This window comes from Larimichthys crocea, chromosome XVI (assembly GCF_000972845.2).
Source record: "Larimichthys crocea isolate SSNF chromosome XVI, L_crocea_2.0, whole genome shotgun sequence".
Lineage (NCBI taxonomy): Eukaryota > Metazoa > Chordata > Actinopteri > Sciaenidae > Larimichthys > Larimichthys crocea.
In genome coordinates this window covers 15,896,596-16,040,774 of record NC_040026.1, presented here as the reverse complement: position 1 = coordinate 16,040,774, position 144,179 = coordinate 15,896,596, and the positions used below count along the sequence as shown (strand labels likewise).

Sequence of the window (144,179 nt, the reverse complement as noted above, 5' to 3'; positions counted from 1 at the left end):
GCTATAAATACAAACCACACAGGGCTGTTTGTGCAACCACCAATGAACTGACCCCTCAGGTAAAACACTAAAACAGACATTTGAAAAAGTGAGGAGCTTGAGTACAGTGTAATGATGTTTCAGGTAGAGAGATGCCATGCAAAGAGATACCATCAACACAGAGAGCTCCTTCTATTGCATTAGCCAAAGGCACTGATATCTTAATGGAAATAACTTCATTTTGGCCACTACCAGGCACAGTAAATACAATTGCTAGCTGTTAGCGCAGCCGTGTAAGCCTGGTAACTGATGGAAAGTGACTCAGACACAGTTATGAATGGTGCTGGTGGCTGTGCCTGGGCACTCTTGAATATGTTATCATCTCCTCGTGTGCGGTGGAGCATATTAATAAAGCACCTTACAGTTACACCATCTAAACAGACCGTAAATCACCGCCCACTAAACTCACAGAGGCAGTAACATGATTGGCCCTCGTCGTGCTAGAGGCCACCACAGTTTTTAACCACCACAATTAACACATTAAACACTTCATTTCTGAACCGACGTGACACAATCAGCTAACGTAACGATTCATTAATGGGTAGTGTGAAGTGTGGGCCAACCCTAGAAATTCAAAACAATAGAAAGTTAATCAGGCTAATTGTCTGAAACCATTGAATTAACATAATATTGCCACTGTGGAGCGGAGAATCTTTTTTTTTTTTCTTACAATAAATGCTCACTTGAAGACATTCAATACTCGTGTTAGCACAATATAACAAAATACAGACACTGCATATTCAAAGGCACTCAGTAAAAACGTGATTAGGGTTAGGGTTAGTTACTTGTAATTCAAAATGCTTCCTCTCCCCTGCCGCGCCATCTAATCTTCTTTATTGACCGACACACACTGTCACATGCTGAGTGTGATGCTGTGAATGGTGTTTGCTGGGATTTTGGCATCCGTTTCCTCCCCGCTAATCCTGAAGATCACAAAAGTGTTGGAGGGGATGGTGGCGGTGGCGTTCAGGGATTTACCCAGCCAGCTCTGAGATCCACGCTTGTACATTTTAACTGTTACCTGCAGAGTGGGACAGAGAAAAGTAAAGAAGAAATACAGATAATTAAGGTTATAAAACCAGAGCGTCTTCAAGTGGCTAAAAATACAAGGTGCGGTTCTTGGACATTTCTGGGGGTCATGACCCTGACTGAGACCTCCTGACCTCTGGCTAAAGATAGGCAGACACATGACTTTCACCATTGACCTCCACATGTACAAGTTGCTGCTTAGTCTAGTCTTGTGGACTGAAGACCACTATTGATTCTGTCTTGTTGGCAGAGGTATTGGGTTAAATAAAGGGTAAAATAAAACATTTCTGTCAAACAAGGTCCATTTTGACAAAGAAAGTATAGTTTTGATGGTTTGATGAAGGTTAAATTTGGTTTGAAATTAAATTTCTTTTTAAACAAATACTTGGTCACATATGAAGTTTGATTCATCAGTTTCAATTTGAGGTAACTTGAAATGTAAAAAAAGAAATCACAGTAACATATAACAGAAGATAGATACATGAAAACATATGTCATGCAACCTGCAGAAATCCAGATTTTTCCTGGTTTTAACCTTGATTTCTATTGTAAGCATTTCTTTTTACATGCAAATTACCTTTTTTCTTTGCTGCAGAAACTAACAATTATTTTCATTACCAGTTAATCTGCCGGTTATTTTCTTGAGGAATGGATTGTTTGTGTATTAACTGTTGAAAAACAGCAATTTCTAAGACAAACAGACAAACAGTCCAACAAAAAACAAAATGACACAAACGATTAACAAAACAGTTGATTAATTTCCTGTAGATGAACTCTATATGTGTATGTTATGCATTACATGGTAAAACAAATGACTTTCCTTTTACTGGAAGATAAGAAGGAACCAATTAATCATTCACTCAAATGATCTTCAAATAAATAAACAAATTTTCCCAAACCCCCACACAAATATTAAGCAACTCTTTTGGAACAGTGATCCAAACGGCAGTCTGAAACAGAATAAATATTAAATTAACCTTGTTTTCACCGTGAGCTTTTTTAATTCCCCCTCCACATCTTGAATGGAGTCATACCTCTCTTGATTTTATGTAGGTTGTAGGGCATAATACGCTTTAACACTACATCAAAACTGCCTGTTATGTTTGAGCCTGACAATGGAAGCCTTAACTAGATTTAGACATGCAGGTAATTGAACCACATCCATTTCAAAATGAATGCCTCACTGCATCTCTTGTTTGGCTGCATTTACAGGGGATAACAGAATATTACAGTGCCTTTTCACAGTTCCATTTTCTTTCACTTTAGCATTAGGCAATTTTTCAATTATTATTTTTTTTCCATGTTCTTTCATCCCCTGGCTCTCCATAATGTCTGGGCCTTTTAGTTAATGGTAGCGACAGTCAGAGCCCAGTATATCGGCCCTTGTCCATTTTGCAGGTCATTGTGGAAGCCCAATAGGCCTTTTATTACGCCGACATCAAAAGGCAGATAAGCATTAGAGGTGGGGAAAATACCCTGCACTAGATATGTTCCCTCTTTCCTTTGTCTGCTATTGAAAGTGATCATTTTAATAGTGAAGAGGTTGGTGAGCTTTGGGGCTGATGGGAAGTGCGACACCCCTGACAGCCTACGAATATGAGCAAGTCGATAACACAACACGAGCACACAGCACACCCTCAACACCTGCACACTCTTGCTGCTAACCTAATTATCTGCAACAAAGGCCACTGCGATTTCAGACACACATCTTTCCGCCATTTACTTACTTATTACTGTGCATTAAAGCAGGGAGGAAAAAAAAAGGTAACAATTGTGTCTTATATTGCAGCCTTGGCCGAATGCCACATGGCTTGTAGTACAAAAGCATCAGACACTTCAGAACGAGTGAGTGTCTATTAATTTGGGATGCATGAAAAAATAGCTTCATGACAGCTGGTGGCAGAGAGGCACATAAACCAACACAAAAGACATCAGAGAGGAATTATTCTAACAAATCATAGCCAAATGTAATAGTTGATAATCAGCAATTAACTAATTTAATGGAACTAAAGATGAGTACTTCCATCTTTGTGGCGCTGCCAGCGGATGCAGACACAATACTGGTGGACAGAAGTAGAAAAACTATTCACTTCATGCAGCAAGAGCAGCGGGAGAGGCTATCGAACGCACACGCTGCCTAAGAGCATTTAGGTACGTCAAGGCTGCACGATCCTTTAAATGTTATTTTAGAAATCTACACCTAGATCTAGATCCACATCAAAATATGCACAGTGACAGACAATCATGCTGATTTGTTTTGGAATACCTAAATCCTGTCTGAGAAGTTTTTGTACGAGGATGAATTGTGCAAAATATAATCCATAGACATTAAAATATATCCTGTTTTCTACAGCATCATCCAAAAGGCACAGCTCAAACTTCCAGAGTTGATATGAGAGTATGACATCTGATTTGGTTGCAATTGTATCATGTGCTCAGTAGTTTATGGGTTACAGTTTGTACAAATGTGTAAAATCCAATAACTTCTAGTCCATTATTGGAAAATAGTTGGGAGTCTTTTCCAATTTCTTGGAGGCTTCAAAAAAAATATTTTTAGGACTGGTGACAAACAATTCAAGATGGCGGAGAATCATTTCGGCTAATATTGACATATCCTGTATCAACAGGAACACCCTGCAACGATAAATACACTAACAACTAAATTTATGCATGCAACAAACAGAAAAACAGGTTTGAGTTTGATTAACTGCTACACACGGAGGAAGTTTCCTGCCGTTTTTTTGGCACACACTCATAGAGGGGAGTTCTGTGTGGTCTAGACGACGTGCCTGCCAGGTGTTGCTCAGCAGAGGTGGTGTGTCAGGTACAGGAACTGTCACTGCATGTAACCTTCTCAACCACTTGAGGCAAGTGTCTGAGGCTAAAGATGATACTGTATCTAAAGTACAGGAGAGGAACAGAGTAAAGAGGAGCTGCTTACATAAAAAAAAAATAATAATAATTTAAAGTGCATCTAGGACTTGAAATGTAATGCACAGTGTCACAGCTGCACACACAATAAGCCAGATTAATAGTTAATAGAAAGAAATAAGTCTCACTTTTGAATGTATATTGACTATTTCAAGTACAGACAGGCCTGAATTTGTGTGTGTGTAGCACTTCATGGCGAGGACAGGACCCTTGGGGCTAAGGTTGGGTGTCACACAAAGGGCTGATAGCTCACCTAACGGTGTCTACCCCTGTTCTCCCTCTCACTTTCTGTGTCGGGGCAGTCGTGTGAATGACATCACTCCTCACATTTCAACGAGACAAACTCCGTCCTCTTATTTACCGTCTGCTAATAGTCATAAATCCTGCCTCTGGTTCACTGTTCACCTTTTACCCTCTTAAACTCAAGACGACAGCTCATTCTCAATCCAACACATCTCCTTACAAATACCTGATGGCGTCTCACTGCTTTCCTTATCTTCTACCTGTAGGGATGTTTGTGGTACAGATTCTCACTTGGTTTGGTGTAATGACGATTCAGAGATCCCAAATTACTTATAAAACTAATAAACTTGCATCATGGACTTGAACATCTGTAGATCAACTAAATGTTTCAGTACAAATGTGATTATTTGTGATAAAAAGGTCTGACAGGTCTGACAAACATGAATAATGTGAGGAACTGTGTAATTGGGTAGGGACGTGTCACCACCTGCATGTATTGCCATTCACAAAGTTCAGATTCTTTCTCTGATAAAGTCAAAGAATCCCAGCGGGGTATCAGTCAGCAGGGGCTGTTACCTGGAGCCATGGGTGCAGTGTTTCAGGTGAACTCTGAGTGAGCGTAACGCCACACCAGCTTCAGACGACGGGCTCTTTGTTCCACGCCATGTCTCACCAGACACAGATGGGGAGGAACACTGAGTAACACACCTCTGGCGCACCAAACATCTTTGTCAACGAGCCAAATGCGATGGAATCGGACCAAAAGTGGTTCGCTGTCATTTCGGCTGGATTTAACACGGCAATTAGGTAAACGCTGTGTGGTTTGGCTCACTGGGTGAATAAATTAACAACCTGCTGAGTGCGGCGTGAATCCCTGGATTATCGATTTGATGAAGTTAGATTCTTCAAGTTGGGGATATAATTGAAGATAGATTATTACTTTTTTTCCTTTTTGGACTTGATAGATGATTTTTGGAAACCACACTTGTGTAAATTCATGAACAAATATTCAATATAAATAACATGCAACACTGGACAGCAGAATTATGCTTTTAACATTACTCTTAAACAAGACAAAATACCTGAAAACAAGAGTTGTGAACTGAAAAAATACCTTTTAATAGATGTTAAAATTTAATGTCTTTCATTGGGAATAAAAACACCTTTCACCACCCACCGTGCCAAAGCGTGGGCATTAGCACGACGTGCTGCATATACTGCGAAAAGTTACATATAAAGTATGTATTAATGGGTTAGACTCGACTGTTTTTAGACATTGTGGTCATTTAAAAAAAAAAGAAACTCCCTGTCATGAAAATATTCCAGGTACAATGAGTGTACTCAAAGTATACTTGAAACGTACCTGAAACCTAAAAAAAAAATATATGGTGTCTCCCTATCGTCTAAGCAGTCAGACCAGCAGTGCAATAGATTGAAAAAAAAAAAAAACTGAACAGGTTATAAATGTGTTTACTTATCTCAGTGCTGACAGTGCTGAGCACACTCAGTAGTGTTAATGATTACTGTAAAAGTAGAAGTAGTCACAGTAGAGGTGACATTAGCAGTGGTAGTCATAATATCCATATTTTGACAGTGGTATTAGTGTCACATTGCTGAAACCAGAGCAAATTGGTTCGGTTTAATAATTTTAGCAGACTGATTTGCATAAATACAAAGAATAAATCTTTTCACTGCTACCTGTTGAAATGAGAAGATGCTGTTTTATTATTACAAGTAGCTTGTTTTTGTTCAATTAACTGATTAAAAAAGGTTAAATCTGCATGTCACATCTTCACAGAGGCCAAAGTTAGATCTAAAAATTGCATGTATTAAATTTTATAATGATATGAGACAGAGAAAAGCAGAAAATCCCTTTGATGTTTGAGAATATAGATCCAGTAAATGTTCAACACTTTTCCCTGATAAAACGCTTCACTGATTAATCTATTATTATACAGTTGAATCATTTTCTCTTGACCAATAAACAAATTGTTTCAGCGTAAGAGGAGAGCAAATGAATTCCCGGGATGGTATGAGTCCAACAGCATGATAATAAAACATCATAACTGAACGTGCTCCAGATGTGGATCATCTATTAAGATGCCTAAACTCTGCTTTGGTGACATTACCATTTACGTCAGTAACCACATTTGTCTAAAGTCATGAACGCAAAAATATGGCTGGTTAAGTTCTGAATAGCTACGTCTCTGCCTCCAACCAACCTGCCTCAGCTAACAGGAAGCCATTAGACTCTCTGCAATAACCATTTACATCCATTCACCCAGCTCTGACTTTATTTCCATCCACATAAGTGCATTTTCTGCAAGAGGTTCAAATATGAATCCCCCTCTTTTTTCTCCTCAATGGGTCTGGTTGTCTGGCTGACTTGAGAGGGCACAATCTATGACTGATTTAATTTGCTCTTTACAAACATCTCTAACAGCATTACCCCCAGAGCATACACTGACTGCCCCCATCTGACTCCATTAACTCCCAAATCAGGTTTAAAGACCATATTGATGCCGTCCGTTATTAAGGGTGATTATCAAAACAACAGACAATGGGCCAAAGTGTCTGTTAACTAGTTTATCCATAATTTCACATAACTGTAACAGATGGCAGGGCTGTCAATTATATACTGTATCTGCTGCACACAGTGGCCGCACACTGTCTGGATATGCAGCATATTAGCCTTCACATTAAAAGAACGATAGTCTGCTCACAGGTGGTCAGAGGAAATGGACCGAGAGCACACAAAATAAACTCTGACATTAAATGTCAGAAACAGTTTGAACTTGTAGAATTACCAGCTGGTGTTTTTTTTGTTTTTGTTTTTTTTAAACAGTCACTGTGGGTTTTGCTGTATAATAAAAAATAAAAAAAATCTAATGTTGCTATTCAGTCCACTTCACCACCTTTATTCTCCTCAATTAACGAGAATGGCTTTTGAAACTGTAATTAAGTGTCTCAGCTCCACTCGGCCTCTTCATTATTCATGAATCCCTATTGATCATATCTTAGTACCTATACTGTGGGGATCACTGTAATATCCTGAATCCCCAAAACAAATAGCTGAGCTTACCAAGATAAAATTAACATCTTGGCCAGTGACCAAAGAAAACTTTCTGTTAGATACTAAATCCAGCATTTGATGCCAAATTCAATGATGTCTGAGAATCATTAATTGGAAAAATCTTGTATGAAGCCTTTATGGTCTTATTAAATATGCCATTGCAAAAGTCTGCAATAATTCAGTATGATCATTTATTGTGTTTCTGTGGAGCCACTGCGATAAGATCATATCATTATGGCTGCAACTAACGATTAATTTTATTACAGATTAATCTGAGCATTTTTTCTTAATTAATAAATTTCTCTATAAAATGCTAGAAAATAGTTTTAAAAAATGCTGATCACAGTTCCAAAGAACCGAATGTGATGTTGTCAGATTGCTTCCAACTAACTGTCAAAAGCTCAAAAATATTCAGTTTACTATTATATGTGACAAAGAAAAGCCTTTAATCCTCGTGTTTGACAAGCTGGAGCCAGAAAATATTTAATGTATTTGCTTAAAAAATGCTGGAAAAAGCGGCTGCTTCATTTACTGTCCATTGACTAATCATCTGATCATTTCAGCTCTTGTCGTTTACCAAGATTCTGCTATTAATAATAAAATGAATTCCAAATGTAGAGTACACTGAAATCTTCTTATTAAATATCATAGTACGAGCCAAGCTTCTTTGATATAATCCATGCAGAATACAATATAACAGTATAATCATAAAATATTTCCAGGTACCACAGATAGTATTACCTACTGTGTGTCTTGCACAGCTCATTCCACATTCAAAGAAATTATTTTGTAATGAATATTAATGGCTTGGAGCTTTATTTTAAACATGTATTCACATTTACTGAAACTCAATCTCCACCTGTGTTAAGTACGACTGTGTAAAACATGAACTCTACCGGTTGATGTTTAACTAAATTAACAAAAGAGCGCTTGAAGAGCCCTTTAAAATGACTGGTATTGCATGCCGGGTGATGAATTTGGAGGAAACACATTGAGTCATCTTCAAATTGACAGATGCAGAATCTCTCCACGGGACTCTTCACAGTGGCTTAGTGCTCCAGTGAAAAAAATAGATTTTTTACCAAGTTTAATCACACGCTATTACAAGGCAGCTTTTATCATTGCCTTCCACTGTATAAGTGCTGGTGTCTTCACTAGTTCATTATAGACACTTGTGATTCTGCAGCACTCTTCTCATGCGTAATTGCATGGTTAGCTTTCCTCTGTAGCTTCCTACACACACTTTGGTGCAAATGATTTCCAATTCCAGTTTCCTTTCGAGAGCGACGCTGCAATTACAGAAGTCTGAACATCATGATAATTTACCCACAATTTTCTTTCTTTCTTTTTTTTTTGTTGAAAAATGCTGTGCAACTGATAGATCTTTCTTTCTAGAAATTCCTCCGAAAACTTTTCTTTGAAACTTTTCTTCGGTCCAGAAATCATCCTTCCACCAAATTTAGTTTGGTTCTTGATGAATGTGATGAACAGTGAACTCGTGATTTGACTTACGTGTCCAAACAACATCCATTCAGAAGTACACAGGCTTTTAGGGAAATTACAGACCATGTACTGTTCACATAGATTATTTTGTTCTATAGGGACAGAAAATTACATTTTATACAGCATGTTCAGAGCATATTTATTGTACCTGACTAATAATTAATAGTAATGGGTACTACATATTTTCTTTAAATGGCTGAATACGTTTTTCTCTCCATAAAAAAAAGAGACCAAAAAGCCACAGTGGCTGCCAATATCATCTATTTAGGCAGCAGAATTTGTAGGCTTTGTAAATGGCCAGCTCCTGGCCTTTTGTGTGCCTCCATTCATTATCACCACAAAGCAGTTGATGTCTCCCCTCTCCGTCTTTTCTGTGCTAAGCACCAGGCGCACCAGCCTGTCCATTACGGGCCTGTGACGCGTGCAGCCTGGGAGATGGCCAAACAGAGAGGAATGTTAAATTAACAAGCCGCATCTGTGTGGAATCTGCAGCCAGTCAGAGAGACGAGATGTATCTCCGGTAACCGAGGTCTGATTATTTGTTAGCCGTGATGTTGTCTGTAAATTTGCAGCTTTTGGGCTGGTGGCTTTGCTATTAATCAGCTGGTCAGGCTGGTGTAGTCAAGTCACGGTCGAAGGAACTCAATTGTTGTTTCTCAGCTATGCAATTAGTAGACATCCTATATTTTGAACATGAGTAAAGAGACTTTTTCCCTTTTTTTAAAAAAAACACAGGGGTTCCATTTCGGGTCCTCCTGAATAAATCTCATTATATAAACTGGTACAAAGACCTTATGAAACAGTCAAATTTCACAAGAGGAGACGACATGAAGATGAACAACATAAGTAACCTGCACTTGAAATTATGACATGAATAGATCTTTAGCTCTTTCGCTCTCCCTCTCTCTCTCTAACACACACACACACACACATGCACACACATGCACACACCATAATTACCCCTCAATCCATACAAATTGAATGAAGCCAGAACCGTGGTCTAAGAATATAGACCATAATTAATAAATTACAGCCACTCTACTCAATCATTCTCCACTTTGGGGACATGTAGACATCCCATTCTCCGCAGAGTAATTGACTGTGAGCCCACGGAAAACACACCTAGTGCTTCTACGGTGGCTTTGTGGATGCATCTGGTGCCACTTCTTACAACTAAACAGATGCCGGAGTGAAACTGCGGGTCATATCGCAGATCTTCTACACCGTGTGTTTACAAGTAACAAATCAAAAGGATGCATTATTTCTGGGCTCTGAAAATACGCCTGGGGGAGCTATCAAGTTTCTTTGCCAACCCCCCAAGCATCCCCTCGCAGCTGCTGCACACGAGCAAAGATCTTTTCTTTTTCTTTTTTTTTTGACAGAGGGTGACACAGTCATGGAGTTCAATGGAGCTAAATGTTTTACTTAAGTTTATTATACAAATCCAATGGCAAAACAACATTTTCCTGGTAGTTATTAGAGATGAATACCTCAAATTTGACAATGCAAACAAATTTATAGGCCTGTCTATTGTATTTGAACTTCAACAGAATATTAACCATATATTCTTCGTGACACATTTCTTTGTGAAATATGGGGAGGAGGTTCACCTCACGCTGCCTCCATTTACAAATATTTCTTTGAAAATAATATATTTTGTTGTCGCCGTGTGTGTCCCCTTGGGCTAGAAAAGGGCCCACTGGAGACTGTCTAATGATTGTTGGGTCATGTATCAAATACACAGCAGCTGGAGGCGAAGGGGGAAGAGTACATACAGTCTGGATGTTGGTGGGTGGGGGGGACTAAAGCCTTAGTGGAGTCTGTAAGGAAAGCCCAGAGTGTTTGGGTGCTGAGGCTGGGTGTGAAATCTGTAATGGATGCTGAGGGGTCATACTCACTGGACCTGAAGAGCTCTGACCTTTGTGTGTCTAACATTTATTTGATTCTAATTCATGGTCTGTGTATGTTTTGGGGTAGAAATGTCACTGAAAAACAACACTAATTTTGTGTAAATATCGTAATCACTCAGATTCAGCTTCTGTAACCTTTACATTCATTGCCACAGTGACAGTTAAAACATCCTTTCATGCCACCTGGAGAGAGAGCGTGGAGCTAATTAGCCAAATCCGGTCATTACCTTGAAATAAAACAAACACAAATAATCCAAAAAACGTCAACCTACCTGAGAACGTGAATAAGCTCAAAGGAGGCTTTTTAGACTGTGCAATTGCCTTGATTCAATCAAGTGAGCTAATGAGTACCTCGCAGGCAACTAGAATTACTTACCTCAATAAAAAGCTGAAGAGTTAAGGCAGTAATTAACACGAGGAGCGTTCATGGAAATGATCTGAGAGCACACTGGAGTGGCGGTAGCTAAACAGGGTTTTAAAAAAAATGCTGTTCTGCCTTTTCGAGACTGTGGACTAAAGATTGATTTGGAAAAAGGAGCGCTAAACATCTAAATACTTCTAAATAAATAAAACCTGTAATTAGCTGGACTCTCTGTGGTGTGGTAAAAAGCTGTAAAAACTGAAATTTTCTTTAATTGAATACAAAAAAATGTATTGTAATAATTTAATCTGATACAATAATATCCTGATATTTGTTAATTACAAATTTGCCCTAATTGTTTTCTGTCTCCGGTGATTTTCCAGTTCCCAGAACATGAAGGAAAGCACTGAAAATTGAGTGAGACAGTCATAACACACTACTGCCACCTGCTGGTCTACTGGTTCGTTTAACCCTCATTTATCGACAGTACGTCTGATCCTGGTAGCTCATCAGAGAGCCAGTGCAGTTGACTGACCTGAGGAGCGTGTCCCAGCAGGGCCCACAGCGAATCAGCTGACAGGATCTTGACTCTGGAAAACTCGAGCGTGTCTGTCTCCTGGCGGTCGAGCGCGATGTACTGGCAGCCGTGGTAGTCTCCTTTGAGCTGCTCGCCACAGTGCAGTCGCATCAGATCCCACGTTCCCACCCCCTTCAGGACCTCCCGCACCGACTCCATCTGCCTGTACGACAGATGACCTGCAAAAAAAACCAAAAAAAAACAACAACATAAAAACAAGTTGACCTGTCACAAGCCTGCTCCATTTGATCATATTACAAGATGAAATTGATCATAGGTCAAGTTGTTGATTCCTAAAAAGAAAAATCTGTAAGGTCAGCTGGTTTATCATTTCTTTTGAGTAATTGGAGTATTTCGTATCTTTTTTAGACTCACCGGGAGATACATGACAGAAAATAAAGGAAGAAAGAGATGGAATGACATAACAAAGGTCCCCCATTATGATTCAGCTGTTTCAAAATTGAGAATAACCACTGAACTAGAATGAAGCGAAACACTTACACTAACTCAAAACAGACTTTTCTTTGTATTAGTGCACAGTCTAGAGAGGTTGAAACAGTGTGCACTAGCAGATTTCTTCACATGTTTTAGGACAGACCTTATTTACATGCTAAGATGTAGATTTTTGCAGTTTATTACAACATCAAGTGAATTCCTCATATATAAATGTATATCTACTCACCAGAGAGCCAGGAGGGAGTCAGTGCATCTGATATCCAGGCTATGTAGCCCTCCCTGAAGGATCTGAGGAAGTCATCTATCTGGCTGTGGGAGACCAGCTCCCTTTTCTTCTTCAGCTCCTTATCCAGCTCACAGTCTGGAGAGAGGAAGATAACCCTGGAGAAGAAGAGGCTTTGACGCACAGACACTCCACTCCTCTTCAAGTGGCCACATAAGTTAGCCGTCTTGGTCTAGAGGAGAAGGATGTAGAGATGAAAGTGGTGGTTATTTTCATTACTGATTCATCTCTCAATTAGTTTTAGATTAATCATTAAACTATGTAAGGAGTCTAAAAATGGGCCATCACCAAAGCTGGGTACCAATCAATACTTTTTTATTTTTAGTACTGACAGCTGGTGCTGACTATTTTTAGGCCTGCTTGTCCTTGAACAATATTTAACACTTGAGACGTTTTTATTCTTGCTCATTTAAAGCTGGTTTTGTAGAAAAACTGGACCAGTGTGTAGGATTTAGTATCATTTAGCAGTGTAGCTGCTGGTTGCAATCCCCTCGCCTCACCCTCTCCTTCCTAGCATGAAGGAGAAACTATGGAGTCAGTGTTTGGTTTGTCCATTCTGGGCTACTGTAGCAACATGGTTCAAAATATCGAACTCACACCACCTGTAGATATAAAAGTCAACAAAACTGTAAAGATTCTTATTTCCAGGTGACTAACACTGTAATTTACTATTCTATAAATAGAGTGCCCTAAATCTGACACACTGGAGCTTTAAAGCAAAGTAAATTGTAAGCAAATTGTTTGAATCAGCTTGTTTTGTCCAAGAGATATGCTGAATTTACAATGATATAACAAAGAGTTGTCAAATTGTTGTCTGTGAATATTCTGTTGGTAGACAAGCCTGAGAGTTGGGACACAAATTTGTCAGCATGCGCCAACACACGATGCTTCACGATCCACTTTTTTCTCAAAAAGGAACCATTTTAAGAAGTTATACAACTTTATTTTGGCACAGACAGCTGAGCTGTATCTGCTTTGTGTATATTAATATGTGTTAATATGTCCAATTTCAAGCAGAACTGTTTAAATAATGCTGTGTGTGTTTGCTTCTGTCATCTATAGAGATGGAAATGTATGACCCCTCACAGACACAGGCACATAAGGTGACAGCTGTGTTTAGGCACCTGCCTGCTTTCACCCCCGCCCCCGCGTGAACATAATTATGGCCCTTCGAATAAAGAGCGACCACTTGGGAAGTTTAGGAAGCCCTGTTGTAGTGTTTGAAATTTCCATATAAATTGTTACGGTGACTCACAATCTCTTAACCCGGGCCGGATGAAAACAATGTACTGGACAATTGATTGGACCTTGGACACAAGTGTGCCAGACAGTTTGACATTTAGGTTTTAATGATGGTATTTGAACATTTCAGATAAATGTGTCTTTTTTTTTTTTTTACCATGATAGCTTTGAGGGGATCTTCAGTCTGCTCGATGCGGGTATTGGTAAAGTTTTGGTCCTCTTCTTTCACTTGCACATGCCAGTTTTGGTTGTGAGCGGACACTGTGCCTCTCCAGGGTTTTACATCTATGCAGAAGATCCCCTGACCTGGGTAAAAAATGAAAAAAAGCATTACTCCAAGCAAAGATTTACAGACTGAGAACTATTTAGAAGTAATGTAATACCACATAAGCTTGAGCATCCTAGTGACACTGTCAGGGCCTACTGGGACACGACAATAGAACATAGCCACTGTTAATGTTATTAGTAATAACATGTGTGCTTTTCCTACTATAAGAAGTCAAAATGTAACTAGAAATCTGAACATTCAGATAACACTGAATCCTATACCATGTCCGTAAGGTCATTATTATATTGATTTGTTGCCCAACTTTATTATGAAATGCCATTTTTCTTCTAGATACCAACCTGTGAAGATAACAATGTTGATGTCGTCGTTGGTTTTCTGAAACTGGTCAGGGATCCGCAGATTGCAGTAAACATCTTCCTTTCTCAGCCCGGTAAGTTTCCTGAAAAGGGAATGCACAGAGATAAAATATATTCGATTAGATTCATAAAAATGCATAAAAATTAAAATAAACATTTGATCAGTTGATTTTATTTTGGCTACTTTCGGGCAGTAGAACAAGCTGCAAACACAGCGTTGACTTATTATTGTCTAATATTGGCAAATAGTTGCCTGACACACATCAACATTAGCATTCATTTGAAGTCTAACTGCTAAATGCTTCATTATATTCATCAGCTAGTTGCCAACTTTGTGTTTGTGCTGATTGGTGTTGGGCAGGTAGCACACAGTAGGTTTATTATTGGAATATCGATGAGAGCAAAACAGAAATATGGAGGCCGTAAAATCAAAACAATGAGCTGAAAGATGCTAAAACTCACCATGGGGGGTGCTATGGGTGAATTGCAGAGTTGGGTGACTGTTCTTAGTGGGTTTATTATTAAAATACAGACTAAAAGACAAGTTCTAAGTTTACACAAAACTTACCTGACGTGTTGTAAAAAGTCAGGCAGTGCTGGCGCTTGATGTGGGCATTGGCTTTGAGCACTTTCTGAAGCTTTGGAGCCGAGATGAAACTGGGTGAACAGGCTTCCAAGCTGAGGCATTCTAGTGTTTGTCTGGGAGGTAAAAACAAAAACAAAAAATAAAATAGAATAACTGACTAAGCAGTTTGGTTATGAAGCAACAAAAATAATACATAGCTTCAAATGTTTGGCGTCCCTCAGCTACATACTGTAAAATGATGCCAACATAGTGTTCTAACTAAATTAAGCATAGCCAAAAACATGTTTGTGCACCAGTTTAGCTGGGGTTTTTTTTTGTTTGTTTTCAGCTTGTAGCTCAACAGTTCAACAGAAAACAATATTCTCATCGCTTCAGCTACAACAAACAAACAAAAAAAAACAGCACGAAAGCAGCTGACTGCTACGTTCAAGGCTGTACAGCTTTGTTGACAGCACTTTGAACGCTTGAACTTGAACTCCGAGAACAAAAAGGGCAAAGACAACACCGCACGAGCTCTGAAAACAAAACAATACGTACTGTCGAGGTCTCGCGCTGTTTTAAAGGAGCCTTTGAAGAGGGAAGAAACGAGGATGGATTCAACTCAACGCATTTTACCCGGCGTTAGTGTCGCTTTTCAAATGCTGAGTAACTCTATCCAGGAAAGCTGTTTCACAATCTTTCCGGGCCCCCCTCCACCACCTCCTTTCCTGCAGCACTTCCAGCTTTCCTGGAAGAAGTAAACAACAGACCACGTGCACCACGTGCAGCATCATATTTCGCACCCCCCTCCCGAGACATGACGTCAGAACACGTCACTCAGTCCTGCAGTGTTTTTTTATTTTTTATTTTTTATGCGTGATGCATTTAGGGAACGATTCCTGCTATTTGTCATGTGATGTTTAGGGGATGCTTTGGACCTACATGGTACTAACCACTGCTGGAAGAAATACTCGACACCACAAGTGGAAAAAATAGTCCAAGTACATGTAAGACTGATGTATCCAAAGTACTCACTGTGAGGAAGTGTTGCTCATATGATACAAACATGAGAAAACAACCATCATCCAGGTCCATTTAGTGGCCTTTTCTGGAGCTTTTGATCATTTCACATCATCTTTATCAGCATTGGCAGTTGTCATCAAACATCTAATTGTGGATGAAGATCATGTGATGTGATCAAAAGCAATTAAAAATGGACTATGGTGAGATTGTTTCTCATCTGTTATTTCCATGAATAAACTTGAACTTTTCCAGAGTAAACCAGTTGATGCGCTTTGAAAGAAGTCTTTGAAAACCTGTTTTTCAGAGTTAATAGTTGACTAGTTGGAGAGACAAGGATTTTCTATGTTACTGTTACGCCATGGTCTGCAAAGTAACTTAAAGGAACTATGGCTGTTAAAGGGAGTTAAACCTACAATATGAGGAAAGATCTCACCAAATGTCAACATATGCATTTACCAGTACCTTAAATATTATAATCAAACTGTGCATTTAGTGCTGTTTGTGCTGCAGTGGTGCAAGGTTAGCCTGATTCTTTGCTTCACATTATTTTTGTGTTTTTGAATGTAGGATCTATAAAGGAAATTTGACCAAAATTGCAGTGACATGCAGATAGAAAAGGCTGAATGCACACACAAATGGTGATTTTGTATTTTGCTTCTGGGCTATGTTTGTTGTTTGTTGTTTTTGATTAATTATCCTGATTTATAACATTATACTTTATTGATTTTGTTGTTTGGGATTCCTGAGACATAAATCACTATGGAATTTAAAATATTTCACTGAAATACTCTCTTTAAATCTGGACTATTATGTTATTAGTTCAGTGTCAAGAACTATATATCTGTTCATTTTTCTTTGTATCTGATCAATTTGTGCCTCAACAAACAGCTAGGATTAGGTAAGATAAGTCATAGTATTAGTATTTTTCAATCTACCCTGGAATATATGGATATTATTCAGTTATCTATACAGTTGGCTCATCATTGAGTTATAGTTAGTCCAATTTGTCCTGACATATATGATTCATTTTATGATATAGGTGCTCAAGATGAAGGTGAATTAAGGAATACAAATATTATTCATAATTATAAGTGACTGTTGAGGGCACAAAGCAGGAGGTTTATCCAAGAATTGCCTGAAAATAATACGATTTTACATTTCATAGTGTATGGGAGGATGAAATATTGTGGGGGGGTTTTCTCCATGAACTTGTAGATTTTGCCGGCACATCCAACAGGATTCTCACATCCTGCATGAGCCTACAGAAAGGATATTACAAAAGTGATGAAGAATATTTAATTCAGCAGTAAATACACAGTGAATATCTCAATGTGGTGATAAACAATATCCGGATGGCACAAAATACTGTGAAAGAACTTAATATCAAGAACAGATAGCCAAATCAGCTCATATGGGCTCAATGGAAGCCAATAAACAGAGGCACTCTGCCTCTCCTGACCTTCACTTCTGGTTGAGATCGGGGCGATAAAGCAGGCGCAACCTCAATAAAACCCATACAATGGAGTAAAATAAATAGATATTAAATTAAAGCAGAGGCAATACTGGCTGAACTGCTGCAGGAATTCGAGAACAAAGGCATCTTTGTGGAGTTTAATATTGTCTACAATCACTGCCTCGTGATACATTTCCAATCATTTTCATCTCTTGCCTACACATATCAACACATATAATCATCTTGTATTGGAACTTGCAAATGACTTGTGTGTGTGAGACCATGTTTATATATTAAATGTGCTTCATGCTCCTAGTTTGGCCTTTTCGGTTGGAGTTCATTTCAAATTCATAATCTCTTTCATCTCCGACTGTTCACAGAGGAGGAGTTAGTGGTGTCAAACATTGTCATGAGTGCATGTTTGTCTTGCACAAACCTTACCCTCACTGTATTGAGCATTAGGCCCAGCAAACAAGAGGAATTACTATCTGCATATTTTGTTGTAATTAAAAATACTGCTGCTGCAAGACCCATGTTGTTGTCTTCAACCTTTTGTCATGGGCTGAAATACAGACCCTCTTTAGGTCCACTGTCTGCTTCAAGTGGTTCCTGAAGCCTTGCTACCTTTGTCAGCGTTAATGTCATTTTCAACTAATGCACTTGAAGAGCTCCACTGTGTGTGTGAAGAGTTACCGAGGGCTTTCAGGTCCCCCTCTAAAGTGTAGTTAGGCATTAGAGTTCATAGAGGGGGGCTTAGTTACTATTGTATACAGGGCTAAGTGACCTTTGTAGAAAGAAATAAGCATAATCTAGGGAATGATAGTGGTATGAATTTCATATGTGAGTCAGACTGTCACGTACAAGCAGATGATATTTAATATTGAGTGCTAGTACAAGAAAAAGATCATAATTTTTCCTCGCTGACGATATTTCCATTTCCAATCTTTCAAATCAAATATCTCATTTGCAGAAGTAATGGCTACATGACATCGCTGACGCTCTGCTCACTAATTTTTGCTCATTTCCTTTGAATTATTAATATGAGAGATTCTCCATATGCTGTCCGAGTATTCTCGTCCATTCGTTTCAGAGAGAATTAGCATGTTACAGTGAAGAGTATAAAGAGCTTAAACTGCCCCAATCAAACCAGGTGATTTAAATCCAGTCTAATCAAGACGTTTAATAGGGGTTTGCAGCTGAGCGACCTGAAGTAAATGGCCTGAAAATGTTCCTGGGTCTCGATCACCTTTATAATTGGGATCATTTCACCTGAAAAAGCATGGATGCTGAAAAGAGGTTCCAAAATAAGACTGTAAAAATGAGGTGAAATAACCTTTTTGGAGGTGTTTTTTTTTTCTTTCTGGCAAATTGCTGAATGCAAAATGACTAACAAAACTAAACCTGGGCTCAAAAATGAAGCATGAAGGTGTGACAAACAGTTTTATTATCGACCCCGGAGAGCCTTCTTTGTGACTGGCCTGCCTCAGTAATTATCTATGCCATATGAAGAGGTAATTTGTCTGCTAAAGTTTAATTGTTCAATTATCACTGAATGTGAGAGGAGGCCTTGATGCCATTTCATCATGTTTGAAAATAGTGTTGAACCCATCGTGCCACATATTCTAATAGTTGCCAATTACAGAGAGAGCACTCTAACTAAGTTGATTGATGCAGGCTGGCTCCACTCAAAAGCCTTTGCTACCTGCCTGGTGCAGTAGTTGGCAGTGATGAGAGCTGAACCAGCCGGGCTCTCATGACCTCAACTAGCTGCTGACAGACAGCATAAACACCAACTATATAAGTACTGAGGAGGACAACATGTTAGAACAACATTATTACAAAGTAAACAAGAGAAGATCAGTTCAGTATTCACTGCTAATGGGAAGAGGAAGGTCTTTTGTTTCTCCGTGTTATGGAGAGAAGGAGGAATTAGTTCACAAGAACAGACATCAATGCCCCAAAACATTTTTACTGCCTGGTCCTCAACTTTGCATTTCATGTTTTGATGTTTTACATGTTAACATCCTGAATGAATGCAGCTTTTATTAAGGCCAAAATGTGTATCTATAATTAGATTTTCTACTACTCAATTTCAGGTATTGTTTTTTTTGGAAAATAAATGTCAAGTATTATATACATTTGTCTTTATTTGAAAAATTTACACCTAACTATATTGTTAATCAACGTAATTTCATACAGCTACTATACAAAGAATGCAGGACAATAATGACAAACAAGACAATAAAAGGCATCTGGCACCAAGCCTCAGAAGTCTGAGTATAGCAGTATGAAACAGATGAAGTACGATATGAATCAAGTGTAGTAATATAAATTATAATGCTGTCAAATAGAGACACTATTTGTCTTTGAGGTAATCTTTGGGACGCAGTATGTCGCATGTAATAGACTCCACAGAGAGTAAATAAATAAAAGCGTGCCTCTGTCCATGATGGTCGTGTCTAACACAGACATTTATCATGTAATTACAGCTCCACAATCATTTTACTGATGACCTGACTTGATGACCAATGATTATGGTCCTTTTCATGCTTTCCAGGGGCTCAGGAGACAAAAAGGGGCCCCTTCACTCTCACACAGCGGCTTTTCAAGATTCTCATTAGCGCTCCAAATTGAACCATTTGTGTCCGATCCGTAATTAGCTTCTATAGAAGAAGGAGTCACATGATGCCTTTGATGAAGAGAAGGTCTGCTCTATTAAAAGTCGTTCTCAACAACAATAACAACACAGAAGACTTTTTTTTTTTTACATACAGATATGGAGAGAACTATGAAATCATGATTTCATTACTCTATTCTATCTAAACGTTTGTAAGGAGAATTAATACATGACAAATAAATAATAGTCCAAACCACTACAAGTGTACACATCAGTGATTAACTGATAACTCTAATGAACAACATTAGTTTATGCCGCACAGAGAACTACTTGAACTGCATGAACCCTTCTGACTATAGTCTACACAAATCTTTGTTTTGACAGAGAAACCTGTCCCCCTAACATGCTGTTCATCCTGTTGAGCAGGGTACTGTTGAGTCTATGCTTACACTAGACCCTCATGGAGCTAATGCAGTCAACATGAAGCTCAAACTTGTTGTACATTATTCAACAGTTATTCAAACGATCTCTTATTTTGGGCTACATCGAGCAGGTGCTCGATTTTATATCCTCCACATGTGACCGGAAACTGTTACATGGGTTTTACTACTCCAAAAATATCTAATGAATATGTTTTATGACCTGAGATCAGTTTGAAAGAGATTCTTGAATCACTTGGTTACCAATTTTCACAGGCAAATTGTAAATTTCGACCATGACTAAAGGACACATTATAGTTCGAGTTGAGCAATTTCCAAACATTCTTAAAGGTCCAGTGTGTCAGATTTAGGCGGCTCTATTTACAGAATAAGGCAATATAATATGCATAATGTGTTTTCCTTAGTATATAAGCACCTTTATATATACCTATATATAAAAAGGAATAAACTAAACACCAGCTCTAGGTGTTTTTTAGCCGGTTTTGCAGCCACCGTAGTTTCTCCTTTACTCTGAGTTGTTGAGTTTCACCGCTAGATGTCACTAAATCCTAAACAATGTTCCTTTAAGTGCATTTTTTTCACTATTTCATCATAAGACACTGTATATGATAATGTGAATGAAAAACATCTGACCACAGAAATGTCTAGTTCAGGCCCTTTATCACATTTCAAATGTCCATGCATTGTTGGAGCAGTTGGACCAAAGTTGGACAGATTGTCCCTTTAAACTTCAAAACATGGTTTCACTTAAATAACTTTTTTAAAGCCTAAATAGGTCAAATGATTTAATATTTTACAAATGTTCCAAAAATGAATACAGACCTTTGCAGCAAAACTTTCCTCTCTGATCATCTTACAAGCACCACAGATTTATCTTGTGACCTTTTTGTGGGGGCCCAACCCTAAGCTTGCACTCTGCACTGTTACAAAGCAGCCTTTCTGAAAATAAATGTGTTTTCTAGTTCATCAGCAGCTTCTGGGGCAGAGAGAGTTAGATAGTACTGTACATTTTCATCCAGGTAATGAAACACTACGATTCTTCTTCACTTCAACAACATGTGGCGGCATCAGAGTCGGCCCCCTTTGATGAGTGATTTGTAAAACCAGAGGTATAACAACAGGTATTTTCAGCTTCTTCCCAAACAGAAAAAGCCGCTTTCATGTTCCTCCAACTTGGTACTCACAATCTGAAACAAGGGTACAATTGTGGTTGTCACCAAACAATGACATTTTTTCTTTCTTTCACTCTCTAAATTCCCCATATCATCTCTACACAGATGAGCAATTTGTCTGTCATGAGGTCTGGGGCATCGGCCCACTCCGGGCCTATTTCACTGACAACACTGTTATTAGCGGTAAGCCGAGCCAGTGGCAAATGAATCTGCCTAGTGTTCAGGAGGCCAGGGCTCTTTTCAGCGATTAATTTGATAAATATATTAATTATGAATCTGGATGACAGTACAATCAGATTGTCAGGCTTCCAGACTTGGCCTTTGTGATAAGTCGGCTTTGAGATTGAGTCTCCTCAGGTTTCAGGAGCTGTCATCCCCGGGGCTTAGCCTCTTATCAGCGCCCGACCCATTCACTCGGTAATTTCCTGTGTGTTGTAATTAAATGGAGGCTTTCTGATTGCAAGTGACTCTCTTTAAGAGGTGCTTCTTGGGTTTCAGGGGAAAGGGGTGTTCAATGAACTGGCTGTCTCCCCTGCCCTCTGCAGGACTCAACAGGCACTGAGTGTCCTATTTACACAGCAGAATGCACCTTTAATTCACCTGCTGCTGTAATGTCAAAATCTTGAAAATAGTTTGTGCTTGAACAGGAATCTACAATGTTTGTCTATCTGGGAATATTCCCATGCACAGATGAGCAATATACAAGCTGGTTTGTCTCATCATCATATGGAGAAAGACAAATAACAGTGTATAATCACCACAAATCTGTTACCTCGTGTTAACTTATACAGTTCTCGAAGGCTGCTGACAGTTGACTGTGGACTTTTACTGTAGGTGCTGACTCTACCCGTCCATCTCGGCCTGGATACTGTTACAGAACTGGCAGAGGGATATCCTGAGCCTGGCGTAGGGCCTGCGGCAGTAGTCCTCTGTCAGTATAGTCTGACAAATGGCTACGAGGCAGTGGAAAAATAATGCTTGAGGTGCCTCAGAACTAGATACAGTAAAGTCTGGACTTTCTCAGGGATATGCTGTGTTGTTGCTGTAATATTTTGCTGCTCGGAAGAAATGAGAAGAAGTAGAAGTTAGAGGTTTCATATCACATGTTTGTATGAAAGTTGCACTACGATGTCCAGATCGATGGTGACAAAGGAACAGATCTTGGATCAATTAATTCATTATTGCTTCACAACCTGAAGAGCAACATTCATTGACTTTGTAACAGAAAGAGCTGATGATGGGGGAATAACTGATTATAGCAGGGTTAAGGTTTAACACTACTTCATCTGTATAAAGAAAGAAAAACTGAATTCCCTTATTTTAAAAAGTGAGACTTTAGAGGGACGACCCAATTTACACATTTACTGTGTTTCATAATGTCCTATTTTAATTCACGAGTAGTAAAACCCTTCTGCTCTCGAGTGGGATCCAATGAAAGCTCGAATTAGCTCGACTGCGCTGTCTCTGAAGGCACAAAAGGTTTCCCTGTCGCACTCTTTCACGTTTCCTCTACGGTATCACCAAGGCCTATAATTAAAATCACGTTTTTTTTTTTTTCATACGGCCGGCGAGCGCCATTAATTCAGAAAGTAGTGCCATTATGGAGGTTGTGGCTCCCAGGGTAGCACTGGGGGAGAGGTGGAGCAATGGCTTTTCAACATTAATGGCCCCCGTGTGTGCCTGCTATTAATCTCAACAAGGAGTGAAGTGGCTTCATCCCAGCTGCAGAAGCAGGACAACGCCTCCCCAAACCACTGCAGATACTAAATGGAGTTTTGTCTTGGGCGCTTTTACTCTGACCTTTGACATTTAAAACAGATTTCAGCATAAGCAACTCTTTTATTTTTTTACAAAGGAACCAGTGTATTTGTGCAAGTGCAAATATTTGGACAGAAACTAATATGACACAATATATATTACGGCTTGGTAATATTTCACCTTGTCATATAGCCTTTTGGCTGAAAGCCCAATCTGTAGGTTACATCTGGCATGCTTTCAAAAAGGTGTCAAACTATTCATGTCAAATGTATGTCATGCAAGACATGCAATTTACAAATGCCACTCAACAGAACAGGGACTAAAAATAGCTAGGAAAAATGTAGATTAAAAACAGCACTGACCTTTCTTTGCCACAAGGAGGAACCACTGATCAAATTTTGCTGCAGTCATAGTTCATCGCTTGTTCGTGGACAGAGGCTTTGAGTCTGTTTGTAACACTGCAGTGTTTCACTAGATGGCAGGAGTGCTTGACTTAATGACTGAGCTTGTGTCATCACGACAATGAACTTCCAAGATAATCTCTTTTACAAACCGACCACCTGAACAAACAGGAGAGTCACAGTTTGTGCTTTTCAATCTGGCCGGCAGTGACTGCTGAGCTGTAAAGCGGGATTCTATGTGACTTGTAGAGCCAAGGTGATTATAAGTCATATTGTTTGGTGGCAAATCCAAAATGTTTGTGTAACGATAACAGGCTCCATCAGATTCCTTCAGAAACTAAATAGAGCTTATCCTGAAGAGATCTTCACTTCACTGAAAGAAACAGTTACCTTAATGTTGCATTAATGGTCACATCACTGTGTGAGAGCTGCATGCTGGAGAGGTGACACCAAAGGTTAATTGCAGTCGCCTGCAGGCTAGATTGCACAGCCCCATGCAAACAGGGGGGAAAACAAATTGCACTCTCATATTCATGTAATCACACTGATGTGAAATTAATTTTCTGAAGCCTGAAATCTGCTGTCATCCCCTTGTTGCATTCGATTCATGCTGGCTACGTTAAGCCGGAAATAAAAGAATAATTGCGCATTAGTGTTTCTAATTAAGGTTTCTCTCAAAGGTGAATGGAATACTGGTGACATTTTTTTTTTAAAGGATTTATTAAATTACTGTGAAATCAAATTAGGGGAGCAAATGAATGAGAAAATTGACTTTTCAACACAGAGCAGGGGAAGAAAAGGTGGCAGAAAACACATACGCAGTGCAGGCTGTTGAGCTCAGATGATTATAAAGGATGGATGGCAGCAGCTCTAGTCTAACTGAAGATGTCCACATGTGCCACATTTATGTGTAGGTGCAGGCGGGGGGAATCCTCAAAAAATGCAGAGAGAAGCAATTCTCATTTTCACCAATTTTTTATTTTTTTTTTAATGTCAGAGAGGCAAGACAAGTGCCCTTGGATCCTCAGTGCACACGGCTTTATTCCTAGATGCTCCTGCACCTTGATTTATCTTCTCAGTGACATACTATGCTGTGATACGATGCAGCGAAAGGAGGCACGTGATGCTTGTATTTTACGAGCACACTCACACACACACACACACAATGCACTCTGATCTATATGTCTAGTTTTTGCAGTGATGCCCAAACACACACACACACATACACAAAACATATTTTCTTTAGTGCACCAAAGTGTACCAAAATACTCTTGTTTGCCATTTTAAAATAAAACTAATATTACTTGAGAATGATGATGAGCTTGAAGGCTTGAATGCTGGACTATTTTAGCTTGAAATCTGCATGTATATGGAAGCGCTTATTTGTTTTCTTGCAGAGTTAGAGGAAAATCAATACCACTCTTAGAGCTATAGAGCCAAGAGGTGATTAGCTCAGCTTACCTGAGCACAAAGACCGGAGGTAAGGGGGGACAGCTAACATGGCTGTTTTCAAAGTTCAAGAATATGCCTTTCCAGCACCTGGTAAGCTCACTCAGTTACAAAATGTATCTTGTTTGTGTAATCCAGTGTAAAGGGATCAATGTTAATTTATGTACTGTATCTAACTACTGTTTCTTGATGAGCAACAGTTATAAACTGTCTCTTCTAAGGCTTGTTGTCCCTGTGAGGCTGCCAGGCAACCGGCGGAGATTTCTATTTGTGTCAGATGAACTAGTGAAATACAAGATGCTAATTACTGAGCTTTGGTACACAGGTTTTTGAACTTGCAGAGCTAGGCTAGTTGTTCCCACCTGTTTCTACTTTTTATGCTAAGCTAGGCATCTCAGTTCAAGGCAATAAAGCAAATAAAGAGCCCAAATGAAACCGAGACTGCCATATTCCAATTAATCTGGAATCTAATTAAAAATCTCACTGACATTTGACGACATCACTAATAACTAAAAATCCTCTCTTCCTCAGATGAGCTTTTTTTTTTTAAACAGTATGTCATGTGGCTTAGTTCATATGTTTAAGAATGTATTTAAATACCAATCTATAAACAATCAAACAGTTTTAAAAAAAAATCATCCTTTTTTTTTTGCCAAATTGGTTTTCACATACATTGAACAGCATTTCCCATAAGCCCTAGATGTCAGTAAGTCAGCTATAGTAGTTTTTTTTTCTGTTGTATCAAACCAACAAAGTAAGTGCTGCTGAACTTCCTTAAAATCATAGAAGGTGCAACATTCTGCATGAGAGATTGCATGAGTTACGGAAGCAACAGAGGCTAGACCCAACATGTAATGAGCTTGGATATCTATAAGTGGATTTTCCAACATATCAAACTATTCCCTGAGGGATACTGATGAGTCTGTAACGCTGCATGCACACATTTAAATGTACCGTTAACAGATATCTACAAACAGTTGAATTAATGGTTTTCTTATTTATTTATATTACTGTTCAGTCAGTATATTGTTGTGAAGTAGTATCATTAGTATTTTTGTATCTCTGTTTTTGTGTAATACATTTGTAATAACTTCTCCTCCTCTCTCCTTCCTTGTTTTTTGGATGTCTACTTTTACTGTCTATGAGGCAGTTTTCAGTTCTAGTTTATTGTTTCCTAGCTTTAGGCATCAGAACAGTTAATATTGACAAACACTGATTACATGGTCACAAAATTAATTTTCCCTCCCAAGGGGGAATTTCCACTCTCACATATGTTTGCTGATCGACACTTTGATGACTCACTTTGTGTCGGACACGAGGTGGAATAAACAATTCATACTCACCACCATAATAAGAAATTATGGATATTCTGTCATGCATATGAGATATATAGTGAAAACAGCAGAATTCTAAAGAAACATGTGGATTCCTCTTTATTGGGGTCAAACAGAGATCAAAGTTCAAAGATTTTTAGTGTGTCGCTCCAGGCTATGTATCTCGATGGCGCTCTAATTATTTATCAGATCTGCTCTTGATCTCGGAAAGTAGGCACACAGCGGTTCTATTACAAAGCAGGATTGCTTTCCCCTTCATATTTCTGCGACATGATGTATTTGAATCACAAACTGATTAAACTGCTGTCCGGAAGAAAAGACTCTCCACCGTGGAGGAGAAATCTAATCATGTGCAATGGCATTAGAAAAAGAATTTGTGCATTTCAATACATTAAAAGCTTGCGCTCTAGAAACACAAGACAAAACCAAATCCTCTGGTGCATGTTTATCTGGATGTTACTGAATCCAAACCTGCAGTTTCACAGCAAGTCTGACACTTGGTGCTTTGCTTGAGAATTGCTAATAAGAAGATCAATACGTTACAAATTGCTTGCTTTCGCTGTTTGATGTAGCGCGGGCTTCAAAGAACAGCTGATAATGACACTGTGAACTCATCTGTGAAATAAAGAGATGAAAGCCTCATATTTGAGTTGCTCTATGACCTGGATTGACACCTCCAGGAGTGAATGTGCACAAAAAAAACATCTGTCTTTTATTTTTTAATGTGGCGAAAATCCCACTGGTAACAAACTCACTGGCCCCTTTTCTCTTCTCGTCAACATTAGCACAAAAAATAAATAAATAAAAAATACAGCTCATTCCAGCTTTGTAAGGTTCAACAGTTTTACATAATTATCACATAAATCTGACTTCATCCAACAGAAGCTGAACAGCAAATATTTGCAGAAAACTGCACAGCTACACATAATAATTCCAGCTCAGTGTTTTATGATCCAAATGTTAACAAGGAGGCTAAAAGCAATTTGTCAGCACCTACTGTAAAACAGTAACATCTCACACTCTTTGTACCTGTGACAGTTGCCCATTTGCAGCCTTGAGCTTGTTGTCACACTGCCAAAACCTTCCTGGACCCTTAATGAAAATAAGCTTGTACACCATAGTCCAGTGCCTGTATTAACAGTGTTCTGATTATAAATTGCTGATGGCGAGCTCCGGTGCTCGGTGCTGGGTTTCCTCGACATCACCACAGCTAATGTGAAAAGACAGGGGGCCTTAGATTGTTCAGGAGGGTTTTGGTGGTGCACTGCCCAGCCAGGCATACAGATTGGGAACGTGGACTAAAGCCTCTTATGAGGGAGGCTTTCTAACATTCATAAACAGAGTGTTATGTTACTACATTATTGGATTATTGTTTCTGATGCATTAACTTAGGCAGCATTTTTAATGTCGTAGCTGATGGAGGCACAGTTAATCTTAAGTACTTCTGGATCACAATGCATCAACAATGTATTACAATATATATGTCTTTTATGCAAAGTCTTTATCTACAATGTAACTTTGGCTGTCAAATAAATGAAGTGGAAGTGAAATAAAAAGGAAATACTACCCCGGTAAGTGGGCTTATGTTTAAACAATGCCATGGGCCCAATATAGTTATGGGCAAGTTGATTCTTTTTGCAGAATTGGTTCCTTCGAGTTGATACTTGTTGCAAAATATGGCATCATAAAAAGGCCCAACAGTAATATACAAAAGAGAAAAGGCTGTCTGACAGCAAGGTAAAGTGAAATTGCCCGCTGCTGACTAACGTAACTAAAAATAATGGACAGTGTAAGCATGATTTCACCTACAGATTTCTGAAGAGTGGGTGATGAAAAAGAGTGAAGATGTGAATCATCAGCGGACCCAAAGGTGGGCTGAATGATGCCTGGGTACAAAGAAGCCATCTGTACCTACCTGTCATAAAAGTGCCCATGCTGTTAATTCTACACACCGTTGAGCCTTAATATAATTTATAGGGGTGAGTTATATAAAAAATTCGGACTCAGTACAGTTGTAATAAATGAGGAAATAGTGAGCAAATCAGTTTATTGTACCAGGCTATAGACATGTTTATTTTTGTTGTGAACTTTTTAATATGGGCACTTGTGGAGGTTCATATGTACTGCAGTTTTAGGCACTTCAGCACTGGCTTTACTTCACAGAGCTTGGCGCTTGCTGGAAACAGCGGAAAACAGCTCTGTCCAAAGGAAATCCTCACTAATTAGTTGTATTTATTTTCTTTAATCCGTACAAATGAGAGGTTACAGGTACATGACATTTGTCAAATTGTTTTTTTACCTAATACCAGTTTCACAAAATCATCCAGTGATTCAGAAGTTTCTTGGCAACTTTTTTTTTTTTAAACACATAAGTTGTCATACCAAACTCTGCTCAGTATCAAACAGGTTACAACGATGACTAAGCCAGGGGTGACAAGCAGCTGGCATGTCAGCATTATCGTTAGCAGTGTCAACACCTTCCCCTCGCCTTCACTTGCAGTTTGGCATTTCCACTCTGTTTGTATAAAGCTTCTTGTCAGAGTGAGTTTCCCTCCTGTCTTCACCTGTGAGACCTTTATGAGCCATGAGACTGCTGTGGTACCAGTCAGCTCATACAGTATGTATGCGCTCTCCTGAGTTACATAAGTCTTGATTTTTTTTATTTTTTTTTACAAGTTTTGTCAAAAAATTTACGTCAAATTCTGAAACTTTCTGAAAGTAAGTTCCCCTCAACTCAATATAGAAATCCTGCGTCACTAGGTGACACATGTTCGAGATATGTGACAAGGTTATATTCAAAATGTGAGTCTGCAAAAACGTACAAGGAGTGAAAGCATACATCTAGCTTTAAAATTTACGCCAGCCTGCCAGTCCGAGGGAAGTCAAGTGTGGAATTGGACCTGGCAGCGGATTCAAATCCACACTGTCACAGCAAAAAGGAGGAGTGCTGCAGGCTCTCTCTCTCTCGTCCTGCCGTCTCACACAGTCAAGTCCTGCAGTTGTTGAGCCTTCTGACAAGAGGTATTATCTTCAAAGTGCACATATGCAGACTTGAGATGTCTTGACTTGTCTCAAACACAGTAAACATGAAAGATTCGCCCCTCAAAAAAATCACATTTTATGCGATGTGAAATCCATCTTTACGAGTCTAAGATAAAAATCAGTAATGATAGCAGTAATAGACAAGGAGTGATAGTATTAGAGTCTTTTACTTGGGATTTAAATGTAGCCTGAGGCATGCCCACTGCAAACGCTGTAAGAATGGCATGCAGGGTACATTCATTTAGAACAAACTGCTGAACTTAAGTCAACTAGTGCTTAAAGAACAATTTTGGTTATCGATTATCTGTCAAATTGTGATAACTTGCTGTTTTGTTCTGTTTTATATCTTTCCAAATATCTTTTGGGGGTTTGGGTGAACAAAACAAAACATATGTGATCATTTTTCACCAACGTTATACATTTTTATAAACAATGAATTGATGAATTCCCACCAAAAAAATAGTGTTAATTTCAGCCCTACACTCAACAATATTACACACTGAAACATGCTGTCACACATACATGCACAAACTTTCACATTGGCTTTTTTATTCAAGATCTAAACGGTCTCAAAGCTTAATAAACCCTCCGTAACTCATCCGTGTCTTATGATAGGGGATAATGACTTTAACCTGGACTGACTTCATCAATGTTTACATCGTAATAATATGCAGGTGTCCTCAGTCTTTTGTGTGATTATTGTGTCTCTATGAGGCATGATTAATCTGTGAGACGTACTCTACCAACATCAGACAAATGAGGTGCTGTGCTGTATTCATTCAAGGTGATATTACCTGAAGTCAGGAGATGTGACCACCTGTCATTTACATCCGCATTAACATAATAAAGCCTCTTTCAGGTGTAATGATAGGAAAACAGCATACATATTTATCAAAAGCTATTTCCATGCACGCCTGTTTGATGTGGCATGAGGCTTAATGGGGTTTTGTTTTGACTGATACAGCAAAAATCTTTTTCTTTTAAGAAAATTAGCCGCAAAATCAATCCTCAAGTACAATCCTCTTGTAGGTGCACATCTATCATCACTCAAACCTCTCAAAGCTGTATTTTTAGAATGGCTTTTTTTTCCCCACAGACATTATCATTGTCTGTGGAGCTGGCATTTAATTATGAAAAGAATAATTAAAGCGGGTGCCTCCAAAAAAAGCTGCACCTGTGCCTGAGATCAACTGGTGGCTCTGTGCTGATAAGGCCTCTGAACTGACAGGAGAGAAAGCTGCACAAGCAGTTGCATGACAGTGCTCGAGTGTGCCTTTCTCCAAGGGCTGATTGCACCATCTCACGTGAAAGTATAATGCTGGAAATGCATCCATCATGGCCATGGTGCTTTACTCCGGGCCAAGATTGAGCTGCATTTCAGCTTAATAACACCCAGCAGCTGGCAGGGTTGTCTGTCCTTCCCCTGCAGCCGCCTTCTCTTTGCATCAAGAGCAAACATCAGCCCATATACTCCACAGACAGCATGTGCAGGATGGCATTTACATGTGCCTCACTTTCAAGACAGATCTCCTTTTTTTCTGCTCCTCATCATCATGTTCACCTCTTGCCACCATGTAAGGAATGAAGAGAACACGGTGGTTTGCCTAATATCACATCTCCACAGTCAAATACCATGAGCATGTGTGTTGCAGTAACAATAACTCTTTCCGCCCCCACACACACCCCTCTTCCCCTTATTGCAACCACAACCACCACCTCACCCTGCTCCAGCAGCCTTCAGTGCATGGCTCACGTGCCGCGGCACACTCGGATGAGTCCCACGCTTCAGAGGAAAAATCCTCTCCACACTCAGGTCCAGAGGGGCAGCACACAGTGTGTGGGGGCGTCATCCAGACTTCTAGGGGAATGGAAGATGTTGCTCCTTATCAATCTGATGAAGCATTTGTAAAGATGTTCTGAATAAGGCAGGAAAGGGAGAAGGGATGCCGCTGGAATGCAAGTTGATGCTTCAAAGCAATGATCAGCCAGCTTAACATGACATCATTTGTCTTTTAAGTGAGCCAGAATGGGATAAAAGAATGACTTTGCAATTTTCCAAGCTGTTTAAAAAATTCATCATGGGCTTCTTAACAGGATACTGTGTGCACTCTTTTGTGCAGTGTGTAACAGCTGAATATAATGCCTGTATTGCATCATGACACTGCTGCCTTCTTAACCAGGTCTCTCTTGAAAAGAACTTTAAAGACATTGTTCCAAGTAACAAAAAAAAAGAGCAACCAGAACCATGATACACACATCAGATGCCTCATTTATTTATTTATTTATTTATCTGTTAGACATTTTTTTTTCTGCAAGCACAAGTTTGGATCATGTGAAAGGGAAGAAACTCTCCAGGGAATCAATGCGATTTTCTTTTTCTTTTTCTTTCTAGCAGGAATCCCCACTTAACTGTTATCACTGTTCTTGTCTTTTACTGTTTCTCAGAGGAGACGGGGAGAGAGAGATCAAGTAGCCCACACACTGTGCAGTGTGTGCGGAGCGGTGATGCCTCGAGAGCGCATCACAGGACGACAAAACCCCACCGCAAGACGCAGTGCCAGAATAGAGCAGCTTTGGCAGGAGAGCTGCTTTCGTGTAGTTTATAGGGCAAAAAAATAAAGAGGAGGGGGGGAGATCGTCCCTACGAATCCCCGGACATACTTGTTATCATGCCGGAATTCTCCTGATCATCTTTGCTGGCTCGCGTACAGAGACAATGTAGTGGAGAGACAGAGGGGGGATCTCCACCGGTGGAGAGATCTGGGGATGCATGGACACGGTTATGGGTGATTAATGCCATTTTGCAGCTGCAATACAAGACTGGATATGCACACAAAAAGTGGGGATAAGTGAGTTTCGGGGCCCACAGGATGGACACTGCGGAGGTAATTCTCTCTGTGTTGGTGGTTGTGATTATTATAGTGTCGTTGCTGTCCAACATCCTGGTGCTGATCTGCTTTCTGTACAATCCGGAGATCCGCAAGCAGGTCCCAGGTCTGTTCAACCTCAACCTCACCTTCTGCAACTTGTTGCTGACCGTATCCAACATGCCGCTCACTTTGGTGGGACTTGTCAGCAAGGCTCAGCCCGGAGGAGACGGTTTCTGTCAGATCGTTGGCTTCTTGGAGACATTCCTGTCCACCAACTCGATGCTGAGCATGGCGGCGCTGAGCATCGACAGGTGGATCGCGGTGGTGTTCCCCCTGAGGTACCACTCCAAAATGCGCCATAAAGACGCCGCTTTTGTGCTCGGCTACACGTGGGCGCACTCCATGTCCTTCTCCACGGTGGCCACCAGCCTCTCCTGGGTGGGATATCACCGGCTTTACGCGTCCTGCACCCTGTCCAACCCGAGGGCGAGCAGTCGGACCCAGTTTGTTATCTTCACCGTCTTTTTCCACTCCTTCACCTTTCTCCTGTCTTTTATAGTGCTGTGTGTCACATACCTCAAAGTGCTTAAAGTGGCAAGGTTTCACTGTAAGAGGATCGACGTTATTACAATGCAAACTTTGGTGCTGCTGGTGGATATACACCCCAGGTGAGCCTACTTTTAACTGATTCTTCCTGTTTGTATTGCTCCTGCATCACACACACACACCTTTAATTACTCTATAGCAAGCTGCAAGGTAGATATGGAAAACAAATTTCAAGATTGTTCAGTTAGGAGAGAGAAAAAAGGACAAAGTGTTCAAATCAAACCTCTGATCTGAAAGAGGAAGATGTGAGCATCCTTCCTTTTCATAGTGACGTTAAAGAAATGACACTGTTCTGTATATGTGGACCCTTAATGATGCATCTTTACACTGACATTTGAATTGTGTCCTCAGTATTCAGTGGGGATGAAAAATCTGAGTCTATTGAAATGTCATCCGGAGTGATTGCTTTACTCTGCCTCCATATATAATAGCTATAAGCCATTATACACTCACTGTGTGTGTGCATGTGTGCTCAGGTTGTAATTGTTGAAGTGGGGCATCCTCACTCTGTGAGGAGTCTTGATGATAAATCTATTATTTCACATCAGCTCAGCCTTGTCTAGCTCCTCCTGTGTTATCCCCCTGCACAACAGAGGTACATCCACTCCTTGTTGTCTTCTATGACACTCTGTGGTCTCCCCCCTGAGTGCGTCCCACTGATTATAAAACTGCACGACTCTCTGTGTCTCCAGTGTTCGCCAGCGTTGCCTGGAAGAGCAGAAGAGGCGACGACAGAGAGCGACGAGGAAGATCAGCACCTTCATCGGCACCTTCATGCTCTGCTTTGCTCCCTATGTGATCACAAGGTGAGTGTATAGGAGAGAGAGACCCTGCAAGAGGAGGAGGAGGGGGGGAGAGGGAGAGAGAGGGAATACACTGCGGCGTATATGCAGTGTTTTGCTGGTATCCCCGAAATCTCCCTCCTTTGCTGTCAGCTCACCCCCCTCCTCCACCACCACCACCACCACCAGCAGCAGAAGCACCTCCTCTCTGCTTCCTCTCCACGCCTGGGCCGGAGTTGGAAGATGAGATTGGCTGACCTTGTGATAAGTAATATGCCTCTGCTCTGCTGTTGCTGCTGCATTAGCACTTTTTTTTTTCTGCACAAGTTCGTCGGGTGCATCAGTTAGTCAGGTAGAATCCACTCGCGTCAATCAGTGGACGGAGAGGAGTGAAACAAATAGGTGACAGTGTGTGAGTGGGACATGTGAGGAGGAAGTTTTATTTGTACAAGTTCAGATCATACATGAGAATATCAGAAAAATATGCAGGAAGAGAAAAGATACCCAAGAATAGCTCACTCATCACTTCCAAACACACAAAAACAAAATAAGAAGTAAACATCCTCTGTAAGATTTCCCCCATAGTTACAATAAAAATGTTGTATTTTTATTTTTTATATAACATCTCACCTTTTTTTTACCTTCACAGTTTTTCGTTGTGCTTGTTCTTTGAAGAAACATTCCTGTTTTTTTTCCGGTGATTAAGTAACAGGGACACTGTTTCTGGGAGAAGATGTTGCTGTTGTCGTGAGCGCCTCAAAATAAATTCACCTCCATTGCATTTGGGTTGGAGGCTTTAATTCTGAGAGACAGTATGACCTATCTCAAAACATGAACACATAAAGCTCAAATTATCTGCATGGCTGTGCAATTGTGTGTATCGTGTGTGTAAGTTGGTGAGCGGGCTGAGTCAGAAAATATCTGTAACACAAACACATACTCATACTTACTTTACTGTAGGTGGACACTGTTCTCCTGCACTAACGCCATACAGTGTGCAGATATTATTTGCCACAGTTTACCATTTTAGCAATTAGTATACAAAAAACAAAGCATACAAACAGAAAGTTATACAATCTGTGCGACGTCAGGCATCTATAAATCTAGATATAAAGAAAAATGCCTTTTTTTATGATTGATTCCTTATTCTGTTGCATTGTTTCCCAACATCTTTCTGGTGCAGTTTCACCACAATCTATTTTAAAGCCACTGGAAAAGTCCACAACAGCTCTGTATGTGTTCTAACTCTACAATTTAGGGTCTTACATACAGAATAGTTAGCATTTACAAACAAGTTTCAACTGTTTGTTGACTTTCCTGAGGTTTGACTTGGTCGTGGTTATTCACACTTCATTTAAAAGCGACAAACAAAATAAAACTCACACAAACCATCTACGTCTACGTCTTTCCGCTGTTCCAACAATCACCAACTTGATCAAACCAGGTCAATATGAATCCTCTATTACCTGAAATATTATAATATACTGGTAAAAATATGTTTTTTTGTCAAAGGAGTCTGGACTGGTGGCTTTAGAGAGAGATGACATAATGGCTTCAGTTTCCTATTAGAAAGGACTCTGACAGCAAAGTAAAGCAGTGAGATTATTCTAAATATAGCACGCACTTAAACTCATTTGTTTAGATGACTAAAATAGGTTTTGCTGCTCTGCTGTCCACAGCAGTACATTGTGTAGCTTCTGTGCTGGTACTGATGAGGGGGATGTCACACCTGCACAGCCTTGAGAAATGGTCTAAACAGCAAAACAGCCTTGAGAAATGGTCTAAGCAGCAAAACGAGTTATTTTTGAACTCGGTTTTCCAAAAGTTAGGAACGTTTATTTTCGCTCAAATGTTTTGTGGGTGCTGGTGGCTGTTTTAAGAGATACATTTCCAGAAACTTTAACTATTTTTCAGCTGTGAGCAGCTGCTGTTTCCTTTGTGCGCTGAATTGTGGAAGAATAGTCTGTCAAAAATCGACTGCAGTTAGTTCGTTAGTTTAATTTAGTTTTCTTTTGTTTTTGTAATGTGGGTGAACCGAACCTTTAAGATAAGATGTCGGGGTGATGACGATGAAGATTAATGTCTGGTAGGATATGAAATGATCCATTCATTTTATGTTAAATATCGCCAATTAATCTATTTAATTAAAAAAAATAAAAAAATTGGAGAAAGTTGAACTTTGATATTGAGCTTTTCATGCGCTCGGACAGCGAGCACTGACAATTTGTTATCAGTAAACGGTCAGTAATGAATGACCACAGCATCACTGTACGTGCCCTCATTCTGCAAATGGCAGTTTACTAATTACAATCTGAATATATTACACTAAACGCTCCTCTGGTGCTCATTTGTTGCCGGGGTCATCACGTGTATGGTGAAAGCCCCTGCTGTGTGGTGTGGCAGCTGGCTTAACCTCTTGCTGTGGAGTGTATGGGGAAAATGCCAGTGATGGCTACTAGCCCATGTAAGGCCACTGTTAATGTGCTGACAGAGCTTGATTGTGGACAGAGTAATCACATAGAGTGCGAGAGAAGAGGATCAGCAAATTTTCTTTTAATACCTTTTATGACACCACGTACGGCGACATCTTTTTTTTTTTTTCACTTGATAAAAATGAGCATGAAAGCACCAGTTTTCTTTTTTTACGAGCATGACTGAGATCAGCTAGTTCGAGAGGCAGACAACAGGCAAGCCTGTAAAGCTAATTAGGCGGCCCTTTTAAAAATCAAAGTATTTTTTTTTTCTCCACAGACTGGAAGAGCTCACCGTCCTCTGTCCTTTAAGATTCTCTGCTTAGCCCCTCAGTGTAACACTGTATTAAACACAATTCAAAGTTAATTGGCTTGTTTCCAGACACTCAATACTGCTTAGACAGGTCTGTTTTATGCTCCTGGTGGCTCTGCCTTTTCTCACATGAGATGCTGCTGGCTGCAAGCGAGAAATGAAATGAAAAGTAGCCTTACGTTGTTAATCCACACGAGGGAAATCCCATATGTAATTTCATTTGACAGTTGCCTTACTTGTGTTTGATTGCACACAATAACAGAATAAGTTCTTACTTGGATGATACTATGCAGAAACAAACGTTGGTTCTTTGCATGATTACAGTATGATTCAAAAATATGTAGGCAAAAATATCTAAATGTCAATTTCTGCACAATAAACCGAGGGCATGCATGTCTTTTCCAGCACGATGACTTGCCTTTCCACTGCTCTCTTTCTCACCGCCCTCTCTTTATGCTTGCCTGCAGGATCGTGGAGTTATTTCCAGCGGTGCCTATCAACCCCCATTGGGGAATTGTCTCCAAGTGCTTAACTTACAGCAAGGCAGCCTGCGACCCCTTCGTGTACTCCCTGCTTCGACACCAGTACAAGAAGACATGCACTGACATCATGAACAGGCTGCTGAAACGTAGCTCCTTGAACGCGTCGGGACGCAGGCACGACAACCAAGGCAACAGCCTACCGACGGCCGAGTGACAGGGAGCGGACTGATGGGATACAGTCTGAGGGTTGACCTGGCAGCTGTCAGGGAAATATGAAGATTTATTGTTGACAAAGAAGGCAACAAATGTTAGTTGTTTCCGGTTCACATCTGCTTGAATTTGGTCTGACATGCTTGAGAAAAAAAAGAAAAAAGAAAAAAGAAGAAAGTAAGTCACGACAGACAAGGGCAAACCCCTGCACAGTAATACCACTGTGCTTGCATACTGAGTTCCCAGAACAGCGGATCAGTGCAGTGAACTTGTTGTGAGGACAGTAAGCAACGGCAGATTTCACATCCACCTGGAGAGACAGATGTGCTCGCCCAAGAAGAACGGCCAGTACATAGCCTCGTGATTTTAACTAGGGTAGCTTTCAGTCTGATATAAAAGTCATTTTGCAGAATATCTGTTTGTTTTTGACATTATTGTACTATATATTCATATTATCTTTAAAAAAAAAAAAAAAAAAAAGGATATAGAATGGCTGTATGTCTGTTTTAGTCTGTGACAAGTTGATACATTCATACTGTATGTAGCACTGAAAACTAGCCTAACCAAAACTTGATACATAACCAAGTCCCCTAATTTGTATTACAGATGACCAGACAGTTCGGCTCAGGTTATATCAGACTTGATTGGGTAAAATACAACTGTAATACATTGCCTTGTACTGTAAGGGCCAATGAAGGAAGAAAACAAGTGAGTAAGATGTTGTGCTCTCTATCGTTTGTGCTCTCAGCAGCTATTTTGAAGGACTCACTGACCCGACCACGCAGAGTTTTGATGGGAAAAAATGGGCCTTCAAACCAGCTGCCTTTGCTCTCATGACTGACATGTGCCCCTCAGGTTGTTTAGTCAAGTGGAGCGTGAGTGACTGTACTCAGAAAGGAGTAACCCGCAGAGAAGAAGACTTTATTTTCCCTTTCTTAGCAGAGCGATCACATTAAACTAATGACGTTGTTTGATATTTAATAGCCATAATACGGTTGCAAGGATACAAACAATTCTTAGAACAAAGCAGCTCTGGAAGCAGAAATAATCTTTTCAGTCAGTGCTGAAGCTAAAGAATAGTCTTTGCTTTCTGTTCCTAAGATATAACACAAGACTCCTTTGCAGTTTATTGAACACGCTAATACTATTTATAACGCTACTTAGACTCATCATGCTCTGAATCGAGATTAATTGCTTGTTTCTGGACACAAAAACAACATGTCTGAACTATGATCATAGCAGCTTTGCATTCTATAGTATGACTACTAAGAATTTAAAAGCCTCAGTGTGACCTAAGATTGCAGTACTGAATTTACTCACAGAAGGACCTGAGTGTAAGATTTCATAATTCAGGTGGACACCGCAAGACAGGTCTCAAATCGAGCAAAGCAATAGATGTTACACACATAGTGATATAATGTAAACAATTTTAAAACGCGTTTAAAATTTTTGGTAAGGCTTTGGCACATCACTGTGTAAAAACCTCAAATTATTTCACTTTTTGTTATTATTTGGTTTGGTCAATAAAGGATAAAACACCCAAATATATTTATATAATAGAAACCAGAACATTTTGACATTTAAGGAGCTGTAATGATTCAATTATAAGAAAATGTCTTGAAATATATTTATTAATTTTCTGATGAGTGGTTAATTTGTCAATTAAATAATCACTTCAGCTATTTAGTTTTGCACTCCCGGTACCCCAGTTTGTAGTGTAATTTGCTACACGCACACTTTATGTGCACTTTAGTTCACCTCCAGTTTTAATTAGTTTGTTTCCAGAGCAACTTTGCTTCCCAGAAATATTTGTCTAACTAAATCTCCATCTGCAAAGTGAAATGTATCCATGGAACTCAAGGTGTCATTCACAGTGTTTTTAAGAGAGATACTTGGCAACCAGTATATGTTTTTTAATGAGATGGATAGCTATAGAAAGACGGCAGTATCACCTTTTTCCTCTCACACTGAAGATACGTATACTGTATATTTATTTAGCTCCATTGCTTCTGCAGTATAGTGGTTTCCAGGCATTTCTTGAAAACAAGCCTAAGCCCAAGAGCCCTCTTGACTGACAAAGTGTTATCCGACCCACCACATGTTGTACCTATTATATCCCTTTTTTCTGTATCAGAAGACAGGCAGCTCTGTATCAGAGGGCTTTTGACTGGGCTCCACTTGTTATAGAGTTGACTTACTGTAGACAGAGGCGCTTCAGCACCTTAGTTCGTAAAACAGAGGATACAGAATAACACATATTGCAAAAGTTTACTTTATTACATCTGATATTTAGTTGCTGTTAAGTTGGTATTTTCGATGGATGGCTGTAGACTGTGTGTACAAGGGGCCAACAGGGAGATACTTTATGTATCTACAGTTAGTGCCAAAATTATCAGTGATGCCCAGTGAGCCAAATGTTAGTAGCTGCAGTTAATTTTCTGAAAACAGAGAAAATATTTATGGAATTAAGACATATTTGCTTTAATTTTGTGTCCATGAGTTTAAGGATTTATGGTTATACAGAGGAGAAATGGTCGTCTTGGATATATGATGCATTGTGCAGTACTGTATGACACTCCAAGACAACCGATGCCTTAAATTCTGTAAATTATGGTGGTTTAGAGTTTTCTGGGTATGTTGAACAATATAGATATAATCAATCATTGCCTTATTCACTTCTGTTAATTATCACATGAATCATCTGGACTTCTGTATTTCTGTACCCTAATTCTGCTTTCCATGGTAATTTCTCGCTGATGTTTTGCACTGACGTAGAGTAGTTATTTTTCTCATAAATGATGACTATGGTTATTGGTTAAAAAAAAAAAAACTTAAACATGAAACAATATATGTGGACAGATTTAGATAAACGACAAAACGTGAAAAGTATTTTTGTGTCTTTTTTGATATACGTACATGTAATTTATGACGACACTGTATTTGTTTGAGTGTTACAGAATGTGCTGCTTCAAATGCAAAATTAAGTTTTAACTGTTGTTGATAGCTGACAATGAATTGGGTGTAATATACCTCATTTTGTTATGGTGACTGACTTGACAGCCTGAAGTGTTTTGTTATGTACCTCCTAATTTATTAAACCGTTGGCTTGATGCTGCTGCTGCTGCTGAAGATTGCTAAGATGGCAAACAGTTGATGGACGGTGGTGATGAGGAGGACTCCTGTTTCCATCTGTTGTTGATAAGATGAGAATATTTGGGTTTCATCATGATTTTTGTTGTAATGTTGGTGATAATAAGGAAGATTTCAGATTTTGACCACAATGACTAAAATAAATTGTAGACCTTACCTGGTTTCGTACTGTCGTGACTTAATTTTTTTTGTCTCAAGCTGGCCTCTGTTCTCCTAGCATCTATTTTTTTTATTCTTTTAGCAATTTATTTAAACAAAAAGAAGTTTTCTGTCCTTCGGCATGATGAATGGGGCTTCTTAAGTCTTAGTCACTACACAAAATGTGATCTGGGACAGGGTCAGGTGGCTCGCTATCAGCTCTGTTCACACAGTGTGTCATAAAGTTTGTTTTATCGAAGTTCAGGCAAAGTGAGGAAATGTATTGCTATAGGAGTCTATCCTTGGGTCACTTTTGGATCCGATATACTCAAACTATGCTGGTTACATTTCTAAACACATCTTTTTCTTACAGTTTCACAGCCCTCCGTCCGCACTAAAACAGCGCTTTTCTCCAAAAACAGCCTCCAGAGCCTGTAAATCTTGTAACAACAGCTCAGTGTTTCGGTGTGCACAAGGACAGCTGAGCTGACCCCCCGAAGGATGGGACTGTTTCATACTCCATTCAACTGTCTGACAACAGAAACAGAAAAATATGTAAATAAAAAGAATTCTATTGTGAATTCAGCTGTATTAAATAGCAGCACATAACATAAAGAGTAACAGACAACACATTTTCTCTTTTTCAGACTTGCTTGTGTGTTTTGATAGCTTAGTCAAATTCAGACACTTAAGGATTATAGGTTAAGAGCCCAGGTGGACTGATTGGACACTTCAGCTGTGTGTGTGTCAGTTCGAATACTTCTGTTAGTACACTTCCATGTAGTACAATATGTACTTCCTGCCAGTGAGCTAATTTCAGCAGGGTAGTGTTGGCTTCGAGTTTGGATGTTGTGCATTTACAAGAAAAGACAATAGTGACATTTTATCACTTCTTCTTTGCACTTACGTACTTTAAAAAAACTAAAATAGTGAGCAGTGCTGTTGCTACCATAATGCACATTACGCACTGTGTGTAGGACACCAAAATGTGCATATGGCTTCGCAGCAGGTTGGCATAGGAGTTAGGAAGGGCTGCTGCTAGCCAATTTGGTGCCCTAAGCGTAATTGCTTTGTAGTGCCCCCCCCTCAAGAACCTCCACAATGCCGTCTCCTGGGGCCAAAGTGCACGTCATCTTCGGGGTTAACTCCCTTCACTTTCTTCAGCAGTGGAATACACTGTAGCCTACACTGCACATTTATTTCTAACCTAACTACAAAGCACAAAGCATTACACTTAGGGCACCAAACTGGCTAGCAGTGGCCCTGATAGTGAGTGTCAGTATGGAAGTACATGTGGATTTAATAACAGTAACAATGGCTCAGTTCCATTTAGTGTCCCCGTAAGAGTGACAGTGATGACCCATAATGGCAGGACTTTCACTAAGTGGAATCATTAATAATTGTTAATACACCTTAGTTCTTAGTGAGTTTCCTGCTATGACATGTTGAAATGTGTGCTATGTAATCAGTCTGTTGCTCGGAAAGTGGGGTTATATTAAACATCTAAATTTAATATTAAATCTGAACATGTTTGGTCTTTTTCTCCTCTTTCCTTGAAGTGCTTTTCTCAAAATAAACTACACTGGTTGCATGTTCACTCTAGTGAAATAATATGTTACCCAGAATTCAATGTTATGGCTGTTTGTTTTGTCCTTTTATAATCCTCTATTGCAGAGATATAAAAAAAAACACTGTAAAAAATAGCCTTGCAATTCACTGTTCAGAAAAAGTTGCCGTGGAAACTATTCACCTGCACCGCAACCATGGCCACCCAATAAATCAGCCTTAATCACGTATTTAATCCACTTTAGAGTTGAAGAGCGAATCACAGTGTGGGGCTCTGAGAGAAAAAAAACAAAAACGAGGGGGTTTGACAAGTGATATAACTTTTGTATCAGCAGCAATTCTAAGCGTTTCTACCTGCAATCAGTCTGAGCCTGTGGGAAGCGGTTTCTTTTCTGTTCACACCGCAGTACAGGTGGTAATGAAACAACATCAGCGGCTGCCTGAGATGGCCTCGGCCGTAAATGACTGAGATTCTGCACACTGATTCACACCCCAGGAGCCAGTGATTATCTTCAGGTGGGCGGCACTGACCATAACGCGCCGCTTAATCATAGTTGGCCTCAACACACTCATCTGGGCCCCCCCTGAGTGAGAAATAAACCACAACAGGAGGTGAAAAGTGGACACTTCGCTCTGTAAAACAAAGAAATGTTTGTTGTTTTTCTCTCCATAACCAGGAATCACAATAGGTTAACTTAACATCTCTGAAGTCTGCCCATGACATTGTTTTAGTGACAGAAACAACATATCTTTGTAAAGATATAAAGATATACAGTGGTGCACTGAAGATTGTTTCTTTTTTTTTAAATGTGTGAATATGAAATGACAGTTTCATCCAGTCGTTAAAAAAGAAGAAGAAGAAAAATATCTCTTTTGACAGACCCTTGGAAAACCTCAAAAACAAAAAAATAGAAGGTATGAAAAGGCCCAGTGACAGCAAAGAATATTCTGTTTGTTGGATTTTTTTTCTGCTACAAACCACAAATATATATCAAAATGCACAAAGGACTCGAATGAAGACTATGAATGCTTCTTTGTGTTCCAAAAAAACCTCAACTAACTTCACCTCGGCTTTTGCATCCGAATGACGCGTAGGTGAAATTGTAAAAAAAAAAAAAATGTGATGGAGAATCCAGCGTCTGCTTTGTATATCGATAAACAAAAAGCATGTGGTGCTTATTACTCCAATTGTGCGCTTGTTTCTCTCCCATATGTCACCATATGCTTTCTGTTTCACTGTGAGTACTGGAAAATGTGTGACGCACATTTGTACTTTGCAGTTATGACTTATGTGTGGCTGCTCCTCTGCATCATTATTGCACTTCTACTGAGAAGATTTATGTGACTGGCGTTGTTTGTTTATTTTTATTTTTGCACATTATTGAAACTCTGGAAAATTGTTCTAGTTAGTTTTTGGTGCAGATCAGGGTCCAGTTGTGCCAATTAAGGTGACCCACAGTTTCCACTTTTAAATTGTTACCGTCTTATCAGGCGAGTTTCAGACTTTGTAACTCGTATTTTTCTGAAAGCTCTAATATATTTGACTTGGCCCTTACTAATACAGAAGTGTTAGTCACCATGGGCCATTGTTCAATGTCATTAAACCCATTACCCATAATCATTCAACTTGCAGTTAATTTGCAAATCTATCTCCTACAATCTAATCCCAGCTAATCTAAAAAATTGGCACATACGTGGATCATGTTAACTCTGGCCACAGACTGCGGGACAGCTCTCGCAATCAAAAGCTACATCAAAACTAACATGAGGTTATGTGTCAACTCTTTAGTGCTGACAGCGTGATAAAGTCCAGTGTGCTCCTCACTGAGAGCTTTTCTGTCCGGCACACTCATGAAGTCAATGAGTTCAATGTTCTTCTTGTATTTCTCAACTTTTTTTTATTTTATTAACTGGTTAGATGTCTTCCGGTACCGGTATGAACCATCATCAACAAGGTGTAGTAGGTGTAGGTTAATGACACAACAGTATTTTTCTGTATCAAAAATGCATTGTGGGACGATTAGCGTAAAGTGGCCGTGGAAACTTCTTTTATCCACAGTCTGCAGAGTTTTTAAGGGTCTAAATAGTGAAACAATGTACATACAAGACATCACTTAAATACAGTGATGCACTAAATAGTAAATAGGCATTTTGGTCACAGATCTTTTTCACAGAATAAAGGCTGCCTTTCAGTAAAGTGTTTGAGGGTTCTGACATTGCATGTAGTGGCTGATATGTCATACTGGAACACCTTTTGCTAACATCATCAACATAAAATGACTCTTTGAGCCCAAAGTCTAATTAGAGATAATAAATCAAAACAGCTGTGTGGGTATTTAACGGTTTCGAAACTTCTTATCCATGAGATATTAAAGCAATTGTTCGGTCAATATGTATTGGTATAGACCATATACGTGTATATTTATCAATATAGGTTATTATACCACTTTTAATTTGTTTAGATTTTCACCTCCTCCAACAAATTGTTGAAGGTCCTGAGGTAACCCCTTCAGGTGTTGTCACTTATCTGCCTGATTAGGCTTCTTTCCAGGCGCCCTCTGTGTCACTGATCTGATCCTGATCCTCTATTAGTAAATGAAGCTGAATTGAGGTTGAAGGTGATTTTTCAGAGTGGTTCTATCATATAGAAAATGCAAAGCTCCTGCATTAATCAGCTACGTGTGATGACTCCACCCACAGAGCGTGTCTGTGTGCTCTGCTCTGCTTCTCTCGGTGGGTGGACTTGTTGGTGTGGTTGTTAACTAAATCTGTAACATCTGTGCTGAGGCTGTTACAGTTTAAAAAGACTTGCTCACTGGCCAGTCACCTCTTGACTTCCTGGCAGCCTCCCACACAACAATACCAACATACTACAACAAAACAAGTTTTACTAAGGCACTATTCACCTCTTTGGTAATTTTAAAAACTTACATTCTAGTTTTCTATCTAGTCTCCCATTTTGTTCCTTGAGCCAGGCGAACGGTGGATTTGTCATCATTAATGTAGGATTGTCTGGAGTCAGTCATGTCAAATCCATATAGCAAGAAAATGTTAATCTTAAAGGTCCTGTGGAAAAGATTTACCCATAAATTCAATTGTGTACGGCTCTGTGACATCACACCCGCAACACTGTTTTGGTCTGCAGCATCATTTGTAACTGTTTTGCCCTCCAGATGTTAACTTGCTCAGATTTGGTCAGTTTTCCTTAATTTATGTGCTTCTACCATGAGTAAGTAAGAGTTAAATTGGTTCCCTTTGTATGTTTTTATGAACAGACTTCCGGACAACTTGATCTGATCACGGCATCTCTCAAAAATGGAACAGCTACAAAGCTGCAAGTGGAGAGCCGCTTCTAGGATGCTTCTTCTCCGCTGTTCACGGCACATTGCATCTGGGAGCACAGCGCCATTGCTATAACCTAATCCAACAGGACAAGATGAGCAGTCAAATGATCAGAAAGGACAATCCATGATTACACAGGAAACTATGACGTTAGGTTAATCCATAATGGATGTTTCTAACAAACAGTTTGGCTAATAATTCTACCGTTCCTCCTAATTCTTCGCCTCCAGACAAATTTAAAAACCTCCAGGTTTGTTTAAGAAATGTCCAATCACGTTTCTTGCTCCATCAAACTCTGTTTTAGCCATGTCACCACATTCCCAGCCTAGATTAGCAATTACTTTTATAGCAGTGTTATCCTTGTCAGTGGGAGGTATGGCCAAAGACCCCAGTTGCAATGAACTGGAATTTCCCAGAGATTGAACTGGGAACAAGTTAAACAAAATTCTTCTGTCTTTTGCTCATAACAGAGCAAATTCAAAGTCTATGTAATGTTTTAATGAATCTAGAAAGTAAAAAAAAGGTTTCAACCACCATCCTTCCCTTTGCGGATCTGGTTGTCATCTTTGATGTTCATCGAGCCAGCAGAGAGTCTAATCCGTCTCAGAGGCTCTGGAGCAGCGGAGGTTAAGAGCTGGTTTACCAACGCTGTATGGCGACTCACTCCTGTGATATCCAGGCCGGCACTCTACTACTTCAAAGTACTGGACAGACTTCTGAAGAAGCGCTGGCCTTTCAACTACTGGCAAGGTCAGCTGGTGCCTGTGTCTTCCCACACATCTGCACAGTATCACAGCTGCAGGCCACAGCGAGTATACTGCACCATCCTGCACACTGTTCAATCCCCACCACACCAGGATCCACAGGTCTGTCAGTCAAAATGGCTTGGACCTCAATTTGTCTTACACAAGTTCTTATTATTAATGATCACCACTGTTTCAGAGTCAACCTTTCTTAGTGTGTTTTACTGAAAAACAATAGGTTTCTGTACAGTCAAGGGTCAGTGATTTTAAGAGCTATTAAATCTATTCACCTGCTTCTTATAACTTACTGTATCAGACATTTTTCAAATTGTGAAACCTCTCACGTCTGGTACTTAAAGCATAACTGCTGACCGCATCTCTTTTCTACACTACAGGAAAATGTCACCAGTAATATTAAAATGGCTCCTGTGGAAAGTTCCCAATTTTTTAAGGGAGAGAACTTTTTACCTCCTACGTATTTCTAAACATGGCCGAGCTGGCTTTGTGTTTGTTTTGAACGCTCAATTCTCTCAGCCCCCCTGGCACTCAAGTCAACATTTGTGTGACATTTCAAAGTTGAAGATTTCAGGCTCTGAAAAAAAACTTTCAAGTCAGATGCAGAGCTGTTTTATAGTTAGTGGTAGTAGGATAATGCCTTTTGGACAAGATAATAACCAGAGCTACAGTAGCAGCTCTGGGGATGTTGATCAGTCCACTTTGATCCACACCGATCTATCTCAACAGCAACCGGATGGATTGTCATGACATTTTGTACAGACATATTCATGGCACTCCAACATGAATCTTTATGACTCACACTTGCCATCTAGTAACGTCAGACAGATTGACATTTCCCACAAGAAGAGCTGTGAAGATTCCCTGACGTTTCATTTATTTTAATTGTCCAATAGAGAATGGGAATGTAACGTCAGCAACAGTGAGTCGGTCGTTTTTGGAGGATACCAACCCCGACCTGTACACAGTCACCGCCTATCCAGCTAGGGCAAAACTAATAACATTCCCATCAGTTTAAAACCTTTTTAAAACCTTCTACATGATGTCACAGATGTATAACTTGGTGTGTCACATCATCTAGCAACCTTGACTCTTTGAGCAGACTTTAGCTGTTTTCCATTGAAAATTGTTGGCAACACTGCTTTTGTTCTTGTTTGTTGATGCAACATAATTCGTTTTAGTTTGCTACAGTACTACAGTCCTTTTTATAAACATCCAGCAGTTCTCTCATCATGCCTATAAAGATATAAATAGATGAAAGTCTGAGAGTGAGGCATACTCCTCCATACTCATACTGTATAGGATGCTGTTCTTCCTGTGAATGCACCAAGAAGAAGTCAGAACCGTCCATGTCTAGTTATCTCCACTGAAACATATCACAAGAGTAAGAATTATTTTTATTTTCAGGAACTAAAGTCTATTTATAAGATCTAAAACGTTCTTTGGATGCTCTGGCATTGCTGTATTACAACCTGCATCATCTCACCATCTGTGTGACTTACATATACTTTCCCTCTGTTTCACATTCAAAGTCAGTGGCATAAAGCTACAGAAATCATGGTAATACTAACAAGCTCTGATATATCTTGTACTCTTTGTGCTCTGAGATGATGACAGGTGTGTGAGCCTCTGTTCAATAACGTTTGGAGGAGGAGATAGGAGGTTGAGGTCTTCCTCTAATTGCATGTTGGCCAGAGAGGAGGAAGGCTGGTGTTGTTGTCAGGAGAAGCCAGTGATCTGTAAAAGCCCCAGCAGAGCTCTGATAATTAGAGCCTTTCCTCCCCCGGCACTCCCAAGATACGATCTCACTACTGCAGAAATCAAATGAGACGATGCTTAAAATTAACCACAGTGATTACAACTAAGTTATGGGAATGAAATTGAGCTGATTTCCCATTAGGGATGTTCAATCAAGCAGGAGCGAATGTAAATTTTAACATAATATTCATACAAATAACCAACAACATCTTTTGAAATGAGTCTCTGCTGCAAATGCTTTGATTTTATTCAGCAATTTATAGCCTTGCTTCACTTCTTGATTCTTTCAATATGTGGCAAACAATTAAATTATACATTATGTTTTGCGTGTTCAGCATTGTTCAAAAGACTTTCTAGGTTGTGCAATTAAAAGTGGACAAATCTAATATGGCTCTTTAATTTATACCAAATTATGTAGTTGATTCCAGGAACCTCTTATTGGAATTATTGGAAAATCGCACAACCATAAAACCAAGTGCCATAAGGAAATTATGAGGAAATTACCCATAAAATAAAGCGTTACCATCATTTTGACCTGCCTTCACCTGCATGAAAGGTGCCGTACAAAACCAACGTGCTTAACGTGAGTTAAATTGACACACTTCCAGTTTTGCAAACATAGTCTTTATTTATTGACTTGCCAAAAGCAAAGTGTATAAAAAACTAGTCAGTGACACACAAAAAGTCACAAGTTTTCTTTAGAGAACTGAAAAATTGTACAAGTGCAGGTAATAAAGCTTTTGTAATGGTTTACATAACCGTGTTACATAAGTTAATAAGTATGTACATAATGACAGTCATGGCCATTCCTCACAGTGGCTAAAATGAGATGCTAAGACAGATCTTCATCTTGTTCAATTTTCTGTTATCTAAAAAAATAAGTTTTGTGTGATTATATTCTGTTATCTGCAATATCAGCATTTCTAGTTGATGATGGTGGAGTAAAAATTGAAAAAGAGGGGTGATAAACATAAACCTAGCCTTTGACAGAATAAAATATTCAAATGTTTAGACTGGACATCAAGAATAGATGAGATGACAACAGTGAACACCGAGAGAGCTTATGTCTGGGGATGGAACAAAACCAAACAAAACAAAAACCAAATAAAACATCCCGTTTAAATTAATCCACATCTTCAAACACTAACTCCACTGACAGTACCCAAGAGGAATCTGACAGAGGTCCAAACCCAGGCTTGGAGTTCACCCCAGTCTGATCAGAGCAGATGTTTGTTTTAAATTCTTCCTCCCTCTTCTCCGAACAATCATTATGTTCCCAGACGTCTCTCTCTGGACCTGCGAGCTTGGAGCTGCCTAACGGGCAGTTTGATGGGCTGCTTGTTGAATTTTTCCATTATTTCTTTGATTCGTGACAGGTTGGTGCGGCCGATGATGAAGTCGCACCTGGTGGCGCCCATCTCGTAGCCCACCTCACACTTCTTACTGGTGAAGCTGTATCCCTCAGCCCTGGCAGTTACTCTGTACTCTCCGGGGTTCAGCAAGCGCCAGTAATCACCATCAGCAGCTGAAAACACGCACAAAGAAAACATTTTCTTATATACAATGTGTGGTTTCACACCGACTGCTGCATTGAGTTGTTGCATGCTAAATCTAGCTCCAAAAAACAATAACAAGAGCACATTTTTAAGTCATTTAAAACAGATTTTCACCAGATAAAATTTGATGATTTAATGGCAGGAGGCTGTTAAACATTTACAGCAGTGCGAAAGATTTCTTAGCAAACAGCAGAGATGAAACCAACAAAAATACTGGATAAGTTGTGCGGTATAAGATATCATAGCTTAACATTCTTAATGCTATTTCAAATTAATAATTGTTTTAATGTTGACATTCATCAAGACAAAAGAAATCAGGATAGTTATCTAAATACAGGTCCAGTATAATCCATCGAACATGAAAAATCCAAAGTAGGGCAAAGATGTGCAGTATGGGTGGAGCTGATTTGGGCTGAATGATGCCTGGGTGCTCAAACAAGCCATCTGTGACAGCACCCACCCATCCGCCAATCAGATCAGCCATGCTGTTAATTATGCATGATTGAAGCCTTAATGTAATTTACCCTCAGTACAGTTGCATAAACAGGGAAATTAGCTATAGAGACAAAAAAACTGTTTTTTGTACCAGGCTGTAAACATGTTTATTTCTGCTGTGAAGGTGGACATTTTAACATTGGAGCTTATGGAGATTGACTTTTTCTGCAGCCAGCCTCAAGTGGCTGTTTGATGAACTGCAGTTTTTGGCACTTCTGCACTGTCTTCACTTCACAGCCATGGAGGTCGCTGCTTAGTATAATCTAAAAATATATATTAGCTAATCTACAGTATTTTTTTTTCAAAGTAGTATTGCACTAATTCCGTTTCCTTTTCAAAAACAATAACCACGTTGCAATTATAACATTTGAAAATCTCCAATCTCAAGCTTAGTAGTATTCACTGTGAATAAAACTGATCTTCCTGTGTAAAATAGGTGGAGTTACCCTTTAAATCTAATTAGTAGAGGAGCTAACTACTGTCGGCATCACCAGTAGCAATCCCCACTTCTCTCTCAGCTGAAACACTTTACAATACTTGAGGGTTTAACTTATGTAAACATTACTTTTAAGTTTAATCACAACAAGTGTAACAGACACACCAGCAGCAATATGCAAATCCTGTCCTAGAAAGCTTGAGTTTAAGCAGCCCAGGAAGCAGTGGCAAAAAGTAAGCATCACACAAAGCGTCATCTGAAAGCCTGAAATAAAAGTTGGAGAGTTCTTTCTGTTCTACTTTTTGAGAAGGGAGGTGTTCTATATTCCTCTTTACATTTTTTAAAAATAGCTCTGCTTTGTCATGTTGGATTTTCTTGGTCTCTCCCCTGCAGAACTGCTGCCTTTATTTGACCCGGGAACACGAGTGCGTTTGTGGTGTATTTTCATCTTTTGGATTACTCATAAAAACCTGACAGTGTTGCTTCCTTCCGCTCATCCACCCACGCACACCTGACACGTCTGAACGGACGCTGAGACAAATGAAATATGATAGCGGGGTCTGTCGGTGCTGCCGATCCATAGACGATCCGGACAGTTACACATGGACATCTGTGCTCGCATTACTCACATTCAAATGACAGAAGGGAATCTAAATGTTTCCTGAAATGCTTCAATATAAAATGCTAATGAGCTAATGAATTCTCGGTTCAGGTTGTCTGCCCTGATAATCAGTGACAAGGGCTGATTCATCCTGATGGAAGAACTACTCCCTTTGCAGATATTTGAATACAGCTCGAGAGCAAATTCAAAGCAGCTGAAGAGATGCAATTCTCAAAATAAATACCCTTAAATCTCTCTTGACTGCAACTGAGAATAGCAACGATTCTAAGAGGAAGCAGTGACTTATACTTAGTTCCAGGAATAATAATGGCTAAAGTCTTTTTTGGACATTCGATTTCACGCTCTAAGTACAAAAACTACTTTGGCTTTGAAGACTGCATTTTTTTTAGGCATCAGCAGAGACTGCCTTGAGGGCACACCATCGATAGTCAAATTCAGAGCAGAGGGTCCCGATGACACCGTCTATGACTGAGAATTGACTCAGACTCCCCGAGGCTCTACTTAAATAGATCAGCTGCTTTTTGTTTATGCTTTTTAGTCCGTCTTACACTAGAATACTAACTTACTGTAGGAGTGACTCATTCCCGAGACAGTCGAGTCAGTGAGGGGGTAGTCTCTGCTGCTTTGATTGCAAAATCTAAGTTTACTCACAAAAATTTTCAGAGATTAAGGGCAAAAAATATCCACATGTTGCAATGGCAAACAGACACTGAGTGAGTTTGTGTTTCTTGTTTGCTCACATGGACCATTAATAGCTGAAATTACAACTAGAATGAAATATATGTACCTGTGCGGATATCGTGGCTGATGCCCTCCACAGAGATGATTGCATTAGCTATTCCACGACCTTGCACATCCCTCACCACGCCTTTGATCCCACGATGCACCTGCATATGAAAAACACGTGAATCGTGCCCTGAGTTAACCCCATCAGCGTCTACTTTATAATTTAAACACGATGTATATTGCATGATGTGACGATGTGATGCATAATTTACGATCTTTCGTTTAACAGAACAGTTACGCATGTTTTCGTATCTTTTCTCTTAAATCAGCTTCGATATTCAAACAGAAGCTGTGTCACAGCATGGAGCCGGATCCTCTGAAGTTCACAACACTAGACTAGAATACAACATAACAAAGTCTTCAAAGTCTTCTCTTCTCGGCCTTATTCTGTCTGTGTTTGGAGGACAAATTCTATTCTTTATATCATATAATTCACTGTGCACTTGTTATGTAATGAAACATTCAGGTAATCCATCAACTCATTTATGTTTTGCTTTGACATTGCAAATACACTCAGACATACTGCCATGGGCCAGTAAGAAAGTCAATAATTAAAGGGATATTTTCATATTTATTCATGGCCAGGATTTGTTATCAGTCACTAAACTTTGTCAGTCAGTTTACAACTGATATTAACAAGTCGTCTGCGCCTTGAGGATACATATTTGAGTTTCCAAGTAAATGAGGAGCATCTGAATGCACCATTAGTTTTTTCTGTCTGTGAGGGCAGACTGTCTCAATTTCTGGACAAGGCTCAAGTTCAGCCTCGCCTTTAGGTTTTCTGATGGGTCAACGTTTGTGCTCTGTGCTCTTCGGAAAGGTCCAGTTATTACATTTCAGAAAAGGTATCAGTTTTAGCACAACATCCATTTAGATATTTGACAGTTAAAATTCACTCCAGTACAGAATGTGATCAGCTCGTATGGTATTGATACAGCACTTTTCAGTAAATACTGAAGAGAATAACAGGAATATCAAAAAAAAAAAAGCATGTGGCTCGTTTGCATGTGCACAGGTTTTTCTTGTGGATGTGTGAGTTGCGGGGGCTGCTTTGCCTCTGTACCTGCTCCATGAAGACAAGAAGAGACTCGCGATTGTTCTCCCACTCCTCAGGCAGTTCGCTCTCATGAGGGAATTTGTCACAACCCACATACATCGACAACTCAAAGCAGTTGGTGTGCAAAAAGCTGAAATCATTCATACCTGCCAAGAAAGAGAAACATATCTGAAGGCTGGCACAACTTAGGTCAGCTCTCTGAATTCAATCAGTCTCACTTTTGACTTTCTTTGTTTTTATTTGATTTTTTAGTTTTTAAGCTAAAGGCTTGAAGCTTTGAAACAGTCAAAGGGGTTCAGTACTGAATATGCAGATGTGCTCATGGGTCCTAAACCAAGCTACAGCTCAAAGGCTGAGCAGAGAAATCCTGCATAACCCAGTGTCAGGATCAGTGAGAAAACACCCGGGCAGCTATGGATACTAACTGCCAGCCGCAGTGTGCCAGGACGCTCCATTGATGGTGCCGTCCTCCTTGGCAAAATCTTCTGTGTGGCAGACCCTTTGGTTGGCGTCGGTCATCAGGCGGTGGGTGGACGCGTAAGAGAAGGCCAGCCAGCGGAAGACGTGGTCATCCGGGGTGGGAGTCTGCTCCCTGGTCACCCACTGAGAGCGAGTTTTGTCATACGGGAAGGTCACCACGAGCTCCCCTCCCTGGAGGTTACCACCGAGCACAAAGGGCATCTTCTCCATCCATGCTATCAGAGCCCGTGTCTCCACGGCAACCTACAGCGAGGACACAGGAAAGGCGAGGATAATGTAATTTGACCAATCATCTCAGTTGCTAAATTAACTCCCTCATGCTGAAAACAATTTCAGCGCAATGTGCTCTCAAGAGGGAGTGATAAAATTATCAAGAAGGCTGTTCACACACTCCCATGCTGTAAAGTAATTCCACTAATATTTATTTTGTGGCTTGTATTCGCATGTTACAAATCAAGATATTGATGAAATTGCCCTTGCTGTTTAGGCTCATAATTATTAAATCAGCCCTAGTATCTCAAAGCACCGGTCAGACCGGTCAGTGAGGCGAGCGAGGACAGTTTTCACAGCTTTCTGAGCACAGATGGGGATCCCAGCTCTGCAGCTGCAGCAGCTATTCTGGAGGCTCACTGTGTGACTCACTCATGGTTCACAGTAACGTCAAAACACTCGTGAGGGTGAGCTTTAAATAGATCACTGGGTGTATTTATGCTCACAGCCTCTTCATCACAAACAGCAAACGCATCCGCTTCTCCCAAAATAGACAAAGCTGGCAAGGCTACATGGCTGTTTTACCCCTTTCTAGAGATGATGGTTCTCACTGTGGGATTCGTTTGTTAAACCGGAGGAGGTGCGGAATAAGGACATGGAGTCCTGTATGTGATGTCACTAGTAACTGGTCATATAAAAGATAAAAGATAAAAATTGCTGTTATTTAATTTTTTAAGCAATAAAAGCTGTAACTTTAAAGTGATCTACAGCACAAAATTAAAACGTTCAAATCAAAGGATCAGCCATCATCAAAGAAGGAGCGCTACCACAGGTCCTTCATTCCAGCAGCTGTTGGACTCTTTAACACCAGCATGACTTTTTTCTATATATTTCTCATTTATGAAAAACCTCTTATCAACCTTGTGCACACGAGCTCCTGTGACAAGTGAATTTCCAAATGTGTGGGATCATTAAAGTCTGTGTAAAGTAAGAGAAAAACATGTGTTCTGAGTTCGTTTGAGTTTGAGATCAAAGAAGAAAGTGTTATTAACCACCCAGCCAAATTTAAATGATAAAAAATATCGACAAGTTTCTGAAATTAGGTGTCAAAATTGACTTTGGGGACATGTCCGCTCAATGTGTTAAAGCCTAATCGGAAACTTTACATGTAGGGATTTTGAAATTTTCATGGATGAAATGAGTTTAAAATATGATACTGTATCTGACAGAGTCAATCCGACCCACCGAAGCATTTTTAGTCAGGTACCACTCTGGGATAGGCACATGGTGGTTGAACATTTTTCGAGGGATCCACTTTTTGGCCTCAGCTTCCCACAGTATGGAGTTTAGGTCAGGGAAGTTATGGTGAATGTCTATTCCATCATTGCTCCATCGACCCAGAGACCAGCCGCTTAGCTCTGAACCCTGGGTAAAAAAAGAGATACACAATATGAAGGAAATTCAAAGTGAATAGTGGTTAATAGTGGTAACAACAGTGCATCAGAAGTGTGCAGCTGTCTTCCTCCTTTAAAAGCCACAGGGGTAGTATCAGGTCAAGGACATGTGCAGAGGTGACTGGGGATCCATCATCACACTTTGCCTTCCTGCCTTCGCAGCTCATCCAGCTGCAACACAAATCATAACACCGCTGACCTCCTACTGATCACAAAGCACAGCACAGCAGGTCAACCAAGGAACGGGCTGCAGAGAGTAGACGAAGGTCAACACTGGCAACCAGAAAAACACACTTGAAGCTAGATTCAGTTATTTTGGATCATTGGGGGGCAGAAAAAGTCCAAAACAAACAACTAGAAACACATCCTGGATATTCTGTTGGCGACTAAAATTGTTATGACTAATTTTTAGCAAAATATTGCTTGTGTACACATTCAGCAGACACAGCAGATCTGAGTCTTTAAACTTGTTTGAACCAGCCACCATTTACTTTGTTTCTTTGCCATTTTTATGCTGATTAAGTGGGGTCCACTCTGTGATTCTTTGCTAGAAATAACTGGCTGTGGTTTTATATACATAACCATAAAGTCCGTGTGGACCCAGCAAACCAAAACAATGAGCTGAAAGAGGCTAAAACATGATAGCTTACTTAATGAAGTTATGATAAAGCCATGATAAAATTGTATTATTTGAGAAGATAACATGGCCTTACTGCTGCAATTTTATAATCCTCTGAGGGTTGAATAGGTTCATCTCTTTTGACTGTGCGTGTAAATTCAAATTTCAGTACGGGCTGACATGGAAAAGAGTTGTTAGGCACTCTATTATCTAATGTGAGACGGAGCATTATCCAGTTCATTCACACATCAGGACACCAAATGACATGATGTCATTGATGGTACAAAAGCCAAGCACTGCCAGACTTGTTTTTGACCTCCCTTTCTTGTCTTTATCATTAATATTGTGCCTTTCATCTAGCAGGCCTGCAGTTGATGACGACACCCAGCAACATGTGTTTCAGTGGCATCTTTTACACTGAACAGGCAGCTCATGTCCACTCATATAACACGTACGATGTTCATTGTCTATATTCGCTCTAGAGCTTTCAAACCAATCTCCTGGCATGTACGTGCACCACATGTCCTCTTATCGGGTGAAGTCCTGCCAAGCAGATAATGGTGCTAGTTTTCACCAGAGGCCAGGAAGTGATATGAGGTCACCGATGGTCGCTTGCAGACCTACCACTTCAAAGGCTTTCTCGTACCCATCAGGGTTGACAGATGGCAATAGATGGATTCTGGTCTCTTCCACCAGGTGACGTATCCGCTGGTTGCCAGACAGATACTCCAGACACATGAACTGCATCAGCAGGAGGAGCAGCTCTCGTCCCAGTACCTCGTTACCATGGGAACCCGCTGTGTAACGAAACTCTGGTTCACCTGGTCACCAGGTTCATACGAAAGGGAGAGATGGGAGATAAAGGGAAATTAAATATGCAATCACCGCAACCACATGTGCAGCCACATGGAGAAAAACACTGTGAGGAACACAGTGTGATGTCTCTGATGGTGATGTTATTATTGTACATTAAACTGAGCAATCACGTCCCGTTTAGAGCACAATGTTGCTTTAAATATACTCACCAACTTCATGCTCTCCTGGGTTGTCGGAAATCTCTATGGCATACAGCTTGAGGCCACTGTAGCTCTTTCCTATATTATAGATCCGGGTGATGTTGGGGCACATTTCATTAACCACCTTCATAAGCTGTGGAAGGTAAATGATTATGATCATCTCTCGATAAATTGGAAGAAATTCAGCCTCGCTTTTACATACAGCAGTAAAAATACCCCATGTCATTCTTTTTAACCTTTTAGTTTGTATATACATTAACAAAGCAGTCTCATCTCAAGCATTTACTCTTGTTACAGGTCTACCATGTTTTACAATCTTCATCTGCAGATAAGGTTTCCTCAGTTGTGATAATATGGATAAGTGTTCAATGAAAGGGCTCAGAATAGTTGCACCGTTCCATGACAATCAAGCAAACTGCTTCCGCTGAAAGCTCAGGAACACGCACATGAGTAAGTGGACATTAAGTTGAGGTTGTTTTGCAACGTCTGTTTTTAAGTTAAAGAATAAACTTAAAGTTTATACAGTCAATTCGTTCATATTAGATCAGCTGAAAGGTAGAAACGCTGCTTGGTCAAAAATGTATTGATTTGTTAATCAATTAATTTCAACAGTTCAATCAATCAGTGATAACAAACACAACATTTTCTGCCAAATTTAAGATTTATTATGTTTTTTGTTTGGTCTGCGCTTTCTCTTACTGGTCTGAAGTGAGCATGACCCACTTTGCAGCAAAATTACACATTTGAGGATGCTGTAGATTACTTTTTTGATTTTGTGGTTGTCTGTTTTGTCAGACCAGTGTCTTTTAAAATCACTCATAAATGAGTTGGATTGTTGTCTTTTAAATTAAAAGGTAAGAAATAATATGTACCATTTTTTCCTTTAAATGTACACACAAATCTTAGTAAGGCATATTAATTGTCATATGGGAAATACTGTTTTCAGTGACTTTCAGAACATTTTGCTGCTAATATTTCAAAGAGCCTTTCAAAGAAATGTAATTTTTAAGATTTTATAGAGCTATAGAGAAATTTATTTTTACATTGTGGTATTGCTACTTTAAATGCTGGGTACTTGTAACCTTAAAATAGTACAAAATAATCTCCCTGTTACTGCAAAACAATATCACCAGTGCTCACACATCACAAACCTTGTTTAATAACACTCTAGGCAGTGGGGGGTGATGGGCTGTGTGAAAATCAGTCAAGGTAATTACGAAGACAGGCTTGCAGAGGAGCTGATGCCCATATGGGCATGAGAAGAGACAAGATGTGCAGCAGGAAAAGACTAACAAGCTGTTAAGTAAAGTAACTGCATTGATGTCAGAAATCTGTGTTCTTCCATCTGTGGAGGTCATTAACCAGCCAGGAGGGATGGGCTTTTAATTAACTCTGGGTTGCATCATGACTTTTCTAACCAAGTAAATCAAACATCTGGTTCTGTCCATAAAACAAAGGATTACAAGTTGTCAGTTGCTCCCACTTTAATAAAGCACAGCATCCCCTTGATAAATATACCTGGATTGCATTTGCCAGGATCAATGTAGAGCATTCTGTCTTAAAGGTCTTTTTATACACACCTGCCACTTAGGAGTGCTTATTTTTTCTTATAGAGCCATAATAAAACAGAATGGGACAGACTGTGCTTTAATCTGCTTATAGTTACTTTCTACTTAGGCTAATGGTATCATTAAAGAGAAGCTTCTTGGCCGGGATGTGCCAGGGTAATGGAAAAAAGTCGGGTAAAAAATTGAAGAATGTGGAATTCTTCCACATTTTTCCATTTATTTTATAATATCTTTCAAGTACCCACTCTGTGACAATATCAGAATTCCCGGGGCTACTACATTTCGATCAGTTGTGATCTAAGAAACGGACAGTCCTGAAGCAATGTAAGAGATATCTTTTTCACTCCTCTCATGGGGCATGTACTTCATTTGAGAAGTCACAAGGAGCTATTTCCACTTTGGGATTCTGGCACGACACTATTTAAAACGCCGTGGATGAGGGGGGAGATATGGTACCAGGTACCTGCACGGAGAAAAGAAATGTCAAGAGTGAAAAGGCTTTAGAAGCTGAGTTTTAAAAATAGTCCTTCCCTCCTTTGTGAAGGCCTATTGAGGTTGGACACCCTGCGTGACACACATTAGCCTCAAAGGTACAGAAAGAAAGAAAAGAAAAAAAAATAGTTCATTGAATTCAATTTGATATTCCTGGAGTTTCAGGCTGTCCCACTAAGAAATAAAGCTGCTGTTTTACACTGAGCCATACACATTGTGCATCATAACAGCAGTTTAGGACACCCGTAATCGACGGTTGTGCACAGGGGAGCATCTACATTACAGGTGATTATGATTCACAGCGCTTGTACCTTCACAACCACTCAGTCATGGTGAAAGTGACAAATACAGCTGTCTTTCTTCTCAGTACAAACAGGCTACTGTTCATGACAACTATATGAATAAGTAATGACACAACCCAGGAGATGCTTTATGCGTTTTCATGTGGCTTGCAGCCCTTGGTTCATGTGTTATTGTTGCACACTTTGTTCTTGCAAAGGACACAGTTTGTGCGGTATTGGCTCATGGTCACACAAGATGTTTTATTGTTCCATGTTCTGGTGTCTGCGCTGAATAAAAAAAAAAAAATCAGAGCTGCAACTTAATAAATAGGCTGATATCTTGTTGTTTTCTGCACACTGTCACTCACCTGCCTCATTTCTTTGTAGCTGTGGTGTCTAAAGTCCAAGTCGTCTGTTGTTATGACTTCATTGCGTCTGTGATAATAATTATTTGGATCTGTTGGAAATCAGAAACAGAATATATAAATATAAGGTGGTCATTTTTATTTGCACCAAAGGAAAGGAATGGTCGGTCATGTCAGGTGTGTCAGAATTCTTTCCTCCAGTCCGGCTCAGTTCAGCCAAATTACAAAGAGGCATATTCTCTCTGGTATGCAGCCTGCAGAAAGTTTCAGTATTTTGTGCCAAGGTTTTGTGATATCCGCCTTTGAGGTTTCTGCCGCAACCCCGACACAAAGGAAGAGAAATTTTGCTCCCGGCACTCAACAATTACACATGAATAACTCAACAGCAACCTGTCTTTCCAGAAACAATGTCCTAGTTACTGTGGATAATCTTGCTGTGCGAACCATTAGACCTTTCCATTAGGATTTATTTTTTCTGTAGAAAATGTTCCAGTGAAAATTATCTCAAAATCTCAGCACATAAAACCAAAACTATTTGCACGGATGAATACCAGCAGAGGAAAGTGGGGCAGGTTTGTATTCAGGTTCAACTGTGTTTTTGATCAATGCTGCAAATTGAGATCTCAGTTGATTCAAAATGTTGCAGATGTGTGACTGTGACAATTTATCATTTTCTAAAGCATGGCACAGCACAGTGTACTAGAGGACATGATTTTACTATTTAACAAAGTTATTGCAGTGATATTAATCAGAGACGAGAGATCAGTTGTTTGAGAAAATTCCCCCCAAAAATATGTTTCCATTCAAATGATAAAGCCCTTGCGACAATATTCATCTCTTGCCCATAGTTTGATGTTGGAGGAGGCTGGGGTGGATGGATAGATCATAAAACATTGGACTTTAACACAGGCTTGTTTATCCTATCAGCAATCAATATAGTTTTTGTTATGTTTTTTTTTAACATGACTGTAGTGTGTTACTAACCGTAACCAGGTGTTCATTATTGGAACCATGATGATGAAGGTCCCCTACCCTTAAAGAAGTTCTAATTTTAACCCAAATGATTTTATATTTCACACACCCTCATGAGGTAAACACTGGAAACACACATAAAATAATGTGCACTTGAGTGTTTCATTGGCCAAGCAGCATCTTATGTTGCTTTGCTTTGTGGCAAAAGCACTGAACCAGGAGTTCTCTGCATTGACATAATGGGCTACTGCTGCATTTTTTCAGGTATCATTCTGATATTTTTTACCCTCCACTGGCAGGAATTATTCATGTGTCTGCTTGTGTCCATACAAACCCGTCACCTGGCATAGGACAGCCAAGGATCTCCACTCTCATACAGATATTGCCGCTGTTGAACCAAGAGCGAGGGTTGACTCGAATGTATCGGGCGACCACTGGCACTGGGAAGATGTTCTGGACTGGGATCTCCTTTTCCCTGTTGCCTCTGAAGATCTACTGAGGCAAACACATTCAACCAGTTGGTGAATAAAGAACAGGAATTTTATTGTATATGATAAAGTTGATTTTACGCTAATTCATTGCGTTTATTTGAACATGTTGTCAGAAAAAAAGACTCTCACTCTCGGTGCTCCCTCCCTCTCATTCACTGTCTATGTCTCTCAGACACCGCTGTCTTCCTCTCTCTCACTCAAACACTGACCAGAGGAAACACTCAGTGTCACAATTTTGCAGCATAGACTGCGAGCCAGACATAGCTCTTAGTTATCATACCTGGATAGCAACATTTAATTTCTGCAGCACTGCTGTTGAAATGAGTAACCTGCTTTTTCAAAGCAGCGCCTGATTTCATCTGAATCAGGCTTTAGTGTGCTTGTCATGGACAAAACCTTTTGATCAACAGCTGTAAATGAGCCAAATGTAGCCTCGAACGCTCATTTGTATCCACTGACACTGATTAGAAATCAAAAGGCATCATAAAAATCTAATAAAATTGCAAAACCACCTTGTATAAAGGACAGAATATAAAGCACAGGAAAATGAAAAAAAGATGCAAAAGATTTGTTTCCATGGTTCGGTCCACATAACAATGACACACACACACACACACACACACTCATGCACCTGTAGAATGTCATGCCTGATACCTCTGGGAGTTTATTGTAAATTTTAACACCCACCCGGTTGTCGTTCTTCTCTGCCCCTTTTGGCATTTCGAAAGACAAACAGTGCAGTTTGGCATTTGGCATAAAAAGGTGGGCGAGCAGGTGAGCGGGAAGCTTGTAGCGGTGACTAAATTACTGTAGGGGCATTATCTCCCACATGGATGACATCACCAGCCAAGGGAGTTTAGAGTTACACCAAAATCTCATTAGCTAGGATGTGAACAGCAGGGAGCTACGAGGATATGATTTCCCTCAAAAAATATCGTCTTAATCTGATCTGCATGTTCATTGATAATAGTATTATTAATGTTGTTATTATTCAACAGCCCAATGCATCGGTGATCGGTTGCCGCTTTAGTTTGTCAAGGTATTCCTGTATATGGTTTCCATCTATTCAATTACAAGAAGTGCCCAAGTAGAAAAGAGTCGCAACTCAGGATGAGGTTCCCATCTGCTTGAGGATCATCAGTATTTATTTGCCTCTCAGCTCATTAAGCTTGGAAATAAGCAGAGATCTAAATCTTCCTCTGTAATTGCTCTCAAACAAGAATTCATTTTCCATCTGGTTCCAGTCAATCAGGGACGCACACAACAAGACACTATATAAAGCTACTTTACACAGAGAACAAAAACTAATGCCTGAGCTCAAAAGCTCTGCAGTGTGATAATAAATGCCTCCTTTGTAGATATATTGTATGTCAGTAGATAGTTTTAAATGTCACCATTGTTACTCACCAAGTCTTCTGAGCCATTCTTCAGTGTTATCCAGGTGTGGCTGTCATTGCTCACCATGACCTTGTACGAGGTCACCCAATCGCTCCTGTTAATATAAGAAAAACAGGGGATGAGAGGAAGAAAAGAAATATCCTTTCGGGCTGAATTCAAAATGTAAATGAGGGTGACTGAGGGAGAAGCTGAGCGCACACATCCAGACACGCTTAATTCCCGCAGGGTGAAAGTTTATTTAAAAACAGGGAAATGGGAGAGGAGGTCATGTCACTTCTATTAAAATTGTGACTTGAGCTTTTCATTGCTTAGGTTTGCCGTTTTTATTTTAATTGGGTAGAGTTACTCTGAATTCCTGATATTTAGGCTGAACTGCCATTTTGTTTCACCTCGTTCACTCATGTTAATCAATGAACAAATCAGAAATGTCGGCATTGATTCAGAGCCAAATTCAGCGCAATGTATTATTTATGTGAGTGATGCTATTATGAATTCAAACTAGCATTAATGCATTTATACATTTGGGAATGACATTAAATGTTAAAGGGTTTAGAACTGCTCTGACGTCGGCAAAAAGACTGTAAGCAGGGGAAAACAGCTAAAAGTTCAAAAATACTCCTGCCAGCACCTCTGAAACCTAAAGCTCACTAATTAATACACCATATCTCATTTGTTCAATCTGTACACAAACTAAATTGTAAAATTGTGGCCTATGTGGGCGGGTGAATGCTGGAACTACTTCTCGGGCCAGGCACAGTTTCTTTCTCTGCTGACAAATTTCCTACAGTTCTAACCAGATTAAGTTGAACCATACTTGTGGTTTTGCATGTTTTTGCCCAGTTACTACAAATAAAACTTTACATGACAGTGGACTAAACTTTGCAAACTCTCAACTCGATTCAAGCTCTGTCTCAGAAGACAAACTGCAGACTATTGGCAGTAAGAAGTGCGGACCAAGAAACTCTGGAAGGATCAGCATGCGTAAAGGAGACAGTCTCTCTCCGACCGGGAGGAGAGTGCTGGTGACTGGACAATTTGGCCTCTTCTCCCTCACCTATTTTTCATTCTGAGCTTAAAACGACTGTTGGACTGACGGCTTTTCAAAGGTAGTCTCTCTATTATTGTTCATGCAAAAGAGCTAAAACCCTAAAGCCGGCATTACTCTTTTAGAAGTAGCTGAGCAGAGAGCACAGAGAGGTGAAACATCAAAATAATACAATGTCTGCTAGAAAAAGACTGATGACTTAATGTCCCGTTATGCCAGACAGAGCTCTATGCAGTGCGTGCAGTATGTAGGTTGGCAGTGAGTCCCATGCTTCTGGATAAAGACATCAGTGCTGAGCTGGTCCAGCTTGGTAAGAATTCCCAGTTCTGCTAATTAAAGCACTGTTATAGACAGAAGCCCCTGAGCTGGCACCGCAGACAGTTACATGCCCTACAGAGCTAATTGTGGAGATATTCTGTCATCGGTGTTTTCTGCGCCCTTATATCGTGCTGGCCTTGAAGGAAAAAAATTCAAACGCGGCCTGATAAAGAGTCTCCCTGTGTTCTCTAACTACACAGCAGTTTCCAGAAAGTCTGTGCCACCCCCTCCAATTAAGAAGTACATAGGCCAAAAGTTGTCAAAGATTATTACAGAGCAAAGTCAGAGTAGGTGGTGTACAGTAGGGAAAAATGTGAACTGAAGCGGTTGTTGGTTTTCTTGGTGAACAAAAGGCCAGGGTTAAATTCAAATACAACTTTTACAACTTCAGTGTTGCCAGATTTCCTTTATTAAAAGGCATATCTAACAATTGAGAGGCTCCTTATTTCCAAGACTGGTGCCACTTTCTAATAAGGCATAAATTTAACCTTTATTAACGCATTACAGATTAGTAAGAACCGATCATTAAGAAAAAAATATTTTAGTTGATTTTTGATGTGCATCAGCCTTTTTAATCATTCTACTACTGTATATCATTAATCTTACTAATTTGTCAGTCACCTGTAAAGAACTGTTAAGTATTGAATGGTCAGTTTGTCACTTTCCGCCTGTAGAGCGTCAAAATTCAGTCTAAGTAACGTATTATCTACAACTACTATTGTTCTGCAATCATTTTAATTTGCCTTTATTAATGACTTACTAACATGTAATTGCAGTCTTGATAGCTTATAATAATTTTTGAAAATTAAAATTTGAAAAACTCATTAATGACATTCTGGTCTTAAAAAGTTTTTTTTTTTTTTTTTTATACACCACAACCTGGCGACCCTAAAATTGTTATTAATGGATTATACATGATTTATAAAGCATAAGTAAATGATTTCATGAAACTGAACAAACCCATGAATTACAACTTTTAAACCCTTCATAAAGTTTTCCTTATTCGCACATGCAATATCAATAAGATATAAGTCAGGTCTAGCATGGAGAATTGTTGAAAAGTGTGGGCTGAATAATTCAAGGTTCAAGTACTATGACTACAGATACCTCTCTCCATAACAAAACACACACACTTAACTCTCTGTGAGCTTAGAGTGGATTTCTCAAGAGCTCATGGAATCAAATATGTACTGTACAGTGTGTATTTTCTGTGCATGGAAGCATAAATGTCACAGGGTCGACGCAATTTCAGTAACATCAATAACATATAACAATACTGGATTAACTCCACAGTGCCCAATAGGTAGAGAACCATTGTGTCACCAATCAAACCCAGGACAATTAGTTAGGTTATTTATGATATTACTGTTTTAGTAATAATGAGGTGCTTCTGAAGTTATTATGTTGATATCTGTGTTTTAATATGTGTTTTTAACAATATTATAACAAACAATTCATCCACTATCAGATCAGATCACGTAGCAGCAGGTTAAACACAGTACACAAGATGTTTCTCTCCCCAACAAAGTTCTCAGCCCAGGGCATTCCAGGCCAGACAGGATATGTAATCTCTCCAGCGAGTTCTGGGTCTGCCTCAGGGTCTCCTCCCAGTTTGCCATGCCCAGAAAACCTCCAGAAGAAGGCGTCCAGGAGGCATGCATGATGCCCAAACAACCTCAGTTGACGCAAAGCCTTCCGGCTCTTCACCACAACGGTCCACTACAACAGCTGCATTACGGCTGATGCTGCACCAGTCTCACGCTCCATTTTACCATCTCTAATGAAAGAAGATCCCAAGATTCTCCTTCGCCTGGGGCAGCAACTCACTTCCGACCCAGCCGGAGAAATCCACCGTTTTCCATGGCCTCAGACATGGAGTTGCTGACTCCCATTACGGCTGCTTCACACTTGGCTGCAAACATCCCCAGTGTGTGCTGAAGAACACATTCTGATGAAGAACTACATCATCTCCACAAGGCAGAGACGAAATTCTGAGGTTCCCAAACCGGACACTCTCCTCACCCCGGCTGTGCCTTAAGATCCGGCAGGATTAGAAGACAACAGACACTGTGGCCGTTCAAAACTTGTAATATCGAATATTATAACTGTATAACCGTTTTTTACAGTCTATGGTTAACACTGAACTATATAGCTATATGAACTCCTCAAACATGTGGACATGTATTCCCAACTTTGAGAAATGTATAGATTGTGTGAAAAGATTACGATAGCAACTTTTAAGAGAAAAAAACGAACATGGAACAATTGAAAAATGGGCGTAATATATGGATTTGGAATTTTTAATGTCATGCAGATTTTTTTCAGCTTTTGAACCATTTAAAAAAAAAAAAAAGCTTGAGCTTGTTGTGTTGAACACTAGGTCAAAAAAAATAAACATTTTAGTTGATTGTATCACTATTACATGAAAAAAGAATATTATTGAGTGTGATTGGTGACCTATTGGGTGAAGTTAATCCATTATTGTATCAGTGATTTATTGACCCGAACTGGGTAAAATTGTGTGTGAAGTATGTCAAAAATGTTGGTACTCAAAACAATTATATATGATTCTATATATTTAAACTTTACCATTACAAAAAGTACGAAAGTTATTTACACTCAGGCACAGCATTTGAAGAGAGATGGGGGTGTGTAGGCAGGTTCTATATTTAAAAAATGTCTAGTTCAGACTAATGCACCGATGAGCTGAGGCAGTGGGAGGTGAGATTAAACCAATCCTTTTGTATTGGGAAGTTAAGTACATAAGATACCATGGAGACCCGATGGCACTGTAATTCATATCATAACAAGCTTTACAGACATTGTTAGGAGCACACAGCTGGATGACTCATAACATATTGTAGTCAGTAAACACTTACTGTAAATACAGTATTATTAAAGTATTACGCTTTGTACAGCAACGCTCACTGCTTCCCATCATCTGAGTGTCATGGACAAACTTATAGTGCAGTAAAATCTTCTCTCTCTCCGGAGTTATTTTTTATAATGTAGTGACCTTTTAAGAGATGAAAAAATGAGGTTGCATTCCAATCAATCAAACTCATAAATCCTTAATCCCACAGTGAGGGGATCAGGAAAGACTTGTGAAAAGGGCACCAGAGAAGGTTCAGTGCCATGTGGACTAAATTGAAAAGCTTGTTTTGTTTATATTTGTGAAGTCAAATTTTCCAGTTGGGTTTAGAGGAAAATCCAGGAGTCGTTCAGAGTTCTGGAACAATTATTGCTGTCTGTCTACTTCTCGTTGGTTATTTTGAAACTCATTCCACACTTAATTAGAATTTTGGCCATTTAATGAGTTTGGGTTTTTATTAGCCATGTTAGCAGCATGGCTCTGTGGATGGAAATGTTCGTCTGCCGGTCAGTCCACCACTGTGGTCCAAACTGACTTTATTTCAAATATTGCCATTACATTTTTGTTTGAATTGGCGATCCCCTGATGTTTCCTATAGTTCAACCTTGACATTGACATTTGCACTGTTCTCTGGCCTTGTTCAGACTTTCAGCCCAAATCATTTTTTTGGCACATCCAGCTTGACTTTATAAAGTCTGGACTGCAATAACATCCTAATAACATCCAAGCCACATTTGGCAGAAGTTTGAAATGTGAGCATGTGTCTGGACACTCTGGCATCTGTTACAATGCAACAACATCGGAGCATCAGAGAAACTGGGTAGAATCCATGCTAGCAGAGCGGTATGGAGGACAGCTGATCAGATGAAAATAACAATGCAGACAGTTTGACATAAAATCTAATTTGAGAAACTAGTCTGATGGTTTTAAATTTACTGCTGATCTAAAAACATATTAATGTTATTAAAATTTGGACTATTTCCCAGTTCAGACAGAACACAGAGCATGAAATAACTGCTCATTTTTCATATTTTTCTAATATTTAATCTTTCTTTTCTTTCATCCTTTTCTTATGTGGACTAGGTTGGAAATACAGTTAAAAGTATTGTAGAGAGAGATGCCTTAGTTTACAGAACAAACCATAAAACAATAAAATCCGATATAGTTCAAAGAGTTCCATGTTAAATGTGCTGGATTATCAAGCTAATGCATGTCCACTAAGAGTTAAAAATAACCCTCAAACAGACAGCACCAGATATCACCAGGATTTAAGACAACTTAGAAAACTAGGACACAAACCATCCCCCCACACAAGTTCGCGTGGGCAAAAAAATACTCATCCTCGACCATCTGCATCTCTCCATGCATGTCTGCAGGGTTCCTACTCACGACCAGAGGGAGCTCCTGCCTTGTGTGATGACCCCCGTGAACTTTGTCAGCCTCCTGGCATCCACCTCAAACCACTGCAGCGGGTCATCTCTCCCAGCGCACCATGCCCCGTCATAGAGGTCATCTTCATAAAGGCCAGCCTGCAGCCCCAAAAACAGGATTTTTTTTACCAGATGTCCATGTGGAAACAAACACATAGTTCATGCATAGTACAACACACTGACAACCCTTTGCTTTTCTTGTTTTCGTTACAAATTTATTCAAGGTTACTATTACTAAGTGTTGACAGTAATGAGGGTGAAGTATGCACAAGTCAACAAGGCTGAGATGTTTAGATCTGATCCTCTGACTATCCAAAATATGCAGTCTAGATAAAAAAATCAGCCAAGCTAGATAAATGTGCCATCTTACATGATAAACACAGGTACAGGCTACATTACTCAATCTACACTGGATCGGGCTTAAAAAACAGAAATGAAGCCACTGATGTTGAGTTACGGGAATGAACGCAGGCCACATCTGTGAGGCAGGACTGACTGTTGAAAACACTGTCTGAGATGTTTTCCATTTCCCTGCATTCCTAATTCTTCTGCAGCAGTTTTAGTGTGTGTTTAACTGGTGTAACACGAGGACACATTTTCTTGGTTCAACAGCTGAAAATGTTAAACTTATTATAAAATCATAAAATGCTAATCTCTCCGTAAAAGCATCCAGTTGACACTGTTGGCTTTTTGCGCGAACAGTCATGCTCATATGAAGGTGGGGCCAAATGTAAATATTATAATGACATACTGCACTGTACATGCTGGGTGTACAGTGTCAGTACCTTTTCAACATAATTGTTGAGTCCCTTTAAAGTACAACACTCCTATTTTACTTGGAACAGTTAAAAGGTCTAAACAAAGGACAATGTGACTTAACACAACTGCGTTTGCATGTTCAAGGTAAAGGTAAGGGTATTGGGGTGAAATAATTATACAACAGGAGAAACAAAGTGATGATCTGACAAATTTCTGAAACTATATTAGGTCATATCGTTACATTATATTTGAATCTTTTTATATGTGTCCAAGAAGCTTCCATTAAATATGAACCTATGTACTATATCTAATGAAAATTTAAGTTTTTTTAATGAAAAAATACTAATAAATTAGAATCAGGCTTGTACATATAAAGACTCCTTGAAGGGAAAACTGGATTTCTGGAACAATGCAACAAAGTTGGAATTATAGTTCGTTACATAAACGTCTCTGTGGGGCTGTGCAGGAAAAAATGTAGAGGAGCAAACATGTATTTCCCGAATATTGAAGATCCAGTGTGAAAGATTTAGGGGGATCTATTGGAAAATAAAGCAGTCACTGTGTTTTTGTTACCTTAGAATGAGACTTTTATATCTACAAAGGGGACCGGTCCTTTTCCACAGAGTTTGCCATGTTTCTACAGTAGCCCAGATTGAACAAATAAAACATTGGCACTGGAGAGGGACTTTTGGGAGTTTCACAACCACTGTAGGTACTTCTACATGCTTGGAAGGGGAGGGTGAGGTGAGGGGTCTTCAGTTGGTTGCAATCGGCAACCTCACTGCTAGTTGCTACTAAATCCAAACACACTGGTCCTTTCTGCTGTCTCATGGTTCTGTGCTTGAGACAAGCTGATCACTCGATTCAACTTCTTGTCTGAATGCAAGTTAGGTATGTGCGTACAAAATAAAATGTGAACGTCTCTAAACAATACCCATACTTTCATCACAGCAAGGCAAAGCATGTTCCAGCCATACAGTAAGTAGCAGATGTTCAGCTTCCAGGAACTGAATTCCTAAAGCAAAGATGCACGTCTACTTTAGCGTTGAATGATTTGTAAGATCTAATAATTCTGCCAAAGAGGGAGCTGTTTTATGTTTGTCTTTCAGTTAGCAGAATATCAAAAAAAACAAAACTTGTTAACATATTTTAATGGAATGCTGGGGATGGTTTGGCCAGAGGACAAGTGATTACTTTTTGGTGCTGATCCAGATCCAGGTGCAGACCTGGATCTGGATCTGGACCTTTCATGCACTACTTGCTTGAATGAAAAAAATCTGGCCCATAAACCATAATTGACTGTCTCTACTTTAGGTGAATTTTGCTGCAGGATTGCAGGATGATAAGCATTTCTATTACCAATATTACAAAAGTAGGGGTCATGTGTTATCTCAGTGCTTTCTAGAATTTAATTTATTCATGTTTTCCTACCAGTATGTGTCTCCTGATATCAAACTGTTGGTGTCTGGAATCAAAAACAAACTTTGGCAAACACTGGCCACGGGCCCGGTTCAACATGCAACATCTGCTTTCTATGTGTTCCTCCTGATTTACAGATATTTGTTCACTAGAATGGACATTATCTGTGTTTCTCTATGATCTCTGACACACACTTGTATATAAAGAGGTGCACACACAAACCAAACAACAAGTCCTTTGTTTTGTTGGTTTCCTGAAACATAATGCCTTGCCGTCTTGAGTGAATTAAGAGCGTGTGTGTGTGTGTGTGTGTGTGTGTGTGTGTGTGTGTGTGTTTCATTAATTGTGCTGTTGGATTCAGTGCAGTGCAGCCTGAAGAAGATGAGGCTTACTGCAGACTGTACGCAAGCTAATACCTTCAAAGCAGAACTTGCACTAACAGGAAATACCTCTTCTCCCAGATGCCAATCCTTTTTATTAGGTTTGGGGATATGCCCCTGGTTTTGATGGCAACACTATTACTTTCTCTGTTGAGTTAGCTTCGGAGTATTAAAATATATTGCGAGCTGACAGAGAATGAAGTCATCCACATTTAACTGAAGCAAAAGTAAGTTATCACAGCCGACATCTTTCCATGGAGCTTAAATATAAAATTAAAAGATGCTACCTGTCAATCATATTTATTTTTGTATTACTGCTTCTCCATAAAACATGAGCGCTTCCAAGAAAAGATGACATTGCCCAGGGTGTGATGCAACATTTTAGGTAAGCGTGCCCAAGTAACGCCAGCGCTTTATATTCCCGTCTTACCTGAATGTTAAGACGACCTCTGTGTGCGCCCAGGCCGTAGCGTTTCGTAGTTGAAGCGTGAAGCTGAAAATCATCAATCTTCAATGTCTCCAGTCCCATGGGAGGGCATTCTAGGTAACAAGGATGATAAATTGGCCTGTAAGGGTAATGTTCATGTATCATGTGTTGCTTTCTGCACAGTATACCTCCTGAGTCAGGCAGCATGCATTTGTTAATAGCTTGACTCAACAGTAATGAGCAATTTAGAATTTGCACAGCGAGCTCAAATGTGTGAAGCAAACAAGACAGCAGCTGTACTCTGTTTGTTACTGAGAGGATCTAATAATAGGCGCTCTATACAGAAAGCCTAATGTAGTCAACACGTAGAGAACAATGAACAGTTTCATTTGAATAATATGAGATTCTCAAATTAAAGCAGGATGTGCTTGTTATAGCACTGGCTATTATCAACACTGATAATGGCTGCTATCATAATAACAATAACTCAACATGGAAAACTCTTTTTATCAAGCAAGCCTCCTTTTGCGGCTAATTTGTTTTAGATTGAATGAAGACAAATAAGTTCACGTGTGTCAAGCGTTTTATGCTTCTGTGTGCTCATTTTCTGACAACCTTGAAAATCAGACTATAAAAGGTGAGCCCATGTGACTGAAATGGAGTTCAACAGCTTGGCAGAAGCTTTGATGTCTAAGCTGATATGAATTTCAAAACATGTCAATCTTCACGGTTGATTAATGACCGTACACTATAGACGCTTCCTTAATTTTGCAATGCACACCTATCACAGCCATCTAACTGTGCCCTGAATACATAATTAAATTGTTGAAATGACTATAGTGATATCACGAAAGGGAGAAAAAGGGAAATTGCAGCAGCTACTGCTTCAAACCTGTCAGGCATGTTTAAAGAAATTGGTAAAAAGATATATATTATGATCAAAGGGAGGATATTTCAGTGTCAGAAAGGTTGTTTTTTTTTTTATCCACAGGTTGCAGAATTAAAAAATACCAAGGTTGGATTACTGAAAGTTTATTCTCATATTGCTGATCAGCTATAGCAAATAAAAATAGATTTTAAAAATCCATTCTCAAAATAAACACCAGGTTGATTGATATATCCTAGAGTACACCAAAAAACATGAAACTTGAAAACAAATTTAAAATGCTGATACCTGTTTTTGCAAATGAACCCTTAATACATGCAAACATGGTTTGTGATCCTTTAAGAACTTGTGCACAAATTATCCTTTAAATCACCCCAAACCCTCACCTTTATTTTGAAATGCACTTTCATAAAGTGTGTGTGATTTTAAAACCAAAGCAAAGCAGAAGAGGTTGAGATATCCTGACTTTCGGTGTGTAGTGTGAGTCAAGCTCCGAAAACGCTGCATCCTACATTTCCCATAACACAACCTAAAAAGGTCTTTTTGCTTGTTTGTGTCTACCTCAGCTAAAAAAACCCTCGTGACATCACTATGACCTCTTCAGGGTCATCTGGGTCATTTTCTCAGACTTGACTCTCAGGCTTGTTCCCAGTGGCTGAACAGTACTCCCCGTGACTCATGAGTAAAGTCAGTGAAGACTCGGCTATGACAGTGCTGACCTTGATGTCTCGCTGTAGGCATGTTGTACAGTATGGCTCCATATTTAGTGATGCAGAAATGCTGCCATGTAAAGCAATACTGATCTTAACACACAACATTTAGTTTAATTATTAGCGTTTTTTTTATTCTTTCTGAAGGCATGAAATCAATATCTGCTTGTTTCCGATGCAAATGAAGTGTGGTGACCTATGCTGTCTTAAATCTTGAAACAAATAAAACTGTTTCAATGATCTTATTATTAAATTTTTTTTAACTGAATTTTAAATCACATGTTCAATACAGTAGATGATGATACTATATGTTACTGTGCAGGTATCCTCTTAGCCCAAACCAAAGCACATGAGTAATCTGCAACGCAATCCCATAGTTCATATCTTTACTGGCAGTGCTGCTGATGGAAATTAGCAGTCATCAATATGAATAATCATCTTGTAATTAACTCCTTGAGCAGGCCAATTATCCATTAACACCCACTGCTGCCACAGTAATAGTTTGGCAGGCATGCAGTCGTTTTTGAGGCACTCTTTGACTTTGGAAAAACACAGTCTTTAATAGAGAAGGCTGCACATCACTTAAAAATGTTCTCATTTGCTGCTGGAGGGGAGTTTGCAGCTCATTTGAACAAATGCCTGTCTTTAAGTAATTGCAGAAACTAAGATGGTATTCACTAAATAGAGCTCTTTGTGCGAGATTGGCTCATCTTTTACACTACAATGGATATCAAACTAGTGAGGGCGAAATGGGCAAATCTAGGTTGACGTGTGAAATCCCCTGTGCCCAACGGCTCTTTGGGTCAGATCAAGCTGTTTGCAGACTTTGCCGGAGCACAGCGATGGAATTTCAGAGCAAGAATTTCCGATTGGGTATCGGTCTGTTTTTACATGCAGCATATGCTGCGCATGTCGCAGCCAGGACTGCCTTCACAAATGAACACCCAGAAGTCGAACAGGCACAAAGGAATTTTCTTACTGTGGATCTGGACTTTTGCTTTTACAGCATGTGAACTTGGACAGTCCTGCTGTAAAGTATATTTAATCCATAAAGGAAACAGGCTTTGCATTGTACAGTATAACTCTTTCGAGAAGCCTGATACTGTATGTGCAAGACACTGAAGACAAGACCGTCAATCACATGCAATTACAGAGAAGCCAGAGACAAAGATCACACACACGCATGAGACATTTCATGTTTGTTGCATAAAGTAAATATAGCTTGAGACCAAATTAATTCCTGCTGTAAAATTGTTTAACAAGCCAGAGGGCAAGCCACTGTTAGGATCAGTTAGTGTAGTATTCATAGTAATTCCATATAGCAATAAAACACGTGTTCATCTACAGTTGTACTTGTGACCCCGTATTTAAAATCCTCTTGGAAGCAGACATATATAGTAAGTTCACAGGTTTTCTGAATGGAGCGATCGCAACATATTTGGCACAGCCTGGCTCTCGAGGCAGCCCAAAGGATCAAGGTTAGCAAGATGAAAAAAAATAGATGGGTGTCTGCCATGTTGCAAAGCCCTAAATCATTATCACCATCTGCATGCAATCCTTCACGAGAGGACCCACACAGTATCTGGCTTCAACTATAATGTTTAATAGAAATGAGAAAACAGAAAGTCAAGGCCTTGTATGTTGCTATCTAGGCCACTTGCCATGTTGATGCTGAGGCCCGAATCCAGTTCTTGGATCAAAGTTTAGTGAGGACATGTACAGTATGTTACAAGTTCTTATTATTTTACATCTGGTGGTGCAATATTGAAATACTTAAAGTGTATGATTTCTTCATATTTTAATGTTTGCAAGCCTCAAACAAACAGGATAGCATGGGCATTTTCCAATCTGGAACCTATTTCCCCATGTTTTTTTTACAGGAATAACAATATTTTAAATTGGTCCTGAGCCTGAGTACTGCAGTCGGTAACTAACTTCAAACGGACTTTAATGAAATTATCTGGGGAAATTGAGCACCATCAATTCACGTTCACTAAAAGTGCTTGTTAGGGCGGCTGTGGCTCGGAGGTAGAGCGGGTCGTCCGCTAATCAGAAGATCAACGGTTCAATCCCCTCCAGTCTGCATGTCGAAGTGTCCTTGGGCAACCTCAAACTGATGAGCAGTTGGCACCTTGCATGGCAGCTAATGCCATCAGTGTATGAATGTGTGTGAAAGGGGGAATGAGATACGTACTGTAAAAGTGTTCTGAGTCGTCGGAAGACTAGATAGGCGCTATATATGTACAGGCTCAGGTTGTTATATAAAGACAGATGTTACATTATCAGGAGAGGAGCTAGAAAAAGGTTGAGCATCAGAGAGGCTAAACTAATTAGTGATTGCTGGAGCAATGGAAAGACAAATTTTGAAGTGTGATTTACGAGTCTGGTGGCTCTCAACAAAGCGATCATACAACGTCTCTTTCTGGATAAACAGAACAGATCTTACACTTTAACAAAAAGGTCTCTGTAGGGATTTTTTTCCCCCATAATGTTGTCAGACACTTGACAATGACAATCTCAGTGGTAAAAACAAGTGCTTTTAGTAGATGAGAACTGACAGTGTGCATTGACCCTTAAGAATTACGTTGCAGGCCAGCTTTGCTGTAGCACTCTCGATCAATGCTGGAACAATTTCAAAAAGTGCTGTGTCCAATAGTCACGTAGACACAACAACATGGGGAAATATGGTCCAGGTTAAAAAAATGCATTACCCTTTTAATCAACGCACAGTGAATCTCTGAGGAAACACTTTGTGCACTATAGCAACAGATGGTCTCCTGTAAACTTGGAATATTAAAGTGAGTCCAGGTAACTTTTGTTGTGGCCACAAATGGAAATTACAGGATATATGACTTTCCTTTGAATTAATCAGCATCCGTCTTGGATCAGTTTTCAGTTAACAATAAGTACGAATGGGACCACAGGCAGGAAATGACAAATATTTCTAATGGTGAGCTACAGTACTCACTTTGTGATACAATCATTGAAATCTTAGTCTACAGAATAGTGTAAAAGAGTCTTCAAGTCAGTAAACTAACTTAGCTTTGGTACATACTAATATCCATGTAGAGTTTAATAACATTGGCTAACATTAGCCACCATATGCTCATACTAGACTAGTAGAAGAAAGATGTAACAGAATATTTTAATGATTATAAGTGCAGCTTGTGTTATTTCTTACTGAGAAATCATTTAATAACTCGACGTGACAGACGTCATCCCTTGTATCATCATTGCACATAATAAGCTGCATGATGCAATTTTTACTTTTCAACAACCAATCTTTGAAAAACTCCAAAACACTGTGTCTGCCTCTGCAGCTTGTCTGTGCACGTGTTACAAACTGTGACATCTGAGCGGGAAACATCTTGTTGCAACACATTTCTATTGAGCGTGATGGGAATAATGAATGAGCTGTTGAAACATGTGTTTAATTAAACTTTGATTGCTGGTCTTAGAGACCCTGTTTAATGAATTCCCTATTGTTTTGGTATGCGTGGACGTGGCAGGCTGCTGAGGTCCTGCTGCACCTCCGACAGCGGATGAATAATTACACAAATGAAGGCTAAACAATTTCTAAAGCTGAGTAACGGAGCTCTTGATGCATAGAAAGTGTATGTTTTTACATTGTTGGATGTGTGACCCAAATAAATCAGCTGCTACCAGGAGACGCTGAAACAAATTTGGAAAACACACAGGTCTTGAGTCACAATTTCAGCCATGAAAACATGATTTTAGGAGCCCAGTCCTTCCAGATATTGACTCTGTGGGCGTTTTTGTCATAGGGTGTCAGCATGGAGTTCCCATTTTCCAACATGCAAGAATATCCAACTTTCTGCTCCCATTCCCAAGTGCCAAATTAAAAACGGCAGCCTTTCTGTTTGTCACAGTAGGTTCCTTACAATAGCCTCAACATAAACACATAAATTCACAGTTGGCCCAGACAGCCACTCTTAACCTCCCAGCATTATTAAATACAGTTTCCCGTTATACTACAAATGTCTGACACAGTGTAAGTAAGTCTAATAAGGGCAATAACAGCAGGTTCAGAGCTGCGGAAAGCCTGAGGTCAAAGCGCATGTTTCTTTGCACCAAATCACGCTTTCAGTCCGGAGCGTTTAATCTGTCATCATCATGACAGGAAGGCTACTGGGGCATCCTGGCTTCAGTTTAGCAAATATACTGTGAACCATGGAAACCAAACACAATCATTCATAGGCAAAGAGGACATGAATGCCTCTGTGGCTTGACTCCACTTCTGAGAGCATCATTTTATATTGCCAGACTTTTCCTCTCAGGGAAAATGTGCTTTCTGAAAACTTTTCCCCTCTCCAAAATGTTTGTCATCTCTGAGAGAGTTTGTTTCTTTTTTCCCATCCTAGGAGCTCCTGTGAAAGAGAATAAATGATCCCCGCGCATTGGAGGGAAGATGAATTTTCAGGAGCTCATGAATTTCCTATAACAAGTGACAGTGACATAGATTGTTCTCTTACCCTCTTTTATCGAGTTGTACCGCCTTTCTTCTTCTGAGATGCTGTTTGCGGTTTTCAGTGAGCTCTTCTTGTTCTTCTCAGCCTTTTTGTTGGCTGTTTTGACTGAGGAAGGAAATACAGGAACAAAATTAAACTTTTGGATTTTTAAAAGGGGCTCTGATAGGTCGATTTACCTTTAAAACTGCTGATTCATTGTTGTCAAAACAGAGACGGAAAGGCAATATTGATGACACAGAAAGAGAAAGCTTTGGCTGGATTCAGTCCTGCACATATGGATAGATTCAAGATTGGGGACTGAACCAAGAGACAATCTCTGGGCACAGAATATAAAAAACTTTTAACTCTTTTGCTCCTTGCATTCCATTACAGTATGTCTTCGACTCACAGTAGTTTACGCCAATGCTGCCTTTCAATTTGCACTCTCATTGCTTCGGTACAATGATACCATGATTATATGATAACCGCCTCAAGGTTCAAATCAGTCATGGAAATGCCCTGTACAAGGGACAGGATGGGGGCGGGGAGTCACATTGCATCAACTCAAGATAGAAGAGAGGCGTGTGCTTTTTACTGGAGTGTCAGGTCAGGATAGGCCCCACGTGATAACAATCCTTCTCACATCTGAAACTCTTTATCCTTGTCTCATTCTGAGGACAGGTTAAATCCTCAGCAATGCTCCGAGCTGCATACAGTATGTGGTTCAGGATATAAGGGATATAGAAGGCTCTGAGATATGATCATTTAGATGCTGGTAAGGTACAAGCAATACTCATGGCCATTTAAGGTGTTTTAAAGTGGTGATAACACAATAAACACTATATGTGCTGTATTAAAAATTGTACTTGGAACTAATTTTAGCACTGAAATATAAAATGTTTTAAATTTTGGGTGCTATAACATGTATCAATCAACATACAGTGGCCAACAACCGATAGTTCTGGGCTTACAGTGTCTGCGGCCATCCAGAAAAAGAAAAAAGACACATTCATGCTAATCTCTATAAACAGATAAATTCTGATAGCTTTAACCAAAAGAAAAAGCTAAATTGTCGAGATTGCATTCTGCCTCTTTTGCACTCCATGTGGACTGTTGCAATCAAAATGCACTCAGGGTTGATTGGTCAATACCACTCAGGGTACCACTCAGTGCCAAAATTGCCCACAGATTCTGCATTTATGTGCAAAAAGTCTTCATTCTCTTTGAAAACATTATTAAAAAAAACAAAAAACTTTTTATATGAGTACAAAATCTTCAAAATGGAAACAAAAACAAGAACCACAAGCTCGAAGCTGCATAAAGTGAATTTTGTTTTTTTTTGGTGTTCTTTTTAATTTTATTTATTTATTTATCTATGTCATTTTGGGGGCAACAGAAGGAGCTAGAAAAACAAAATTGTCACATTATCACCTTTTAAAGCTGTTATGGAAAACATAATAAATAACAAATAATAAAGCTATTGCCTATTTCTGTCCAACAGACGCAGAGAGAGAGAGTGCAACATAATCATTTGGCCATCTGGTGAATACATATCCAATAATTGCTCTTTTTTAGATCTGTGAAATATCCGAAGCCGCTAGCTCTAGCTGATAAATGTTCCACCAGCTAGTTGTTAACCTTTATTCTGTCTGCCGTTCAGTGCTGAGTGGGCGGTGGACAGTGCAGCAATTTCATATCACACATATTTTCATTTCAGCCGTGGTTAATACGTAAATATTGATTAGTGCCACTTTGGGTACAACGCTTCAGTCAGTCTGTTTGGTTACTTACTACCTCTGTTGAGTTTCCATTTTTTGTTCTACCATCAACTAACACATTTCAATTCATATTCATGGGCATATAATAAAACATCTTGGTAAGATGATGCACTGTGACAGAGATAAAACGAGCAACTCTGTATGATCATTTGTATGATTCACTGTTATTCTTCCTCTCGTCCCACCTGCAGCAGGTATCCCTGCTGAGACACGTGAAGCCAGATGCCTCAAACATGAGGTCATTGTAGACACAGCTGCTCTAAATTACCTGCCACCGACCAACCAAATCCCTCACGCCTGTTACTGTCCTCCAATCACCTGGCAGGATTTCAAACATACCTACTGTACAAACCTGCTACTGCATGTGCTGAGAGTCCGATACAGAGAGCTATATATCTACATGACCAGGACAGTGTCTCACTGTTTTTGTGGATTTCACGTGTTCTGGCTCCTACGTGTAGATACAGCCCTGACCTGTGCCATGCGTGAGGCTGTTAATCCTGCTGTTGTGCACAAGCCACACAGAAACATTGGAAACAGCTCTGAAATATGCGTTCAGGGGGAATGAGGTGGAGGACTACCCATGGAGGTCAATGTTGTTGTTTTTTTTCCCCCTTCTCTGCACATCAGCATGTGAATTGAATTCAGCTGCTCCTCTGAAGTCCCTCAAATATTGTTTGAATTCATCAAACAGCATGAGTGTCTGGGGCACGTTAGCTGTCTCTGGGAAAAAACAGAAACTTTCTAAATACTGACATGTAACTTTTCTGGCTTATGCTGTACTACAAATTTCACTTGAAAAAGCGACAGAACAAGGTGTTATTTCTCATGTTTTGTTCCTTTTTTGGTTTCACTGTTTATTTCCAAAGCACATTCTAAGTTTTACTTTACATACAATGCTGACTAGTTTTTTTTTTTTGTAAAAAAAAAAAAAGCTGAAATAATTAGCAATACACTGTCATCTAGTGGCAACACTGACCCATGTGTTTACTTCAAAAGTTTCAGCACAACTTAAGTCTTCTAGCGTAGATCTTGCGGCTACGCAAACCTCTGTTAGATTTAAAAATATAAAATAAATAACTAAATTAAATCATTATCACTGATTTTTTTGATTGAAGATTGTGTAAAAGTGTTTACTACTGTACACACACTGTATACTACTGTACACACTGAGATGGCAGTGCTTTTACCTGATTTTGTATCAGCTGTGGTTTTATCCGTCTGCCTGTTGCTCTCTGCCTTTCCCTTGGGCACTTTCTTGGCAGGGTTTTGACTGGGGTGCTCATGTCTGTCAGGTATCGAGGCCACAGGCTTCTCCAGCATTTGGACCTTGTTGTACTGATCTCTTGTCAGCAGCTCCTGCATGTAATAATCCTCATCCTCACCAGCAAAGCCATGGCTGATGTCTGCAAGCCCCATAAGGAGTCCCAGCAGAGCCAGGGGGGTTAGCAGGCTGAGGCGCTGTCTAGTCATGACCTCGGGGGATTATCTCCAGCTGAGAGTCCTGATGCCGTCTCCAGAGGAGCCTGCTGCTGCTGCTGCTGCTGCTGCTGCTGGGCTGCGTCCCATCAACTGCTCCCCTTCCTCTCCCTTCCTCTCTCCAACACGGAGAGTTCACAAAGTTCTCAGAGCGCTCCAAGTCACTGACGAAAGCAGCGGAGCCAGAGGGTCCATGGACGCCTCAGCCTGGGAAAAATGCAGTGAGGGAGGGAGAAACACAGTGAGCAAGAGAGGAGAGGGAAGAGGCAGGGAGACAGACGGTACAGTTCTCTCATTTAGATGCTGGCAGGTGACTCAAAAAGACAGTTTTTTCTCTTTCCCGTTTAAATTCAAACTAGTCCAGGCTGCTGACACAATGCAGAGTTATTTTATTGGTGTGGGTAGAAGTGAAATAAGTATAGAAATCTCTCTGGGAAACATACATTGACATATTCAGGATCTGCTTTCATCTCCATCTCCTCCCACTCTGTCTGGGGCAGGCGCAGCTTTAACCAGAGGAAAGTTTCTTCTTCCCCTGCGGGGGAATCAACACGAGTACTCAAACAGCTCTTAACCAGTTTGCAATTCTGCGTGTCCAAAGGAGAAGCAGAGGCGAGTTTCCTGTACCATGTAGGGGTGTGTTTCAAGTCCACACTGGCACAAAAAAAGTATTCCCAAACAAGCAGTAGCGGTTTTAACAGTAAATCACACTGGGTGTACAACTGTTTGTTTAGTAAAAGTGCACTTATTGCATTCAGTGTCAGCTAACACCACATAATATCCCTTTACCGGGAAAGATAATTAACTTGTTGCTCCACTTCGAACTGCCGAAGCTGTTCTTGTTTCAGCCAAGACCTGTTCAGACTCTGCAGTAATTTACACATTAACAAGCGGCTGAAATTTAACCGAACAACCTCTCTGTGGAGCATCCAGGCATGTTCCAACTCAGGGATGGAGCGATGCCCCGTGTGTCACAGCTCATCACATCAGCACTGTCTGTTCCTCATGAAGCTCTTTCTCTCCTTTACTCTCTATTACACACACACAAACACGACTACAGCAGCCGTTGGAGCCTCACTTTAAACAATAACACATCCCAAAGCCTGCAGTCACACTGACACACTCCTGATTAAAACCATATTTTGCATTATCTCTGGCACTTAAGAAACATTCAAAGTTATTGGTAGGCAAAAACATTTCTAGCTTTGGGCTTGGGAGATTTAGTCATTAGGAGAGGTGGGATTTCATGGAGCCATTCGCACAACTAATCAGTACAGCTTTTGACATTTCATCAACCTGAGGCAAGACAAACTAAGGCAAAGATAATCCCTTAATAAGCCTGGTGCCCCGCCTGGACGCTACCCAATTTAAATGCACTGGTTCATTAAACATAACTGATGTGGATGGACATTGCATACAGAAAAAAGAAGTCCAAAAAGGTTGTATTGAACTCAGACTTTACACCTGAGACCCGAGAGCTTCTGAATTCTAGCTAAAGGAGGCTGAAGCTTGCAGGCTAATCACACAAGAACAGGATCAGGAGTGGGTGGACAGCTCGAGGCTGGAGGACTCCATGCTCAGTTGGCACAGTCACCCGCCCACTCCTCAACTAGACTACACCCATGCTGATGCGCCTGGGCGGAAGAAGGAGGGAGGAAACAGGAGGAGGGGTTGAGGGGCGGGAGGCAGCCAAGCCCGAGCTGCAGCATTTTACCTCAAAGGCTTTGAGACACGAAACATCCTCCCACCTTGCACACCTCAAAACAACCGTGACTCACAGTGTGTCAGGTTGCTCTGAATGCATGACTACACTGTAGCTGAGATGCGAGGTCTACAGTATAGGACCGAGTACTTGCTGGCATGGTAAAGGATTTACCTGCCTGAACACTATTTAAAGTTGATAATGTGACTGTGAGTGCGACAGAAATGTTCAGAAAATGACATGACTTACTTTGAAACACTCTGTGTGAGATGAATTAATCTCTATCATTCCGCAGGGTTATGCTCAGGGTGGCCTCAGCGTGTCATCGAGCCACCCTTTAAGGACCGCCCACAAAATCCTGGACTGAAAACTGGTGAAAAACGGTTTTAACCTCTAACTCCACATTTCAATAACATATTGTTCAAAGTCTTTCACATGTTTTCAGCAACTATTTTCCAACATATTTAATGTACTTTAAAACTCAGAATTGCCTTTACACAGACTTTAGAGACACAGACTGAATTGTGAGTTGTGATGGTGATGGATCTTTTCTTTGGAGGTGCTGTTTGGCCATGATATTAACTGTCATTGTCAAAATTCTGTTGTCGTATTATGTCCAATCTTTTATAGATCTCATAAAAGTCATCCAAACATGAATTACTTCCTGTTCAGTGTCTTCTGCTCTTAGTCATAAATTACTTTCTTGACTTCAGTTTAAAACGCTGCTGCGACAAAAACCCTATTAGCACCTTTACACTGGTTCCGAGTGGATTTTTAAAACTTGAAAATGATTCAAAACACAATTCATATAAGCAACACCATTGCTGAGGTTTGTTCAAGTCAGAGCAACTAAAACCAATTAGTTGAGGTTCATTAGGGGAAAATCATCCCCAGAAATCAAGTCCATATTGGACAATTTCACTATCAGAATAATCGTCTAATACCAACCTTCTGTAGCAATGCAGTATGCAGAACCCTTTTTAGTAGTGAGGTGGACTACTTCCTGCAATGTGTAGGTTGGAGTACTGTAGTTCATCTGGTTTTTATGCATTCACTTTCATGCAGGAGTCCCATGCGTCCCATGAAAAACCTGCAATTAACATTTGTCTTTTGTCTTCTTTCCTTAACCTTAAGTGTTTCAAACACAAACACACACACACACACACACACATACTATACCCTAAACACAATTTTACTGTAGTTGCCAGGTATTGCAGAATTCTAAAATGTTGGCACTGGACCTAGAAATACATGTAATTGAACATAATGTTCTCATCTGGTGATAGGGTTGAAAGTTTATGGTCATGGTTTAAGAAGAAACCGACATGTTGGCTGTTGGCAGGAGACCAAAGTCAAATGAAACAGTCGCCGGCCAACCACTCACCCTGAGAGGTTTTGTACTTTGACAACGTTGCGCTGCTTCTGCATTCTTCTTCCTCTAAGAGGGGACAGTCCTCCTCCATCGTGACCACAAGATACCGTTTATCATGAAAACATAAATACAGTCTACAGGTCTAAGCGTTTGTGCAAACAATAGATGTGATCATACCTCAGAGCTTCAATGGTTTGGAACAACGTGTCTTCTTTAAATTTTTAACTAATTTCTACACATTTGCTTTCACTAAAGAATGTCCCTTCTGTTGCTTTTATTTTGTAATCTTATGTTACCGTCTCCATAAATAAATATTAGTATTGTTAACGTGCAAATCCAGCATTTATATTCCACTGGCTGCTAGAATAAACTATGCCGCTACACACATGGCTTTCATAGAATGTAATTTAGAAGATACTTAGACACAGTCAACATTTATTAAAGCATGAAATGACTTCTGTCTATAGCAGCCAGAATGTCCACATTAAAATACCTCCTCTGGTCTGAAACAGGCAGATCAAACAGTCGCTTATCATGCTGTGGAGCAGAGCAGCTTGAGGCAGGGATGTTGTGACAATAGCTGTCTTTCTCAGTGAAGAGCACCTAAGGTGGGAGAGTGATGGCTTCTGGTTCTTTCCATAATCTCTTAAGGGGGGAAAATCCCTGACTGAATTCTCATTAATTGGACATCAGCGCCCAGAGTGACAGGTTAGAGGCTCAGTGGCAAATACCTCCCTGCTGCTGTTTTGGCACCTTATAATTGATGACAAAGAGGGTTGTGGTAAAGAATCTGAGGGTGGAAAGAATAATGTATCTATGGTGTACTATTCAGCAGAATATAGTGAGGCTACGATTTCCCTGACATACAATGTTCGTGACAATTGTAACTTTTTAAACATAACATGAAATTATGTCAGTAATAGATCCAGAGTGGCTTTTTGCATGAGGGGAGAATCAGATTAATGGGTGTAATCTCACACGTTCAATGGTTTACACACACAAACAAAAATGTATGCATGCCCACACATTTTGTGATCATCCATCAAATACAACCTTCAGTGTGTTAAACTGGCTTGTGGCCAACATTTCTAATATAATGAATTCTCTTGTTCACAGTTCATTGAGGACAAACAGGTACGCTCCTGGTTGACCGGGACAAACCCGCCTTGTCTTATTTATTTATTTACGTGTCTGCCGAAATGTAACGTGACACATTTATGGATCCAAAACTTGGCATGTTGTGTCCTCGGCTTTACCACTTTAAACCATGTGCATTTCATTAGGGTTGAATCTCAACTCCTGGAATGAGTGATGTTCGGACATGCAGCCGGATCTTTGGTTCAAGACGAATTTGTACTGAATATTTTAAATTTGTATTGAATATCCAAAAGGATGACATTGATTCTGTCAATGTTTAACTTTAATGTTTGGTGCGATGTAAAAATTTAAATGACATAGACAAGAAATATGCACATCAGAGCCAGTTGCAGTCTTCTTCCTAGACTGTTATTTGGATACTTGAAAGGCATGTCATTTCACATTATTTGCAAATGTTATGTATTTTTAAACAGGATCTATTTCTGCATAGCTCTGGTTGTATACACGTCCAAACTCTGCTTTCTGATCACCTTATGATCAGAGGAGAAGGTAAAAAGCTGGAGTTGGATCTTAGCAATATTTCTCCTGTGTCCATGGAAACTGTGCAAAACGTGGCAATGGTCAATTTGCTAGACCGGCACACATGCAGAGCAGTATGCTTTGAGTCCTAAGGTCTGTGTCAGCTTGTGTTTCCTGGTATCCTTCTTGGAACTAATCAATCCCAACCTGTTTTGCCAGTCAAGTGAAAGAAGCAAGCCATTTTTTATTTTTTAGTGTGATTATAGTCAATATATCCAGTGTTCTAACTTGATTAAAGTAGTGGGATCACACACAGAACGGTCAGGTGTTGATATTTCTTTCATGGTGTCGAAAGCTCAAGCAGATTTTTGCAAGTAAAGGTAATTTGATTTGAAGCATGTTTACTTGATCAGGTTTCATTAGATTTTGTTTTTGTAGACATTTCATTCCCTGGTCCTGATTGGTACAGCACAGTAAGATGTTTTTCTTTCTTCTGGTTTTGTCATACAGAATCAGAGCAATGTCAAACCTGATTTTTTTTAAATAGTAGTTCTGGAACCATTCTCTACTAAAGAAACCCACAATGAGCAGCCAATTATGAATTACTGTGTGATATTGAGAGAGAGGATGTTTGAGTGTTATGAAGTAGGACTTATGAAAGCTTGGTATTCAAAGGGCCCACCAGCCTGTGGCTACCATTTTCACGCTATGGTTTGTGCAAAATATTGCATAATAGTGTAAGAAGAGATGACTATGGGAGCAAGTTGCTCCTATGGAACTGAAACGGTTCTCTTATTCCCAAATATTCCACATATTAAAGCTAATATAATCATGTTTACATTAACAATAGACCATATGACTATATGTATATGAAAGAGGTTATTCATAGTGACGAAGCAACAGAGAATTATCACCCAGCGCTGCACTTCTTCTCAGCTCTATGGAGCGTTTTATCTTTTAACTCATTGTTTTGGTGTTACAGCCTGTTTCTGCTGCCGCCTAGTGGCCAAAATTCTGTAAATACAGGTTTTATGTCTAAAGATTGCTGACCTAAAGTCAATAATTTGTAAAAGTTACCTTTACAAAATTTTTAAAACAAATGTTTTCAGTGGTATGTGAATAATAACATGTCAAAGTGCACAGTAAGTTGTTCATTCAGCACAAGTGAGACAAACAGCACATCTGTCTTTCACGCTGGCTAATTTCATGGCTTTCTACTTCCAATATTTTATGATCCCAGCAGAGACTATTACATTTGTCATAGTCTTACAGTTTGGGACAATTTATTGTTGTTTGCGGTTTGGAGAGGTTGCTAAGAATGTCTCCTCTTCGGAGACCTTTGGGTGATGAAAAACCTCTTTATCTATTCATCACACACTTAGACGTCAACTTGCCTGGTAACAATTTCAGTTTTACTACTTGGTGGCCTGGATCCCGATGCATTTGAGCAAAGCCGCCCTCGGTTTCCTTCCTTAAAATGCTCCCTTCCTGAACACCTGTGTTTCAAATTTTTTATCCACATTGACCACAGCTGGGACAGGTTCCAGCTGAATACAATTGAAACAGGCCAGATGTTTGCATCTAATCACAGTGACCATTTTTAATTTGAATGGCAAGAGAATCCTGGTGGATGTATAAATTTTCTCAAATGATGCAACATTTAGCTGTGAGTTTTTTGCTGTACAAACTTTCCTCTTTCTCCTTCTAACTCTATCCTATTGTTGTTGTCTCTGGGAAGTAGGTCATTACCCAGGACTAAAGGTTCTGTTTCTAAAACTCCAAGGATTTCTTCCATATACCAGGTTCTATGGGCAACCCAGATGGACATCTGGCAGTTTAGCTGCTGCAAGGCTATGGTCCGCCCAGGCACAGATGTAACCGCATTAGAATTCTGTACAGTCCCTGTTGGGAAATGCTGGGCTGGAGTCTGAGATGGGAGGTAATGCAGAGCAACAATCCTGGTTCCATTAAACTTTGTTGAACAATGACACAACTGCAAGGACACAATAGGGATGACAAAACAAATAAGAAACATCTGGTTTAGCACATCCTCCATTCTTAAGAGTTTTGTCTGATAAAAACAGTTGAATCGATACATTTCAGCCACATGGAGACTTGCCAATGCCAAAAAAGAACCATTGGAACACATAATTAGCATGAAACATTCGTGAAAAGGAGTTCTTGATGCTTGACTTAGGAGGTACACCGTACCAAAATTGTTCAAGGTTTCAAAGTTCCTGGTCAGCAGTCTTTCACAGACAAGAGCATGGAAAGTCACGATAGCGTCTTTGCCTACAGTAGACTGTGTGAAGAAAAAGGCAGGGCAATCAGTAATCACAAGCCTTGCCAGGGACCATTTCTATTTCTACAATATGTGTCCAAAAGAGATAAAACTGCATAGCACTGTATATCACAAACAGATGTTTTGGGCTGAACTCCACAAATGTGAGGCAAGCAAACCAAAGAGGACTTGGAGGATTCTGTTTAATATCCTTAGCTTAGTTTTGGATTACTGTAATATAAAGTGAAAAATCATCAACTATAATTCTTTTTTTCTAACAAATCTCACCCAATCGAGAATGCAGTTCTCACGAAGATCTGTTTGTGTCCTGCATTCCTTGCTCACTCATCATCAGTGGGCATGACTGGGCCTCACACAGCCTCCTCAAATATAACTGGCAGGCTATCAGTGCACTCAGTCAGCATGATGGATTGCAAATGTTTGTTGCATAAACTTGTTTATCCAGATCTTTCTTTTTCATTATCTCAAGAAACACTTCATTGCTCATTGATAACAGTGAGACACAGAGCTGTGATTTCACGCAGCTACTTAGAAAGGATCACGGGAGAGTTACGAGTAGGAGTGATCATCACTTTGTTGGTGGTCTTGACAGCATTTTCTACTCTGACTATGATGGTCAAAGGTCTTAAACTTGGGGATGTAACTTAAGAGACTAGTAACAAAGCATCCTTCACATTAAGAAGTCCCACACCACAATGGAATTTCATTAAAGTTTAATCTGACAAAGGGCTAAAGCATGATGAGAAGGAAAAGCAGAGGACTTAAGATGAGGAGTCACGTTGAGAGAGAGAGGCATCTTTGTTTAAGCTCTGCTTGGAAGCTCATCCAAACTGACAGAAGAGAAATGAACCTCGGGACAAAGTTTCTCCCAGCCACGTCCAACATCCTGCTCTGAATCCAATAAATGTGACCTGAAATGTCCTGCACCCATGATACAGGTTCAGGGAGTGCATCATCATGCTGCCAGCGTCTTCTTTCAAGCAAAGAGGATCCAGTAAGCAGTAACTATAAAGAGGTTTTTCAATACTCATATCACTGATGCCATTAGATCAATAACCACTGTTTTACCCAGCAACAGCTTATGTTTTGTTGTTGTTGGTTAAGTGAGATTTAAATTGTATTAGTACTGAAAATGAGATCCTTGGAGCCTCTATATGACTCATAATTGTGCCCAAACCACTGTTTAGGAACCCTTTGGTCTTAAAATGAGTAAATCCTGTTTTATGTCCCATAAAGTTTTATGTCTCATAAAGGATAAAGTTGGCGTTGTTTCCTATATGCTCATTTTCTGTCTACAAATCCCAGGAAAAGACCCAACAATGTTTTTCAAAAATTTCCAAATTCTCTAGCCTAGTAGTTTCTGACTTGTTCATACTGAGGACGTAAATCTTTAAAAATGGGTCACGAGTATATAGTTTCTGTTCCTGAGACGGCTGGGCACATTTTTTGTAATTATTACTCAAGCTGGTGTAAATAGTGTTTTTGTCAGGGTCTATTTTCTTCCATGGACCCGTGAGACGTACATGATGTACATGGGATTGACTCAAGATAAACTATAGAGACCATGTTAATTGTAAAAAAGGGAATGTATTAAGCAGGGATGGTGCCAGACTTAAGCACTCAGGGCTTAGCCCAAACCTTGTGGAGTGTAAGGGGCATGCCCCCATGGAGGTGGAGGTTTTTTCCCAGTTAAGCAGACATGTACATTTCAAGCCATTTGAGACAACAGAATGCCTAAAAATCTGTACATCATTTGGGAAACCATGATAGTTCCCCAGGAAAACAATCTCTTTGTGGAGCCCACATCTTATTTTGTATCTAATTGGTCTCCAACTGTCTTCATTATTCTGAAACCATTACACAAAAAATGTTGGGGATGACTAATTTTCACTCTTACAACCCAAAAAGATGCAAATGCTGTCTGATGTTATTATTTTTAAGTTACATAATATAGTTAGGGTGGGAAATTGGCGTAAACAATCTGTCCACAGTTCACTGGCCTATGCTGATGCTGCTGAATCATTTTCTGTGGATGGCAGCTGATGTTGGCTCCTCATAAAAAGCATCATTATGTCCATGAGATAGTTAGCTAGCAAGCTTGCTCACTGAGGTGACATGACTGAATATAACACAACACATACAAGCCAACAAGCCCCCATGGGAATGTTGTTGACCTATAGATGGCAATATTTCCCCATTCGTATCACATCCTTTTTCTCAGTTGATTTGCTGCTCCAGTCAAGAATATAAAGATTCAGGGATTTTGAGAAAACATTAAGATCTGGAGAAACCCCACCTCTACACAATAAACAATAAAAAAACATTAATCAACAGTGAACACATTTAATTGCACAAAGGAATAAGCAATATCAGGCTTTGGCCACACAGGTAATTTGGACTAGCAGGGTCAATTAATTGTTGGTTTATAATAAATAAGAATATAATAAATAAAGTGCCTTTGAGCAAATTTAGCAAATAAAACACAACGATTTTGCTAGTGACCCAAGATTCCAGACCACAATATGACCAGAATAAGTATATTATTCATACAGAGTAATGAATTGAAGTGCAGTAGTTTTTTTAGGCAGTCAACTGCAGCTGCCTGCACTCAGGCATGACAAACTCCACTACTTGTTAAATAAATCTAACGCACCTTTGGTACACCAATCAAACATTCTCCATCAAGAGAGTCCATGGCACGCTGATCAGATGAATCCAAACAAAAAAAAAAACAGTTGACCTAACTTCAGCACTCAAACTAAACTGACCTCAAAATGGGGAGTGAAGAGGATTTACTACTTAGAGACACTCTAGAGACAGATCAGAAGAAAATCTGGAGCAAACATAGTTATTAAGAATATGACACAAGGGAGCTTTTTATCTTTGTTTTGATAGACATGGAAAATAAAGACAGATCTGGTTTTGTAATCTTCTCTCGAGTCCTACAGGCTGTTGGAAAAGGTTAGACCGGGGCATGCGCAGAACTGCGTTACTATGGAAATGCCTATTGTCGTACGGATTTCAAAAGTCGAAACTGACCAAACATTTTTAGGACAGTTACAAACAACGCAAACAGTCATAGGCTTTACAGTCTATTTAAACTCTTCTCAGCTGTTGTTGCTATCAGCCATTAGGCTGAGCTTGACATGAAATAGCAGCAGGTCTTACTAATTGAGGTCCAGTACCATTTATTGCAGCATTTCAAGTGAACCAACATGCACCACAATAGCACCCTGACTCTGTTTGACCTGAATGGAACACAACCTTAATTAGCATCATTGGAAACACCTGTGTTTACCCCTCCATGTTCAAAATGGCTGCTGTGAAAAAGGGTGTAGTTTTTTCTGTCCATGGTACTTCTGTTCTCAAAGGATTTCTTGTTGCTGTGATGCCCAAACACAACACCAGGAGTCACTTCTTCACTTCAGCAAGGTAAGTTTATGCTGCTCATGCTCTGTTTAGTAGGTGTTTGTGTTCTTGTGCTTAGCCACATTCGTAAGTGTGGCTGTTAAATTGTTGCCTGTTGTCACATCTTTCTTGCTCGCTGTGTTTGTCGTCTACCAGCTGCTAATTCATGCTTTTTTGGTTGCTTCCACATTTATGTTAAGTATTTCCATGGGTCGGAAATTAATTATGAATTATTTAACTTACTTGTAGTGGCTGGACTTGTTTTGGAACATGCATTTTTCTGATTTTTGATGATGAATATATTTGTGTGTTATATATCCCACTTGGTGGTTGTCTAATTTTTTTAAATTATTAGCTATATAGGAATGTAAACATGACTGTCTTGCACACAGTCCATGTAATTTATATTTAATTTTAACTTAATGGGAAACTCAACAACAAACTCACAACTTTCATCACATGGAGGCATATGTAGTCTCAGTCACATATTCTCCACCTACTTCTAAGGTTTAGGTGACAATTCTTTCCTATTTATATCATGCTTTAAACGGCTAAGCTGCTGTTTCATGGTTTACATTGCTGCTACACTCCACAACACTCTGTACCAACCTAATTTCCAAGCACCGATGGTCATCTAAGTTCATATTTATCTGCTGCACATGAGTTGGATTGCTGGGTTTAGATTCATCCATCTCAGTTCACTAGATGCCCCGTGCCTAGTGTGCACAATGAAGGTGCACATCAGACACAACATGTCTCATTGTCTGAGGTGCCCTTTGCTTTGCTATGCTGCGCCTGCCCAACTTTTTTTTCTTTTTTTTTTTTTTCTGCAAACTCTGCTGTACATTGCATCCACTTCCTTCTACTGCCATGGCCTCTGCTGCTCATATAGCATTTCCTAAGCTCCGCCAAGGTCTGCTGTGCTGAGTGTGGTGTGTCCTTGTACCTGGATGCCAAGTATCAACTCTGTGTTACCACTATAAATCTGTTCCTCATGAGTTGGTTGACTGAATCATTGTTTTGTACAACAGACTGCTAGAATACTGCCAGCATCTCTTAAAAACACTGTCATATCCCATGACAACAAGTATTTTTGGGAGAAGGACAAGTCTGTGAAATAGTCTAGGCTAAATGTGTGTTACAGACAGTCTCTGGGGTGCTTTCAGTGCCAGTAGTTGTCCAGTTTCCTGTCATTTTCTGTATTTTGATATGACACAGACTAGAATGAGAAATTTTGGTAATATCTGTGAATTCCTAAATATATAAGTTTATTGGAAGCTCTCATTGAAGCAGAACCACTTCAGACTCCACAACGAACAAACTATGCAAATGAATTGCACACTCACGTTTTTCTTGACTTCAGCGTGTGAAGGGAGTAGTCAAAGCTGTCGGCGTTCTGAGATTGTAAAATGTAGGAGCTGTGTCTCCTGGGATCTTGTGTTGTTCAGTAAAACAGCGCGATTGCAGCTTTCCTTTTTAATTATGAAAGGAGGATTTCCACTGGTATTTGGGTCGGTTTGTCTTGTTGCGAAGGCTTAGGCGGCTGCCAGAGAAGAGAGAGACATGACGACCAACAGGTTGATTTCTTTCTCTTCATCATCTTGTTTAAAGGCACATGTTTGTAACCATCTGGATGTTGATGCTAGAAAAATGTCCTTATTTTACTGTCGCCTTTATTAAAATGTGTACATTGGTATGTACTGTCTGCCCTCTGGTGTAGAGAAAGGGTATCTTCCAACTTCAGCATTTTAAAGTATAAGAAAAAGAATTGTTCAGCAGTGCTTGACAATGTTTTAAACACATGTAATTCAGTGTTATCTTTTACCCCATGTCTCTGTCTAATGTGTTCAAAAGACTTTGTTTCAACTGCTAAATTAATTTGCCAGATTTAATAGCCTCCAGTCACAAATATTTTGTTTTATTCATCTTATTACTAATTGGTAATTATTTAGTGTTTGACTGCCTTTCAACCGAAGGAGAGGAAATTTTAATGAAGGCTTGATCAGAATAATTACATGGCTGCTTTTCAGCTCACTGATTTATTCAACTTCATTAAAAAACATTCATCATTTTAGATTTCCTTTTAAACCTGTTTTTAATATTCAAATACGGTACATCACTGTCTGTTTCCATTTCATTTATTTATTATGTTTTAGCCTTTGGCCTTTGGTTGTTTGATGTGTTTGAATTTTTAGATTGCAGCTACATGCGGTGTCCAGTAGATGTGGCTGTTGTTTCACTAAACCCTAGTGCTCTGCTCACAGATGATTCCTCCCAGCTAAGCCAACTCTGAATCATGATCAAGGCACGATGTCCAGTCTTTTGTCTGTTTGGATATATTCCAGCTGTGTCGGACAAAAAGGAAGCAAAGTATCACAGTGGGTCTCATCTTTTCATTTTCGTGAGGTGGATTATCTTTTAATTACTCAAACCAAACTTATAAAGACACCACAGGACTCTGCTTTAATATATTTCATTTCACTATTTAATTTGTACATCTGGTCAAAAAAAAAACAAGAAACAACAAAAGAAAACAATCAAGACCTGCCATCATTTCTTGTATTCACTCGCTCACTCTCTCACAGACACACACCCGTATACACACACCACGAAATCACCACGCTCTCTTGTGCTATTTTCTATCTTTGATTTCATCTCTGTTTTTATAACTTAAAAAATAATTTAATTCAAAAAAACAACATTGATTTTCATGGGCACTTGAGAGAGATGAAACTCAAACAAAGGGGCTGGCTGACGCATCAGTGGTTTATTCTTTTTGACTGAAGTAAAAGGGATGGTGGGTTGTTCAGAGTTTCGAGTTGTTCTCCCAGAGGAAGGAGTCATTCCGCAGCACTTTGGCCAGTTTCTCGTTGAACGGCATGTAGAAATCCCGCAGGATCTCTTTAGTGATGGGCAGCATGGGTCCTAAGTTTTTGTCAGCCGGCCTCCTGGTGTTTGACGCTGGACTTCGTGTGATCTCTGACTCTATTTCTTTTGTGAGAGGCCCTGTAAAACACACACAAACACATCTGTTACATCCCGTCTTTCTGGGTCAACTTCAAATTTTGTCACAACAATAAAACAAATGGAACAAAACACAGGAAAGGACTCTGAAATGTCACTGTGTATCAGCGGCGCTCTGAGCAGAAGATTTGATGCTCTGGGAGATAATTGTACCTTGGCTCATGTTGGCAGCTCTTTGAAGAACTAAGCCTGAGCTTTGGGGCAATTAAACTGTGGGATGAACCAGTAAGACAGAAGTAAGGGGCCTTCAAGACTACAGGGCAAAACTGATAAGTGGAGCTTATCACACCCTACTGATCTGTATAGGCTTGTGCAAATTTTAATCACATAGTTATCGTGCCATTTTAATATGATAATGACTGAAAACAGATTTGTTTAATCGCCACCTGTTTCAGATTGGTGGATCCCTGCTGGTAATAATCACAGTCAGTGACATGCGTTTAACATTACACGTCCCTAATTCTGTTAGTGATATGTTTTGTATTGGACTAGATCAGAGTTCCCAAAGGAATGATTAGAGTCAGATGTTAGGATGTGTTGCATACTCACCAAGGTTAAGAAAATCAAAGACTTTGTGCATTGTGTATTTCCTATTAGATGCATGGTCTTCCAACCTCAGGACAAGAATCTGTTCCCTGCTGAAGACGGTCAGCCAGTCCATTAAGTACACAATGTACACGCCAACTTGCAATCTGACCTGAGGACACAAAACAGGAGAATCAATGCAAGATAACTGAGCTCTATCCAAGAAATGTCCCTCCTCGGCGGAGGGGCACGGTAGCGTATGGGTGGTTACTTCTTTTAAGATAACGAACATAGGGAGCGAGGGAATTCCACCAGCGTTCTCTTTCATCTTCCCCCATGTATTCTGCTGGGTAATGCTAGGCACCATGTGGGCATGTGAACATGTGCTGGTATCATGTGATGTGTATCTCAGAAAGATCCTCCATAATCGGAAAACCTGCCACCTGCCAGTCGACTAGATACTGATTTTTATACCACTACACAATGTTTTTAGCTTGTTTTAACCCATTGTTGTTACTCATAGATGTGAAGACGTGTTAGTTTTCTTTGTTTTATATCACTGTTAATGAAGTTTATTTGGACAAAAACAATCAATTTGAAAATGTCAGCTTAGGCTCTGGGAACATTTTCACACTTTACTGTCATTTTGTAGATTGAACAATTACAAAATTCATTAACGAACCTCCCAAATAAATTGGCCACTGATCTTTTTGTGGTATTTCACCAGAGCATTTTGAGGTAGCCTAATTGTTGTTGAAATGGATTTTTAGATTACCAATGTGACAGTTCATTGCAGAACGGTAGGCGTAAACACACCACCTTGTTACTGGGAAAGGAATTATCTCCGTGTCCTTTTTGCCTCTTTAGCAAAACTGAAAGGCCATTCAGAATAAATGATCACAAGCCAGGCCAGCAATTCTTCCTTTGTTAAATCAATTTGGAACAACGGTGAAGGCCAATCTTGTTCTCATGCTGGTATTTATGTGTCCTTTCTCCCTAGACTCTAATCCAAGCTCTAGAACTTTTATCAAGGAGCCACAGGCATGAGGGACCGCTGTCAGGACAGCTGTAATGCTTTTCACATGGTCTAATAATTCTGATGAGATATTAGTGGATGGACACTTATGCCAGCGGCAGAGAGCGACCATGCTCCCAGAGGGTCATAAAGCTTGTCAGTGGAAGTTGGAGAGGACCGCTGAATATAAGGTAGTCTGGAGGGGAAGCCAAAAGAGGACGGGCCAGTCTCCTCCTCCTCCCTCCTGTCAGCCAGTCTGCCCCAAGGTACTATGGGAAAAGCTGGACTGGGGCCCTGCACTGACTAACACTAAGAATTGGTCTGTTTAGAGAGCATGAGGGAAGTTCACACCAATGGTAAACTTGGTTTTCTTGTACAAAGAGTGGCTCTAGACGCTGCCCTTCTCATTGGTTCAGCAGTGTTGCCAGTCCCTTTCATAAAGTCTAGCCTCCAGGCTTTAGCATGTGTTAATGAAGTGTGGATTTCACTCCATCTGTCTTTTTCACTCCTTTTCTCTTTCTGTCTTCCCACCAGCTAATACGCTGGTCGCCGAAGTCCGGCGTTCTGTAGGGCTGTGAGACAAAAGCGGCAGGGAGGGAGGGTTACACTCACTGGCATGGCATTGTTGACAGTAGTGTTGTACACACAGGAGCGCATTGTGTACTCTGTAAGGCACCCCTCGAATAACTGCAGCGACTCTGACACCTTCTCGTGGAAATCCTCTGCAGACTTATTGGCAATACCAAAGTAAAGGTAGTCAGAGTAGAGCCTGTAAGAGAACAGAGATGATATGATATGTGAAAAAACTTGAACATGATAGACCCTGAAATTTAATTTTTGTAAAATGGGACATGCAGTTTTTACAGATACTCAGATTTTCACCATATTTTGTCTTGCATCAAAAAGCTATATTTCTCTGCAGCAACTCAAGCACTCACTGTAGTTCAGAGTAAACAAGGCGTGACTGCAATGTTGACAGATCAGAAAATGCTTCCAGTGCTACAAAGTGAAGACAAAAGTGAAGAGAAGTTCTGGTTTTCACTTTGCAGGGATTGAACGCTTGCACGGAAATGTCCCATGGAAACAGCCAAGCAAGTGTCATAACGTGCTGCGTTTCTGTTCGTAGCCCAGCAGCATCCGCACACTGTGAGGTTTTTAGGGGTGAGCCGAATGTCTGAGTTAACTAAATTGCTTTGACAAGCCTAAACCCATTTTCTCTAGTTTGCTTCAACGTATTTTAAAGTCAGGACACAAAAGAGAACCCATCTGTACGAGGATGAAATGGAGGAGAAAAGTCTTTTAGCGTCTTGTCAGAGGAACAAAGTAAGGTGGTTAACCAACAAACAAGACTGCTTGCACTAGTGGAGGAGGTACGTGAACTCTTATCAAGGAGAAGGACAAAAATGATACAGAACTCGACCTATGCCACGGTCACTGCCAGAGGAAAAGATGGTGAGGACACCAATAAATTACTTTCTTTGGAGGAGTAGGCACCTCAGTTCTTGCAGTGAAAGCAAACATAGTCAATATACAAAACATGCCATTTTGGCTTGCTGTACACTTCCTCAGAAGAACAGTAAAACTTACCATTATTATTACTTATCTACCCTACCTTGTGAACAGAAAAAAAAAATTCAAAACTAAAATACAAAGGCAGGCCAGAAATCTGCAGGGGACTGCAGTGAACCTTGAACATCTAACTGAAAAGAACTGATATAGAAAGACAGGCAGGTATCTTTAGCAAAACATAACAACATGGAGGAGCTGTCAAGTGTGGATCAGACTGAAGGAATCACACTGGGAAGCAAAAGTAATAAAGTGAAGTTATTGACTTTGATAAGTAAAATGTATAGTCATCCTTGTTTGGATGACCGGATAGCTATTGCAAAGATATGGGTGTTTAGGTAATGGGATTTATGGATAAATTGAGAGACTGAACGGTATCTAGGTTACCCACAACATTAATATACTTGTAGGTTTGGGTATTCTCATGGATCAGTTTCCATAAAACTGATTTAAACGATATTTGAAAAAGTAGATATTTAAAAAAAAAACTAGCATAACAGATTGCTGTTCTATACTGAACAGTTTTTTTTAATAAGGGTGTGAATATAGATGGAGTAATATCAATAATACATTTCAATTCAGCAGTAGGACAAAAGCAATTATAGAGAGCCTATTCAGACATTCTCTGAAGTGAAAATCTACGCTAACGGCATAAAGTGGTCCCAGTTTAAACCTGGCAGGCTTTCCGCAGTAAGCTCTCCACACCTCTGATAAAGGTGTCATAATGAAACATGTGACAGCCAGCGAGTAAAAAGCAACACATCTTCCGTGTCTTTTGTTTCCTATAAACAAGAAAAGTATCTGTCTGTATCTGAAGTGTAAACAGCTATGATAGAGACACAAAGGAGGCGGTGTGCTGTCAGAACTGTATCTGCATGGTTTGCTGGCATCTTGGCGAAGATATGCAGTGGGAGTCGGTGAACCGGAGATTACTCCCACCTTTCCACTGGGTCCCTGAGCATGACGATGAAGCGGGAATTGGGCTGCAGGGCGTGGACGAAGTCCTGGATGAGGAAGGGAGGCTCTCCCTCTGTGGTGTTATCATAGAAATACACCCAGGCGTTATTATCCCACATGGTGGACGCGCTGGCTTCTCCTGCAAAAACACACCCACAGTGGTTCAAATAGAAACTTCCACACAGTCATACAGTTATGCAATCACACAGACAAAACAAAGCACATGTACACATTTTCTCACTCACTTGCGTTCTCTTGCTTTGCATTTGCACCAAAGATCAACAGAAAATTGAATCTGCAACCATTTTGATAATTGATTAATCATTTAAGGAGCTTCTTAAATGTGACAATAAACTTGCTGCTACTCTGTTTTTATTTAATGAAATAAATTAAATTGACTGCATTTTATTTTGTTGTACTTTAAAAAGAAGCTTGCATTTTAGTTTACTGTCCCTTTAAGACTCTTGTGGCTCTAGTTAAACTGCTGAGTGTTATTTTTAAGATCTACTGTTTTATATTGTTGTTGTGACTGATTCTCAGTATTTGGTTTAAATTTTGTAATCAATTTTAAATCAATAAAAACAAATAATTAGTTTCCTAAGAAAAACACGATAAACCCTAAATACACAGAAGTTTGTTTCAACTTCTTTGTATAATTGCCTCTAAATCGCCTCTAAATCAAGGCTGGAACTAACAGCATGCTTCCAACACTCGTGCAACAAGTCAATAAAATCAAAGACTCTAAAGCAAGTGCACAAACAAGGAAAAAGCAAGAGTAATTACAGCTCAAGCTGTGGGAAAAATTGTAGAATGGTTGCATTTCACATAGTGACAGTACTGGTGCTCATAATAAGTCAGAGGACATCATTTCTCAAACAATTTGAGAGCAGAAAGTTTATCAGGCTGTGCTGCGAAATAATATCCAGGATTCATTAGGCTGCCTGTGCCTTCATTATCCTCTTATCGGTGAAGCGAAGCTGTGATGTATTTGGAAGGAACACAACATGGGCCTTATCTTCCTCTCTTTCTCCGAGAAAGGGATGATAGCCAGGACCTATTTTCTGTGGTGACAACAGCGAGAGTGAAACAGGATCGCTTGCTAATGCTGTTATGCCTAAAATGATACACACACACACACACACACACACACACACACACACACACACACACACACACACACACACACACACACACACACACTGTGATCAAGTCTATTTAAGGGTCTCAGTGTCCATTAAAAGGGCTTATTTTGCTCCATGGGGAGAAGCTGTAACAGGGCAAACAAATGGCAGAGCCAGACCGGCGTGCCTCTGGTCTTGGCCGGCGGTTGAAGAGTCAGAAGCCCGAGATCCTGGCCACAGGCCTGCACCTTGCTGGGCTCTCCCAGGGCATGGTGTGAATACTGAGCGGGGCTTTGGCACACTCCCCCCCCACACCCCTCTCACCCCCCTCATACAAGGATTATTTATTTAAAGAGGGAAACAAAACCGGACGGCATGCTAAGCTGCACTCAATGCAGCAACTCAGTCCAGTGTGAAAAGGCTATTGTTGAAAACTTAAATCAGTTTCTATGCAGCTGAGCAGTTCTTTGAGATTGTGTTTGGACGACGGGAAAAGACAGATGGAAGCAGAGGCACTGGGAGCAGGATATGCAGATAGAGAGGACGGAGGTTTGTAAGACTTCTCCACCCCACTGCGGATATTATTGCTGTCCCGACACAAAAAGAACAACGATTCCTTTCTGTGGCACTTCAGTGAAGTGGCTAAGTGAAGCAGAAGGAAGTCCAGTATTATTAAGCTGTTCGAGACTCTCTTTAGGACTGAGTCACCGGCTCTCCTAAAAAATCATAGTCACTCGCTAGAGTGAGAGTGGCTGCTCCGAAGCAGCTCTACGCTTCAGCCTCACTACCTGCTGCGTTGATCGCAGCTTTGTAATATTGGAAGCAAGATTACAAGTGAAGTTCCAGGCAAGTGTCAGGTCACCACAAGCCAATCGCTATTGGCTGCAGCCTGATGGGTGCACAGGGTACTGTCAGTCTATGTTCCACACACAGATCACAGCACTGATGCATGGCCAAGAGTAACTACTATGATGCAGCAGAGGGAGGAGGTCTAAAGCTGTACTCTGACTTGATGTGACCATGACAAAACAGGAAGACCGAGATTATACAAACAGGAAATGTTTGTGCAGCAAATTTATCTGATCAGCATGATGGTAATCATCATTTGTACGTTCACTATGTTCTCTACCATGTAGGGGAGATCTTATGTAGTAGATTAGTGCTGCTTTATTGGAACAGACATACGCTGATGAGCGACTTCCTGCCACTCAGAGGTTTGCTGAGTTTCACTATGTGGTCTGTTTTGCTTCATGTGAAAAGATGTTTGATATGGGATGAAAAATGTCTCGGGGTTAGGGTTGAACAAAGATCAGTGTTAGGCAGTGGTTGGTTTGTAAAATATTTGTATAGGGCTGGAGAATTCTGGGTTTGTATTTATTCCAAATCCCACAGGCATTTTGTACCTGATCTAGATCCAAGTCCTTTTTGGTTATATAATATTGGTCATTCAGTGATCTACTTTGCACTTGATCAAAACTGTACTGAAGGTCCTGGTTCAAAGCTGTTCTGATGTGATTTGAGTAAACGTTAATGACTCCTGAAGAAGACGGATGATGAGTGGCCGTCTTAAAGAAGAGCAACGCTGCTACATTAGCAGGCTGATGTGGACATAAGGCAGTGTAATACAGTGAAGAACTAATATGAATCAGATCAGCTTTATTTTAGCAGTTGCCAATCCATTAAAATATGTCTGGCTTGCCTTTGAAGCACACTACAATAAATCCCTGGTGTATAGCATGAATGCAACCAAAAGGAGCAGAACCGCCAAACAAAACAATTAGCACTTCCCCTCCATTAACTTCCCAGGAAAAAAGATTTTACATCTGGTAGTCTATCAAATTGGAGGACTTGCAAGCCACTTTAACTTTTAAAAACATGAGCAGGCAATAAAAGTTGGGATTTAATCTATGTAAACTAGTGCCCTTAATACAGCTGTGATCAAAAGTATCAAATTGGATAGCAGGCAGGAAGATACCAGAGTCTGTGACCCAACACTTTTTGTCACTAGCAGTTATTGCAGCTCGTTATAATTAATGAACAATGCAAATGGAGCATCAACAACATCGACATCATAGTCATAGTGGCTTTGACTGTTGCAGCATAAGTGATTGTGCCTAAATCTGCGTGAATGAGTCCATTACGGATAATTTATATTTGATGAAACCATACAGTATTACCACCAATGTGAGTTGTCAATTGCCGTACCTATGATGATGTTAGGGTGGCTGGGGTTTCCGCTGGCATTTGCTGTGAGGTTGCCCTGGATCTGGTAAGCAGCCTGATCGAACAAGTCCAGATAGTCTTCCACAGGGTATCGATCATGAAAGCCATCACTTAGACGGATGATACCTGGTAGAGAGAGAGGGAGAAGACAGAGACGGTAAACACTTACATCTTGTGCATGTTTACTTTTGTTGACAAAATATAACATCCTATCTTATATTTTGTTGAGTAGAGACAGGCTAGAAATTAGTTGTTGGGTGGGATTCTGTGGCACTGAGATGGGTGTGTATGCATTAAGCATGTGTTTTTGTGATTACAATGAATGAGGTCATCAGGGCTTTTGTGTTGCCATGACTGTAGGGTGACCTAATAAAATTCAAGTTCACATCCAATCCAAACTCATCAAGGAAATGCCGTCCCTGCTCAGTTTCCAGTTAAGGCCCACAGTTAAGGCTTTAAATGCAGGATTAGCAAATGTGTTTTCCATCTGAGCTGTTGTGGTCTGCAGTATAATTACAATTCACTAGGCAATCGTGGAGATTCAGTGTAGGACTTAGGCGTATCCATGCAGCATGAGGATAATGAGGTAGCTCAGGCGACGGTTACTTTCAGTGATGCTTTGATGGTGTCGCTTTCTTTAGTTAGCAGGAAAACATGATTAGAAAACTCTGGTAAACATACAGCAACCTGCATCATTATTAATCCAGAATGGTTACACTTGTATGAGGTGTGATAACGCTGGAGTGTCTTGCTGCAGGCCTTTTTTCTTTTTCCTTTTTTTTTCATCACTTTTCCTTTTGATATAAATGAAGCGTCACACAATTTTCATAGTCTGTTCCTTGATAGGTTACTATATACGAGACATCTGATTAGGATTCAAACTGCTCCTCTAAGAAAGTTTTGTGGCGCAGATCGCATCATATCACCTTTTCACTGCATTGGATGAGTGGAGCCTTGAGGGGAAAGAAATGAATAAATACAAAACAAGGCGATTTGAATTCAGAGCAATCTCAAAGGATGTCTTAAGAGAAAAGGGCTGATTACCAGAGCATAGCTCTAAGTGCAACGCTAGGAGGGATGGAGGGAGAGAAAGAAAGAAAGTGGCAGCAAAGATGAAAGGATGGGGAGCGAGGGGGGACAATAACTGAGAGGGTCCTATGTCCTGGGAAAACAGCAGCATTTGCTGCTACGCAACATCACAGGCTGTTGAACGCAAGCACAAGGCGGACAAATTAAGGGAAACGACTCATCCACATCCCGCAGCTTTACGAGTTTCAAATAATTATCAACTAAAAACTGAAGACAACACATTAAAATACGAATTACATGCGGACTGATCAATCCACCAGCTAGGTTTTGTGAGTCTTAGAGGGATTAGGGGCATAGTCTGCAACTGGATGAACTTCAAAAGGATCGCTTTGGCTGTAACAATTAAGTCTCCGTTTGATATTTATGGTAACAATTTGGATGTGATTTCCCAAAAAATGTTAATACTGTATGTAGCTCCCTCAACAAGTTGTGTGCCAAACCCCGGGCGAAATCATTAAAATCATTGGGTAATATTTAGACCAATAGCTCCAGGCCAAATGAAATGTAGGCTATAAGTCATTGCTGAGCAGAATTATAGTGCTAATCGACGGCGAGAAATCACTATTAAAATATTGAGTTGTCATGTTTGAGATAGTACAGCTGGTGTTCTTAGAGGAGAGTTATGAGATTATCTACACATCATACTGTACGTAAGCGTCTTTCAACTTCGTATAAAGTCATTATCTTAGCTTCTTTCGATTTTGTAATCACAGATCGGTGCCCTACAGTTTAACTGCTGCTCTTCACATTTATTTTTCTACCACTGTTCTCTTCACAAAAGTGCGCACACACGCACACACACACACACACACACACACACACACACACACTCTCACACTCCTGATGGCTGCCTCTTGAGCTGCCGAAAATCCTCCATTATTCATGAGTCTTAATGGCTGTTTCGGTTATAAAGAAAACAAAAAGCATGTAGCTCCAGAGAATGATGATTTCCCTTCTTCTGGGAGCGAAAACACCAGACAAATTTTGAGTAGTAGGTCCTTTTAAAACTGTGACTGCTAGTCTGGACATTAATTAACATATTTGAATTTGAATTTGAAAGATCTGGGGAAAAGAGATGCAAGCTGCTTTTTTGTGTGTATCATTAGGAAGAAGCCACCAAATCAAAGCAAAGGGGCAACTCAACTAATCACCTGCAAGATGAGTTAGGGTTTGACTTGTTTAATACAAAGGCTTTTCAGTTCACCTAAATACAGTCTCACCGCCAGATCGTGCGTTGGCTTTTAATGCCATCTGTGGTGGTGTGGTGGTTCTTTTAATACACATAGTTAAGAGAAACACACAATGTCATCCACACGTTTCGATGACAGAACCGCAATACGACCAGATGTCTGCTGTGAGGCAGCTCTTACTATACCTCTGAATGCACAGTTTGAGGGTTCATCTCTTTGTTTGAAAAAGTGGCATATCACCACCTGTTCAAACTCCATAACAACCAACAGTGTAAGACAGGATCCAGTAGCTAAATTACCAAATATTCCCTAAGATCAAAGAAAAATAATATTCTAAAATATGCCTCTAGGAGACTGTAAAATATGCAACAGCTCCTTCCATGAAATGAAATGACTTGCTTTTTAATTAAGTAAATGTATGATTGCTCTGATACACTCTTAGATGTGAGTATAAAATTCACAAGGTGCAAAGAGGGAACAGCCACAAAGTATGAGCTGAAGGAAGCGGAGTACATGGTATTGGTGACATGGAATAAGGAACTAGTGCAACATTAACATTTGCTAAACAAGTACAGGAAACCTTGCACCCACACATGTGGGTTCAAAGCACGCAAGGAGGCTGTTTTTTTTCTTCACGTGTTCTTTTCAAGTGGTTTCAACCACACAGACAACTCTATGTCACGGATGACGGTAGTACATTGATGACGGTAGTACATTTAGCCTAGATCCTTCTGCGTATAGTCCTAGTTGAGCTGTTAATGAGCGGCCAAGGTAGGAGCTCAACCGTCAACGTATCAAGATGGGGAAGTGGCACTGGTAAGAGGCTGATGATTGCGTAAAAAGCACACAGGAGGGGGGAAAAAGAAAGAGGATTAACATTCAAAATGTTGAATGGCGAAGGCAATAAAGAACTTAAATACATTAGAGCTGTAAATTTGGGGCTAACAACTCTCAGGTATAAAATAAACCGATTAAGTTTATTCTCGTGCAGAGCACAAAGTGGGTCTTGAATATTCATTTCTCGGTTAATTGCGTTGGGAGATTGAACCGTGTGCACCAGAGACACTTAATTCACGTCACATTGAGGGCACACACCCAGCTAGGGTACAGTTTGTGATGTATTAGATCAATTTTCAGTTTGGCATAACGTGAAATTGTCAATATCCAATGGACTGTCCCCCCCAGTTAACTACTGAAATGTTTAGAAATTATGGAATTCAGTTACCTTGATGCACACATCTTAGCAGGATGATGACAGGGAGAATACAGGAGGAAAATTTAATTGTGCTTATGAAACAGACAGGCCCGCCTTTTAAGGCTGAGACCCCTTCAAAAGCCTGTCACTGAGAGTTTTTTTGAAGCCCCCTGAGGTATGGTTCTGCCAAAATGATATACTGTAGAGAGTCACATTTCACACTTTTAATGCTCTCGGGCTCTCATTATTGTGTACCAGCCTTGAAGGCTACCACGGCAAATTATAGTTTTCTTTACTCACCGAACCTCTTGCGGGTCCACCAGTGCGGCTCTTTGAAAGTGGTGAACTTGACATCGGGGTGCAGCCTCAGTCTGTCATACAGGTCTGTCGTGCCACACTTTGGTTGGCCAATAATATAGAAATAAGGAAGGCACCGCATGCGGTACAGTTTCCCATCGCGGTGAAACAAATGTTCTCGGAAAGTGTTCCTCAAGTGCTGAAACACCGTCCGGAAGCGCTTCGAATAGCGTGCGTACAAGTTTGTCCTGTATGGGTCCGATGTGATATTCCCAGTGTATTCCTCATACCAGCAAGGGTTCTTGACACTAGGCAGGAATTTGCGTGGGACAACAGAAAACATCTGTAAAGGCAAAGAAAAGCAAGCTGCTGACTCATCGTACATCCCAAATATATAAAAACATTGCAAACAAAGTCTGAAGTTAAGCCCTTTTTAAAATTATCATTGCTAAGGCTGCACAATATATGACAAACACATTCCAGTCATTTCACAGATACAATAAAGCCAGAAGTTTGTTTAAACAATCTAAGATTTTTGTGTGCGTGGGTCACTGTTTTGGCAAGTCTAAGAAAACACCATCTGTGTGGGTTCCAACTGCATGTTCTCGGCAAGTATGAGAATGAGGATACCGCAGAAAACTGGCTTTGGATGCAAAAACACACTGACACAAGTGAGTGCACATTTATATGCAGCCAGGAAGTATTTTGAAATAGATTTTTGTGTTTTTTTTCTTTTTTCGATTGCATCCACATTAGATAAGGGATTGTAGCTATTTTTTTAAAAAGAGAAGATTCAATACTAAATATTAAAAATGTTATGTGCATCACTGAGTGTATGAAGGCTACATTCCAACAGTTTCATCACTGTTGATGCAGCCAATTCCACTTTTTCCTTGTTTATGACTTGGCCAGTTGATAACCTTCCACTTTAGCTATAAAAAACTCAAACTTGAATCATTGTCCTGATTTACCGCCCTGCCCGTAAACCCACCTTTTCACCGTTTGATTTCTTATCCAACATGCTTGACTCAAGTGGAAAAATACAAGATAAAAACATGTGTGTCCTATTACTTAGTGTTTTGTTTAATCACCACGCCCATGTCACTATAACTTGCTTGCTGCCTGGAAGACGAAGCTGGCTTTAAGGACAATTAATGCCGGATCCATCCACAGATGCTGTATTGATTGTCCCGCGGCCACAATCCTCCTATTCATTAGCTGGTTCAATAAGAAATTAGTTATATTGCAAATAGCCCCGGCACCAGCCATTATCATTAGGATTAACAATTAATTGAACCAAGCTTCGAGGTGAGACGGACACTGCAAGAAAGCCACAGGGCCAATGTGTTGGGAGACTGTGGGATGACTTTGAGCTTTAAATCCCCTCTGAACATTTTTTCTTTAGTAGACATATGCAATTATCTGGTGTGACATGAAGTGTTACTGTACAAGGTTTTCAGAGTAGTTTTATCTCTTTTATAAATTAAATTAGAAAGTGCAACTTGTGAAGAATTGCAACAACTTAGCTGTATTGTACCCCGTGCAGACGGCATGTAGGCACGAATACTGATCTGAATCACCTTTTCAGTGAGTATTTAATTACGCTTCAAGGCACGTCTGTGATTGTCAATTAAAAGAGAGATCAGTATCATGCTGTGTCATGTTTGCTTTCTGATTTAAAATAGAGAGATAACATTTAATGAGTAAGAGGACAGGTGGATGTTTTGGCTATACTCACATGTGGCTCACTGTTAACCAGTGCCTTGAGCTCTGGGGGCTGTCGACTGCTGCGAAACTCCACCTTGGATGTGATGGACTTGACCACCAGTTTGATATGTGCGTAGTCCTTGACTGAGGAGAGGTTGAAGGCAAAAGGTCCCGGGCTGACCAGACTGCTGAAATGGTAGGGCGAAGGGGTGAGAAGGAGGCCCTTCTTATCCCCTGTCAGAATGTACGAAGCCATGATGAGGAACATGACAGCCAGGCCGAAAAGGAAGCTGTAGAGCCGGATCTTGCGGAAGCAGCTCAGGGTGCTCCAACGCCTCGGCAGCTCCCGTTTCACCTCCAGGACTGCAAACAGGTTCATGGGCGTGTCGTCCACCTGAAGGAGCAACGGCCTCTTGCGGTAGTCATCCACTGCGGAGCCCAGCAGGCTGTATTTGTAGTCCATCTGTGTCATGGTGTCAACGGCCCGCAAGTCCCAGGTGTCACAGCTCAGACACAGGGAGGTGTAATGGAACAGGAGCCAGCCAGATAGGAGGTTTTCGGAGGGAGGAATGGCCAATAGTTGATACCCATGATGAGTTGTGGAGAACAGCCCACATCATCCACTGACATCTGCCTAATCAGAGGAAAATGAGGGAAATGTTACTCACTTACTATTTGAATATTTTGAAATACTCACAAAACTATTTTTCCACAAACCTTTTTTCACAGTGACTCACTCGCTTCAAGAAGTTACGTTGATATGCTATACTGTGACAAAGAATCGCCTGATAATCACATCCTGTTCAAATGCTGGCTTGCATTTGTGTGTCCGTTTCATTTTGAGGCCTAGGTTTCTATCAAGGCCAGTCACTGATTGAAATTCTTTTCATTCTTAGTTTCAATGTACATTTTATAGATGAAGGGAGAGCAGTCAAACAATTAAACCTGCAGTTGTAGCAACATAACCTCAGACTGAACAAAATTAAAATATACTGGTAGGAGAGAAAATGCTCTAAATATTGTTGACTTGCATGAAATCAAATTAAGAGGAAGTAAGTCATTCTGTAGATGTCAGCTCATTTTAAAACGTCACGTTCCTGGAAAATCTGACTGGATATTGTTTAAATATTATTGAGCAAAACTTACATGACACAATGTTAATCTAATTTCACCGACTTCCTCTTACACATCCTCTTTTAATCAGACAGCACAGCAACACCCCTACAGTCCGTCCTCCCCGTGCATCGGAGTCACAATATGGAGGGAGCGATAAGGACGAGGGATGCATTCAGCCTAGAAACTATGAGGCTGCGTGTCAGACTCTCCTGGGCAGAGACACGAATATAAGAGATACCCGGCCTGGACCGGAGAAGGGATTATATTATCAGAAAATAGTATTCCTCACTGTGAAGTCACATGGATCAACAGACGCCCACAGATAAAAGGAGGGCCGATGTCTAAAAGGGTGAAAGAACTGGGGATCTTTTAATGATAATGCTCCTGCAGCAGCAATGTCTAGTTTTATCCTTGAGGCGTTCTTTGTGTCTGGGGCTGAGCCAACATTATGGCAGTGAATACAATACAGCATAATGACGAAAAGCCAACAGAGCCAAGGGTCTGGGACATTTTTAAGAGGATGAGTGGGATGTTTGGGAATATGGCGGAAGCCTCTGGAAATGTTTCACACCTTCACATTTGAAACTGCATGGATGCAGCCACGAGGTTGACGCATGTGATACCTGCGACCGGCTCCCGCTCGCATACATTACAAGATAAGGGGCAATGGAAGTGAGTCATCGCTCCTCACAGCTCCTGATATTGTCAGCCACCCACCTCCCCACCACCGCCCATCGCCCACACCCTTTGCACGATTTCTGTATTTGTGCTGATAAGAGGACGGCTGGAGAGTGCCTGCCTAGCTGCTCAAGCAATGTCATTTACCCCCAGCCGGGCCCTCAGCATCACGCCACAGCAACAGTCTCTCCGGGAGACAGGTGGAAAAATAACGAGCCCTGCTCTGAAGGGGGGAGAGAGGGGAAAAAGAAAAAAAAAGTGATTTCCAACCCTCAAGAAGTTTTTCTGACTGCGACTTCAGTCAGTTAAAAAGAGAGCGCTGAAGAATAAAGCATTCACTGCAAGCTGGAACCCCATTCAGATATTAATATGTTTTCGTTTTTAGCCGGAAAATGAATCCATCTTTTGGAGCAGGAGTATTTTATCACACACCCCCCACACCAAAAAAAAAAAAGAGTGAGTGTAATGGATTTTAAATTACGATAGCTACTTCAATTAAAGTTGCCCACACAATACAGATGGTGTATGAATGCTTGTCTTGCATAATAGTTAAGAGACAAAGTAATGTTCTTGTACTTCTTCTTCTTATTTAAATAGTCTGTAATGGTGTGGGGTCCAATGTGAACAAATTCTTTTTTTTTTTTTTTTTAAAACGATGAAAGCTTCAAAGATATTTGCTTTTAACAAAAATGTAATTAGCGCAGGCCAGATGTCCTTTCCGTCACAGAAGGTCACAACGCCGTGTAATCAAAGTGCTAAAAGTAGGATGGCATTTTTACGACTGTACTACTGCAAAAAGCCCACTATTTGATATTGATGAACATAGGCACTCATCTGTAGTCTTCATGCTGTTACCACTTATCGACTGCCTGCATCCTTGATTGAGGCTGAAGTCAACGGGGCTCTTGTGCTCAAGGTTATTCAACACAGAGCGAAGTGAGGAGATGGCAGGAGGGTTAAAGAGGTGGTTAAAAAAAAAAAAAAAAGCTGAGAGATGAAAAGAACAAGGAAAAAGGGGATTGTGTCATTGACGAGGCAATGTCACTCTCAAGGGAACGCGCATCTAAATCAATCAGTCAGCTAACTGTAACAGTGGGCGACTGGCAGCTTGACAGATCTGCTCTATTCATAAAGCAAATACGATGCTCCTGTCCATCAAACGTGATGAAATAGCTTAACTCAAACAGAAATATGGCTAGAGGGCAGTGGACAAAGAGGACATGAGGTTGCATCATCTACCTTTTCAGCTGACAAGCCTTGATGGCAAAAAAAAAAAGTGGATTTTAAACATTTTCCTCACTAAAAATGGATGTTTACGTGTTCATAAGTTATACCTTTATTGATGTAACACATTTTGCATTAGTGCTTTGTAGATCTGCCAAGTGGAGACGACCCCTTTTTGGATGGTGTACATCCTCCTCTACCATTATGCGCTTTGACTTTTTTACTGTCAATGTCTGCTGTAGCTTTAGCATTACTATTAGTGCCTGAGTGTTTGAGTTCAGTATCGATCTGCCATTTAAAAACGTCTGATTTGATTTATTGATCTTGCATATGTACCTTTCTGGCTTTATTATTATGTAAATGTTTTTGATTAACCAGTCAATGTGATGGATTATTGATGACTACAGCCTACAGACACATACTGGATTTTTCAGTCCAATGCCGTATATATTGACATTTCAAACAATCTTGGACATTTAACAATGTAAATAAGCCAATATTGTCCTTTTATTAATTAACTTGCTATTAAGATAGTGAGTAAGTCATTAAGGCTCATTCTTTTGTAATCATCAGGATTAATTAAAAGCTAGATGAAAGATGAACAAACAAAGCACACCATGCTAGAGGAGGATACACACCAGCCAAATAGAATTTCAACAACCTGTGACATAGACACTGTTCTTATTACAGAGCTATCCTTGCTAAATGATTAACCAACAATTAGTAACATTAATTACAAATTATGAACCTAATATAAAAGGAAATATCACTCACTTAAGGAGTCTGCAAGTCAGAAAGTTCCTGTCATCTGACTGGAAAGATCAAAGACATTAACCATGCGGATAACTCATATTCATAATGATTGTAATTAACTCCAAAGACACTGGCATCAGTGGTAATGGTCTGCATGCTGTGCTGATGGCTCCCTCCCTGTGTGGTGCAAATGGAATTGCCTTGGCCTTAATAACTCATCAAAGAGAGGCCTCTGCGTACTGTCTGCTGTTCTGTCGTTCAGAGACAGATCAGTAAAACAGGCAATCAGGAGGATTTGTTTAAAGTCTGCCGTCTACTACGCTCCGTGCTGTCCATCTCCGCTCCTGGAAAAACCAATCACACAGACTGGCAACTAATTGCCTGTTCTGTACCTTTTTTCTTTTTTCGCTTAACAATTCAATTCTTTGGTTATCGCTGTCAATACAAGATTGATTATTGTTTTTTTTGTACTTACAAAAGCACCAATCAAAATCTATTGTCGTTAACCACTATTAATCTATCTGCTGTAGCAAATCAAATTCAGCTTTTTTCATGCTGCAGAGAATTTGCTTTCTTTGGCATTGATTGTGAGGACAAAAAAAACGCTGGCCCAAACACACCAGATGAGACTTGCAGGATAGGAATATTGTTCTGTTTCTCCTAGTTTGTCCATGAACTGTGGTCCTATCCCCTACTACTATGCTCTCAGACAACAGGAATGACAAAAACACCACACAGCCCTATCATCATTCATTCCTCAAACCACAGCTACAAATGATCATTATACCTGGCTGGAGAAGCAGTGTGTGCAGTGCAGAGCACGCTGTCCTACTTCCTCGGCTGTCTGGTATTTCAAATGAAGGAAATTAATTGCTCGGCCTGCTGATGGGCCCCCTGAAAAAAACCTTTTTGTTTTGATTCAAAGCAAACCAGCAGCTCTCTTCTCTCTCAGGTTACAGAGAACTCTTTGCTCTATATAACAGAAAACTGTTCAAAAATCTTAAGTTAGTCTCAGAGACCTCCACGAACCTGTGTTGTTGTCTTTATCTTGACTTCTAGGAAAGATTTAAAACCTAACATAACAGCAATCAATTTAAAGTGGAACTCTGAAGTTTCCTTCTTGTTTTCTCTTTGGTGCAGGAAACTCTTAAAGACACACTTTGCCTCTGTATATTTGTCTGTGCTCGGAGGACCAGAGGAGGGAGGTCTACTTACATGTCAGAGTATCTCTTATTATTCACTGCTGTTTACATAGCATGACAGCTTAAACTTCACTTATCTGCAGGCGCAACAGCCAGATTAGAGGTTGTGTTGGAGACTGGGATCCAGTGGAAGTGAGTCGATAAGCTCAAACAAGCCTGATTCATATTACCACAAAGAATCATGAAAAATGAATCACCGGATATCCAATTTTTGTGTTGTTATGTAGACGATGAAGGAGGAAATCAAGATGTCAGTGGACAAAGAGAGTAAACATATCCACACTCTCTAGATGCATCACAAACACAAGACAATATGAGGCACAGAGTAGGTTATGTAACGCTGACTGACAAACAAGAGAACACAATGTAAACATTATTATCCTCTGATTCATTGTGCAGGTGTGTAAAGCAATACACGCACCTTGACTGCAGTGTTGCTCCATCCATATACAGACACACACATGGAATTTTCCTATAGACTCTGTCATCTGTGACAGTAGTAAAACAAAAAACAACAAAAAAAACATTTTACCACAAGTGGAATGTGCACGGCATAAACAATAATCTGCTGCTTTCACAACCACAGAGCCAGAGAAACAAGACAAAGCAAAGCAGCTCAGTACTTTTGCTACATTCAAGGTGTGGAGGAATATAAAACATGAGCAACAAAATGTGAGACGACCGGAAAACTGTGCGATGAAGACACTTGGGAGACCTTGAGAATAGAACGGCACAGTCTGTCCACAGAGTCCTTGCTCGACGCTGCCCTGGAGTACTCTCGACCTACTCTCACTGATTTCAGCCGATGAAAACATCACAGGAACAAGCTCGTCCACCAAGCATTATCAAGCCGTTTCCCCTCCAGCACCACTTACACATGCAAAACGAAGCAAAAAAAAAAATCCTGAGGAATAGAGTAAACAGCTAAAGACTTCAGACTGTAAGCACAATCTCAGTACTGCCTGCAGACTTGGGCATTTTCCCGTTATGGCTTTTTCTACACAAATGGCTGATGAGCTGATAGTAAAAGCCGATACTAGCTGAAGGGCTGTAAACACGTTCTCTTCTGAGAAACCATGCTGCTCATCCTCGCTGCTGTGACCTTTTTGGCATTTGCATGAAAGAGGAAGTGAATTTTGGTCCAAGTCCACAAAAAAACAAAAAAAACACAGGAAGTACTGCTGGGCAAGAGCGTGATAGAGAAAGGAAGAACAAAGGATGTGTTAGCACTGTGTCAGCTGAGGAAAAATGTTTTTTTCCACCAAGGCCACTCATAATAATTAAAGTTCAACATGAGGCCAACAGCAAGGGCGGTACATGCATGAGTGTCAGGACGGCTGGTGACAGATAGCTGCTGATGATACTGACACTGCTTCTTCCAGTATCAAGGTTATGGTCTATTGAGGGAAACTGGGATTATTATATTTACATATATTCAGCAAAAAGTACCCTCATTATTTGTATTTATTTAATTTCTTAGGAGATTTCCGTCCTTTTTTTGATGTGATGATACCCGTGGTTACCGTGGCGACAACAGTCACTCTCTGAGCAGCTACTTTTTGTAACAGAAGAGCAGCTGGTGTGTTTGTTTACAGTGCAACCAAACAAACTCGCACTGCTGTAATGAATCAGTCGGATAAAAATGTCTGCAACAGCGTACTGATTTCCTGCTGCATGCGGCGAGAGTAGTTTCACACGGCATTATAGTTAAGTTGTTTATCGATGTGTCGATGAGCTAAGAGATGTTGTCATCGCTGAAGCGGATGCTTCACGTTCTATTTTCTGACGGACTGAAAAAAAATATTTGAATGTCCATTTTGTAGGTGCATTTTTTTAACAAACGTTCATGGCCATAATTTATAATGATGAAAACAATCATGATAATGGCAATATTCCGACTTGTTGATTTAATCACGTCATCACAGCAGCAGCAAACATGGCTGAACACGAAAATAACAACTACATGGAGGAGTGCTATAAATGATTGAGCTTTATTTTAATCCTATCAAAATAAATGCTTATAATGAGTAATGAAAATGAAAATTATGACCCTTAACTATGGAGTATCTGTTTAAATAAATGAAATCAATTGGAAACGGCATAATGTGTTGGAGTAAATGAAACGAGAACTAAACCGAGCTACTGATGCGTGAAATTAATCCTCACAATAGCTTGGGAATACAAGAGAAACATCTGGAAATAGGATTGCTTACTACAAATCCCACTGATAACAGAGCGAGCAGGAGCCCTATGACCTGTGAAATATGTCGCTTCCTCCTTCAGTGTCCCCAGGGGCCGCAGCCCGATCTCCTCATGTAAATCACAACCATGTAGCACAAGCAAGAAAGAGAAGATCAGTATTAAATGTGGCCCGGTGTGGATTCATTCGTCATATTACCCAGGGAGAAGTCATCCATCACATTCCCCCAGATCACACACACTGTTGACCAAAGATCAGGATCTAATCTCCAGGAAGTCAGGCAGCGGACCCCCCTCAGGAGACCAGAAGACCTGACCGTGACCCAACTGAGGAGCCACCGGGTCAAATTATCAACACAGCTTTTGGACACTTTCATTGCTGCGGAGGGTGGCAAGAAACGTGGCCTCTGCCCTGGATTCATAACCGATGCTCATCTGGGATCTCATGCAGAGTCTCAGTTCAGCACTTTCCTCTGTCTTATCTTTTATTCATTATTTTAATTTCACTGGCAGCCTCCCACAACCAGCTTCTGAGGTGGATAAGTGCTTATGATGGTGTAATTTAAAAAGAAGTGTAGAAAAACAATGTGTGCCATTTAAATTATTGATTGCAGTAATGGATATGTTGTGAAGAACATGGGCTGCTCTCGTCTCTACACGTATCGCATACAATGAGGCGGTAAATTGAGACTGAGAACGATCATGCAGCGATAAGAGGAAAAGGTCACGTGTCTTATCTTGGATGGGAGGCCTACTTCACATCAAATTATGAATAAACAATTGTTTTTTTGAAGCGCTGCATCTTCAACACAATAAACAATCAGGGATGTCTTGTGTGAATGAAAAGGAGCTTCAAGTTTGAGGGGCATATGCAAAACAGTGCTGTGTTCGCACAGCAGCTTCCAATGAATAATTTATCAGGATGAACTTAGATGTGATGTGTCTCTAACTTATTATCTAACTTCAGAAAATTTATACCCCGATGAATTCAAATAATTCTGGAGACATCCTTGTGTGTATTTCCATATTGTACCTGCTACTTTTGACAATTTATATATAAGATCTTTATAACTGTGATCTTCCAGTCACTTTAATGCAGTTTCTCCATTTTATCTTTGGTCTAGCTTTCTGCATCAGTGGCCAGATGTTTTTCGCCTCTTGATGTTGATCATATCCTTTTTGTTTGTGAAATATGTATCTGTCCTGCTGCCAGTTTTTGAGGTGAGGAGATGGAGTTAAAGCATCCTGACTGACAGCGGAAACTTACTGCAAGTTGTGTGTGTTTCTGTGTGTGCAATATGAACTAGGAGTTGTGAAATATCACTTTGATTCATGGCCGCTCAGTTCTGCGTAGGAGGACTAGATGTTTTTGGGATTTGTGAAATACGTGCCAATCGGTTTCTCATCCTCTTAAGGTCCAGCTCTTGTGCTTTTAAATCGCCAATAATGTGGGTGGCAACTGCAGCCTGTAACATTTATATCAAGCACCATTAGCAACACAGCATCAGAACTGTCTTCCTAGAAGGTGGAAAAACAACAAGGCCTCCCACTGACAGTCCAAGTAAAAGTGAAAGTGTCAATCTTTGGATTGAAAAAAAATGGGAGAAACGCAAGCATACTGGAAACAATAGAGAATCTGCAGATGCTAGAATGTGGCCCCTTTACCTAAAATGACCTCCTCCTTCAGACGACCACCTTTTTCGTTTGTTCAGCACATTGCCGACGCCTGCTCCTGCTCACCTCCTCGCTCTCTTTATGAGAGCTGACAGGCAGGCTCTCTACATGTGGACCAAAGTTCAATCTACTGTTAATCTTATTTTTTCACAAGAAGCAGACAGACCTGGGGCAAAAGCAGTTGGTAATTAATCCAATGGGAATGTTTACTGTTTCCATTGGAATGCTTTTGAGCCCACACTGCAGCATAAATGGCTCCGATTAAAATCGGCTCACAGGAAATTTAGGGAAAAACCCTCAGAGTCATATTAAAAAAAGAAGAAGAAAAATGTTATGGTTAAGACTTTAAAGTCTATATTTATATTTAAAGCAATATTGGTCTTGTAGGGTATTTTTCCATCCACATGTTGTTGCCCATTGACACCATTGACATTTGTAGGACACATCTGTAAACACTTCCGTGCTCTAGAATCATGCTGCATTTCAACTTGGTAAACCACTGCTAAAATGTGCCCTCACTGCACATCTGTGCAACATAGGCTCTCAATGTTTACTAAAATACATAGTGTACTTCTATCGTGAGAGCCAATAAAGTTGAGAATTCAAGACATAAATCTAAGTGCGCGTCAACAAAATGGACAAATGAAGGGGCTTGTGATCACTTTAAACAAAGCTGTCTATTTGTGACCCATCGTTGCTGGTTGCAACTACTTTCTCCAGAGAACTATTCTTCCTTCTCAGTTTCCTTTATTTTTGTAAAAATTGATTCGATTTTTACGTAGTCTCTGTAGCTAATTTCCCTGTTCATGACAACTATACTGTTTTTTTTGTACCAAGCTGTTTATTTCTGCTGTGAAGTGAACATTTTAACATGGGGACTTATGGAGATTGACTTGTTTTGTAGCCAGCCTCAAGTGGCCGTTTGCAGAACTGCAGAATTTGGCAATTTTACTTGAAGGTTGCCGCTTGGTCCTGAACCCCAGATCGGGAACTACTACTATTACTCTTAAAGAGTAAGAAACAACTTCTTAGTTTAGCAGAACTGGTTCTTAACTTAGAGGCCATTAATTCTTCTAATTGGTTTTGAAAAGGTTTTGCAACACGTGGAATATGTAATCAATCAAATGAAGTGAAAGGCATCAAAAGTGGAGCTAGGAGGTTTTTTTCACATGACAGCACTGACATTATTCAAAATAGTGACTTATTATTCAGGGGCTCCAGCTTGGGGAATTCGATTTAAATTAAATCATAAATCATTAAATCATAACGTAATTGCTTTAAATCTATCACACTTAAGCTTGATTAGCCAACGCTTTACAGCTTGTTAGCCATCCTCAGTGTGATTATATAAAATTCCTGAATCACCACTACGCAATACTTTGGGGTTAACGCTATGCTTGTGGGTTGAATTTGTAATGTGCAGAGGTCTTTGATTTATCACTACAGCATGAAAGGGACACTTGGGATGTTTAGTGCTGCTTGTAATTCATTGTTCTCAGAAGTCACATATATTTGAAAACCTCCAGCAGTTGCCCAGCAGACCAAAGATGATGATAATGATGATGATGATTATGATGGTACCCTGGACTCATATCAGTTGTATTCATGTATAAGTCACTCGGGAATGGACGACCAAGTAGGGAAACTAAGAAGAGCTCATTTGTTAAATCAAATGATGCTTGAGAGAAACTTTCTTTCCAATTGAGCTGTTCCTTGCAACCTCCATCAAATAAGCTAGTTTACTCATTAGTCTATGACTAAAGCTGGAGGAAAACTTGAGTATCTCCCAAATTCCAAACCACCATCTTTGTCAAATCCTGCGGTTGTGAGGTTTCCAAGAGTAATTCGACACAATCAGAGAAATTCATCTCCTCGCTGCGGATACAACTTGATTGCTGTTAACGCCCAGCAAGGCACCATCTCCACTCGGTGAACTGAAAACTGTTATTAAAGGCCGAGGCTTTCCATCTGTGACTGTGCGATGATGAGGAGAAGCACCGCGGGCTGTAATGTTTTCCGAGCAGCCGCCTTTTACCTCCCCTGCTTTCTTAAGGTTCTCCTGGAGATGTATAGTAATCCGGCGCTGTAGCGTTTCACACCTAGTTAACGGTTTCATCTCTAACTGTGCTCAGCCTCCTGCCAGATAGGGATATGTGCACGGATTGAGTGTTAGCCTATGACTGCCAAGAAAACGAACGTGTGAATTAACAAAACGTAGGCTATTACCGAGTCGACTACGCCACTCGGGAGCAGGCCTGATGCAAACAGTTTTAGGGAGGCTACTCAGAGGCATCCCAGCGGATCCATAATATTAACTTGGCCTGTGGATTTTCAACTTATAAGATGCCGTGCTTCCTCTTCTCCCCTGCTACATTATGCATGTGACTGCACAATAATGAAGGCTTGGACACATTCTTCAGGCTTAACAGATAGACAGGCAGGTTAATTCTCCAAATGAAGGGTGAGCATAAAGAGGTCTCCTTTTTATTATGGAGGATTAATTGCATGGTATCTTAATTTTTAAGGGTTGCCAGTATGTCCCACCCCTCTCACAGAAGGATCACTTGCACTGTAATTTGAGAGTGAGGTTTAGCATAAATCTAAATAATGCATCTGTTCTGTTCAATGTCCTCTGGAAGTAGATTGTAGCAAAAAAAAAAGAAAGAAAGAAAACAGTTCGTAATCACAACTCTCCCTGCTTGCTCACGTCCTGATAAACCAAGGGAGGGGGAGAGATGTTCTAACTACAACGGCACATCCATCTTGCAAAGTGTAAAAAAAATAAATAAATAAATAAAAAAAATTCTCCTCGGCTGGCTAAAAGGTTCATACTGGCAGTGGCTGCTTGCACAGATATGAAACTCAAGCTCCAAATTAACTTGGCAGGGATAATCCCACAAAATGATAGCTGCAGCGATGAAAATTACATTTGTACAAATTCTTTGTGACCCGGGCCAGGTTGGAGTGGATTTCTTTACTGCCAAAAAGTCTGAAAAATGCAAACAGCCCTGCAGGTGCGTCTGACGCTTCTGCTGGACATTTCGAGGCCGTCTGGTAAATGGAACTCAATGTTGACCTTTGAACTCAAACAGACGTGCAGCGAGGTGGCAAGTGCATGCAAGTTTTTTGTTTACCGGCCTGAGCTAGTAAAGATGCCGCCTCATGCTTTGATTAAATGAGCCTCCAGGGCTGCTGCCCCTGCTGCTGCTTGCACTCACAAACACCACCTAAACCATACATGGAGCTACTCTACTTGGAAGCAAAAAAGAAAAAAACCTCAGTGTAGTGAGAAATGTCTGTGGTATTGAGAGGTTTCACAGTCGCTCATTTAAAAAGAGTAGCCGAAGGTAATTGGAAAATGAACACACACCTCTCCCCGGTGCTCTACATTGTTGAGGTCCCTGCAGGTCTGTGCTGAAGCCCATTAGAGTGACATCTGGAAGACACATACTGTCTACACACACACATGCGCACAGCCACTAATACTGGGTCTTTCTGCTAACCTAAGGGATTCCATGGCAATACATGAAAGCATCCATGACCCAGTGGTTGCCTAAATATAGATTTTAAAAGTCATGTGTATAAAAACAGAATATTTATTTTTTTCTGTGTCCCTCTGGAAATGCATCAGTGTTTAATTAAAATGTGAAAGTGTGAAAATTGGATGGGGGGAAAATAAAAAATCCATAACACAGAAATCTGGATGCACAACCTCTCTGTAATTTAATTACTTCTTTTGTTTTAAAATGAACTTAGGAGGACTCCAGTGCATAATCAACAGCTAATTTGCTTTTTCTCCACATCTTTCCTTCTTGCTTACCCTCATTTACCAACATGTTTTCTGAATTATTGAGTATGAGCGTTTCTGACCTGCCACCAACTAAACTATTTGGTTATGATTAGGGAAAATCAAGGTCGAAAGAAATGTTGACTGTAGCTTGTAGAGACTGGATACGAGCTACACTTTTTCTGCCAATCTCGTTCGACTGTGGCTTTTCTTTCTTTTTGCAACAGAAAGCACCTTTCAGGCATGTGGGGACATCCAAGTAAGTTTTAATTAGTTTTCAAAGTCTGACACTGTGGGTCCAGTCTCGTCCAGCACCCACCTACTCCTACTCTTATGTCAACCAAATGGGATAGATTATGGATTTTCACCCCCCTGTTATTACTCTTTGTCTTACTTCAGGGGACAGTAATGTTTTGAAATGTAAATGTAGATGTAAACAGAAAATGTAATTAGTTAGCCGTGGGCTTTGCCTATATTTGTTCACATTTTGACAAATAGATGTCATTACAAATAAATTAACTACTAGCAGTTCCTGTTTACAAAATTCCAATGGATTTATAAACAACTGTCACTAGATTACTTTGATTATGAAGAAAACTAAAAAAATACGTGATGATTCTCGGGCAAGTGATGTGCTGAACCAGTGATGTATTTAGTAAACAGAGATATTTACATAATTGTAAACACACAGTTTTCTCTGCATAAGTAATATTATCCCCACACCACACAGCGCCATAAATCAAATTAGCTGCACAAGGACTCCGTTCTCATTCACCTGACTCCATCTACACAGCACAACTGGGTACAGATGGCGAGGGAAATGAGAGCCAGTTTAGTTTCCCATGCGTCATTAATACAAGCAATGACCCCCCAACTTGGCAGTGGCAGATAGCAACTCTGGGGTTGCCAGATTTCCCCTCTTACTCAGCACCTCAAAGTCCCAGCATGATGTCCACATCAGACACAGTGGCTGACGTTATTGCAGAAAAGCGTCCTACAGATGTGTAAATAACGTGTCAGACTCGTGAAAAGTCACACGCTTCCTGAACATGTGTGAGCTCCTGTCTTCACGGCATATGTCGTCATTATTGCTTTGCACTGTATGAAAAAGAGATTTATTTTTTCCTGTGACTTGTTTTAACCTTTTTTAATTGTAACTTCAAATTGAGACAAATCACATGAAAATGTCACTATGAGGAGTTGGAAATTTAACGATCCAGAAAGCAGGCAAGATTTTTGTGTGTGACATTTAAAGGGATGCAACTGACTCATGAATGTCCCAACTACTACATTATTGATGGTAATACCAGTAAAAAAAAAAGAAAGAAGAAAAAGAGTTTATACCTTCTAGGCTACAACCAGATTGACCACAACCAGGGAGAGAATGATCTGTGAATGCCGCCACGCTTCCCCTTGTTTACTTGAGCCAGTAACACTGGAGAAAAAAAACTTAAATGCAAGTCATTCAAGAGATAAAGCAGATTAATGTCTGTCAGCATGTTAGCTTAATCACTGGAAGCCCATCAGTCACACTGACAAATAGCTTGGGACCGCTGCTTCAGACAGACAGCATCTTCCAGAGTGGTTGCTCCTCCACAGCCACATAAATCCTGCCCGGTGATCCACTACTCTCATCAGGAATACATAACATAACTTCATTGGAGGATTCATCCATCACCGAGCTCCTGCATGCACCATTATTTTCAAAGTCCTGCACTTGAGCGCAGCTGGAAAACAACCCAGTGCAGATCATTCAGTCTAAAACCGGAGCCTGCTGTCACTTATATGCAAGCTCAAAAAAAACAAAAAAAACATCAGTCTGCCCATGAAATATTTATGCAACAAAGGGTTACAGGCGACAGGCGTGAAGGTAAAGATGGCATCTTTTAAGACCTGACATGTTTTTGATAGACTGCTGAATGGCCTAGGACTTAAACTTTTAAACAGACGCACTAAACAAAACAGCATCTGACAGTTGGTTTGTTTATGTCGATGCAACAACACTATCTGCATACTGATGAGGTCGATCTACTATGACAGTTTCAGGATGGGTTCAGTTTGTTAACCATCAATGCTAAAGCTCCATGCTCCTGTGCACTGTGTTTTTCTGTTAACAGTCTCATCGTAGTTTCCAAATGCACAAGGTGACTTCTTAAAATTGTCTTAAACCCTAAAACGTTCAGTTTACACTGATACATATTAGAGAAATGCAGCAAATCCTCATTTTAGAGAAGCTTGATCCGATAAATGTATAGCATTTTTGGTTGATAAATGACTTTTAATGCTTTAATTAGTTATCAAAAATGGATTATAAAGAAGGACCGTCTGATCCAGTGAAGTACATTTTAAAACACTAACAGTATGGCTGCATTACAGAGTGTTTTAGAACAAAACCGAGGTGTGTAAGAAGAAGAAGAAGAAGAAACCTATTAGGAAAGAAAAATTCTGACCCTGTTATGTGCTCATGTTCCCTGCACACATATGGGCTTAGGGTCCATATGGACAGTCTGTGTGCCCTGTGCCCCAAAGGAGCCTTATCGAGCTCCACACAGCGGCCCCTGATGCACATTTGACACGACACTTCCTGCAGCAGTGACTGAAATAAAAGACCCCTAAAAAGAGAGGTCAAATGCTTCATTTGAGAAACACAGAGTGCTGCTTCAGGCTCTCGTGCTGAAAGAAAAAAAAAAGGAGATGTATCTCAGAGTAGGAGAGAGAGAGAGAGAGAGAGAAAAAAAAAAGGTGTCAGAGTTATCAGAGCGGGGCCAGAATGTGTGAGTCACTGGGAAAACGAAGAAACGCGGGGTATCTAAAGGTCTGGTCAGAGGTATTTGAAATGAGACACTGAAGCGCTGGGACAGTGAGTTGCCCCCGTCTGGTGCAAAATGTCCCAGACAAGCTTGGGTACTCACAAAAGACAAAGTGGAGCAAAAGGAAGTTGGCTGCAAGTCAAACTGAGGAGCACAATTATTATTATTGCCTCGGATTTCTAGTTAATGTTGATGAATCGTAACACAGCCAGCGCTTTGACGAACTTTGAATCCATTCTCAAATGTGCACAATTTCTAAGATACATGGATGGCAATAAAGACGGCATTCTCCTTTTTTTTTTGAAAATTAACAATATGTGAATAAACAAGAGCACGACTGCGTTAATCTGTGTAACATTAAATAAAGGATTGGAGAACAATTCAGATGAAGTCTTCATTTGGGCTGGATTGTCTGGGTTAATGAAAGCTGCTCAGCTGCACACAATTCACTGTGCCTGCTGTACAAATTACACAAAGACAATCCCATAACAACATGGGAACAAATGTTGCTTTGAAGAAAAACTTGTTTCATCTTCTGATGCTAATCCAGTCAGTGGTTCTACTTTCCTCCCGAACACGAGGATATGTTTTATCGCACTCTGCCTCTAATGACCTTAAATCCATGAATCTGAAAAGGGCAGCAGCCTTGCATGCGTTTGCTGCCAAATTCTCCCCAGTTTTAACGATGAAGTGGCCTTAAAAAAGGCCGTTTAAATTGAGTTCCCCAGGATTTCTCACAGCCATTTCAATTGAACCCCCCCCTTCCCATGAGAAATCTTTCACAAAGATTCCAGCAACAAAAGCGTTCCCTCTTTGTCTGTGCTACAATAATTAAGAGTCTACAGCTGGTCTATTACTGGAAGAAGCATTATCACTGGAATCTCTAATGAATATCATTGCCGGGAAAAATTTCTTTTTAAATCCACACTTCCTGCTGTGATCACATTTACATGTAATCAAAGTCTGGTTGAAATAGCCTGACATTTTGCTTTTTCATAATTGATAAATCATGACATGAATATCATTCACTCATACTTCTGTGTCTCTTTGCACAAAGCCCTGTGTGGAGAATCATTGTTTATTTATTTACTTTTTTTAAAAATGAATTCTTCATCAAACCCGCTACAAAGTTTAACGTCCCATCTGAATCAACAGCGATCGCTAAGAAATATTCCAGCTCAACTTATCCCCGGACAGAGCAATTCATCAAAGTGCTTCAGTCAGTCCGCTGAAATCTGCGCTGGGGGTAGAGATGAAATGAGCTCAAACAAAACACAGTGAGCCTGTTAGAGTCCACACACTGAACCCTGCTGTGGCATTTAAATCTTTCTAATCATCCATCCCACTCGCTGTATAATAACACGTTGCAGCCAGAAAGAGATTCCCCACCACATTTACTACACCTACGTCTCCGCCTCCCACACAGAGCCTGTGTCAACTTGTAAGCACAGTGCAGCACGCTCCTGACATGGCACACACTATTCCATATAAACATCATATGAACGCTCATCCTATGAAATACGTGCTTTGATGCAGTCTGCACATAATTGTTGTTTTTGATTCATTATTTGTCTATACTTTTTTTTTTTAAACAGAAATGGTCATCTCAAGTCCTCACAGCCAAAGTTAGAAGTCTGAAAACACATAAATATTCAGTTTACTCTGATGCAAATCAGAAACAAAAAAAGCAGCAAAGAAGCTGGAGAATATTTGGCTTTCTTGCTCGACTAATCAATTAACTTCTCCAGCAACAATTCCCACCACTTCTGCAGTTTCATCTCACTCGCCTCCCATTTTTTCCGATTTAAAAAAAAAGATTTACTTAAACTCTCGTGGCTAATGTGGTGGCAAGCAGCTACTATGTGCGTAATTGAAAGCTCAAGTAGAGTAATGAAAACCCCTTTTTGTGTTACTCTGCACATTAAACTTATTCAACTTGAAAGTAATGAAGGAGAGGAGTGAGGAGGAGGTTAAAGTGATGTGATGCACCCTGAGGGGGTTATGTCTTTAACCATTAACTGAAACTTATCAGCCCTCACATGAATCCATACTGCAAAGGCGTGCTGCACTGTGGATGCTTGTGTGTGTGTATGGAGATGCATTTGGATGCAGAAAAGAGGACAAGAGGAAGCTGATCTGGAAACTGTCAGTTAAGGATGCTGTGGTGTGGCTTAATTAGCGGATACTCCGATGGCTCCTCAGACCTTGAACACATCCATAACACCTAATGATCTGAATACCATAAGGTGTGTGTGTGTGTGTGCAAACAAGCAGACTTTCACCTAAAAGTCTTCATCAAGCAAAGCATGCCAACATTCCCAATCAGTCCTTCATTGCCTTGCAGCAGCAGCCCTGTGGTCTATCTGGTGTCTCAGGTAAAGGACAAAGAGAAGAGAGAGGGACCACTCCGTCCCTCCTGAGGCTTCCCCTGCTCTCATTGGTCAGCTGAAGATCCTTTTGTTTTGACTCTCACGGCTGAACAAGCGTAACAAGCATCTCATGAATGAGAGGCAGACATTCCCAAACCCAATCCTCAAAGAGAAATGTGAGCAAATGTTTTGATTCTGGCTGCAATGATAATAATTAAAAAAAGAAGCTTATAGATCTGTTGACGACGTGATTAGATATTTCCGATGGCAGCCGATGATTGATTATAACCTCCCGATATTCATCTGCGACCACACTGTGAACTCTAAAGCGCAGCAGCTCTTTAAAAACCGAAGAAAACTGAATGAACTCTTGAGTTAGATTAGAATACATAGTGACCCATTCATTCTCTACCGGGCAGCGGGCGCCTTCTCCGCTGAAAGGAGCCCGTTATATTGGCGATGTCTCCGGTTTTTATACAGGGCGCACACACACACACACACACACACACACATGCACACACACAAATCACCCCCAAAACTTTTCCATTTCTGCAGCCACAGTCTGAAAACAGAGGGCATGAACTCGTACTCGAGACGCGATAACAGATCTCGCAGTAAATAAAGAAATCTGTAAAAAGAGGAAATGGTCTGAAATCAAATTTCTTTAAAAAGAACCTACCATGAGTTTTTTCTTTTTTCTCTTTCTTGGACCCTCACACGACCACCAGGATCAAACAACTTGTGCCCGGCTCGTGTATTTCCATTCCGGTCACGGGATTAATGGCATTTGTAAGTCCGCTTAATATAAAGATTTGTCGCTCCGCTGCCGATTACATGTGAACAAGTTGTAGACTCTCTGCGCTGTGACAGCCTCTCTCTTTCTCTTCTGCCTCTCTCTCTCTCTCTCTCTCTCTCTCTCTCTCTCTCTCTCCTCTCTCTCTCTCTCTCTCTCTCTCTCTCTCTCTCTCTCTCTCTCTCTCTCTCTCAAATGAATGGTGGGGTGCTAAAGGGTGAGGGGTGTGAAAAAAAGGGAGGAGGGGAGAGCAAGGGTGGGGGGTCTCTTGTAATCTGCAAACAAGAAAAATCTGCGTCTACTAGAATTTAATGGGAATAAACAAAAAGAAAAAAAATGCAGATTTTAAAGGATCAGTCCGCACAAAAACACTCAAACACATGAGCATGCTCTGTTCTCAGTTTCAGATTTGACTCCACCCTAAATACATTGGAGGTAAATGGAATTTAATTTGCGACTCTAGCTGGAGGCCTACTAAAAGATTACATTAAAAAAAAAAAAGAAGAAGAAAAATCAGGGCATTGGCCTAGTGGTTCATGCGCATGCCACAGTGCTGTCAGCATTCCCGGTTGGATTCATGCCCGAGACCTTTGTTGCATGTCATATCCATCTTCCCTCTAATTAAAAACTATTGCTGCTGGACTATTCAATTAGCAGAAATTGCTTGATCATTTCCCACCCTCTCTTTTTACTACATCCTTTAAAACATATACACTTTATAGGTGCAGCAAGACGAGATGATAGAGTATTGCCACTCACCAGCCTACACATAAGAAGATGACAGAGGAAGATAGAAATGACATAAAAGAAAGTCAGTTGAGGACGGCTTTAATGCCATGGGATTTATTTATGTATTTGGTAAGACAAGTGTAACATTTTTGTGGATAAGTCTGATTTCTTGTTGAGGAAAAACATGTTACTATGTTTTTCTTGTTGTCCTCAATTCTCATAGAAATCCCAAGACCAAAAGTGTGTTAATCTGTCTCTCAGTATTTCCCCAGCCAGTCTGAAGTTCTCAGCCCCAAATCCTTCGCTTCCTACTCAGAGCATAAATCTTTAAAGAAAAGGGGGTCACACATATAAAGTTCAATTTTTATTTTAAAAGGCTAAATCACTTCTTAAAACATCTGGATTGTGTACAACAACAAAAAACAAGCTGACACATGCGATGTTGGAAGAGTTATTTGCTTGTTGGTTTTGGGTTTTTAAAATTGGATTTTAAAAAATATACTAGTGGGAGTAGAGTAATGCCAGCTTTGTCCATTAATGTTATTTTTGAAGCACCACAAATATTCCATTCATCTTCTTTGTGCTTTGGTTGAAGCAGAAATCTCAGAGACAAAAGCCTCAAAACAAATTAAACTATCTGCATGCCTTCATAACCACAATTGGTAAATGAGTAATTGTCTAATTTGGATGAACCGACCCTTTAGCCTCACCATTAACACCTCCATTAAATGCACTACAGATCTCTGCAGGAACTAAACACAAAAACACCATAAAACTATTATTGCCCACGTCTCTGTTGGACCATCATGGTATTATTGTGCCGCTCTCTCTCTCTCCCCTTGGAGAGTGTATAAAGGGTGTTGGTTAAAGGGGAGAGGAGGGGTGACGGTGGGGGAGGGGACGGAGACCACTGCGACAGCTGCTGCTGCTCACTGGCTGATTATTCAGACCATTAGGGCGAAAAAGGATTTATAGAAGGTGTCTAATAGGTTTCCTTTGGTCTTGCTTGAACCTTTGCAGTGAGTTGTGGCATCTACAATATAACTACCAGAGCTTAATATTAGAAAATTTAGACAATAACAAGATGTTTGCCTCCCAGACAATATAATAAAATATAACAGAATGCGATGCAATTACCAGGATAGGAAAAAGGCCAATAATTTCACATTGACTTGAGAATGTGCGTGTTTATCTGGCTGTGCCTCAGCAGCAGACGAACACCTACCCACCCCCCAACTCCCACATGATGCAGCCCAACAGGGAGATATATGGGTGATGATTCATCGTGACGCATCCAGACGATTTGGCAGCCGCACAAGTTGACCTCGGTGTAGCCACATGCGGCCCCAATCCCGTCTGCGAGTGCTGGCTCCGCTAAGCGCACGCTCAGCTGGGAAATATGTTCTCATATCATGTTTCAGTGATGCTATCACGGCTCCGTTGCCGCTGTCACTGAGTCAGTCGTCATCATCATCACAAGAATCGCAACGGCCATTAAGCCTTCAGATTCTGTTTTCCACATGCTAGTTTCAAAAGCTCCCCAACATCCATTATTGGCAGTATGTCCTTTCATTTATTGCAATAAGCAACTAGCCCGAGGGAGGTTATAGATTTTCAAGAATTTCATCTTCTCACTATATGAATTTTCATGTCCGCCTGCTGTATCTCTCACTGGAGGATGATCTCAATCTAATCGACTTGCTTCTGATGGCAACAACAGTGGTGATGATGTTGATGCTGATGGTGATGAAGTGATTGTGCAATGGTTTGTTGTCTCCCCAGCAAGTCATCCAGAGCATATGAGTCACACTGCCTGCAGCGTGCCCCGCGTCTGCAGTCAGGCATGCCTCTCAGCAACAAGCCTGTCTCAGCCTCTGCCTCCATTAAAAGCCCTGTGGAAATAACCAAGAAGGCAACAAATACCGGGAAAAAATCACTTGTCTTGGTTGTCTTCATACCCCTGCGTGTTCTGATCCTAATCTGCGTTTGTTCAGTGTGTTTCATCGCGCACATTAGGAAAGAGACAGGAGGACATATGCGAGTTCCTGTGTGGGTCTCTGTGAGTTTGTTCCTGAGAACTGTCAGTTTTTTCACCTTCGAGCCAATTCCAACGAAGTGAATTACCAGATATCTGGACCAGAACCTCGGGAAATTCAGCCTGGCCGCGGAATTCAATTGCTTGTTTCGTCACGCACATTCTAGTATTGCTTTCTCAGAAACCGCAAAGATCAGAGTGCTAATATACACGGCCATACGCTTGGAAGTTTCACTTCCTTTAGAAGCATTATGGATTACTTTAACCATAGTGTGCGTGTCATCGCTACACAGTGTTGGTGGCCAGAAGATCCAGTTCACAGTGTGGCAGTTCCTCACTGCACTACTGGGTTTGTAAACCACCAAATTTGATCAGAGAATCACAAAATAGTCCATGAAGTTTGGCTGTCTCCAGTTTCATATGTCCTTGAAATCTGAGCTGCAAGAAATCAAATTGAAAAGCTTTTATTTCATAGTTGAGTCAAAAATGATTCAGTAGTGTCACGCTGATGTTCTGTAATAATCTCATTGTTGTTCACTAGAGCAACACCCATCCCAAGATTTGCGATGTTTTAGTTTTATATCTCACCTGCATTAAGAGGAGGAAACTGTATCCACGCTGAATTAAATCACGAGGAAGAAATTCTGCAAAGAGTCTCCGAGCAGAGAGAAACCCCCCGCTGCTCCTCTGTTAAGGAGGATTTTTATGAACAGCACACAGCACAGTCGGATCCAACATGGTTTCTTTGAGTTTTTTTATGTTCTGCATAATGGGAAGAGTTTAAAATGTTGCAAAGTAACCCAGTAGGACGTTCAAATGAGATGAGAAATAATAGGTTTTACACATGCCTGTTAGTGAGAGGGGGTGGAAAAGATGTCTGATAAAATCATAGTGGGGCTTTTTAAGGGAAGAGTGAGGCTGACCTCATGGTTGTATGATTCACTTTTTCCATTGAATACAATATGTTCCCAATATTTCTGGTCATGAAGAGGGGATGAAATGTCTTTATTTTGTCCTCTGTGCGCAAATATGTTTGTTGCTAAGTCTGGTTGACTCCCAGGAGCTCAGGCAGCTGGCGCGTGGTTCTTTCCAGCCTGACTATTACTCATCTCTTTTATTCCATGTTGTGTGTGTGTGTGTGCGCGCGTCTGGGTGTGTGTATGTCTGTGTGTCAAGGCTGGACGGTGATTACAGCCTGACCTTAATGATATTTGGACAAGCTGTTCAGCACCAATTTAAACGCTGAATAAAAGTTTCAGAGATAGAAAAATGACGTTATTCATCTTGAACTGATGAGCACTGAAAAGAAATACTGCTGGAATTTTTCAAATAGATTCAACATTTTCTAACCATCTCAACAAAATCAAAACCGTACCTTAATTCTTCAGAAGCTGTTTAACTTTTCTGAAACGGTTTTATTTATATGTTGATGTTTAATGCAATTAAAATAAAAAAAACACTGATATTGTTCTACATTTTTCTTATCATCAACAGATCTCATGAGAAATCCCAAACCATCAGTGTGTTCATCTCTCAATACTGTCTGACATCCCTAACCTGTCTGTGGCTCTCAGGCCTGAGCTGCTTCAGCTCTACTGAAGAGAAAAATATATAGTTTCTATGTATTTTATATGTTTTTCCCTATTATATCCACACTGGCAGTATCGCTAGTTACAACTCAAACGTTATTAAAGTCTAGACTCACAACACTCGGTTAAGGTTGGTGAAAGAGTCTGATCTCGGTTGAGTATTTAAAAAGGCAGTGACGCCTAAATGCGTTGCGTTTTGCTGCATATTCCAAGTGGCGATCATCTGCGACGAGTATCGTCCAATGCACGGGCGACACTGTTTTTAGTTTTGCTATAGTAGTATTAAAAAATTAAGTACTAGAATACTTTTTATTACAAGTCAATAAAAGTCAAATGAACCACATAACTGTTTTATATTCATTATACATAAATTGCTCTGTATTTTCTTCCTTGCCTTGATGAGCCTGTTACTGAAAGCTAGCAGCAAAGTGTAACTTTAATCCAGAATGGCTGGAAATGAAATTTTATATCATAACTGGCTTTCGACTGCTCTGTTTTATACCAACTGCTGACCGCTCAGGCATCCTAACCAACTGGTGGGACCCACAAATGATCAACAACAACTAAAGGCAAGGCTTATCTAGGCCATATTTTGGCCCGTGCCGTGACTTAAAAACTGATATTGATAATTCTCAAGATAAGCGCTCCGAAAGTATTAATCCTGCCAATCACATTAATTATCACACCCAAATCTGCAATCATTCCATGTTGCATTGTAGGTAATTTATGGACCAGGTGCAAACTAAAGTGTTTTTTTTTTTTAACCAAACAATGACAGAATAATCAGAATAATACTGAGGGAGAGCTACCGTGACGTCAAGTAATTCACATGAAACACTGTCAACCACCTGTAGTAGAATTTCCAGTTCAGTTGGTGTTGAGTTTGCATATTAAATAGCTATTGTCTATTAAATCTATTGTCTCTAATCTCACAAGATTTCATTTTCTTTAGCCACTACATAGGCTGCATCGCCACATTGCCTAGCTACCGCACAATACGTAGCAGCTAGGTGCCCAGTAATTGTGATGTGGTTGATAAACAAGGTGAATGAAATGAAATGATGCGGTGGAAGATGAAGGACAAGCAAGTCATTTTGATAATGTTTATCAGCCTGCACCATATAATGTTATGAGGGAAGAAAGGGGCACCAAGTAGATAAAAATCATTCATCTGCTTCACGTGGGGGTTTCTTCATCTCTTCTCTCCATGCCCTTTATAATCTGTTTAAATAAACTGAAAAATAAATAGGCTATGTGTCTCATTATCATCAAAAAAATGAAAATGACGGACGGTTAATAGATTTTGAAGGAATCGTCTGTCAGACGAGAAATTCTTACGCAACCTCTGTCTGAACCTAACGACATCATGCACCCCCGCCACCTACAGTACTGGAACATGTTCAGCGGCACTTTCCACTGAATCTACAGCAATTACCCTCAAAATGTATTTGGCAAAACAAATCAGAAGTACAAATGTCTAGAAGATAATACTTTTGCTTTGCTTTTGCGTCATGCAATTTGTTGACAGTAAGAAAAAAAATAGAACATCCCTTGTCCTGTAAGTGTGTTGAAACCTGAGGGTTCTTACATTTTCTCACATTTCCTCTTGACAAGAACTTAATTCTCAGCTATTGGAAGAGCCATGACATTACAGAGGTCTTAAATTAACTCTTATAATCTTTTCAAGTCTAAAATCATGTGTATAAATTATGCATAAAAATCCCCCTACGGCTTGACACAGAGCCGGCTAAATTTACCTCCATCAGAGCATGTGTTATTTCTTTTCTCGGGCTACAGGGGCTCCCTCTAAGTTCAGATGACTGAAGCTGATGTGCGTCCTTAGCCCAGTTCAAAAGGAAAACATTATTGCGTGTGTTAATCTTCTGTAATCTCTCTTAGATATTTGACTCAACAATCAGAGGTAGACATCAGTACCTGACTCCACAGAGAACAGTGCTGCCTCAGCACTTCAGCAAACGGGGGGGGGGGGGACTTTCGATCGAAGCTGCCACACTCCATCCTCTTCGTCATACCTCTCCGCGATTAGGAGGCCACTCTCTCTCGCATCAGTGGATAAATGAAAAAATTGAATATTTCTGTTATGATACTCAATAGAATCAATAAACCGCGTCACGCGTTGACTAAGCTGAGCTCATTGGAGCGGAAACAGAAGAAATACACATTTGATTTATGGGTCTGCTCGTGATTGTAGCTGCTTCATGTGAGAATTGTTTTTTTGTCTTGAAGTCTCTGGAGAAAGCCAATCGAGCCAAATCCTTTAGTGCTAGAAAGGATGCCATACATCAGTTTACCAGGCAGGGTCAAAACCTATTTTTCCCATAACAGTAAACATACACACAGTTTCCAGAGATACACACAGTAATATACACACAATATACCCTTAGTGTGTATACAACACTGAACATGTGTAAAGAACACAGTTGCTAACACAAGTATCCATTGGATTTTTACAATGGCGCTGCAAAAAATAGTGGATTAATCCTTTACTCCATCCAAAGAGGAAAGAATCTGCAACTATTTGGATGAATGAAGCGCTCCAGGAGATTTTCTGGTCTTTAGGTTTTTTATATTGTTTGCAAATTGAAGAGCTCAAAAACTGTGGATGACTTTTTCACGGCTTTTGTAACATTTTAGACTCAATTAATCAGAATTGACAGATAGGAAATAATCATTAGTTGTACCCCAATTAAGTACGGAAGCCCTAAAGGGTCATACATACATACATTTTATTCCACCTGTTTCCCGTGATAACAAGATAATTAATTCGAGATCTTGAGAAAACAAAACGATAGTCTCGTGTATTAAATCATTGCAGGAAACATCATTTAGTGTAGCAATGTCAGAGGAGCAGGAGAATATCGATCGCCGCATCACATATCTCTTCAATCAAGGTGAAATAGCTTTATGCCTGGCTATAGATAGTGTACACATTAGTGTGCGTCCTCTGAGAAGACGGCAAGCAAGGCTTCAGCTTTATCAGAGGCGCAGTCTAACTGAGCCTGATGTCGTCATGAATACCCTGAAAATCAAAACTGACTATCCGTATTTCATACTCGGTAATTGTTTGAAATGTTTTGAGTTTTGAGACAAAACAAAAATATGTATGTATGACCCTTTAGGGCTTCTGTAATTAAGAGAATATTAATCTACAACATTTTTCTAACAAAAAATCCAAATGTGTTTTGGCTCTAGCTCCTCAAATGTCAGGATTTGCTGCTTTTCTCTGTTGTAAATAAAATATTTTTGGATTTTGGACATTTGTTCAGACCAAATAAGGAATTCAAATGATATTTGTTAGGATGGCATGTTAAATATATTCTTGTATTGTGTTGTGATAATATGCGGACTGTCTGCTGTTTCTGATTTATTTTATGTTCATAAACAAATTCCAACAGCCTTAGTCACATGGCATCTTTCATCTATCCATATTCTTCACTGTGCCAAAAAACATTGTGACTCTGACTGTGTTCCTTTTAAAATAAATTTAAAAAACGAAGAGGTTCATGTATCACAGAGGGCCTGTTCACTTGTCCATACAGATTCATTCAGACATTCAGTGAATAGCAATGATCTAATTGTCAGCGTCTCAACCTTGAGGATCGCTCTCTTTCAACATATTAATCGCGTTTTTTGCCAAAAGAGAATTTGACTTTAGAACAGATAGTACAGACAGCGGTGTACTTCCTGGCATTCATCACTCATATCATTTGAAAGGCTCTCCTTGCATTTACAGTGCTCCTTGGCTTTTGCGTCGGTCGTGAATGCATTTATTTTGTAACCATTTTTAAAATAAAAGCCAAGGGCCTTTTTTTTTTAATTGGATGATAATGTTATTTTGTGAGTTACTGCCAGAAAGCAGTGCTGAAACATGTATTCACTGGACATACTCATATTTCCACACTCTTCAAAGCGCTACATGAGAAATAAACAGTATTTTAGTGGACATTTCTCCTCAAGCACTTTGTGTCTTCCTGAGGAAAATTTTAAACATGCCAGGAAACAAACTTCTCCCGTTTGGGACTGATGGTTTTAATGAGCCAACAAAGGAATTCAAACCAAGACCCAAACATGAACTGAAAGACGGCTGGAGGTAAATGGAAGTATGTATCATTTGTTCCCATTTGCATTTTGTGGGGATATAATGAGGTTCTTAAATGGCACGGCCATGTTTAAACTTTAAACCCTAATAGGGTTATGATGAAGTAATTATTATGGAGTAATGGAAACCTGTCTGTCAAATCTGTTTTATTTTCAGCCACTGGTTCAGCATTTTTTTTATTTTTTTTTACTTGTTTGACAGGCAACAGCAACACTGCTGTCGGTTCAGTCGCTACAGACGCAGCTTGAGGAGAATATTTTTGTGATGTTTATGTTTGAAGTGAGGGAGACCACACAGAGGCTTTTGAAGTGAAGCCGGGTTGTGAATTCTGCACTACTCTGCTGTGTGCCAGAGCACGGACGTGTGCTATTTTTCATTCAGCTCACCTCAAATCTTGTGCTGTGTGTTTGAGCGTATGCACCGCAGGGATCACATTTCCTCTGCTTCATATGAAACAGTTTGATAGCGTATCCGGTTTTGATGTCCTCACCTTCCGCTTACCTTTTTATTCAGCTGTTGAAAGTCATGCACCGAGTACGCGCGCGCTTTGTTGTGCGGTTTCAGCTTTAAAATCATATTTTTCACCTTGTCAATTGTCATCTTCCCCGAGAGAACAGAATAAGGAGTACATGAGAAATGTTTTCAGTGGCATACCTGTGTCTGTCCCCACCAATCAATATCCATTTCCATGCAAATAAGTGTGATCAAAGCTGATTTCACAGACGTAAGACCTCTTCGGTGTTCCGGTCACACGTCAAACATAGATAACTGGTTTAACCCAAAAGATGTGAACCTTGCATTATATGATTTACAACAGCAGGATGACTGCTCACCCTCACATCTAACCATGGAGAAAATAACACGGTCCTAATAGGTTAACATGCTGTGGGGTGGCTCTCTGAGTCTGAACCAAAGCATGCAGAAATACCCCAGCAGAGTGTCTAACAGCAACCATTTCAATAAACCACACAGGCCTGCACGAGGAACCTAAATTGGATTTTTTAGCTCCGTGATCACAAGAGATTTTCATAGAGCATAAGGTCATAAAGCCCGTGAATTTCTCAAGGCAAACGTAATATGCAGATCGAGCATGAAGATAACTTCCATTACGGACGACTGTGTGTACTTACGAGACACAGGGCGCTATTATATCTCTAAATGATGAGTAAAGTGAGAGCAGGTGCTGAGTCTATTGTGCACAGCAGCGCATAAAATTGGACGAGCTTGTGTTCTTCATAAAGGGACACCGGTGCCTAACAGGGAGTAAAAAAAAAAAGTTAACTTTTACTTATTGTGTTTCATTGATGATGATTTTCATCACGCTATAAGTGCTGATATGATATGAAAATCTTTTACAGTTGTAAGTCATGTTTTTATTGTCATCAGCAATTATTGTGTTAGTTAAATACGAGTTCCTCGAATTTCTTTTTTGTCCAATTAATAGTCCAAGCAAACCACAAGTTAAAACAACAACAGCAGCTTTCAGATGATCCAGAAAGCGGCAGCCTACCTGGTCTTCAATCGAGCTCCACTGGCTACCTGTAGCCGCCAGGGCAATCCAAACTTTTGTTGTTCCCCCAATGGTGAAACATGCTTCAGTATCTCCTCTCCTAGCAGTACCAACAAGTGGGTGGCTATGCGAGTAGTAGTTATTGCCACACGAACATGTTCTTGTCGTGTTCTTCCTCGGTTGTTTCCCTTTTTTGTACGTCACTTTGGAACTAATCTAAACTTAATTGTGCAGAAGCAACTTTTATTTGATAAAATCTTCTTTTTTTTAACTGTCAGTGGGTTGTCTGCCTCAGCTAATCAATTCATTGTTCCAGCTTTCTAAAAAATTAACTTAAACCTAAAAAGACCTTGTTCTCTTAACTCGATATCTTAATCAAATATGCCAAGTGACTTGGGTCAGCAGCTTGACAGACAGTAATGGATTCATTAAGCCATGACCTTTAACTTTGGTTAGATGCAGACAGCACGTTGAATCAAAGACAGTCTTGAGGTTAATGTTTCAAGAAAACACAGCCATTCATATTCATAAAAGAGCCAAAATCAACCTCTGCGCAACAGATTAGTTGATCACGTTACGGTCGGAATACATCTTGCTGGACTTAAGTTATGAGCCCTGTCAAAAGTTGATCTATTAAAATAAAGAGGCATACTGCTCCTTGTGTATTTTTAGCATTCCAGCTGAATTGTCAAACCATTTGGACGTCGGCTTCTTGGTTGTAGAAATGGAAAAGGGGGATATTGTCAAACTGAGCTCCTCTACACCAATCTGGAGTGGGAACACAGGTGAGTAAATCTGCACTAGAGCAGTGGCTGAGTCAAAATGGCTGTAAGGCTGATGGTGGTGAAGATTAATTGAATGGCCTGTATCCAGGTCGCCGTCTGCCCGGCTGTGTGGCTGCTTGTCCGGGTTCCCAAGCTGCAATCTGTCAGTCACAGACAGCGAGACAGCTGCTCCGTCCAGGTGCCAACCTGTGTTCTTTTGCCAAGGGGGTGACTTCATATCCTCCATTAACACTGAGTCCCATTCATTCACAACTGGGAGAATATATCAAGCAGGAGGGATGGGAGGATCAGGAAGGAGTTAAGAAAAAAGAGGGAGAGGAAATGAAAAGTGGACACAGAGTATTAATCACCCCCAAAAAAATTGGCAAAAACATATATCGTGCTAACTTGCACCTGTGAAATGGAAAATACTTGTTAGCCAAGAGTCTGCTCACCATAGTGAGGAGTCAACAAGATTAAGGTTGATTCGGAATGATTCATCTGGTGACAATTCTGCCGCTGTTTGATTAATCATTTAGTCTTTTAAAAAGTCAGGGATTAGTGGTGAGAGTCCAAACTTCAAATTGTGTTTTTCTTCATCCAACTGTTTAAAAACATGAGCTACTCGGGTCATAAAAAGCAGGAAAATGATCGTCTTAAATTGGCAAATAATTAAGAATAGTAGTTTTATTTTGATCGACCATGATAATAAAACTAAAGAGAATGCTGCACACTTATACATTGCATCTGTTTAGTTCCCATTTTTTGTGGCTATAAGATGCAAAATCACAGCTGAAGTAAAGTTGGAGACAGATACAGATGTGACTCCCCTGGGGATGGTAATTAGAAAAAGCTCAAATTAGAAACCCCGTCACAGGGGGGGTGTTTAGACTTCTCATCATCGCAAATGACTTGTCTTGTTTCAATCTGACGTGTCGCCTCATTTCAAGTCAGAGTGATGCAGAGATCCGATTTTCTGAATCTTAGAACTGGCTGCAAGTGTAAAAGTGACTCTCATACGTACCAACACCCACAAATCCCCCCACATGCACGCACACACACCTTGTCTCTCTCGAGCATTATTGTGATGGCTTGCTGTTTCACACTCATTCAGGTGTTGTAGCAGCAGCACTCACAGCAGCGGCACACAGTCTGCTGACTGAACAGACGTGGGCGCATGTCCAAGGTCGTAATTCCACCTCCAAGCTGCTGTTTCCAAAACACAGGTTCTTGCACAATTCCTGCTCTGATTAAAATGTTTTGCCATTATCCCTCTATCTTTATTTTGAGGTGCAAAGCATTTGATATGTCTGTTGGAAGAAAGACAAAGTAACAGTATTTTTAGTATTTCTTACATAAAAAAAATAAGCCAGCTTTTTGCATCCAATTTTCCATTTCATTTCAAGTTTCCATTCACCTAAATTTTCCATTCACTGAAGATTAAATTATGTGATCAATCTGATTATCAGCAATGGAAAAATGTGCCCTTAGGAAGAAAATGTGTAAAAATAGCTCTCATCCCTTTGCACACATTCCTGTGTCTTCCAGTCTTCTTTCCCAAGATGTTTTTTTTCCAAACAGACTAATATATATTATATTTGGGGTAACAAAGTTCCTAGAATTAGAATCTAATCTTTTAGTTCTATTTCTGGGGAGCTAATATTCATAAAATAAATTACTGGCTACAGCCCCTGATACAAACGGATGCATCATATGAGCTCAATCTTGTCGATCGTCCTCCCTCTTCATTCCCGTCTTTTATCTCCTTCTTGCTACTTGTCCGATCCTGTAGTGTTGTCTACTTTAGAAATCTGGATTCAACGTCATTTTAAATTCTCTTTGCTGTCCATACAAGCTCCCTTAGAATAAAATAATCTCATTTACAACCTCAACATTTCGCTAAATTGCACAGTGTGACCTCAAGTGCTCTAATGATCTCCATGAGGGCATTATATTTCATCATCAATCATTTTTATGTTACCTCCAAAAATAATATTTGATTCCTTCCATTCTCCATGTTTGTTTGAAGTGGAACATTTTTCTTTCACTGCCTCTAACTGATATGGCTTTATTTCAAATATTTAAAAAGAAACTATGTATTTGAGAAATGTCAAAATACATAAATCTGAGAGAGTCTGAGCAAAAATACGACCTTTCTGGTGAGCCCCACGTACATCTCACATGTATGTATGATGATGATCCTGTCCACAACTACAGTTATGTCTTGTGTTTGATACATTATCTTCTGCTTTAACGCTACAATCATGCCCACTGTGAGTCATATTTGGCATCCCATCCAAACTCAATGCACGGCCCTGAAATTGAGATACAAATGCCTTTACAACACTGTTAGCAGGAGTCTTCCTCTTGTTCAATCTCGCTGAATGATGTGATGTTTGTTGTAAGATTAGAAAAAAAAAGATCTGTTAGGGGAACCGATGATGATGATTTCTCCTAAGTTATGGAGACTATTTATTTCAATAACCTGTCAACCATTCCTCCAGACTAAGAATCAAATCTCTAGCTTGTTTGTCTATTAAGAATACAAATGATTTTTTGTTATTGTTGATTAGTTTTTCCCTCCTTAGAGTTGTGATGTTATAGTGACAGTAAGAGAAAAAGATGGTGATATGTAAATGAAGTGTACTTATACCAAAAGTCAACCACTGTCTGGTTTGGAGCCTTTAAACATCTAAATCTTCCACAAACCTCAAATTAAAAATCTTTGCAGGCTGATGTATTCCATCTGGAGTATACGCCTATCACTAGGCAGCAGTTAAATTGGTTCAGATATATTCAGGTTAAACATATATTTTATTTTGTCTAGCTTTATTTGCACAAATGTGACTGCTGGACTGATTGTGCAGTCTGGTTTTTTTGTTAGTAACAGCTGCCGTAATGACTGTACAGACTTTTGGTTAGCCAGCATTGTTTTTGCAGAGTGCACCTGATGTGCTTCCGAAACTTACCAGGGACTCTCGTTTCTCTTCTTCGGCATGATGTTGAGTCATAGAAAACCACATTCTCACCTCGATTTAAATATTTTCAACTCACACAAACATGTTTTTGCACTCAGTGACGGTAATTGATTATATCTAATTGTGCCCTATTAAAGAATGTATGTATGCAAGCAAATATTTGTAGCTTTTTTCAGGGGGAAGCGTGAATTGTTTCAAGGAATAGTTTTGAGAAATTTGTTTCTTTGCTCCCTCGCAGAGAGTTAGATCAAAGCCACGCTGAAGTCAGACAGCTAACCTCGCTCTGTCCTGAGGTAAAAAGAAAAAAAGCACTCCGTGCTCCACTAAAGCTCATTGTATCTTGTTTTTTTAATCTGTACAAAAACTGAAGTGCAAAAACAACATACGGTCATGCATGTCAACACTTTTTTAGAAGATATTTTTTTGGGCCCTTTTCAAGCTTTTATTTGCTAGAGACAGCTGAAGACTGACAGGAATGTGGGGAGAGAGATGGGGAATGACGTGCGGGCGTGTCAACACTTTTTTTTAGCCAGTTAGGTTTGATATCTTAAGACAGAGCTGGACTACATGTTTCTCCCTGCTTCCGAAGATAAGATAAGCTACAGCCTCCACTCCTGTTTCTAGCTTAATGTTTAGCAAACAATTTAACCCTTGGCAGGGGCGCCGCCAGGAATTTTGGGCCCCATGACAAAAAAATCAAATTGGGCCCCCCTCTGTGCAGCTGTTGTCACCACATCTCTAGGACCTAACTATCCCATCAAAAGCTTTACATAACTCTAATCAAAGGCTTGCAACTGTTTTGCATCTTGTAGTTCAATACTAGTACTAGCACAATATTTACTGCTGGTGATTTGCACATGCATGCAAGTCTGCATACAGTATGCAGTGCAGTTCACTATTTGATGCAAGATTAAAAGCCACCATAAAAATGTGCTAAAGGCCAGTTTTTTATTCAACTTTTACTGCCCAAAACACGTACAGACAAAGAGATAATTAATTTCATTATTATATTTGAAATATATATACTCAATGATGATGGTTTAATAATTTTATATTGGTGTTTACCTGTTTTTTGGGGCCCCTGTCAGTCGTGACAGCGCCCCTGACCCTTGGAGAGAAAGTAAATATGTGTATTTTCCAAAATTTTGAACCATTCCTTAAGCAATGTGCAGCAATATTGCTAAATATTGTCACGCACCTGGTATTATTCTTTCTCTTTAATTTCCCAGCCCTGCTGTCATACTTTTGTCATGTTCCAGACTCCTGTATGTATAGGCAAAACCAATCAGATTCTGCCGCTCATTTTCTTTTCTTTTCTTTTCTCATAGCTTTGAGCTGCGAGTTCTTTCAACCAATTAGCTCAGACTGCAACAGCATCCAACATGAGCCAGGAGGAGGGCATGTAAAAAAAGATTTACAGCTTTGAGAATCAAATCCACCCTCACGTCTTATCTCATCCCCCGGGGCTTTGGCCACCACACAGCGTAGCCAAAGGCCTTATTGCTGGATAATGGCCGGTCTGAGGTTCTTTCATGGGGGAACAGTGGGATGATGCCTGCTGTGTCTGGCGGTGAGAAACTAGGGCATAAAGTTCAAAGTGGGCTCAGCTCTGCATCCCACAACACAAGCAGAGCCGGCTTAAACTCTCCACAACTACCTCACATTTTCCATGCGAGAGTGATTTGCTTTACATATATATGCACATTAAAGCTGTTTGTCTTCACTCGGTGGTTTCAAGTTGTGTGATTGCCCTACTACCGATATTACTGAAGTGAATTCAGATGAATTGTGATCTAGATTGAAACCACATCTGTTACTCTCCCGCCTCTGCGCTGCTACCCTCTTTGTTTTTTGCTGTTTATCACTAAACATCAGTTTAGATTTCATTTCCGCTGTGTGCTTAGCAGTTGATCTCTCTGAGATTCTTATCCTGACGCACATACTGTAGCTGCTGTCGGGGAATAATTCATTTTTGTCTACAAGTAGACGGGGCATACTGCAAATTAACCTGCAACCAAAACTGAGATGGATTTTAGAAGATTATATGCCTCATTTTGTATAGAAAAAGAAGCAGAGTGGCAGTGCAAAAATCTGTCATATTGTATCTAGTGAAATTTTAATCCTCATTAATGAGTCAAGCTGAATAAGCATACCTTCTTATTCATTATAACAGGCTAGTGCTTGCAAAGGGGAAATGGAAGCAAACTGGTGAAGAAGGTAGAGTTTTTGAATTTGCTCTGTATTTATTGGTGTAGAATTAAACGAGTAAGGTCTTAAATTCCTGCCATAACTTGGCGAGAGACATGTCAGACTGCATCTTGAACCCAGACCAATCATAACCTGGATGCGGTCTGTTATGATTTGCACGACGTGCAAAGGTAAACAGGCTGGAGGGAGCTCCTTCTTCTTCATCATGTTTACACTTGTGCATTAAAGCTCTCTTGCTCTTAATAAGCATCACAGAACACGGTGTAGATGTCAAACCAGGTTAGAGAAGGTCAAATTCTGCTCTTTTTTTGTCTTGGGCACAGAATTAGTTATGACAACATACAGAGGATAAAAAGACAAATCATCACGTCTGATGATGATTTTCATTCTTGGCACCCAGTGTCTGACAGGAAGGCAACACTCAAACCTCTTGCCTAATGCCTTCTTCATCGTGCAGATCCAATAAGCCTCTTTTAAACAAGTTCAGGTGCAGCAATTTAAAATAATTGGACAAAATAGGGCAAATAGAGCAGATTTCAAAAGAAAGTGTCAGCACTTGTCAAAAAAAATCCCTTCATGACTGACTGTAATGCATTTTTCAGTACTATGCGTGTGATTTGCTCAAGTGCTCAATGACTTTTGACTTTAAACCAGTAACTTTCCTGTCACAGAAGAAATTAATATTTTCATATCAATAAAATGGTAAAAGTTGTTGCCAAGACAACTGATCAATTTTCATTTCAGAGTCAAGTCAGAGTCTAACTCCGTGACGACTGTCAACACCACTTTGGAAATAAGAGAGAAGAAAGAAACATTTTAAACAATTTAAATGGTCTCAGTTTTACTGCACTCAGGAACAGACAAAAGGTATCGTAATGATGTGCACTGGATAGCAATAACATAGTTTGTTATTGTTAGTTCTAACAAAGAAGTAACAGCAGGGGTTGGCGTTGGCGTGGAGAGGGTAGTGACGTTAACGTTAGAAGAAAAGGGGTGAGTTTGTTCATTCTTTTATTCTGCAAGTTTCACAAATTGAGACTTCATTTTCCTGGGAAATATTGTGCTCTGTGGCAAACAGCACTGCATAGTGGAATCAATCTAAACACAGATGGTGGCATTATTCTGTAGTCATTACACTTTGCAATCAACATTTACTTCATAGTGGTGAGTTAAAGCCCAAAAAATGTGCTCCATTTCCTCTTTTTAAAATAAATCTAAAACTAGAAAGAAAAATATAAAAGTAGAGTCCAGTGATAGAAATACTTTTTTGACAGACTCTTGAACAGATCCTTTAAAGAACTGAAGCTTTTTTTCTTTGAACACCAGTAAAACCAGTAGATGTGACACATCAAACAGAATGAACTATGGAGAGTATTGATACTATGAAAAAAAAAAAAAGCCTCTTTCTTGTTTATAAAGGTATAAGCTGTAAGTGACTATGTGTAATTACACGCTGTATGGTGGCTACATCACAGCTTTCTCTCTTTTGATGGAGAACATCAGAGCGTTTAGATCGATCAGCGTTTTCAACTGTGCTGCAGTGGCCTGTTATGGTGCGTTAATGGAAATATCATTCAGACCATATGGGAACCACAAACAAACCTGTGAGTGACTCTCTTGCCTGTCAGTCCGATTTCAACTATAAGAAGATGTGGATTTGAACATTCTCTATGCTCATGTTTCTTTAATTTGGAAAGTATGAAGGCCACATTTCACTGGAAACTGCTTTCTGGTCAGCGCTGATGCCCTCTTAGGTCGCCAAGTTTTTGAGCAGTCGGTACAGAATGTCTCACAACATCTACGCAGAGTTTCCTGCTCATTTACCCGAGAAAAGGTCAGTGTTGTGTTGTGCAGATGTAATGGCAAACTGCAAAATGTTGGATGTGACAAAGGAAGCAGTATGGGGGCGAGGCGAATTATTGGATCGGCAGACTTGCTTGTTTATGGATCAAGTTCGCGTTGTGGGAAAACGGCTGCAGAGTGTTTGAAATATGGTCACATTTCATGTCTCTGTAGTGGGGAGTGCACATACTTCATTAGTTTTTCTCACACTCACACACAGGAAGTTGGAGTGAGAGATTAGATGGTGGCAGATATTGTTCTCTTCCTGCCTCTATCATTTGTTATTTTACATACAATTTAAATGAAGGTGTCTATTTACTTCTTGCGTGTCTGTGTACATGCTTTGAAACAAGTAAATAATTCAATGAGACCAATAAAGGTTAGTCATACATTACCTTAGGTATACAAGCTCTTTAAGTAGGATCAAGTTTGTTTACTGTCCAAGAGTGTCCATGTCATTTACATAAAAGTAATCTGCCAAAGGAATCTGATCATTGAGGAAAGATACATTAAAGGCAATACCAAAGAGGATCAAAAGAGGCTTCTGAGCCCCTAAAAAGCCGCAGGTAAGTATCTGCATTGAGCTGATAAAGAGCCAGATTCTGTTACACTTGCAACCTCCACTCATGAATATTCATGAGGATGCTTAATTGTGGATAATCCCTTGTGCTTGCTTATTCCATTTATAGCTAAATATCACACACGGGATTGCTGATTTCTGACCCTTAAAAAAGCTATCATCTATCAGCCTCTCACTCCTAACCTGAAGTCTTTAATCAAACCAATTTCTTTGATTAATGATGCAGCCTAAATTAACTCTTTTTCTCTTCAAGCAGCAGAGAGGCTCAGTCAATAGTCCAGGCCCTTATTTCATATTCTTGAGACTTTGCTGCTTACCCTTTTAATGAACACCAGAGAAGATGCTCCTCAACACCTCCCAGCCTTTTATTTGAGTGGATTCGGCATTGAATCACAGATGGTAACCTGCTGAGAAATGTTTCATTACATGCTTACTGCATTCATGCCTAAATCAAACTGAAACGTTTTCATTTGTATTCAGTCTGTAAACGGAGACCTAGGCAGCATGCTTTTCTGTTCCAGAGGGCTGGTGCAGGAGACTGAGGGTATATTTCCATTCACCTGTTTCAATGCACATATTCAATTTAAGCATAAAAAGTGGAAATTTAAAAAGAAGAAAAGAAAAAAAAATCATTTTTTCACTTGGTT

General features: G+C 40.1%; 4 protein-coding genes across 6 annotated transcripts in view; 1 reads left to right on the top strand and 3 right to left on the bottom strand.

The window, feature by feature from the left end:
- The window catches only part of si:zfos-911d5.4 (hypothetical protein), a 16,065-nt gene extending 450 nt beyond the window's left edge, over positions 1 to 15,615 (bottom strand). Inside the window, exons 1-7 of the mRNA XM_010750737.3 lie at positions 15,416 to 15,615; positions 14,861 to 14,991; positions 14,275 to 14,375; positions 13,805 to 13,953; positions 12,349 to 12,577; positions 11,625 to 11,845; positions 1 to 1,060 (exon numbers count right to left, since the gene is read on the bottom strand). The exon at positions 1 to 1,060 is cut by the window's left edge and continues 450 nt beyond it. Of these exons, the coding sequence (XP_010749039.3) occupies positions 893 to 1,060; positions 11,625 to 11,845; positions 12,349 to 12,577; positions 13,805 to 13,953; positions 14,275 to 14,375; positions 14,861 to 14,979 (987 nt within the window). The 5' untranslated portion in view covers positions 14,980 to 14,991; positions 15,416 to 15,615 and the 3' untranslated portion in view covers positions 1 to 892. The remainder of the gene's footprint in view (positions 1,061 to 11,624; positions 11,846 to 12,348; positions 12,578 to 13,804; positions 13,954 to 14,274; positions 14,376 to 14,860; positions 14,992 to 15,415) is intronic.
- Positions 15,616 to 31,673: 16,058 nt separating this feature from the next.
- On the top strand, positions 31,674 to 37,710 carry LOC104926349 (G-protein coupled receptor 26). The gene is made up of 3 exons (XM_010740226.3): positions 31,674 to 33,084; positions 33,715 to 33,828; positions 37,056 to 37,710. The coding sequence occupies exons 1-3, from the start codon at positions 32,417 to 32,419 to the stop codon at positions 37,282 to 37,284; spliced, it is 1,011 nt and encodes a 336-aa protein (XP_010738528.1). The 5' UTR covers positions 31,674 to 32,416; the 3' UTR covers positions 37,285 to 37,710.
- A 10,895-nt stretch (positions 37,711 to 48,605) lies between these two features.
- Positions 48,606 to 80,765, bottom strand: cpxm2 (carboxypeptidase X (M14 family), member 2). The gene is made up of 15 exons (XM_019278749.2): positions 80,706 to 80,765; positions 79,974 to 80,469; positions 77,030 to 77,131; positions 70,944 to 71,053; positions 67,915 to 68,054; positions 62,300 to 62,384; positions 60,743 to 60,893; positions 59,433 to 59,521; positions 56,733 to 56,856; positions 56,332 to 56,528; positions 54,880 to 55,059; positions 53,370 to 53,667; positions 52,951 to 53,090; positions 51,889 to 51,988; positions 48,606 to 49,517 (listed from the first exon to the last, which is right to left on the bottom strand). The coding sequence occupies exons 2-15, from the start codon at positions 80,254 to 80,256 to the stop codon at positions 49,261 to 49,263; spliced, it is 2,256 nt and encodes a 751-aa protein (XP_019134294.1). The 5' UTR covers positions 80,257 to 80,469; positions 80,706 to 80,765; the 3' UTR covers positions 48,606 to 49,260.
- Positions 80,766 to 93,125: 12,360 nt separating this feature from the next.
- chst15 (carbohydrate sulfotransferase 15) lies at positions 93,126 to 125,289 on the bottom strand. Of its 3 annotated transcripts, none has more exons than XM_019278768.2 (9): positions 125,064 to 125,289; positions 111,967 to 112,033; positions 106,604 to 107,206; positions 104,869 to 105,208; positions 101,077 to 101,220; positions 97,733 to 97,889; positions 95,840 to 95,996; positions 94,237 to 94,384; positions 93,126 to 93,669 (listed from the first exon to the last, which is right to left on the bottom strand). In XM_019278768.2, exons 3-9 carry the CDS (start codon positions 107,042 to 107,044, stop codon positions 93,470 to 93,472), a joined length of 1,587 nt encoding a protein of 528 aa, XP_019134313.1. In that variant the 5' UTR covers positions 107,045 to 107,206; positions 111,967 to 112,033; positions 125,064 to 125,289; the 3' UTR covers positions 93,126 to 93,469. The 3 variants fall into 3 exon arrangements, with proteins under 3 accessions (XP_019134313.1, XP_019134314.1, XP_010738010.1); XM_019278769.2 differs by lacking the exon at positions 125,064 to 125,289 and adding an exon at positions 112,261 to 112,622; XM_010739708.3 differs by lacking the exon at positions 111,967 to 112,033.
- Positions 125,290 to 144,179: the final 18,890 nt, after the last annotated feature.

Coding starts and splice junctions, on each gene's coding strand:
- LOC104926349 (XM_010740226.3), top strand. CDS start 32,417: ATGGACACTGCGGAGGTAATTCTCTCTGTGTTGGTGGTTGTGATTATT. Junction 33,085..33,714: donor CTGGTGGATATACACCCCAG/GTGAGCCTACTT, acceptor CTGTGTCTCCAG/TGTTCGCCAGCGTTGCCTGG. Junction 33,829..37,055: donor GCTCCCTATGTGATCACAAG/GTGAGTGTATAG, acceptor GCTTGCCTGCAG/GATCGTGGAGTTATTTCCAG.
- cpxm2 (XM_019278749.2), bottom strand. CDS start 80,256: ATGACTAGACAGCGCCTCAGCCTGCTAACCCCCCTGGCTCTGCTGGGA. Junction 53,668..54,879: donor ACCTGACTAAAAATGCTTCG/GTGGGTCGGATT, acceptor TCCTCGCTGTAG/GTTGCCGTGGAGACACGGGC. Junction 49,518..51,888: donor CAGCCACGATATCCGCACAG/GTACATATATTT, acceptor GCGTGTTTTCAG/CTGCTGATGGTGATTACTGG.
- chst15 (XM_019278768.2), bottom strand. CDS start 107,044: ATGACACAGATGGACTACAAATACAGCCTGCTGGGCTCCGCAGTGGAT. Junction 105,209..106,603: donor TGGTTAACAGTGAGCCACAT/GTGAGTATAGCC, acceptor TTGCCTTTACAG/ATGTTTTCTGTTGTCCCACG. Junction 94,385..95,839: donor CTGTCAACAATGCCATGCCA/GTGAGTGTAACC, acceptor TTGTGTCCTCAG/GTCAGATTGCAAGTTGGCGT.